Raw genomic sequence first — 144179 nt, forward strand, 5'->3', positions numbered from 1 at the left:
CCACATTAGGCTCACATGGGTTTTAGCTAAAGTTGCGTGAGATGGATTCACAATTTAAAAGGGGCCCGTAGTTGTGCGGCTTCAGTCTGTGGCTGCCTGCAGCACTCTGATGGCTGGGCAGATGGCGCTGGGGACTCTTTTGCCATGTCCATGTGCTGCAGACCACAGGGAGATATGTAAAGATGATATGTAAATTTTCCCATTTGTTTGGTCAACTTAAACAGACACAGGGCTAACTGTCTAAACCTCGAGAGAGATTTGCATAGTAAGACTGTGTCAGTGACATTGTTTTTTTTTGCCCTCCCTCTCTTTCTCTCTCTCTTTTATTCAGCACAAACTTGCACCACGACTATTTCCTCACTAACACTAAAGGGAGGAGAGCAGGTGGGTTGGGAGAGACAAGCCACAATACCAGATTAAAAAAAAAAAAATCCTGCATCAGCGTGTCATGTGACCGTGCATCATCCAATGGGGGCAAGGTTTTTTAGAAAAGGAATAGTTAAATATGCAATTGGGGTTATGAGAAGCTTTCTGTGGGCCACCACACGACCACAAACCAAGGCTATGAGCACTTTTGGCTCTTTGAGTATGGGAAAGGGAACTACCGATGGATAGATAGAAGGAGAGGAGAAAGAAAGAGAGAGACTAAGTGAGAGGAAGGGGGGGGAGCGTGCGTGTCGATTTCAGTGTGAATCACCCGGATTGACGAAACCACAGCGAGTCTTTCAGCTCCAGCTCTCGGCTGCTGTTGCAAGGGTAAGCACCAGTTAGCCACAGCCTTGGTCTGCCCCAGCAGGGGTATCAGCACTGCGTTCTGCTCCTAACTGCCGACACCATGCCCCGAACCCAGGGACGGAGCCGACCTCACAGACGCATGGGACCATCGCCACGCTGTGGGTGCCTACGGTGTTTGTGGTGAAAGTGCTAGAGGTGGAGATGGCAAAGATGGGTGCAGTTCTTACTTAGGGACGGCGGGTCATGTGTGTTCTGTGTACTTTGGGTTCCAGCTTTCGCACGTGTTTCCAGCGTGTTTTGGGTTTAGTTCTCACTTGCGTGTGTGTCCGGTTCGCGTGCAGATCAATTGACTGTGTTTGATGCTTTTTTTTGCAGCGCAAGACAAACTTGAGGAACATCTGGGAGCTGAAGATTGCCATCCTAAGGATAAGGGCTCAATGGCTTCCAACAGTATCTTCGAGCCCTTCTCCACCTACCAGCCATGCTTTGGGAGGGGTGAGTTGTGGAATTGGCTTTCAGGTTTTTTGGGGGGTATATTGTTTGCGACTATTGACAATGGTAACACTGGACAGCCATGGATGAATAAACTGATGAGTAAGATCCTCTGATGTCCACAAACGCGCATATTCACCAAAAACTAAATTCGCAGCCGCTGGTTCCAGTGGCTTCAGGGTTTCGAAATCCTGCGGATGGATCTGTCAGTGTGGATGACCGCAGAATTGTCCCACTACTTGAGTGGCAAACCGCCAGCAGCCGTGGGGAGTTCCACAGCGTATCCCACAGAGAAAGCTCTCTCAGATATGGACTTGTGTGTCACATATGGTGTTTATGAACAGGAAAAACAAACGCGTGCAACGGTCTAGTCAAGGCATCACATTCCATATCTTGGTTCTAGGATTAATTGTCTTTGATAAATTTCTTTCTTTTAAGGAGAAGCTTTATAAAGCACTGCAGTTACTCATACACATTACTGCTGACCCAAGTCTATTTACTAAACTACTGACAGCTGCAGGTAGGAGCTGATGGTTATTGTTGACTGATGGTCATAGATTGCATTTTTGCACTGCTTTTAGACAGGGCATCTCGAACTTGGCCACACATTCTTCTGATCCTTTCTGAGGGGTATAGCTAAGTCTTTTTTTCTTTTTTTGTTTTAGTGGTGGAGGGTTTCAAATCAGAAGTGTATGTTAAACGGACTTTGTAGTGCATGTTCCGCTTCAGACTTCCTGGGCAGGGAATGCAAAACTGAAACCTTTTGCTGCTGTTCCACAGAAGAGTTTCACTCGACTTTCAGTCCCCAGGTGCCGTCTTGTGATATGAAAATACCAACTGTCTCCTAGTGCATTTGACTGAATTTCACGTCTACGGGCTCTAAGCTTGGCTGAACGAAGGGAGTCTGTGCTCCTTCTTGCCGTTTTGCCCCATCTGAAGCAGCACCTCTCTTTTCCACCCCTTAACACGCAGAGCAACACATCGCACACGGGTGTGTTGTGCCGCCGCAGCTGGAAAACCGGCCTCTCTCATTCTATCACACGCAAGGCTCCCGCTCTCACAGAGTGCGACAGACCGATCCTGCCGATTTATAGGAAACAGATAAAGTAAAGTGAAATGTGGAGAGATGAAATGTGTCGCGGAAGCCGTGCGAGCAGGATAACTAGATGTGAAACAGCACATAAACCCAGCTGTGGGTGCGGAGAACAGGAACTGTTGGAGATGGTGGGGCAGATATCACCTAAATGATTCTGTCTCCCTTTGAAGCCGCTTCAGTTCAGTTTTCTCAGTGATGGTTCATCCCACTAGGAGATCAGGGAGGCAGGTTATGGGCACTAGTGGAGCACTAACCGTTAAATTAACTCATACCCCAATTAATCACCCGCTCATGCCAGTGCCTAAATTTGAACTTATTAATTGAAACATTGTATTACATTATAGGCGATGTTTGTGGTCTTTGTATTGAAGAGATACAGAGCATAGTATTTTCTGCAAGTCAGTAGGACTGTTAGCCTTCAGGTTGTATGTAAGACAGCCACCTGCAGCTCTTTCTTGAAGAGTGTTTGCAAATGTCGTGGCTAGCAGAGAAGAAGCCTCTCTGACATGCCTTCTGAGAAGCTGCATAGCCCTAGATCTGCAGCTTCCTGTCGTGTTTGTGACTTTGGCTGCGAGCGTTGACAGTTAACACAGGAAGTTTATCAGCTCCGGCTGACACGCGCGTGTGAGTGTGCATGCGTGCCTGGCTGCCTCACTATGTGTGTGTGCGTTTGTGTGTAGGCTTGAGGACTGCAGTACTGATATGACTTGTATACGCTGCTACACGCTAAAGGTTACACACAATGAGCATTTTTTCTTCGATAAGTCAACAACTATTTCAAGATTTTGTTATTTTTAGGAGTTACTTTTCCTTTCTAAATTTGTTCCTGTGGTACCCCTGCAGATAGGTGTTGCTGCTGTGGTCGTATCCAGTTTACATTCAACCCTGATTTACCCCTTCTCAGAGATATGTTTTGATGTGCAAGAAACCATCATGAGTCTCCGTTCATAATTATTGAGGCCCTCATTGAATTCTGTTGCATTATCACAATTCACACTCCAGCTTCAGGGTATTTTTAAACACACAAATTTCTGCCTAATGTCACTTAAGCTCCTACTGATCTGCTGCTTAAGTAATGATGATGGAAATTTGTATTTCATTTTTTAGAAACCAGGCCAGATATTTCGCAGACATTTTTATCCAAGGCGACATAGACTTGAAAAAGCAGAATCAGATGGTTCCAAACAGGACTGAAGACCTTGCTACTGGGCTCAGTGGTGACTCAGCCAACCATGGCACTTGGACCAATAACCTTCCTTCCAATTATGGGTGCAGCAGCTTAACCTGCTGAGCTACACACTGCCCCCTAGAGGTTGCTGTGTAAGTGATCTGGAGAACCTGGGTCGATGAACCGGCTTTCTGGGGTGAGAGGGAGGGATGCTAAGCTGGGCCAGGTGATGTTTGTGGTACGGGGGTTTGGCATAGAGCTTGCATTCGCCCTTTGTGCTTACTGTGTGAAAATGAGGGCTCTTGGCCGTGAGATGGTGTTTCCCAAATGAGTTTTGGTTTGCACTCCATGTCGCTGCTGAAGTGGTCGAGAAAATTCTGCCCAGACTTGAATCACAGTCTGTCTATCTAGTTAATCTTGAAGAAAGTGCAAAGTTTCACGTCATTTCATGATGCATTGCGTGTAAAGTGCTGTAAGTGTCCAGGGTTCTGCTATGTCATGTGGAACTTTTACAGTCAGTAGTCATTCAGGTAAAAAATTTCCAAAGTGTTTCAGGGCTGAGTTTGACTGCAGTCGTTTTGACCTCATTCAGCTTAAAACCATTTATTGTATGGGCATGATCTGGTTCTTAATGTCCACATGAAAATTTAAAAAGCTGTTGGTAAGATATGACTTGGAAAAAAATGAGCTATGCTTTTTTATGTTAAAACCTGGTTTTTACACAGCCTGAGTGCTTATATATATTTTCAAATAACTTTGGTCACTAACTTTGGCACAGAGTTTTGAGAAGCTACAGGATGCTTACCTCACACATCTCTACAAACAACTAGCTCACATAGTTCCAGTTAAATATAGCTCTGCCCATTGCAGGTGTACTGTGGTTGAGCTTGTATCTGGGGTAAGCTGAACCGGGGTTTCCTCCAGATTCTCCCACCTTCTCTGAGATCCAAGCTTTCATTTCAGAAATTAACCCAACGCCTTCCTCCACGACTTATCCCACGTTCATCTGAAAGGTGGAAGTGACTGGGGATTGTTTTTCTGTTCTGGTGCACCAGATATTTGGAGAGATTTATAGGTAGCTGTTTTGCGTATGCGAGGAGCTCCCTAAAGCAGCCTGCCCAGTCCTCGTGGCCCCTGTTGATTCTGTTTATCAGCGGCTGCAGCACTTTTTGGGAGGAAATCTTTGACTGGATTCAGAGAGAGACTCTTTAGAAAAGTTATGATAAATTTCCATTCGGTAGTGTAAAGGGCTTGTCAATTCTTCTAAATGTGGTAAGTCACAAAGGACCCCCCCCCCCCCGCCCACGCAACACCCCACCTTAGAGGGACTTGCGGAAAGACCTGAGATGGGTCGATGTACTCACAAGTCCTTCTCTGGACAATCTGAATTGCCCCCACACACCATTACAATTGCACCACCTCCCCTTTTCCAACAGACCGAGGCAAAGCAGGCAGTTGACTTGCTCAACTGTCATGTTTCTCACCTCGGGGATGGATGCACAGATGCATGATGGGAAACAGGGGCACCCCATGGCCACTCTCGTATGATAGCTGCCCCGAGAAGCACAATTGTCAACTGGGGTAGATGGTGCGACAGATCTTGCCCTAGTTTTGACATGTGGTCATTTTTGGTTTCTGTACTAGTCTGGCATCAGTTTCTCTGGCCCCGGAGTCTAGCGAGGTCAGGAAGGACTGGCGTCATCGAAGACAGCTTCACTCAAGCTGCACATTGAGGTCAGGGTGTCTCTGAACACGGACACACGCCCTAGCACCTGTTCCCAAAAAGGCCAGGCCTGTTCCTCTTTCACACACTCCGGGGAAAACAACAAAACAACCTGGAGTATGGCCGAAAGTGAAATTACTGTTTTTTTTTTCTTTTAACCCATTTGTAAATATATTCATAATGGAGTCCATATTCCATATTCAGGTATAATTGCTATTTGCTTTGTCAGAGACGACAGCAGAATCTCTCCTGTGTTTATATGAATGCATTCTGTCTGCATTTAGATGATTAAAAATCTGACATCTATTAAGGATGCCGAAGGCTGTGGTGCTGAGTCCCCGACCCCCCCCCCCCCCCCCCCCCCCCGCCCCCGTCCGCATGATTGAAAAGTCGGGGGAGGGGCAAACCTGACCCATGCACTGCCAATTAAACCCCAGCTCCCACAATCCCTCTGACCACTTTACGCTGGAATGAAGATGGGGAGGAGGGTCACTGAATACCTTCACAGAGCAAACAGCTGTCAGGCCTCTAGGGGGCACTAATTTCCGAGCGATATGAGGTCATAGCCGGGGAAAATTGCAATGAGAGCTGCTTCGTTTCTCTTGCCTCCCGATATATATCTGTTTCTGATAATGACCTTCCTCCACGACTTAATGATGAACGCATTATTCAACATAATTATTGAGGGGGCACCGACACAGCAAGCCAATTTCCCTTTGTCTGGGATGGGGGGCACCACATGGGCCTTTATTCATATAGCACTTTTTCGGCCAGAGTGCACAGACTGCTTGGCAAGAAAAACATGCATGCAGAATATAAAATGGTAATAAAGAGAGACATGTTACCCTAACCACCTAAATGTCACCTTGGACCACCTGTCGGGGGTTGAAGGGGCTGCATTAAATGCTGTGCCCCCTGAATGTGCCAGAATATCCACGCCCCTTTCGATATCTCTAATCCCGGGTGTGTCACCCATAACACTCTAAATGATGGCACCGCATGGTCCATTTGCCGTTGCCACGCTGAAGTTTGATCCGTGCGTCGGGCTCGTGGAATCAGCCCTCCTGACGCAGCACGTGTCAGGCATGGGGAAGCGTGATCGCTTCCTGCTGATAAAGAGGCCTGTGTTTTTATAGTTTGTAGTGGAGAAGATGGAAGAACATTGATCGAGAACCGAAAGTGATGTTCTCCTCAGGCATACCCTGAGCAGGGCCTGCCCCGTACGCGATTGCTCCAGGAATTTTATTGCATCCTGCAATTTTTTTTTCTGAATACAGAGCACAGATTCAAACATTTTTGAGGTCTAGCCCACAGAAAACCAGATAACAAAAAGCCAACAACTCCTAACAAAACCTGAGATGGAGATTGCTTATCTTCTGTAGCAGCGTCTGAACATCAGAAAATGTTATTGATAAGCTGCAAGTTTCTTTTTAATATTTTGTTATGATTAATTACCACTTTTTAAAATCTTGTTAAATTGCTGTTAGCTTTTAGAAATTACAAATTAAAAATATAATCACATAAATGACATATTTTTCTTTGGTTTCAGTGTTTAAGAACCTGGCCTCCACTGAGGATTTGTATACGGACACAATGTAAATATGCTTTTGGATGCTTTCTTACACCCTGCAACATCAGTTATGTATTATCTTTTACAAGAGATCAGTTACTTTTATCTGATAATGTTTAGGTTCAGTAATGCTTTCATAACCCTTGTAAATGCTGCAAATATGTTATGGCACAGGTCTCAGAATTTCTGTTCAGGATATCTATCTCTTGAAGACATCCCAACCTGATCTATTAAGGAAAGTCTTTGTGCTGCTGCTGGGTCTGATTTATTGTTTTAATCTGCTCCACGTAACTGGTCACATGATGCCATGTAATCCTTGATGCCACCGGTCATAAGAAATGCATTTAATCTACATCCAGTCCTTTATAAATTTCTCTACATCTTCTGAACCGATGTGGCCGCCTCCCTTTCAGGTTTCCGGTAGCAGTTACCGCCCAGGGAAAAGAAAAAAAGAAATTTCAGCCTCTTGCGGTGAAGTCATGTGATTCGTTTCCTATCTTATGTGGGAATACTATTGTAGCTGCCTGCTTTAGTGAAGCCACAAAACATCTGAGCTCCATAACGAAGATGCTGTTTTAGCTCCAGGACATCCCAGTGACTGGATGCCTGTACACTTATATTTTAGGTATTCTTGCAAAAGAAAAAAAAATCGTTATGCCCCAAGAATATTCTCTAAACCTGAGAAGCCTCCAGAAATCTAGGGAAATTGTATGAATAGGGATGTCCAACTTGTTTTTATTTAGCTGCTTTTATTTCTAAAATGATTTGGATCCTTGCTTACAGTATTTTCTTTCAGTGCCACTTGCACTACAGGTTCTGGGATTGGCTGGTCAGGCAGAATAATCCAAGGGCTTTTCGTGCTGAAGGGCTGAGATCTTTGCAGTTTGAGTCGGAGGGGAGCGTCTGTCAAATAAACAAATGTCAGTATAAGTGCTCCGCTCCAAAATAAAACTGCCGGTTAGCAGAAACCGCTGCCTGTTTGCCAGGGCTGATAAGAGACAGCAGGGCCCAAAACTCTTCCCCTTCCTGTTTCAAACCCCCCCCCAGCTCTGTGACAATGGTCGTGTCCCAACGTTTGCTTCGTGAAAATAACCTTAACAAAAATAACCGGTTACGTTTTCTCTAGGCCTCCCGCTCAGCCTGCACATGGCCCTTCCCCCTTCCTTCCTTTCACGAGGGGGTGTATGAGTCAGATAAATTTATGTGGGGGGGCGATGAGCCCCCACGGCCGATTGGACCTGTGACAGTCTAACTGACATTTGCGGGGGGGGGCTCTCGAAACAGCGTGGCTCATGAGTTTAAACAGAGAAAAGTGCAAACTGATTTTGTGGCTGCTAGAACTGTCACAATGTGAAGTCATTTTGCACAAGTTACCCCAGTACGTTTCAAATCCAACGCGGGCCCTCCCGTGGAAAGCCGTTCCTCACTGACCTCCGGCGTGTGTTCAGTGCATGTTTGCGTGCGTTTTTATTGCGGGTAATGTCAGACTTGGCCGCTCCTACTTTGCATGTGGCTTCGGAATTGTGGGTAGAGGGCGAGCCACAGCCACCGCGGTACTGCACCACAGCCAGCTCAATGCCACAGATACCAGCTCAGCGCCACCACAGCCCTGCCCATCGCCGCGGATGCGTGGTTCTGGTCGCCTCAGCCTTTCCACACTGGTGCCAACGTCTTTATAACACTTCATAGCCGGGTGGGGGGGGTGTTTGTGCAAACAGAACCACGCTGTAGCACGTGGACACGCATTACGAGTGCATGCACCTGTCCACCCACCAACCCCAACCCCCAGCCAACTAGGTTCACATGTCTTTTAGGCCCCCAAGGTTATTTGGAAAATTCCCCCTCCCCCTGACACTTCCTGTCCTCGGTGTACGTGCGAAGGGGGAGCTTCCTTTCAGTAAGTCGTTTTGTTTTTTTTCTTTTCTTTCTTCTGTTTGTTCAGTTATTCGGCGCAGCCGGTTGCTGGGCGAGATGTCACAACTCCTTCGTTTAAATAACGCCGGGCTCGAGGCGGCCGCTTCCTTCCTCTGGCCTGCCAGTGCCGGTGCACATGTCTCACCAGTTCGCATTTCAGTCCGCGGGGCGGGAAAAAAAAAACGGGAACGAAAACCGGGAGTCTGATATGCGGTCATTTTTTAAATGTGGCATCTTTGTTGGATACTGGGACAGTTTTGTCTGGGAAGCACCAATGATATTGCTAATTACAGTGTAGCTGAGTGTAAGGCCCAGTGCCCCCCATCTACACTGGCAATTCCAGTGTTACTGCTAGGTGCATACATGAAAAATTTGATAACACTTTACTTAAAGTAGTCATGTATAATGCATGACAATGCATTCATAAAGTATGATAAACACGGCTATAACTATTTGTAAAAAGACATAATGCATTATACTCATATGTATTATGCATTATGAATGCTCTATGAATGTCTCATCTATAATGCAGTATAGATACCTTCATAATGCAGCAAAAAGTATTCTTAAATCTTATACTGACCATTATAATGAATCATGAAGGTATCTATAGTGTGTTATAGAAGAGAGCTTCATAGAGCATTCATAATGCATTATAAACATGGCTATAATGTGTTATGCCTTTTTATAAATACTTATAGTCAGGTTGATAATGCCTTATGAACGCATAATAATGCATTATGAAGGTATCTACAATGTATTATGATGAATTTTTAATCTTCTTGGTTCACAAACCTGAGGATTAAAACTCACCTACAGAACAAACTCTCCCATTTGCTCTGTCTTAATATTAATACTTAATATTCTTTATATAGGTTGCCGTTGACTTCTGACCTTTGTGTCTTACGAATGATCAACTTTATGACCATTCCGTGACCAAAAATATGTGTGTTGACAGTTTCCGGCCCAACTGCCTGCAGCAATGAACTAAGAAAATGACATCATTTTATTATACAGTATGCTATATATACAGGGGCGGATTAAGGTGTACAGAGGCCCCTAGGCTACAGTAGTCTGTGGGCCCCCCAACCCAGCCCCGCTCCGCACCAATGGGGGCCCCCTTGCAGGCTGGCACACGTGGGGCCCCTAGGCTTAAGCCATATCTAGCCTGTGCGTTAATCCGCCCCTGTATATATATGATAATTTTTGCATTTTAAATGGCCGACTTGTGACAAAATGAACTTACTACTGGTCAGCTGGAACTGATCCCGGTCATAAGTTGATGACGACCTGTATTGTTATTGACCCTTTTCCTCCAATTGTTGCCCTTCACATTTAACTGTGAATATTAAAATGTTAAAAATACAATCAATTAGTTATTAATATTGTAATGACTGGAGGAAATTCCTTCTGATTTATTGTCACGATGTAGCTGTTATAATCCTAATTTTCCGCATTGCATTTGAGCGGCTACACTAACTACCTGGCTGGTCTTCAACAACTTCTAATGATTTATTACTTCTTTTTTGATTATTTAATAATATTGCCATAGACAAGTAATATGCGGTAATATGCCCTGAAATAAAAGAATGAAGTTGTTCCCGATCACACCTTTATTTAGAAAAAAACAGATCAACAGCACATTTTATATAGGCTAAAACTCAGCATTTCCATTTTACATTCAAGAGTTCAATTAATCAAATTCAAACAATTACTGTGCAAAAACTGCAAAATGAAGTGGTACCTTTTTTAGCTACCAAGTTTGTCGATGCCATTACTACATCACTATGACTAGTATGCATATCCGTGAGCAGTATTTTGGGTTCATAAGTGCATTAATTTAGGCACTCAAAATAACAAGTTTAAGTACTGAAGTACGTGATCTGAGACATATGGAGAAAAATTACAGAAAGATTGGGTTAGTAGGGAAGATAGGATAGGGCTTAAATGTGCAATAAATAGAAATAGCAATAAATTCATAGTAATAATGTACTTAATCAATTTATGAATAGTCATTTAAGTGTAAAGTGTAAAAGAAACCATTTGAAAGTTTGTAGTACCTTTACAATCTGACCCCCTGTCATCAACCACCACAATGTCTCACTATAGCCATCTTCATATACCAATTGGGTAGACATTGCCCAGCTCTAGTGCCCATCTGATGCCCAGGGAATCCCCTACCTTGTGCTGCCAGCAAGAGTCTCCAGTGCACTGATGGGTAGGTATATCTAACTCATGGTACATCAGAGTGCTTTTTTTTAGGTAGTCTTGCGCTCCTTTGAGGCATACATAGTTTGAGAGCAAAGCTGGGGCTCGGAGTGCAGGATCAGCCATTTATTTGGTATACTGGGAACATTTTGGGCCGCGCTCAAACCCACTAAACCCACTGAACCACCTCCTGAAGTCATATTACAAAAAAAAAAAAAGTTCAGTTTAGATTCTGGTATCTAAACCAGGCAAAGGAGGTGGTACCTTCATGCTATGACGGCTGGTTAAAATCAGCGCAGGGCTGAGCAAGTCCCTCGTGACTCAGCTGGTGATATGCACAAGCATGCATGAGGTGCCTGAGCGTGAGCGAACGCCAAGCTGCGTGCGGCGGAGGCCTGTCCAAAGGCATGGCGCTGATTTCCATAGCAGCGATAGGTGGCCACATCCTGACAAAGCCGACCGTGTCACGGTCACACTGCCGTCTGTGCTGGCCTCCCTGGAAAGCCCATTTGTCAGGCAAATGAGGTGCGGTACACCAGCAGCTGTGAACACGCACACTTGCATGCATGCACACACACGCACACTGACACACACACACACACACACACATGTAGGGTAAACATATCCTTATGGGGCCCGTTCATTTATTTCAATGGGAAAAATGCTAACGCTAACTATGACAACCTTAACCCCTACCCTGCCCTAACCATAACCATAAGTAACCTAACAAAATACAAGAGTTTTTGCATTTTTAGTTTTTTCATAGCAGTCACCGATTTTAATAAAATAGAGTTTTCCCTTATGGGGACCAGGAAACCGGACTCTCCATTCATTTCTATGGGGAAAACTCTAATCTCAACATGATGACCTTAACCTTAACCATAAGTTACCAGATTAAATACAAGACTTTTGGCATTTTTAGTTTTTTGATTGCATTCACAGATCTTATGGGCACATGGAAAATGGTCCCCTCAAAATCAAAATAACAGGTTTTTATTACACTGTGGGGAACATTTGGTCCTCACAGTGTAATATAAACATAACACACATACACACACACACACACACACACACACACAGTCCTCCCAGAATCCAGTTCTTCCCACGTCCCTATTACTTGGAGATCACTTTGAACACTTGTACCTCCGATTATAATGCTGAGAGTCCTCAGCTTTTTACCGTCCAGTTAGTGTACCTGACATATTCAAATTTATTTATTTTTTTTTGGGGGGGGGGGGGGGGTGTTACATGGCTCAGCAGGTGAGGATGCTGTATCTGTGATAAGGTTGCTAGTTCAAATTCCAGAGTCAACACTCACCTTCGTTTAGCTGTGCACACATTTCCACAATATTCATAATACTACATCACCGGCGAGCAGGAATGCTGGCCAGTGTATGCAATGAAATGCATGCCATCCGGAGCAGATCTGGTTTCCCTGTTTTATACAGTTAACTGCGCTAAGGGTGGGTGGGGGTGGGGGGTTGGGGGTGCCTCACATGTGCGCGTAAGGGACATTACGTGCCGACCGCGTGAAGGGCCGCCTTTTGGCTCCCGTGCTTGTATCGTTACCACCACCTGTTGCAGCCGAGTCTGCCGGGCGCTGGCACGACTGCGCAGCTGATCCTTGTTACACGGCAGGCACCCGGCCCGCCGTCTCTGCACTGCCGGCATGCCACGGAGTCTCACTCATCGCCTTCTCGCTGCTGCTGTCATCCCATGGGTCATAAAGAGAGAGTGCGTGTGTATCAGCAGCCTGAACTGGCCCCCCACCCAGTGAAGCACATCTGAGCACCTTCTTCTCACTGTAAAACCACGACTCACATTCTTGAGTGTTTCCATCACGTCAGACTGCCCTTGCAGGATTTGCCTCTCTGCCATCTTCATAGCAATTTAATCTCACTGTGTAAGGTAATGCAGTTATCCTGATTGGGATGGGGCAGTCCGTGAAGTCGTCAGAAGGGCTCCGGTATCTTCTCTCCCCTCGAACCGTCCCCGGTCTTCCTCCTGATGCCAAAGCATAAAACTCACACACGCGATTCAGACAGAACGTGACACGCACACACGCCCACGCGTACATTCAGTCTGCCTCCAGTCCCTCGTAAATCTCCGTCATCTTCAAGCATGTGCAGCAACTGCGGGTTGGACAGGACAAGAGGCTCCTGATTCCCCTCTCGCCAGAGATAATCGAGGCTTTAGATTCTGGCAGCCCGCCTTTGAGAAGGCGCTGATGCGTGCATGGCCTTTTGTTTTTATCTTGATGATTTCCTTCGCTCTATTTATGGGCATTGACATACTGTAGCTTTCCTGGTTGGCTGTATTTCGAACACAACACTCAAACAGACGAACGCTTGGGTGCGGGGAAGGGAAAGAGGCCGAGGCTTTTGGTCTCGTCGCATCCTGAGCATCGATCTGTTTCCCGTTATCTTAGCTCTGATATCAGCTCTCGTGAGATACGGACGTACCTCGACAGCTGGGACAGTGTGGCCCATTGAGGAAAAACAGGGCAGAATAGATGAGATCTGATGTGACCACGAGTGGTTAAAGGCCGTTAACCACCCGCTTCTTACTACTTATTTAATTATTTCTGTGCTCTGCTGATCACTTTTGATTACCCCAGTTGCTTTATTTGTCCATTGTGGGGGATTGTCTGTTTTTGAGGGGTATGTGGCTTAGTAAATTGGTACCTCATTTGTGCTGTGGTTCCAGGGAGCCAAAGTTGGACAAGGTGAACAGACCTTTTGTTTTAGATCTTAGGGTTACTGTACTGGGCAATCAATAAACAATTAAGTGATGTTTCATGTTTTAGGGGAAAAAAATCACAAAATCCATATCAAAATATCTAAACTGGATAAAATTTGAAGAGGAAGTATGCCTTACTGAAACAATGAGGCAGAAGAATTAAGTCTACAGTCTTAGAACCAAGCTCCTTCAATCTTGTCTCGCATCATAGGCATAAGGACATCTGCTGGGCTGAACAATAACGTTAGTAATGTGAGGTCACTTTTAGTGAGGAGCAAATTGCCAAACATGCTACCATAGATGGAAGCAGTTGTGTTTACGTTGCAACAACATGTTGAGATTCTTTCTACAGCTTTGGTATACAGGCCCAGAAAAGCCTGGGAGTAGAGTGAATCTTGGCTGCACAAGTGTGAAGTGCTTCCTGGCCTGTAGCCGGTCTGTGGCCCCTGGGGGAAACTGTCATGTGGTGCTTTGGCTGCAGATCACAGGGGCAGCTCCTCTGTTTGATCTGTTCCTGATATCCAAGACAGAGGAAAGGGCTCTCTAATAAAGCTCCTTTCATTTCCTTTCTCCCTCCTCCCCTCACTCTGTGAATTTCATTCCTTTCTTTTTCTTTACTGTGTTCCTCCTTCATTCTGGAGCATTTAAATGCAGGACTGACATTTTAATTCCTGGACTGACTCTGCAGTCAAGGAAAAGACACGTTGACACCCTTTAAAATAATAATAATAATAATAAGTATAATAAAAAAACATCAGGAAGAGAAAATTATAATGTAATTGACCCTAAATACTAACTTTCTGTGGGTGTTCTATGAATTTAAGTAATTGTTTTTCAAATCCTTGTCTGGGAGACACTGATGTAAAACGTCAGTGTTGCAAAAGTGATGCAAACGATTTCATTTGAAATGAGTCGGCCGTCTCTGAGTTTGGCTTCTGCTATCAGACCAGCAGATCACAAAATATTTCCGAGTGTAACTCTGCGGGTTGGGGGTCTGTGACTGCATCATTGGTTCGAGTCCCCGGGTAAGCATATCACCATCAGGCTTTGGGCTCCAGCTGATTCTGGCGTGCAACCTAACCCTGTACTCTCAGCCTCTCTGATCACTTAACTGTATGTATGTTAAAAAACCCTGCTATATAAATAAACCTAAATGACATCATCACACTCTGGAGAGATCTCCCTTACCCGACTCCCTTCAAGGTGTCTGAGTATCAGAGATGTAGGTTTCTGTGGGTGATGACAGCTCATTCTGTCAAGCCATGGCCTGTGTGGCAGGCCTCCTCTCCAAACCCCTTATGCAGGGGTGGCCAGTCTTATCCACAAAGGGCCGGTGTGTATGCAGGTTTTTGGGATAATCTTTAGGTCGGCTGTTCAAACCCAGGTGTGTGGACTCTTCAACCAATCAGTCCTCTAGTTAATAATCTAAACCTGCATCCCAACGTCCCTGAATAAGATTGGCCACCCCTGCCCTAATGTGTTGCAGCTTGGCAACAAGTCTGAGCACAATATCTTCTGTCTTATTTTCCCATCTATGGGTGTGAGGGCACACCTCAATCTGGTTTCCGGTGATGTTCTGCTGGCCGCCAATTACCATGCAACAGTAGCTAGCTCCTGGCATTCTCCAACCCTAGAACCCCAAGCATGTTTCATAGTAACCCAACTATCTGCTCCCTTACCACAACTGAGGCCTCTGGGCCAAGTGTGGCTGACTGCTCTTGAACTTTGCTCCTTCTACATCAGTTCTTATGACCACAGCAGCCCTCATTCAGATCAAACATGGCTTCCACTTCAGTTAAGCAGTCAGTCACAGATGTGTCTGGCTCCCATTTTGAAAGACCTCTGTGTTTTTTGAGCTTTGTTCAATCACTTGCCTGTACTGTGTACAGTCTGCATATCATGCCAACATACAGTACCAGTCAAAAATTTGGACACATCTACCTGTAGAAATGTTTATTTTTACTATACTCTACATTTTAGAATAAAGACTTGCACTAACTAAAAAAAGTATTAAAAAAAAAATACTTTGTTTTGGGGGGGGGAGGGGGTGCAGCTCTGTGGGTTGGGACTTGGCTTAGCAGAGTGATCCCACCATTGGGCCCTTGGGGCCCTTAACTACAGTTGCTCCAGAGACTGGTTGCCTTTCTCTTCTGTGCCAGATTCATGAGGTGGCCTCCTGGGACGCTTTTCCAGCTGTACTGAAGGAGGTCCCACATATACTGAGCACTCATTGGCCACTTTTCCTTCAAAGATTAGAAATTGTGAAAGCAACTGAGTTCCGATTTTGAAGAGAAGAGAAAAACCACCCAGAAGTCATGACAGAGTTTTCTGCATTTCCTTACTTTTGATATTTTTCGGTACAGGTGCTCGGTGACGGCAATTGCCATTGACACCCTAGCGGCCTGCGGTTCACTGCTATAGTGCATGGTTCCCATGATGCATGGCGCCACACCCGATACCACTCACAATTTTGAGAAACCGCAACAAGAAACAGTCATATTGCTGTTGACTCGCATGATTTGCCACGGGGTTTGGGAGGTGCTCGTTACCACATCACCTCACTCAGCCACCACCAGCCTCACCCTGGGCCCCAGTAATGGACGGGGCCACCAACCACCCCTGCCTGCTGTGAACTCATCTAAATACAAGCCAGCGTAGTCCCCATTTTGCTTCTTTGTGCGGTTAGCTGACTGAGATGCACAGCGAAACGTCATTTTTATCCCCTAGAGATGCTGGTTACCCTTGCTCCATCTAGATGCTGCTAATTTATTCATTCGTCAACACTCCTCCTGTCACTGTGATGTCCATTGGCAAATCCTCTCCTAACCCCTCCCACATCTATGGAACCTTCTGGCATACTTGCCATCTCTGCACCCCAAAGAAAGTTGGGTTAAGAGAGTTGATGAATGGAAGTAGGGTGGAGTTGAAAAAGAATTGTGGGTGTACATTAGGTGGGGGTGAGGGTTGCTCCTTCAAATGAAGGAAGTCAACAGAGGCTCATTTTTAACCGATATACCCATAAGCCCCCACTGTCAGTCCTAAATTGATTTTGTGGGTAACTAATGACAATTGAGTGGCCTGTCATAGCTGTATCTCCCTGCTAGCAGATGCAATTCACCCCAACGGGATCATGAACACTAACCTGAATGCTCAGCTGGTGACCATAACGTGCCTGTCAACACCCTTAGGAAGTTGCTGGTATCCTTCATATTGAGTTCTATAAGCGTGGTCCATCAAGGTACAGTTATAGCATGATTCATCAAGGACCGGCCATAACACGGTCCATCAAGGCCCAACCATAGCTTGGCTCCTGAAGACCTAGGCACAGCACGGCACGTTATTGCCCAACTAAAGCATCTATCAAGGGCTGCCCATAGCATGGTCCAGGTTCCACTTCTTTTCCACTGCCCATCTACCTTTTTAGATAGATTAGATAGTACTTTATAAATCCCTCGGGAAGGTTCCTCCGGGAAATTTAGTTCCAGCAGCCGTACACCGACACATTACAGTTACAAAAAAAAAAAAATAGAATGAGTACACATATATAATATAAAAGCAGTATATACATATTTGGCATAAAGATTATTGTTCAGAAGATGATAATAAACAACAAATAACAGGGCTAATTGCACAGATCATTATTGCAGTTTGTTTTAATACCGGTCCGGCTTATTCCTCTGTCCTCCTGTTTCCACTCGCCTTCCTACCCAGCGAGGAGTTGCACAGTTTGGTGGCATGTGGGACGAAGGAGTTTTTAAGTCTATTGGTCCTAGACTTTATGTTCAGCCGTACAGTACTGCTGCGATATTAAACGGAAAGCAATGGCAGCACATACTGTAGTTGTCAACCCAACATTGCATCCAAGACCTGACTTGGGGTTAAATATCAGGTGTCACTCACCCAGGCTTTGGGGTTCTAAGCTTCACATCATTCCTCAGAAGGCAGCCCAAACACATTTCTCTTGTTCTCCTGGTGTGAACATCTTGGTCTTTTTTTCTACATACTTTGCCATTTTCTGACCACATCACATTAACACGTTCAGGGCATTTACTAGCCCAAAAGTTCAGGAGGTTTGACATGACATCTTATGATGCCAGAGAATAAGGGGGCTGGTAATCCCCCATTCAGAGGCCCCTGTCAGTTTTGTGACTGATCTAGCATCATATTGCTCAATTAAAGTGCCCTGAACAGTTTCTTTCATCGACTCCTCAGTGTAACGTGTTTTCCTCAACCGAAAGTAAGACTTATAAGGAGTAAATGTGATGAATCACAGCAACCCCTGCGCCTGCCTCTTCTGATTAATTTTTTGCCAACACTATTCATCTCTCCCTTGGAAAGAAGTTCTTGAGTTTTACATGTGTGTTATGTTCATATGACGTCTGGGATGAAGCAACGTCTGGCTGTCTACCGCGTGGATCGGGAATTCTCTCTGATCTCGAGCATCTCAGACTCCCTCAGAGGATGAATGCTCGTGTTTGTGCGTTAGCTTGTTTGTGGACTCGTAACGTCTCATTTTGTGCTGCCTCCTCTTGTGTATTTCAGTCCTATTTCAGTTTATTCTTGGCCTGCGCCTGTGTGCCAGCCTCTCTGTATGGATGTTTCTGCTCTGTCGCCTCAGTTCAGCCATTCAAAGTGCACTAAGCAAAGCCTGCGGGCAAATTTCAGCTGCCCGCCCCACACAACACAAGTGAAACTTTTTTTGTTTCAGTGTTTAGGAAAATGGCGGTTCCTGTGCTTGATTTCTTTTAATATCACACCAAACGCACTGCCATATCATATGACTTGCTGATGCCATTTTGCTAGCTTTTAGCTTATATTTAGAACACAGATGAATGTGACTGACATAGATTTTATGGAAATGCTAAAAAAAGTGGTTAAATTGGGAGTTTCATTAGCTGCTGTCAAAAATGCAGGATTAATTGATTTCTTTTGATTATTGTTCATAGTGACTAGAACGTGCTTCCCTGTGCAGCCCCTCCCCTCCCCTTTGCCCCCCTTTGTTTACTCTCCACTGCCAGCCTTGATGTCTTTACACCTACTGTCAGAAAATCAATCAGGAGTTTCACAAAAAATCATCATAATTCTTCCAGTTGCTTTGTCCCTTGAGAGGCCTCTAAATTATTCACTTGCACTGTCCCCTGGATGGGGTCCAGCCAGGGATATTGTCACAAGCCAGGCAATGTAGCAGGTCTGAATAAACCTGCAATCATTTGATTCATTTATGAGAAATAAAAGACATTACATGTACCGATAAGCAGTCAGTTATGGATATGAGTTAAGAAGATAAAGAGAAAATTACCAGAGCTCAGCTTCTCATTGAATTACGGGGTGGCGTGTGGTTCAGAGGGTTATGCGTCGCTGCCTTTGATGAGAAGGTCGGCAGTTTGAGTCCCATGCTTAAAAGTTCCTTGAGCAAAGTCCACAACTCCAGGGTCTCTGGATGGATGGATGACCCTGTGCTGAGGTGTCAAGCTGCCCTCTCACCTCTATATGTGTGTGTGTCTAAAACTTACAAAAATAGGAGCACAAGCTGGAATGCGTGAAACCTAATACATTCCAATCTACTTGTTCAAATGGCAAATAAAGCTGTTTCATTTTTTTCAGTTGTATTCTGCAGGGCTTTGGCTGGTGCCACACAGATGTCACTCTTTAAATTATAAGTTTTTGGCTGACCGGCCTGGACAGTCATTGCTGAAAAGGACACGGTTAGCTGACGATGGCATGGATCTGGGCCAGGAGCCCCGCAGTAGAGCAGAGAGGGCCTGTCACCAGGTGTCCGGGCTGCGTTTCTCACGCCATCAGACAGCCAATGTGTTAAAGTGTGTGTAGATAAATAGCTCAGCGAAAATGTTAGTGTGGACCCCTATGTTACTGGATCCCCAGAGTCATCCACTGAAAAAAATGTCAATCTGGAAAAACATGGGTGATTGGCCATGGGAAACACTGTGACCTGTTTCAGTAGATTAATAATTAAGACAATCTGGAATTGTGATATATGGAGATAATTTACATAAAAACATCCATGTTGAGTCAATATGCTGCCATACTTATCCTGAGTCACTTCTCAGCTTCTGCTGATTTTGACAGACGTGTTTAATAGAGACATTTCAGAGTCCAGAGTTTACCCCTGCAACTGGGATGCTCACAATGCATATTAGACAACTTGGCCATATCTTTAAACTTATCCTGGTTGTTAAATGATAGATATGGTTTTGATATTCATTCATTTATGTCATGCTGTAAAAGCAGGGGCGTGGCCACAAGGGCAGTGAAACTGAGAGTTGATTGGTCCCCAGAGTGCACCCTCGTCTGTCATTCACCGATTCTAAACATATCATTGGTTGGCCCTTCTTACGCAGGCTGCCTTAAAATATCCTAGAATCTTCCCTGTAAAAAAAGCAAATCTTGTCCTTCCAGGGAGAAGGAAAGTGGCAGGCAGCTGACCAGTCAGGAGCTCTGATGCACAGATTACTATTCCATAATGGCATTATCTGCTTTGAGGCCTGTGCAGCTGTGTCTAAGCTATCATTGGAGCTTATAATCTTCCTTAATGCACGTCACTCAGTACTGTCTGTAAATCCCCCAAACTGCGTGATACCTACACCACCTTACCCTCCACTTAATGCCTTGGCCTGCAGATGCTGAGAATCAGAACTTTAAAGACAAAAGAATCAGAGAGGAGAGTTAATCTCAGGTAGGCGTAAGATGGAATGATCCGGAGCAGCAGTATAGGCTGTGGGCCAGTGATGAAGGATGGCTTTATGTTGTGATCCTCTACTAATTCGTCCTTAACTTTAAGATGTAGATTCCTGGTGATCTTTTATTGTAGCTTGAAGCCTTGTCTAGGAACAGATGATTCATCACGGGTGCCATCGAGCGATGGTGGACATCTTCAGTCGCTGAGTCGGGGCCATCGGGTGGGTTTATGGGGTAGAGGAGGGCAGAATTGGGGTCTGAACGTTCCCTTGGAAAAGTGACCTGGTGGACCTTATTGACGTCAGTGTCTCTCATGCTAGCAGAAATGTCAATACAGCTGCATAAAATGAGCCCCCCCCCCCCCCATCCTCCCGTATAAAGAACAAGCAAGATGACTTCAGACGCAAACTGACGCAATCTCTCATGGATGCATGAAGACTCCCAAGATCCTCTGCTCTATTATGTCTGCTGTCAGACCACCCTGGAGCTTCTGAAGTCAGAAAGCCATAAACGCTGTATATCTGGAGTTGATGTGCGCGTGTGTGCATGTGTGTGTGTGTGTGATTTGAGGGTGTGCATGCGAACACGCGAGAGTGCACGCGTCGCCGTGAAGTGCCTTGCTGTGTCAGATCGCGGAGGCTGCTAACTGATATGTCAGAAAATCAATTAATTACTTTTAAGTAGCAGTTAACGGAATCCACACAATACGGCCTCATGAATTATTGAGGAGGGCTTGAGGTTCAGGTCCTCACTTGCCTCTTTTTAACAAACGGTGCTGAAGTGTGTAAGGAAAATACCTGGAGATTAGCAGGTCAGATGCAGCCAGGAAAAGTAAAAGGTTAATGGAGATATCAGCAACAATGAACTACAGGTCAAAAGAGGAGGACAGACAAATATAAACTAGAAAATATAGACCTGTTACTGCGCAGAATATTAGGTCAATTGCTAATGAGGACAATATCAGTAAATTAAGTGGAGTGTCATAGATGTCCAGTGAGCACTGGACATTGTCCAACTATGCATATGAGTGCATTGTATTAATTCTCTCTCAATCCATTATAATGTCCCTCCCAGCACAGCTGCTGCAAAAGACTTAATAAAGATTTATTATTATAGGCAGGCATAACAGTGCTTATTCAATATTAAAAGTCAATGTGGGGAAAAAAGCCAGAAGACAATGGATGAGAAACTCCTTCGGTGATAAAGAGAGCATGGCAGTCACATGACCAAAGGAGGATCTACTGTGAATGGGACTTGTGATGACTGTGATGCTGCTGGCGTTCTAGCTGAAGGTCTGACATCGCCATGGTAGCGAGACCCTTCTGACTTCACCAAGGAGGTGGATGCTGCGGCTGGCAGTAGCGGTTGTTTCAGAGAGAGGGCTTTGGAAGGCAGCATCCTGAAATGACTGAAATGTGGAAAAGTGATCTCTATGTCCCCAGGTGATATTATTCTCCTGGGCATTATTGATAATCCTGGGTTCTAAACGTCCAAGAAGAGACGAGAATGCCATCGATCCTCAGTGCGAGGGGCCTTACAGGGTGTGGCAGCCCCACGAGGCGCCTTGAAAGTAGAGTAGCCTCAGGCAACGTGGGAGACATCTCCATCCAAGTAACAGAAGTGCTGAGTGATTTAGGAGCAGTTGCAGGTTGTACCTGAGACCCAATTAAGTTAATAAAGTCAGTTTTCTGAAATAAACTTTCTAAAGATGCTTGAGGCTTGCAGTTGTGAGGATTCTTGTTTCTCTGATCTTGGGTACCATTAGAGGCCATTTTTTCCAGCAGTACAGACCATAATCTAACCACCTTTCAGCTTTGAATGTCTGATGCCACTGCTGTTTCCATTACTGCGGCTGTTAGCGTGGCCTCCCAATCAGAAGACATAAACACTGAGCTAGAGAGGCTGGAATCCCACACAGCATCCGCCTTAATTGTTCCCGCTCAGAGGAACATTTTCATTGTATTAGAGAAATACACAAAAAGCCCTTCGTGTGATAGGTTGGCATCCCCATCCAGAGTGGACTCCAGGCTGCCCCAGATAGGTTCCAGTCTCGCTTTGATCCTGACCAGGATAAGAGGTTCGACGATGGATGGAAGGAAGACTTACCTGAAACTTGAGAAAAAAATTAAAATCTCTGTTCCGGTAGTATTTACGATCTCCCCATCCTTCTTAGCCTGTCCTAGGTGGATACCCAGTGGAGTTGACTTGCACTGAGGGACAAAACACTAATGAAGCTTATTTTAAACATCACGATCGGTTCCTCACACTCTTTTATTCGCGCTATCAAGTTCATTTTAGAAGCAGAAGAAAATCATTTGGGCAGCAAGGCTACAGTTAAGTACCGGGTTCAAACTGCCTTGGGCAAACGAATGTCTCCTGTGGCCACAGTTAGTGTGAGGAACATATCAGGCATGAGGGGGCCTTTCGTTTTTTTCAGTTTGTCCCCATTACCTAGTAATGGGAGTTATGGCGGATATAAAAGGAGAGGATGGCTTTGGAGTTCTGTGTCTCCGGGGTGTACCTTTCAGAGGAAGCATAGAAGTGTTCGGTCCCTTGTCCCGGTTCTGAGAGACGCAAGCATGAACACAGGCCACTTTGGGTCCTCCGGGCCCTGGTCCTGGGCCATGTGTCTCATGAGGAACAGCCGCACCAGCTTTGGTAACGTCACACCTCTTCATCCTCGCTTGTCTCTTTCCTTAAAGATCTTCCTCTTCATTGTCATGGATATTTATGTTCTATTCATTTTATTTGATGCAACAGCAGCCTGTAGTTTGGATTTGAATATTTAAAAAAACCTTCATAAATCCATGTATGCCTGAAAAGTCTACTGACAACGTACTAAACACAGCTAGAAAGTCCAGATAATAGGCCTAATATCGCGGCCATTTTAATACATACGTTTACTGTCTGTTTTGAATTTCAGCACAGTATGAATGCTTGATATATGTGTGATATGTGTGAGAGTATATAATTTGTGTAATTCAGCAATTACGTGAGGTCCGAAATTATGCTTGTTTGTGCACAGTGAGGCCGATGCTGTCAGAATTGAAGTTACACCAACAAAAGTATATATACGTGTATTAGTCAATGACCTCGTGGCGTGTGGATCATTCTTCTGAGATACACATTCGTGTTAAAAATGAGTGAAAAAGGTACCGCTACCTTTGCAGACTCCGCAGGTCTTCTGATTCTTTTACTATTTCATGTATTTCCTTGAGGTTGACACTTTCAAAGCGTCGCGAATACCACAAATAACTGGCACAAACTACAAGACACCACATCATTTGTGTTAATTACGGTATTTTTTATTACCAGACTACATTAGAATTTCTCGCTACAATTCGCAGACGCTCATACGTGTCTGCGTTTTAATCTATGGATATGTAAAACTTATCAATTTCCCCCTCAGTTTTCAGCCGTCATTACGATGGGGATGTTATTAATTACCTGTATATAAAAACGCGAATGTATACTCTTGGAATTGGTTTAGCAATATAGTATTACATGTCTATTTCCTTCTGGTTTTACATTGCAGATTCGATTAAAGAAATGTTATTCGATTCTTATAGACATCTTAAGTTTATTCTTGTGTATCATGTATCACATCCACATGTAAAAATATAAGTATCTATCATTCACCTCCCACAAACGGCTATCCGGTACAGGGGCGCCTTATGATGATTTATAATAAAGGTGCTTAATTAATGCAGTTTTTAAACAACTTATAAAGAAAGCGATTGAAACTTTTATCGGTTAACAGACATTTCAAGGCAATCAAATTATGTTAATAATTATTGTTAATGTTGTTGTTCAAATTATATATATATATATATATATATATATATATATATATATAAATTATATATATATATACGAACCATACAAAAAAACTGAGCTTATTGATATATACAGGAATTTGTGTTTCGTATTTCCTCGCCGTTTTTAAATAGGATCTACTCAGTTGCGTCATTTCACTCGCAGGATTTTCCGTTCATGACAGTACCCCTAAATAAAATGACCTTAACAGTAAGAAAGTTAACTATCTTAATTGTTCCTGAGCACTGATGTTTAAAACTGTGCTGTGTGTCCCTCGTGGTAATGATTAATGATTGCGTTGTCATCATGTTTAAACATAATGCATATATAATATTAAGATATCGAGGACCGGGGCATCTTCAGCCTTTCGATCATCAAAACCAGTTTAAAAAGCAAACTCAAGTTTGGGATAATTTCATGGATGTGATCAAACTTTTCACTCCAGTTACAGTGAAATCGGTCCTCTTTATCATCACATTATTCAAACCAGCGCTAGAGTAAAAAAAAAAAAAACATTTAAAACACACGGAGTTGTTTTTAGAATCACTGCACACTTCGGATTTAAAACGGGCCAATTAAGGAGTAAAAATTTCATCACCTCCTCTATGCAACCTACTGCTGCCTCTGGCAATATATAAAAAACGCGATCTTTCTTCTTGCCTCCTTCTAGCCATCCGCAACGTCGCCCCTAGCATGTCCTGTGGTGCCGTCAGAGCACACTGTAAATAATGAAACAAATGCATAACAATTCAGAAATGTTCTAGCTATGGAATGGAGGATGCTGTCAATAACATACAAACAATCGTTGGCGTAAGTGGACTAATTATTTACTGCGCTGAAAACTGGTGTGCTATTACATTACACCAAAATACAGCGTTCAGTGTAGAAAATGTAACTTATTTTACAGCATACGTGAAAGGAGTCGTCACTTCAAATAACCGGGTTTTCAGGCCGCCTGAAAACTGGCTTCATACAGAAGTACGATGTTACATTTTTTATGCTCGGCCCTGTGGCGAAACGCTTCAAAAGAGGGCCGATCCCGTTAAAAAAGGACAAGTGACAGGCTACCTGGGCATAAATGTATGACACGGATGTCAGATTGTCTCTTTTCTTCGGTCAAACTAATTCGACTAAGTAATCTTAATTCAGTCGGGCAGAGAAGGCGAGCCTCGTCGCTCTTAAGTAAACGGACAAGGCGAATGAAACTATACGTCTGTGTAGACTCTCAAATTCGCATCGTCATATATTTCTGTGTCCCTGAGGGAGTCCATGTAAAGTACCATATGGGTTATCAGATGCAATCAAATGCTCATCTAATTACTAACTACAGTGAAAGGTTAGTTATTCATTACTCGCATCTATAGGACTGAATCATTTTGATTTTATGAAATTTCACAGTAAGACAAAGCATGCGTTAAACTATAGACATAATTATAACTTTAGAGTACCATTTTCAGGGGAACGCCATCTGACTAAGGTGTTCTCCAATCATGCCAGAAAGGAAAGCACGTATATCAAGTTCATCCTTTTAAATTATCTTTCAGTTAATAGTATTAAACAAAACATTTCACAGAAATTAAGCCATATAAATTCAGTTCTTATGTAGAATGCCAAAGAACTATTTGTTTGTCCACCCATCCATCCAGGGGCTCTTGGAATCATCCTAACCCCCTGCCCCCCTTATGGTGCCCTTGCATGTACAACTACTAGCAATTTGATAACTCCAATTAATCTATTAACCTCAGCCTTTTTGGACTATGGGGGGAAACCAAAGTACCAGGAAGAAACACCATAGCGACATGGGGAAAACGTGCAAGCTCCACTCACGGAGCCATGGCGAAGCCTCGAACAATGGTCCCAGAGTTTTAACAATCCAAATTATAGACAAAAGGGAAAACACAGCAAGGTCTTTTATGAAGACGTGGATGAAGCGTAAAAAAACGCACATCATCTAGCTACGCAAGTCATTGTCTCAAGTCAGCTAGTCATTTGCTGCCCTCTGTCGATACTTCTTTGCAAAGACAAGCAAGTCAGGACATGAATTGAACTGGGATTTTGTATTAACTAAATTAATCGAATGACGTTAATGTCGTCGTCGTTAGTTTACAATCATATAGGATACGATGACGTAGAAAAGAGCTGTTGTTTTAACTGACAGCGTTTACAAGAGATTAGAGGAAATTACGGAATGTAGCGAGTCATGTTTTGTTGTGTTACAGGGTCCGAGGAGAAAATCCCATTTCTGATGGTAGCCCCCTAAATAATGATGAGTGTAATTAATGTTGAATGTGAAATTTATAAGTACACGGTCACCAGTTGTTGTTGCTATTCTTCTTCTTCTTATTATCTACCGTGTATTCGTACTATGACCCTTCCAGGGGTCACAGACTGCTTAATGGTTATTATTTAAGGGTTATTATTTTATAGGAATTGCAATTGATAGTACAGGCGCGCTTGACGTTTTTTGTTTTTGCAGTGTTTAAGTTAGTTAAGGTAAGAATTATATGAAACACTAACCCCGAGTCATATCATACTATAACGGTATATTTGAACAACTGTCAATACAAAAATTTTTCGTATATGTATATGTTTTTTTAACTGTGTGATACCACATTTATATATACTGCTAGATTTTATCTTTTTTTATATTGCTGAACCAACCATTTGTATAATCCCTCAGCATTTAAACTGTAGGCCCGGAATCTTTGGGATTTAGTTGCCGGAAAGGACTGCCCATTTTGGCTCCTGCGCCTTCCACGCACTCTTCGGATTGGCCAAGCATCGTATGGCCCGGCTATTGGTCCAGACCGCGCTATATGCAAATGAGTCTCACAGCAGCGGCATTCCTGTACTTCCAGTTGGCAGTAAAAAGCCAGGCGGCCGCCGCCGGAAGGTTCATTCATGCGACGCTGGGTGACCAGCTGCGCTCTTTGGGACATACATCCAGGGGTGTGCCCGGATTGCTGTGCAGGACTCTGCTTGCCTGGTACTGAGCAGAATAAATGACACTCGGAAGAACGCCAAAAAATCAAAAGTTACACTCTTTAGCTCTTTCCAGATATGTTACGCTGCGAGCTTTAAACGTCGATCAGCATACATGGGAATCACGCAAAAGATGGGGAACGTATAGCGGATTATAGACGAAACGGATCGTTGCGCAGTCCACTTTTGGATCTTTCGATTAGAGCTTGAGAATCCAGCTCATAGATGTTGAGTTTCGGTAATAATAAAGAAAAAACTAATTAGAAAAAATGGGGAATAAGTCATTTTTATTTGAGCGTAATTTGATGTAACTGTAACATTCGTTAATTTCTAAACGTTATGAACTTCCATAGAGGCCAAACTGTTCCAATTTTGGTCGCGTTCAGTTGTAGATTAGGACGTGTATGAACTTGTTTCGCGGAGATTGTGATACATAACTTTGTTTTTAAAGTGTGATGGTGCTGTTAAAGTGGACTGTCTGAGCGTCTCTGGCCATCTCTCACCTGCTAGCCGCACGCAAGACGCCCCAGGCTGCCCGGTCCAGGAAGTCTGCAATCGCGACAGACAGTGACTCACACAGGGTGTCTGCTGGAGCAATCGAGTTTGCTGTTCGTGTAAGAAAGAACGAAAAAAAAGCAGCTGGCATGCTTGTTTTTTTCGTTCCTTTTCTCTCACTTCACCTTATGGCGAAAAGCAGCACCGACATGCGTGCGGCGCAAGCGGTTCAATTTATATCGGCTTAGTTAGATGATTGTGTTTTGACTTTGACCAGCGACCCCAAGGGCTGTCAAACGCTAGATTTTCATGTTTCCTCATCTAACATCAACGGTTTTGGAAATCTGTCGATGATCAGACTGCGAAGTGGATCCCGAGTCATTAAAAAGTACTAAGTGGACATTACTTCGAGGCACAAATGGTTTTCCTTTGGGACGCCAAATACGGTATGATGTTTTATATTTGATTGCCAAATAATTTTAAAGTTCTAAACAATCCAGACCGATTCCGCGTTTTGTTGTAAAAACAATTTCAACTCTCTAGACTTCCTGCTTCACTTTTTATTGTGCAACCATCGACTGTACGGATGTTTACCTTCGTTCTTCATCGGTGATGACAGAGTGAATGTGCACAATTACTTGTGCCAACTGTTGCTACTTGCTTTTCTTTGTTTACTTTTTTCCTCAAACTATATAGCACTAATAATAATAATAATAATTAATTGGGGTACACTGACAGAGACGCGCACTGAGAGACGGATATGCAGGCGCACTTTAACCCCGTCCACTTTTAGAAATCCCTAAATGCATGCCAGGATGGCGTGTGCGCTTTTAAAAGCTTTCAATGTCGCCTCTGTGCGCACTCCTCTTTGGAGTACACTGGACCTGATGTATACACTTCAAACCACACGTGTGTGCCATCGGTTATGGATGACTAGTTGACAGTGCGCCTGTACGTATGCATGAAAGTTGCCTCTGTTTTGCTGCATGTATAATTGGGGCTATGTTGAGGATTCTGTCTTATGGCCCGGGTAACCAATAGCTGAGTCCGGCATTTAAATTAAAAAATTAATGTTATTAACACATTTTATTTAAATTCAAGCGTTTAGGGAGTAGTATCGATGATCGAGTATGATGATTGTTGGCGTAATGGTGCGGGTTGTCTCTCTCTACCATTGTTATGTATCGCCGTCTGTTTCAGACCCGGCCCCAGGGCGCCGCTTCACCCCCCCATCCACCACCCTGAGCCCGGGAAAGATGACTGAAGGATTGCCTCTGGGGGCTCACGACAGCAGCGGCGCCGCCCTGGTGGGGAAGCTGCGAATAGCGGACAGGAGTATGGTGGAGGTGTTGTCGGACCACCCTGGGGAGCTGGTCCGTACTGACAGCCCCAACTTTCTTTGCTCCGTCCTGCCCACTCACTGGCGCTGCAACAAGACGCTACCCATTGCCTTCAAGGTAATACTGTCACCGATTTTTATTCAAGGTTACAGGGTATATAAACGTTTAGTATTTAAGCTTCTGAAAATATATACAATTTATAAAATAAAAATATTTTGGTCTTTGACTGAAAGCTTTCATAAACAGTTACAGAGCTACAGTTCTTGTTTAAACGGTTTATATTTAATTATCCGTATTCATTTACCCGGAAAAACGGCTTTTAATTAGGATATGATATTGCCATGATTTCGTTATTTCAAGAAACACCACGAGAAGCATATTCCCACAGTTTTATTTATAATATTCTAACCGTTCACCATCAGTGCATAAATCATGGGTGTCGTCGCCATTAAATCTGAGGGGGACGTGTCCCCCTCACATTTCATAATTATTCGTTTGGACCTCCCCACATTTAACATAAAATATTAGTTTTATGCCAGTGTGTCCCCCCACATTCAAAATGCTTCTGACGCCCCTGGCATAAATAATGTACATTATTGCTAATAATTTATTACTGTTTATTACTGTCATTTTGAAAACAATTTACGCATTAGGTATGTAATGCAATACTGAGTGCTATGTGCATAACATAATTATATTAACTTTATACAAATTTCACATCAGCATCTTTCGGCGCCTTACTGATCCATCGCCGTACGGACTTTCGCAGTTTATAGGCGAAGAGTTGCGGCACGCGACTGAAAAATCTGGAATTTTAATTGCTTTTTTCCCTTTAATATTAAATCTACACTTATCCCTGAAGGGCCACATTAAAACGGTTTATGTAATATATAACCAGCGCTCGCATCTAACCGAAAGCATTTTATGCGAAAACGGTCCACCTTTGGCACTTATTTGCCTTGGGTGTGGAGCCGTTTGCTGAGCTCCCGAGTTCCCCCCTGGGCTTATGTCACAAAGAGAGCGGAGTTTAACGTCTTATTACGAAAGAATGCTGCTGATGTGCTGCACTCGTATCACTTCTCGTTTTTAGTAGCAGAATAATAAAAAAGAACAAAAAAATTACACTATTACTTTCAGTTTTTGCTTTTGATTGTTGTATTATGAACTCTAAATATCCGACACTGGGATGCATAATTATTTTTGTGGTAGCGGTTAGTTAAATAGTTTCGCTATGTTCTCATCGATATTTCTTTCTTTCACATAATAACAACTGCCGCATATTTTTTATGGTAACGCTGATTGCTTTGCGTGACAGTTTGGGTAACAGCGCCATCTCAGCAATTCCTTAATTAAATTCATACATTTGTTCCCATTATGTGCCTGTGTGACTCTGTATTTTGGCAATGTTTTGATGCACTGGCTCTTTGTGCAGGAATTAGACCTCATGTCGTGCGGTGTAGCCTTGGAGATCACGCTACCGAACGTTCCTGCGGTGCGCGGAGGGCTCTTATCTGTGCACAGCCTAACCGGCCTGTCTGCCAACAGGTGGTCGCTCTAGGCGACATCCCGGACGGCACGCTGGTGACGGTGATGGCCGGGAACGACGAGAACTACTCTGCGGAGCTGCGGAACGCCACAGCCGCCATCAAAAACCAGACGGCACGCTTCAATGACCTGAGGTTCGTGGGACGCAGCGGCAGAGGTGAGGAAACGGGATGTCTCTCCGCACGCATGCACGCACGCATGCCCACACGCGCCGGCGTAAGCTGACACGGGAGCCGGTGCCGATGCCAGGAGCCGGGGGGCGTGTTTAGTGTGGTTATCGATATCTCCTTGAACATAGTCAAATGGAAATTTACCTCTTCGTAATACGCATGAGCTTATTTATGCTACTGCAGGTCCAGGATTTATTTTTCTCGTTCAAAAAAGCAAACAAGCTTTCAGTTTCCAGTCCTTAACCTTGAAGCGATGGAGCACTGGAGTGTGTTAAGTCTGTAGTGTTCAGTGTCGCCGAGGATTAGGTGACCTGGCCATAACTGAGCGTTGATAGATTGGGTGAACATGGCCGGGGTGACCAATATAAGTCAAGTGGTTTTTATTGTCATAGTATCCAAATACAGGTACATGGTGTGGTGCAACATACAGAGAGCAGGAGACAAGGGGAGGGTCTTACAGGGCAAATCACAAGACAGTGTGAAACAGGGGGGCTGGACACAAGGGTTTATATACTTATATGTAAACAATAAGTAATGCAGCAGCATAAACAGCATAGCTTTGAATAGCAGCATTAGCATGACGCTGCACACCGATCTGTATTACTTCCCTGCCTGTTGGGCTGTGTGACGATACCCCCTGGTCCATCTGCGGGGGCCTTTAAAGCCCCTCAGGGTTGTAAACCCCGCTGACATTCCTCTCCACACGCCCAGGGTGCAGTGGCAGATAATGGAGTCACTTAACAGAGGCCAGATATTTCATTAATTCTTGATGGGTGTGATTCTTATGTAGCTTATCAAAGCTCAGCTTTTTTTATGAATCCTGTTTCAATGGCGGGGGTGTTGAGATGATCCCCTCCCCCCACCATGGCCGTTCCCGCTCCCTGCCGCGTCCATCACCGTATGTATTGCTCTCTTCATCGGTCTTCACCGCTGCTTGTAATTCAACCCGGGGGTGTGTGTGTGTGTGTGTGGGGGGGGGGGGGGGGGCATCACTTTGTTGAGGAAGAGCCCTTGGAGCGGCCATCGCGGAGAGCTGGGGGTGGGGTCCCTATGGGATAAAGAGCCCGTTTGGGCTGGGAGCGTGCGAGGAGATGCTGGGGCAACACGGCCACCCCGGGCGGGCGGCGCAGCACTCAGAGAGCGATGCTAATTAATAGCGGCTGGACTCAGCGCCTGGCTTCGGATGACACATGAAAGCTTTCAAAGGAACCCTGGGTGTGTAGAATGATGCCATTAGGCAATGCTTTTCCAGCAATGATGGGGGGGTGGGGCGCTCCAGGAAACATAATTCACTAGCCTTCTGCCGGCAGCGTAGCAGGATGCTAACAAAGGGGATCAAAGTGAGAGACGCACTGAGCCCGCATCTCGGGATGGAGGGGGTGGGTTGGGGTGGGTCTTCCACGTTCAGGAGACGGCAGCCCCAAACCTGCCGGCTTTGATTTGATTTCGATCTGCCCCTAAATAAGGAAAACAAATCTCGGAAGTATTAACAAAAGTCATGTATCAGCCACTTGAATTTTCTCTGCAAAAAAAATCACCGTAGCTGAAAATTAATCATTTTCTATGTAACAATTACAATATCTATTTAGCAGACATTTTTATCCGTTTTATAAGTGATGTGCAATTGAAAGCGTCAGACAAATACCCTGGAGCAATTGGGGATTAAGGGTCTTACTGAGGTGCCAACAGTGTCATCAGTTTGCCAACCCAGGGATTTGAACCAGTGAGCTTCTGATTACAAGCAAAGCACACAAACTCGATTGGTGTCACTTTCCTGCGGGGACCAGCCTGCCGTGCTGTAGCTTGTCGTTATAGACTAGGTCTTGCTACAAAACTGCCTCACATTCAATCAAACCAGTGACCCGTCATAACAGGAACGGGTGACATGCCCATTGGGCCATAAGATACACAGGGGATCTTCCTGCCAATGGCACCGTGCCATCCGCTGTTGCTATAATAATATAATAATAATTTACATATTGCATGAAATGTAAATATGCAGTATCACATAAAACAATCTACAGTTTTAGGATGTGGATGTAAACTCTCCTCACAGAATTAATTTTGTTTTGCTTAGGTTTTATTCAATTTTTAGAAGTTTAAAGCAATTTTGTAAAAGGAGAGATGTTTATATTTTATTTTGGGGGAACTTTGAGAAGAGCAGGTTTTTTTTTTTTATTCTATTACCCAGTGAGGCTCAAGTCAACAAGTTAAGACTGATGCTTAAATACATCGCTCTTGGTATCTAGATTACAAACAATATAAGCAAATGCTTTCGTATTATCTATTGCAATTGTGTGTAGACTTTTGCATCAAAGGGAATTCGCAGACACTTGTAACCGCATTTTCCGTGCCCTGTGATGGGGATGTCGATAACGCGGGTAGCCGTCCGAGAGACCTGCGGGTTTAGCTCCTGTTTCTGGGAACGGGCGGAAAGATGTGGTCCAGATCAGGAAGGCAGATAGGACGGCAGCGGCTGTAGCCAGGCAGTCGAGCACGCTCCGACCTGTTACGCTAATGGGGAAAAAGAGGAATGAAAGCGGGAGGCGTCTTTTAGCATGCGACCGTGTGTGCGTGCTGTTTACAGTGTGGCGGCGTGTATACGGGACCAGATACCAAGCTGTGAAGTCACAGGCATGATGGCAGCGATTACAGGGCTTTTCTGGAACAGTCCGTAGGCAGAAAAACATTCCAAATGTAACACAAAAGGTGTGCTGAATAAATATCTTCAATAATGGCTTGGGGTTGGATGAGGAGAAGAGGTTTAAGTTATGAATACTTCATCTCTCTCTGTTTTTAGCTTTGTGTGTCTGGGAAGTGATGAGTGTCAGTGTGTTTGCACACCTCAGTCAACACGCTGGCTGTGTACACAACCTTGCCGTGGGGAGAGGGCAGCCCCTCCCCGTCGCCCGCTCAGACACCGTTTCTGGGAGCCGTCCTCCGCATTCAGGGTCACGCCTGAAGTGATCCTTTTCGATGTCCGCGAACGATGCATGCGTGTGCGTCTCGCCGGCTTCCTGTACACGCCGGTGACATCGTCAGTCCGGACAGCAGAAGTGAAATCAGTTCGTGGGGCGTTTCCGCATCCGTATGCCCGCGGCTGTTGGCAGTGACTCACAGCCGAAAATAGCGTACAGGCGGGCGGGTTGGGGCCTGGTGGAGTCGGGTCGGCTGTGAGCTGCGGGGATTTGGGTGGGGTACTGCGGCAGGATTTCGGGGCTGCGGTGCTGGAGCCCTGCTTCGGGTCATTGCCGACCCCCCACTACCTCCCATCCCCTGGGATTCCCAGGCAGTTTTCACCGTCGGCATCAGCTTACGCTACAGCGACTCTCTGCTGGAGCTCTCCCAAATCCACACCGCAGGATGTCCCATCTGAAACCTCAGAACTGGCCTCCTTTAGCCATCTCTCAATCACCCCATCAACCCCCCCCCCCCCATGCTCCCCACCCCCCGGGACGGCAATGACCCTGCTCTGCCGCTGGACAGGCAGTCACATTGCTCCTTATTTTCAACACAGGTGTTGTGGAAAAAAAAAAGTAAATTTTGTGGGGCAGATTTTTACTTTGTCATTGTCATGTCTCATTTATTTTCATGTTACACGTGCTGCATCAAGCCTCTTCGGGGGTGTTTTTGCTGGGGGGGAGGGCAGCTTTTCCCGTCCGTCTCACGGACTTCCTGTCTGTCCGCCTGTCTCTGCCCGCGGTGGATGGGCTCATACCGCCACCGCGCTAAAGCCTCTCGCTCCCGGCATCTTCACACTGTAATATTTATGTCTGAACTGCCCCGAGGGGGGGGGGGGGGGGGGTTAATCCCGGCAGGGTGTATTTTGGGAGACGGGGCACACATGACACCTGGGCAGCGCCAGGAAGCTGGCAGACGGTGCCATGGGCGTAAAGGCGATGAGGGGCCGCCCACCCTGACGGTTTTATATGTCTGCGACCGGGCCGGGGGGTAGGAGGGGGTGGGGGGGCTGTTAGAGGATGACACCGAGGAATATTCTGCCGCCTTCCACCTCAGATGGCCTCACCCACCTCCGGGCCAGGCGATGCGATGGCGTGGCGATGGCGTGGCGATGGCGTGCCGATGGCGTGGCGATGGCGTGGCGAGACAGGGCCGGAGGCAGGCCAGACACGCGGCACTTTGTGGCATGATTAGGTTACCATGGTGAGGGTCGTCACTGCAGTGATGACTTGGCATGGGGGCCCGCCTACCAGCCACCCCCCCAATTTCTCCTCCTCGGCCGTTTTTCCCCTTTTTGGGGGGGAAGGAAAAAAGGCTCGTAAAGTTAAAAAGGCAAAAATCAGATGCAGATCCACATGTGAGAAATGAATTATTTCTTTCATGTTTGAAACAACCGGTTCAGTATTTATGGGAGTATCAAAAGGAACGTTAGGATCCAGTACGTTTTAATTTTCTGGTGAAGGGACCATTGTTATCCTCCTGCCCAGCATGGGCGTGTAATGACCAGGGAATGCTCCAGAAATGTTACATTTGCTGCCGCAAGTCGGTGAGGATCGGAGCGGCTTTCCGAGATGAAACGTGGGTGAGGTCACATCTGTCCCTGGCGACTCCGCGACGTTACTGTCTGTGCAGGGGTGAGGGCGCATCTCTGTGGTGCTTTGTTCTAACCCCTCTGTTCTTCCACCTCAGGGAAGAGCTTCACCCTCACCATCACCGTCTTCACCAATCCACCCCAGGTGGCCACCTACCAGCGTGCCATCAAGATCACGGTGGACGGCCCCCGCGAGCCACGCCGTGAGTGCTCTGGGGGGGGGGGGGGGGTTCAGCATACACATGGTCATAGGATTGTGTCCCAGAAGAACCCGCTGTTTTTAATCTCAGTTGTTCCAGTAAACGATCCAGCTGTAAATAAGAAATGCTGTAATTTACTGTTAAATAAGCAGTATAATAATACAACAAAAGAATAATCACAATAATAAAATCTCTGACACTATGGGTAGCACAAGGTTGTGGGTTTGAATCCTAGCCGCACTGTGTGTGAAGAGACTATTTTCAGTTAGCTGAGGTCCGTTACATTTTAAAATAAATACTTTTTTAAAATACTTTTCACAGAATAATCCAAGACAGCGGGGAGGAAATGAGAGGGAATCGGGTAAATCAGAACCAGGAGAGGAAGTCCGGCTGCAGCCCATCTGGGCCACGCCGGGTCTGTTTTTGTTTGCATGCATGCAGATACCCGCCCTGCCTCATAAGAAGGACCCGTGGTTTGGTACCGGCGAGAACCGGACAGGGCTGGCATGGCTGCTCAGTTTGCAGAGTGCCGTGTGGTTCCCCCGTTATCTAGATTGTTGTGGTTTCCCGGTGACACGAGTAGGTGACACAGTACAATCAGTGTGGTTTCAGAGCCCGTTGACTCGTCACAGCTGCGGCTTTTTTTCCTGTTTTATTGCGGCTTTTATGAGGAAGGCTTGTTTACCGCCACTGCCGCGTCATGCGGCTGCTCATGGCCTCACTTCTCCGCCAGGCCCATAGTTTGGTCGCCATCCAGGGAACCGGCGCCGCTCAGAAATCCTGGGTCTAGTCAGCCAGGGCCTCTTGGCTACGTCTTCAAAAGCTCAGACGGGAGCTCTGATTTCAGCAGGACTTCCTCCCCGTGGGACAGGCCTGTTGGTGCGGGGGGGTGTGATGGTTTCTCACAGCTGAGAGGCCGGGGCGGGGGGGCGGGGTGGGGGGGGGCAACGTGGCGGTCCCCCTCGCAGCCTGCGACCGCTAATCCCTCACCGCTCTCGCGTCTCCGTGTGAGGTCGCCCACCAGTCCCTTTCCTGGGCCCGTCTGCGGCCAAGTGGAACCGGCGCTGCCTGGTTATATCTACGGCTCTTCTCGCCGGCCACGGAAAAACAGAAATGGCTTTAACGAGATGGTTAAACGAAGTGCCTTAATTGGGCCGCTCAGCGTCTGCACGATTATTAAAAAAAGGTGCTGTGTGAGAAATGTCCTGTTAAGCATGTGAATTTGTTATTAGCTTAGTCCAGTTTACTCTAATGTTCTTTTCTGTGTGAGAGCAAGGACATATGCAGGGGCGGGGCCACAGGGGCCCTGGCCCCAGCTGAAAGCTAATTGGCCTGCATTGTTCCCTCTCCCCTGTCACTCACTGATTCCAATCTCACGATTGGCTCATGATAAGGTTGGCCCCTCTGTATGAATTATGGCTTCTCTTATGCCCCCCACCTTACAAAATCCTAGAATTGCTCCTGTGTGAGTAGGGTTTTTGTCCTGCTGATGCCCACCCCCGCCCACCCACACACCTCGCTGACGCCCCCTCTGCCCCACAGGGCACCGGCAGAAGCTGGAGGAATCCATAAAGCCCGCCCCCCTGGCATTCTCAGAGCGACTTAGTGAGCTGGAGCAGCTGCGGCGTAGCGCCATGAGGGGGAGCCCTCACCACCCCCCAACGCCCAACCCCCGGCCTGCCCTCAACAGCGCCACCTTCAGCGGCTCCACGCAGATCCCTGGTGAGCATTGCTTATTATAACCATAGATTTTATTCGCGAAATCATTAGTTTGATATCAGTGGTGGGCAGTAATGAGGGATGCAGGCTCTGGAATGTTCCTTGCATGGCTTGAACTGGCCAATGGGAGCCAACCGTAATCTTACTTTTCTGCAGTAGTGCTAACAGTAGTATGATAGGCATCCAGGTGAGTATTTATGCAGCATTTATGGTAGCATATTCTAAGAGAACTGAGGCTGAAGCATTTAGGCTAAACTGTTCAGTATGAGGTTGGTGGAGATATTTCTGGATAACTGGAGAGATGGGTGTTTGGGAAAGCTGAGAAGACCGAGGATTTCAGCACTGATGGACTGTAGTGTAGGCCAGTGTTTCTCAAGATGGTCCTCGGAGACCCCTAGATGCTGCACGTGTTTGATCTTTCCCAGCTCCTTGACAGACGGTCTAGAGGTCCCTGAGGACCAGATTGAGAAACGCTGGTGTGGGCGACCCAGAGCTGCCGGTGAGAGGCCGTGTCAGGACTCAGGACGTGCAGGGATGGGACCTGAGGTTCTTCTGTCCCCTGGAGTGCTTCAGTGAATTATCCAGCAGAGAAATCATGGAAGCTTTTATTTTTATACAAAAAAAAAAAACGTTTTTGGAGAAGTTTGTCCTACTTCTCCAAATGAGCCTAACCTCCTGTTTCATGTTAATTAAAAAAGGGAAGGAGGTTTTCATGGTGCCTTTCCATATGTACTGTAGGAAAGATGGATGGATACAATGAATATATATATTACTGAAACCAATAAATAAAATACAGAAATTCCTCTACATACAAACCTTCCAGATACGAACGTTCGAAGATGCAAGCGTGCATGCCCACTAAATTTAAAATTGTTTAACTAACTGCAAAATTAAAAATTGTACCAGAATTTCAAATTTCATGGCAGCAAATTTCTCTCTCTAGCACTTGATAGAGTAATGTAGGCTCCCTCACGAGCGGTTAGCAAGTTCAGCTGACGGAAAACAATGGGGAAAAAAAGGCACTCAGTTGTAGGTTGTTAAAATGCACCTGAAATCAATAACAAAAATACAAATATCAACTTTAAAATTCTCTTATGTAAATGTATTCGATAGGAGTTGAGGAGAGAGAGGTAGTCTAGCTGTGCCTATACAGTGTAGGACAGCTTGAAATGGTAAACCGCGAGATCAGCTTATGGAGAACAATGGAAATTCTCAGTTGTTTCTTGTTAAAATACACTACAGATCTATAACAAACAATGTAAGTACTAACTTTTAAAAGCATTAAAAGCTGCACATGTACATGTTTTGGTAGGAGCTGAGGGTTGGGTTTAGGAGCATGATCAGCTGGATGCCTAGGCTAACTTTATTGGACATGCAAACCCGCTCTCGGAGCAGAACTGGTTTGTATCTTGGGGACTTACTGTATATTATTAGAGTTTCCCGTTTTCTCCAGTGGCTTTAGTCTTTATCAAACAATGAGCTGTGAAGGGTTTTTGCGTGTGATTTCATTAACTGAAATGTCGTCAGTTTCTTGCTGGACACACCACCTGTGATAGAGCGGCAGAGCATATAAACAAGACGCGTAGCGATATCCCATAATGATGTTGTCTCCATGGTGATATTTATATGCACCTGAGCCGGCCCCTGCTGAGCACGGCTCTCCAACCTCCACACCGGACTTTTTCGTTTCTGTTTCGGTTAGTGTGCATTACGATATAGATGGCCCCCTCCCATTAACAAAGAAATTCCACACAAATACATTTCCATTGGGTTTTGCTTCCTCTTTGACTTGTGCGTGAGAACGAGGAGGAGAAATACGGGTTCATGCAGAAAGTGTCACTCCCACCCCCACACTGCTTTTGTACTTCGGCAGAAGGGAAGCAGAATGAAGAGAGGAGGAACTGAGAGACAGGAAGTTGCGCTGTGAAAATCCCCTGACTGAGAGCAATAATGACAAAGGTGTGCAAGGCAGCTGCTGCTACTCGCCGCGTGCGTTGGGGACGTAGGGATAGTCAGGATGGATGCGATGGACAGAATTTAAGGTTTGGCCGGGAAATGCAAACGAAAGACACAAAATGTAAGGAGCTGCCGGTAATCCGGGCCCCCCGTGTACCGACGTCCTGCACAGATAGGCGCCGTTGCGGATTGGCAGCCCCGTGTTGCGTCTGCGCGGCACCTGAGGCACCGGTCGTCCTTCCGCTGCAGTTTGCAGAAGTGGCTGTATGGCACTTTGTGGACACACTGGGGGGGGGGGGGGCGCACAAACCACCCTGCCCCCAACCCCCCCCTTTGCCCGCACGCCCGCCCGCCTTGCCTCTGATTGCGCTTCCAGAAATAGCCGCGGGAATCCCGCCAGCGGAAGCTGCTTTTAAGTTGTTCAAGGCCCCCGCCAACGCCCCCCCCCCCCCTTTTCTTTTTATATTGGTCAAAATCAAGAGCAGCTGGTGTCGGGATGTGGGTGCCCCCCCCCCCCCCCCTCCCGCAGACACATGTGTCCTCTTCGCATTGGGCTCCACTCTGTCACTTCACACCTGACGGCTTCACTCACCCCCCTAGTCCGTGCCAGCTGCGCCCCCCCTCAACCGTGCCCCGGATTCTGCCCCCATATCCTCGCAATTGCCCTCCCCCCATTACAGGTAGTTATTTCCCGTGTTAATGGGAATAGCTCCGCTCCCAGTCCCACCACCCCTCACCCCCATTTCCAAATCATAAGGCACTCCTATGGTGTTTCAGCCATTCTCAGCCCACGTCGGGGGTGTGGGGAGGGCACAGTGCCACCCAAGCAAATGTGGGACGTGTCGGATATCACTCTCCTCGTCAGTGGGGCCTTGTGCATGGGGGGGCGGGCAGGCCGCCAGCAAAATGCTTCACGTCGGCATGTCCGTTGGAGCGTATGCCAGTTCTGCTGGGGGGGGGGGGGGGGGGCTGGCGGCTGGAGGCACTTAAAGCCCCCACATAATGCTCTTCCGCTCTGAGCCGAACGTCACGTGGACCTTCTGCTCTCAGACTCCAGGCAGATGCAGACCTCACCTTCCTGGTCCTACGAGCAGTCATATCCATACCTCGGCCAGATCTCCACAGCCTCCGTCCATCCAGCCACGCCCATTTCGCCGGGCAGGGCCAGTGGCATGTCCGCCCTCACGGACTTCTCCAGCCGGCTCTCAGGTGAATGACACGCTCACACAAGCAGGGTTTATTCCGTAGATAAGAAATATGGGATATAATTGGGGTGGCATAGACCTGTGAGTAGAAGGTTGCTGGTTCCAGTTCCAGGGTTGGCAGGATGATCTCACTGTTGGGCCCCTGAATAAGGCCCTTAACCCCCCAAATGCACGAGGGACTATCTGTCCCTGCCTTCTCAGTTCTACATTGCTTTGGATTAAAGAGTCTGCTAAATAAATAAATGTATTTTTTTGTATATTTGGGCTCCCGGCCAGATCCTTAGCCAGACGACCCCCTAACCTCTGACCTCGCTTCTCCTCCCGGCAGGTCCGGACCTCACTGCGTTCAGCGACCCGCGCATGGCAGGATTAGAGCGGCCCTTCTCCTCGTTGCCCTCGCTCCCGGACGGCCGCTTCTCGGACCCGCGCATGCACTATCCGGCCGGAGCCTTCACCTATACAGCCACGCCCGTCACCAGTGCCATCGGCATCGGCATGTCGGCCATGACAGCGCCCTCAGGCCGCTATGCCTACTTGCCCCCACCCTACCCGGGCGGTTCGGCCCAGGGTCAAGGCGGGCCCTTCCAGGCTGGCTCCTCTCCCTACCACCTGTACTACAGCACCTCCACGGGCTCCTACCAGTTCTCCATGATGTCAGGGGGGGAGCGGTCGCCACCCCGCATCCTGCCGCCCTGCACCAACGCCTCCACCGGCTCCGCCCTCCTCAACCCCTCCCTGCCCAATCAGAGTGAAGTGGCGGTGGAGGCTGAGGGCAGCCACAGCAGCTCCCCCACCAACATGGCCACCGGGGGAGGCCGCCTGGAGGAGTCTGTGTGGAGGCCTTACTAAGCAGGGCCAAACGGGTTGGGTGGGTGAGGCGGACACTGAACTCGGCAACGACACCACAGCATGGGCGGAGTCATTGTGATATTGCTCATTTAAAAAAAAAAAAAAAAAACTGCTGACATTTTGTCAGTGTTAATAATTATCGTCAGCGTTGCTATAATTATTGTTTCTATGACGGATAGTTGAAAAAGATGATAAAACGTACGAGGAGTAAGACGACATTAACTGTGAATGAGCTGTGTGTGAGGTTGAGCACGGGTCTTTTCTGTGTGTCACGTCGACAGGCTGCTCTTCTGGGTTTTTCACAAATAGATTTTACTGGAGGAGGAGAAGGCGGAGTTCCCTTTAGTGCCAAGAATGAAAAGCACTGACTGCAGCTACCCCCCACTCCCCAGCCCCACCCCCCGCTGGAACCCATCAAAACAGGCACGGCCTGTTAATTGAGGCACAGACACACAGAGAGGGTGTGGCTAAGCAAGACTTCACAGAACCTTCCCTAGTGGTTCCCTGCTCCAGTGTCCTTCAGGGGCCAGCTTTCGATTCCGGGACATTCCCTGGAGGATTAGACATCGAGCTTTATGCAGATAGGGCAGGGGCCTGGCAGTTACTCACCTGAGTATCGGTGCGGTATAGGCTCCAAGCTCGGTATCCAGTGACCACAGGACAACGTGGAAACCAGAGAGGCATGGCCCGTTCTCAGAGGATCGAGAAGGGAGCAGAGAAAAGGCGACGAGACACTTGAGAGCGTGTGAGAGGCCTTACTGTCACGTAAAAGAGGAGGAAACTACGGACAGCCCGCAGGATGCTCTGATTCTTCCATGTGACTCCTCCCCTGTCATTATGGTTTAATTATTTATCGTTTTATTTATCTTTTTTTAATTTATTTAACCACTGTGCACTCCATGGGACAACTGATGGATTTAAAAGCAGCTGAAGACATTTAACAGTCTCTTCCCTTTTCAGTAGTTTCACCAAACACACCAATCTGGTAGATGTTGGAAATAACGGGTTTCCGGAAACCGAACCGAGCACAGGGAAGCAGCAAAGGATTATGGGATAAACTAAACTCAGCCTATCCTGACAAATAAGCAATGGGTTTATATGCAGCCGAAGCCACAGGGTCTAAAATAATTCACAACGGGAAAAGATGGAGGGACAGGAAGAGACAATCATGTCCCACTTCATCATCTCCACACACCCCAACAGTTGAGGTGCCCGCAGACATTTCCAGGCACGGTGGGATTATCTTCTCCCTGTTCCACCAGACACACCTCCCTTCTTCTGTCCCAGGGGGAGTAGAGGGGTTCTTTCTTATGCAGCCACCCTCCAATGGTGTAAATAGCCTCCACTGTAAATGACTGCTTGTTGATATCAGCCATTCCCTCATCCACACATCAGATTGCATCCTCTGCTTTTGAAATGAGCTAAATGAAAAAAAAAGTTGATAATGATCTTTTTCCAAGTTTTGTTTTATTTTATGAATATAAACTGTCGTGTTGAAGCACCTTTCTTGATCTCTGTGGTTTGTTTCCTCACTTGCACTTCATTTGACATTCAGGAAGAATTGCGTCAAAACAAATGCATTAATGTGGGACATCACGGCATGTTATGCTAATGCTAATTTAACACAGTGGTACACCTAATCCACACGATTAACCCTATATATTCAAAGGGACAGCAGAGAGTGCCAGTTGAAATCGAGCAGTTCATAGTCAACTGCGAATACTGCTTATAAACCCAGAATCCCGCAGAAACATTTCAAGTTTTTCTTTTTCAATTCACTTCCTGGTTTAACATGGCAGACTGACTCTCAGTAATGTCCCCCTGCCCTTGCTGGCGGCACTGGAACATATCGGTTTGGGAGTGTTAGCCTCCACCTGCTATTCCTGACCCATGAGGAATTTACACAGCCTGGCAGACGTGCCCCATCCTGCCACCCCCAAGCCAGCCAGCCAACAGAGACAGAGGCGCATACACACAGGGCCCGCATGTAGATGCGTCTGTGCTGGTACCCAGCACAAAAAAACACATGCAGTTACAGCCAGAAAACACATGGGGAGCTATGCGTCAGGCCACTGTATTACAATAGGAATTACCCATCGCACTGAGGACGCTGCGTTACACCGGCCCTTCCAGGCCACGCAGGGCCTCACCTGTCCCAAAACACTTGGGTTGCCCTGTCACACAGGCCTTGCCTGTCCTGAAACACTTGGCCGCTGCCTTGCACAAGCACCAACCCACACACATCTTGCACCAATAACAACTGCACTCATTAAGAGACTTGCACGTATTAGGAAATCACATAAATCCCTGAATGAATCTGGCAATACTGCAGCCAGACATGAGAACAGGCACAGTCAGGTTAGATCTCTGCATGGCCACCGCAATAGAAGTTCGGCAATGAGAATGCGTGTGTGTGTTGCAGCACCAGCCTACCTGCTCACACACTCCTGCTGTTTACACATGGCTGCCCTGGGCCAGCCGAAGAGCTGGACTCCATTCCACCCGAAAACCGCAAAACACATGGGTACCTCTCCCTCCATTACGCACTACTAGTCCCAGACAAGCGGCCCAGGGAGCAGGGCAGAGATGGAACAAAACCCCGAGAAGGACACAAAGATCTCTGCCAGAATCACAATTTTTAATGACCACATGTCCGAGGCTAGTAGAATTTGCTTTTGGTACAACATCGTAGGTAAGCTCAAATCAAGTGTCCATAACATTGTCCAGAACTGCCCCAGGCGATTCTGACCCATTCTAACTATAAGGCCCACCAGCCTGAAACTTTATACAGACACTAAACATTCGATCGCTCTTTTCAACAGTTCATATTTCATGGATTTTGTTAAGACATGTAACAGGTCTTAATCTTATGCAATGACAGCTGCCCACATAGGTTATATATATAAAAAAAAAGACGCTTAGTTACTTCCCCTTTTAAAATGCCGTTAGGAACAGCTCATGAAAACGATGGCACTAGTGAGGAAATGCCTCCATCTAGTGGCCATTTTAAGAACCGTCAAGAGCAGATTAAATACAGCCTGGTGATGTATGATGTAGTCACAAACCTGCAATATTGTTTAACAGATTAACCACTTTAAAGGTGATCATGTTACTTACGACAAACAGTAGAACCAGAAATGTTGCCCAAAACTCTCACACACCAGTATCCAAGGGCCACAGCAAACCACAAAAAAATAGTTTTCAGGGCTTCCTTTAATAATCCACATAGCATTATGTACAAAGCAAACCAACTAACAGCTTTAAAAAATACTAAAATGACATTTTACAGAATATAAAAAGACAGAGCCAGATGTTTTATTTAGAAGGTCTGGTTCAACAGTAGGATGGAGTACTAACATCATACAGAATTACTAGACTGGACATCACAATGGACACAACGCGTGGTGAACCTTGAATCGAGACCCTTAATCAAATCTGCCTTTTAAACAGAGGTCCAGATAGCAAAACAACCCAGTGTGGAAACCTTACTCTCACACACTCGAAGACCCAAACGGGAACGTTGTGGTTCTGCGCTTGCAGATATCCAGCTGAGCCGAGCGAAAATGCTCACTGGGAACATCCAGGCTGTGAGACAATACCTGTCCACAGAGCAGCCCAAAAGGACTGCCTTCAGTCTCCACAGGCAATCCCCCCCGACACCTGTCGAGATGGTCACCTCATCCCTTTGCCAGCACAAGCTTAGTAATTTTGGTCGAGTGATAGCTACAGCACAACCAGGCCGTAGAAATACAGTAAAGCACATGCCACCTGAGCTATATGCAAGGATGCGTGTTGCACATGTGATTATGCGCGTGCGTGAACAAGCAACAAGGGGGGGGTGGTGATAGTTACGACGGGCAACGTTCCCAAGGCCCATATTTTAACTGAACTTCAGCGCAGAAGCATTTGCAATGATTAGGAAGCAAAAAAATTATGTGTATATATGTGTGTGTGTGTGTGCGCGCGCGCGTGTATATATATATGTATATATATATATACATATATATCCATCCCAAAGTCATCAGGCAACCCTATGCATCCCAGAGGTACGATCCCTGGGGGGACATCGAAGCCCCTCAGGGGGTCTTTAACCGAATTCTGACAGACATTACTTTGTCCAACCAATGAATGAGCATCCAGAGAGGGAAAAATAAAATTAAGCGATGTGTTAATGCATGTAAAGATGCACAAAATACACAAAAAAATAACACACAAATTACACAGAAAAGGTGTCAAAAGCATCAGACCACAAAGAATTTGTCAAAAAAAGTTTCGTATGCAGTTTCAGTATTTTTTTTTTTCTTTTTTTAATAAGTGAAATTGAACTAAGAAGCTGATGACTGGTTCTTAATTACACTCTACAGAAAAGCCCTGATACAGAAAGGTGCTTCAGGGCAATTATCTAGTTAAGCATTATTTGCGTCGATTTCTGGACAAGTGTCAAAACTTCGGAAGCTTTGAAACATTTAAATCTGCCAAAGAAATATTTAATTGGACACTGTCTACTCCTTTATTTATTATTCGTTATATTTCCAAAAACACGTGGAGTCCCAGAAAGGCCTAAGGGTGTACTAATACTGAATTTGCACCAAGACAGTAAGTCATTCAGCTGCCCCGCCAGCAGCCGAAGGGTTTAAAAATGACTTAAAAGCAAAATAAAAGCAGAAATTCAAGTACGGCAAATCACAAGGTATCCTAGTAAATATGCTGACCAATTTGGTATCAATTTGGGCAAACAGTCTGTCCTTAGTCTCCAATTACCCCAGTAAGGTGTTGCGTTTGAGAACGAGGGCGTGCCGTTTTTCCTCTCCTGAACCCAGGTAGGCAGAAGAGAAACCTGGGAACGCACGTTTGTTGGGGGGACTAGTTTCATGAAAGTTGCCGAACCCCTTGTTCACACCTTAGAGCCACAGTCGCTCTCAGCATCTGTCAGGACACCCGACGGAAAAAGGTGCTTCCAACCTGGAAGGTGCAGGGGCAAAGACAGTTGGTGCTCTAACACTTGTACTGCAGTCATCTTGGTTGGTGCAGCCCTCATCTTCTCTGTGCTGCATGGTTTCCCTCCATTGTCCCAGACTCCCTCCCTCCTTGTTCTGATCCAATGACCCTAATGACACCATGACGCAAGGCAAGAAGGCTTCTAAACGCTGCTCCTTGTAAGATGTTGCAGATGCAATCAGGTGCAGACATCACAGAAGGGCGGGGAGAGAGGGGAGCGGGTAGGACTTACTGGAACAAGAAGAATAGTGTTTAGCTGAATGAAAACCAAAGTTCTCAGTTAAAAAAAAAAAAATCATGTAATAATGAACAGAATTAGAATATGAGATTCCAAGGTAACCAAACTACCCTTAACCCATGGACGATTAAAGAGCAGTAAAGTTGCATGCTAAGTTCTGTGAGAAGGGTGGTCTTACATCCTCATCATCAGAAACGTGGGGCTGGGCAATGGCCATTTCCTCCTTGCTCTCTGCAATTTGCTTGCACTTCTGTAAGAGAACACAGACATGGCATTGCAGGTTCCATTACAGTGACACTCTCGTTAACAACTAGCAAAAGTTCTGTTAGGCGAAGGCAAGAAACAGGCCTTGCCATTTCTAAAAACAATACTTGTATAATCCTTCATAAGAGAGCATTAACCTCTGTCAGCTCCTTGATGCTGATGCTGTTAGCTGTCTGGGTCACCTTCCTCTTTGCCTCCTCAATGTTAGCGGTGTTGGGCACGGGCACAGGCGGGGGCTTGTTTGTTATAGTTGGCAGAGCGGGCATGTTTGCCAGGGCGCCCATGTTGGTCAAAGCGGCTGTCATAGTGGCGGCCGTCATGGTGGCCATGGCCGCATTCATGCTGATGTTGGGCATGCCCATAGGCAGACTCATGGGAAGGTTCATAGGCAGAGGCAAGGGCAAATTCAGGGGTGAGGGAGCAGGGGTTGGCAGAGGCAACTGCAGGATAGCCTTGGGTCTCAGGCTCTCTGGGATAGGCATCCCTGCCTTGGCACACATGGCAGCTGCATTTGCCTTGGCAATCTCCAACAACTGGTCCTTGTCTGCAAGAGACAGGGCTGGACATTAATTTTTCATGAGATCAGTTTCACAAAAAATTGTTTTATGATCACAAAAACAAGACTGAATCAACACTTAAACCTCAATATCAAACTCATTAACCACTATTCGGATGAAATTAATATTCAGCTACTGAAAAAAATCTTTATGACCAGCAATGTGGCCTTACCGAGCTCTGTGAGCCGAGGTGGGGTTTTGCTGGAGCTGCGCCGAGAACGGGAGGCGGACCTCTTCTTGCGGAGGATGAGAATGGGGGAGTGACTTGGCTCACGCTTCCAACGGTCCCGTCGATCAAAAGAACGACTGCGGAAACTTCTTCTCCGTCTAGAGTGTGATCGCGACCTCCTCGACCTTGAACGCCGAGTCCTTGTTGCAGAACGGGACCTTGTCCGTCTCTTCCTAGCAGGGGAGCGGGTTTTTGAACGCTTTGATTTTTCTGCAGATTTGGATTTCCTCCGTCGAGTGGCAGATCGAGATTTCGAGTGCTTTGTTTTCCGAGGCGAACGAGACTTTGAACGGTTCTTTCTCACGGGAGATCTAGTTTTTGAACGCCTCCTTTTTGTAGACCGAGACCTTGAACCCTTCGCTCTCACTGTAGATTTCGATCTTGATTTTCTCCTCCTAGTTGATCTGGATCTTGACCGCTGCCTCCTTGTGGGAGATCGAGATTTAGACTTCCTTTTCCTACTGTGGGATGGAGATCTGGATTTCCTCTTCCGCACCGGAGATCTGGATTTTGACTTCTTCCTTCGAGTATTAGAAAGCTTTCTAACAGAAGATGAGCTGGATCTTGAATGCTTTCGACGAGTGGGAGATCGTGACTTTGTTTTCTTTCTTCTCGAGGAAGATCTAGACTTTGAGAGGGTCTTCCTGGAGGGGGATTTCGAGGACCGCAGTTTAGATGGTTTTTCCTTTGGACCTTCAGATGGAGATTTCATTTCAGACTGCCTCTCTTCACTTGCACGTTCAGCTGACTGTGATCTTGAACGATCTAGCTGAATTTTAATTTCTGGTATGCACTCTGTTGGGGTCCCTGGTGCAGAACTTCTATGGTCATTGGAAGCTTCTGTGTCAATTGCAGGTTTCTCAATTTCAGCAGCCAAAGAATCTGGCTCTTCAGCCATAGAGCTGTCTGGTAACTCAGGCAATGGTTCTGATGGATTGTCAGAATGTGGTGAGACAGACCTTGACCTACTGGTAATGAGCTGATTTCCATCCTCAAAAGCACATGGCCTCTCAGAGGTGTGGAAAATATTTTTTTCAGAAGCTGGTGACTCAATTTCAGTGTGCAGAGGCTTAAGATCAGATAAACCCTGCTCATTTGACGAAGTCTCAGGGGATATGCACTTTTCAGTGAGAGCCACTGGTAAACATTCATGTGGTTCAATTTCGATTGCAGTTCTAGCCTCTGAAGATGGGCTGAAAACAGATTCTGTGGAAACAGGTGGTTCCTTGCAGATACTCAAGAAAGGTACCGGCTTCCAGAAGCCCGCAGTCACAACAGTTGCCTCTGTATCAACACTACTCTCCACAGACACACGAGAGGGCTTTTCCTCAGATACAGAAAAGGTTGAGGCAATTTCCTCTTCCACAAACTGTTTCACCGTACTCACAGTTGCAGAACTTATTTCTGTGAAAAGGCTTGGTTCCTCATTGCTGACAGGAACATCATCTTCCACCTGAATTTCCTGTGTTGGGGGATCAACATTTTCTAGGGTTGGGGATGTTGCTTTAGGGCCTTGTGGTTCCTCAGCTGAAGACTGACTGGCTTCAGATGACTGCTGCTCCCTAGAAACAGATCCAGATTTCGATTTGGGTTTATTGGGAGAAGCAGATTTTGAGTGTTTACTTCTCTCAGGTGATTTAGATGGTTTTCGGTCACCTTTGGGAGATTTAGACTTTGACCGATGGCGTCTGCCTGGAGACTTTGACCTGGAACGTCTATTGCGCTGAACTGATCTTGACTTCGACCTATTTCTCCTCAGAGATCGAGATTTTGACCGTCTCTTCCTCGATCGAGACCTAGACCTAGAACGCCTAGATCGTCGTGGTGACCGAGTTTTAGATCGCCGTCTTCTCAGGGATCTTGATCGGTTCCGCCTTAAAGATCTTGACCGTCTGTATCTTCTTAGGAGAGATCTTGATCTTGATCGCCTGAGGATAACAATGGACCTGGAGCGAGTCCTTCTGGCTCGCTTATAGGACCTAGACAGTGACCTTCTGGAACGGGACACAGATCTCCTGTAATGGGACCGAGACCGGGACCTTGAGCGTCTGCCCCTCCTTGCAGAGCGTGACCTTCGACGAGAACGGGACCTCTTAGATCTGGATCGCGACTGTCTGTACTTAAAACGAGATCGCGACCGAGACCTACGCACCCGCACAACCGAACGAGATCGGCTATGTCTGCGACGCGGAGACCTTGACTTTGACCGCCTACGCGTGCGAGAGTTGGATCTTTGAATCCTCTTGGGAGAGTAGGACCTAGATTTGCGCCTTGACCTCTGGATGGATCGTGATCTAGATTTACGTCTCCTTGAATGAGACCTGGAGCGCCTCCGCGGACTGATCCTCCTTCGTGAGGTAGATCTAGTCCTTCTTCTAGATGATGAACGATCTTTTCGGGTACTAGGTTTACCAGAGGCTCGTTTTGGGCTTCGAGACTGGCTAAGACTTTTTTTGGATATGGTTTTTTGTGATGTTTCTTTTTTTGCCTTTGAGGCTGATCTTGACCGCGATCTAGAGCTGCTTCCATGTCTCTTTTCATGCTTGGCGCCTGGTTCCGCTTCTTTGTCCTTTGAGATAGACTCTCCTTTAACAGGCTCTTCGTCTTGTGTACCCTGAAGTTTAGGAATTATATCAGGCAAATCCTGAGCTTTGCAAAAACTTACTTGATCCCCAGTGTTCCCCAAACTGACAACATTCTCTGCAGCCTCCAAGGAAGAATCTTCAATGGGCATTTTATGACTTTCTGCAAAATTAGGTTTTTGGGTCCCCCCCTTGGTTTTAACACTCTCAGCCTCAAAACTAGTGCTTCCATTATCTTCACTAAAAGACAGCTGAGAAGCCCTCTCTTGAGGCTTGTCTGAGCAGGGAATCCCTCTAATATTCCCCCCATCACTGTCCAAGAATTGGGAAGACTCCATCATCCCATGCACTTCCAAGGATTTAGCAGAAAGCATCATGGGTATCTCTTGGACTTCCGAGCCATCCAGGGCTGTCGTGAGTTCATGCTTCTCCTCAGACTTGTCTAAGGCTCTCATTGGAGATGCTCTCCCTTCTGGCTTGTCCAGCATTCTCACTGTAGAGTCCTTCACTTCAGGCTTGCTGACCAAGGTTTTCATGGGAGAATGCTCTTCTGTCTTGCTAAAAGGTTTCATGGCAGACTCAACCTTGCCCAAGTATTTCAAAGGACGGGGATGCTCCTCATGTTCCTTAATGTCCAAGGGTACTGTGGATGGTAATGAAGGCCTGGACTCTAGTTCAGAGTCAGACCCAGAAACAGAAGTGCTCTCTGATCTTGAATGGGAAGGAGACTTTTTCTCTCCTTTTCTCTTCTTCTTCTTCTTCTTCTTAGAATGCTTTTGTTTTTTAGTTTTGCCATCCTCTTTTTCCACATGTAGATCTAATAAGAGCAATTAAATATTTTAAATGGCACAATTTTCAAAATCATTATTTACACTACTATGTAAAAGTTACCTTGCTCACCTCACAGAACCTTGTGAAACACACTGACAGTCCATCTATCAAGACCATAAGTTTAAAACACTGACATATTTCCATATTTGGAAAACTCACTGCATTTGATGCTCACACCCATGTAGCCAGCAATGAACATACCAAATAACAATTGTAATAAAAATTCACTGCTACAATCCTTTGAACAAAATGCTGGTTACCTGTTATCAGTCCTCCAGCTGAATCTTTAACATCATTACGACAAAATCTGCTTCCATCCTCTTCAATAAGAGAATGGTTCTTCAAACTTGTGGAAAAGAAATAGAATAATCTTAATTCATTCAAATAAATTGTCATTATTAGTTTAATCAAAATAATTAATTGTATTCGAGGCAAAAATGGTACTTTTGCAGCTAAAACCTTTTTTGCATTGCAGTTCTTGTACTTGAGAACATAATCCCCTTTTTAACACTTGAATTATTCCACATGTACTCATGTTTTGAATATCGAAATATTTTCATACACTTAAACCGAGAAGTTTAAGGAAACTTACCTCGCTTGATTTTGTGCCTCTCGATCAGAGTCAACCCCTGATTCAGAGCTGCTCTCTTTCCCTTCCTTGCGTTTCTTCTTTTTCTTTTTGTGCCTTTTATGCTTCTTGCTTTTCTTACGGGACGTCTCACTACCCTCCTTGATCGGAATCATTTCCACAGGGTTTGCTGAGCCTCCCTCTTCTAGACAAGACATCACACCATTTGATCTGCCCTTCCCCTCAAGTGGTAGATATTATTCATTGATAGTGCATACATTTAGCAAAGCAGACTATAAGAGATACACAGGCAGGCACAAACACTGAGGCATTCACATTCTAACAGACATAAGAACTTTACAAAAAAAATCTTCCCAATGTTTTGTCAGCTCAAAACATTTCTCCAAGTAGTCAGCAGCAGACTATCAAATATCAACCACCAAATTTTCCCAGCACAGTCGGTTAATTAAATGATAAAATACAATGTATAGCAGAAGCAAAATTTCAGTTTCTACCACAACCAGATCATTATAGAAGGCCACAAACCTGGATATGCTTTTCCAGCAGATTCCATTGTCACAGCAGTGTGGTGGTGCATCGGTGCCTCCCCCTGGCTGTCCATGGTAAGAGCAGCTTCTTTCACGGGGCCTAAGTTTTCCAAAGAGCGAGATACTCCGCCGTTTTGGTGTCTGTCACTCATCACTCTGCAAGAAAGCTAAGCAGTTAACTTACAGACAATTACCATACAGCACCCATAATGCCACATCAAGGCTAAGATCATCAGTGACTGACAGATACATGTGGTACTAGCAAATGGCCACAGCCAATAATGTATACACTACTATACTTGCTAAGAAAACAAGTTTTTAATGAAAATTATTCAAGATATTTTTATTCATGATCTCCTGGGGAAGATCATAACATCAGTTCTTAAGTCCAAAAGCATATAAGGAGGCAGATGAAAATAATGCAAGATGCAGTGTATTCATAACCCTCCCGCCCCCCAGTCACCAGATGTGAAACCCACATACCACATTATCTGATAGGTTAGTTTCTGGCACCAAACAAACCAAAAGAATTCTTTGCAGAACATTGACGCTAAACTTCTATTATCGAGCCTGTACACACCAGCACAAGAGCCCTGTTGGTGTTTACCACTAAAAGACCAATCGTATCTGAGGGCTGTCACAAAATAACCGTATTACACGATCTAATTTACAGCAGTAGCCAGAGCGGGGCTTTAAACGGGGATACGTCCAAAATGAAGAGATTAACTTTTTCCAACCAACACGTGGACACTTTACTGATATGCAGAACATCACATAACGGATATAAAACGCGAGAAATACGTCCATACTGCATTACAATCAAACTACATAAGCCTGCAACATGCTCATGGACAAACACAATCGTTACAAAAACGACCCTAAGCAACATCAACTACCTAAATAAACCCATAACCATTAATAACACCAGTGACGCCGAAACCTTCACCAGTCTGATTTAATCCTTGTAACACCTCCATCGACTGCTAACTTATACCCGTCTATTAAACAACAAGAATAATCAATCACAGATATGGTCAACCCGAGTTCAAGGAATTTAAATGGACCGGATACACAGCTACCGACGGCGGCTTATTCAACACCCCTTACCCCCCACACTGAAGCGGCCGGTCGGCCTCCGCCAGCTACTCAGACGCCATAGTGAGGAAGGATCGGCGTTAAACGATGACACCATTAACCCAGCGCATGTGAAAGCTGATAAAACTCATACAGGCGTAACCTTAACAGTATGGCCCGGAGAAGGACAGAGAAGACACAGGCGCTCGACTTTGACCCCCCATCCCGCCACCCAGCGACCATTTCGGCGAAGCGGGAAAACCCGCCTCCCCCCGCCGTGCGGCTACACTACGGCGGGCCGCACTGCCATCCATTTTACACAGTCAATCGTGCGAATGAGGCCCGAAAACGCCGCGGAGTAAATCAAATGTCGATAAACTCCACTCAAACACAGCAACTCGGGACACTCAATCTGTAACACAGGCCTTAACCGCGCTTAACGAAAATGACGCTTTTAACGGGCACGCGCCGCGTAACCGCGACACCCACGTTAGCGGCCTCGGCTAAACACTCCAGATGGCGGCCGACTGTAAGCGCCGCATGCTACCGACGTGGGCTAAACGAAAGCGGCAGGGACCCTCTCATTCTCACCAGCTAAAAAAATAACCCAGTTATGAGTTAACCATGCGCAATCTGCAAAAGAACTAATGGCCAGCTAGCTAACATTTGCTAAAACTAAGAGCATTTAACCCGGACCCACACAGCCGCGGCAAATGCTGGTTAAAGCGGAAAATTATCAGAACCGGAGTTCCTTACCTAGTTAAAGCTTTTTGGAGCAACTTCGGTGCGAATGCTGATCTATAACTAGCTGCCCCGGTTGACCCGTGTAGCTCACCGAGGCGGGGAAATAACATACAAAGAGGCTGCTAACTGCGACGCGGCGTACAAACACAAAAGGCACGCCGTCCATCCGTCGCGACGGCCCAGGCCCGCGTTTATTGTCCCAGCCGTCACTCGTCGCCCGCGCGGTCCCGCCGCGCACCTTGCAAGAACTACCCCTAACCCATATTTACCCAGTGCGCTGACCTTCGCCTTCGGACTCCTTCGTTGCATTCATCGCGAACTCCCGAATAAGCCGTTCGCTGCCGGTCGCCATGACACTGACTAGCAGCCGGGTCCTCCTCTCCCCCAGCATGCTATGCGCGGCCGTCCGCCCCACCCGCTAGGCCACCATGTGACGCTAGAGGGCACTCGTCTGGAGTCGCCCGACTCTAACGGGATAGCTGTCCAAAATGGCGGCTGACTTTTCTAGCAGCTGTAATAAATGGCTGTATGTTTTACTACATTCTGCATTACTGTGTAGTGGAGGTATTAGTATAGGAACGACGATTGCTCGTTATTTTAGGCTATTTATTTGGGGAAATGAAAATACGTCTAATTCAAAAGCGTTTAGTCGTACGGCTGCTTAACGCCTATACACTGGGCAGCAGGGGACGCCCACTGCCCGTATTAGGGCAAGCCACGGACATAAATTATTGCATCCATCAACGATAACGCTGGCAATATGATTTTTATTATGTCCCGTCCATCGATCTCTAATATCATTTGAAAAGGGGGTAAAACATTATATAATTAATGGGGTGTGTTTTAGTTGGAAAAAAGGTTATTTTCATTTGACTCATATATTTACTGTCGACCCCATTCATTTTGCGCTCTACTTAGACCGAGTATATTAATCCTCCCTTAACATTAATTATTAACGTTTTACACGCACTGTTTGGCTAACATTGGTTAAACTTATTTCTAGCTATGGCAAACTTACTCTTAATGGACAATTAATAACACGAAGCAAGCATAATTAACAGATGCCTGCACTGAGACTATACAAATGTTGGTTCAAGTCATATTACAAAAATTGTGTCTGTTTTGGGTTTGGATTCAGGGAAGTAAAACAAGAATACAATTTGTCTACGTTTTTTCCAGCACTTGTGCAAGAATTAGGCGGGTGCTTTTGATATCCATTACTTTGTGATGTTATGAAAAACACTTAACATAAATGCATTTGTGATCACAGAAGTACTTTAATTGGCATATAACGTGATTTGACGTTTTATGAAGAGACTGCTGAGGGAGAGGCTATCCGTCACTCATGCTGCAGCAGGATAGGAGCAGATGAAGGCTCTTTTGGATCTACAGTTCGCTGTGCTCCACCATCTCTCACCTGTCCAAAAAGAAACTTAAGCTGAACTTCAATGGTACACACAAATATAGCCATACTCACCCCTTCACAGTCACATATTGAAAAATTCTGGGGTATAGCCTCCCGTATGTCCTCCACAACTTTCAGTTTTTCTTCTCAAGGCTAAAATCCTCTACTGTAAATGAGCACACATTTCTGACAGTTTGTGTGGGCAGTGTGTATACTGGGGAATTAGCTTCCCATTGCCAAATAAGAGCAGTGTTTTTCCAGGTTTTCTTATTGGTATGCTGTCCCACTCTCAGAAGCACATAATGTTCCAGCCCTTCAGCAAATCTCCTTCCAGGCCCTTTCAGATGTTGTCACAGGTAGCAATGGAGAAGCTATTTTATATGTGTGTGTGTGTGTTTATGTGCTCTTAGGTCAGCAACCGTTTGATCAAACTGCTTTCATTATCTGATTGCTCTGCTGCTCTTTAAAGCAATTACAAATCTTCAAAGCTGACAAAGCTGAACTCTGGCCGATGATAACCAGCAACTTGACAATGTATTGTACCAAATTATTTATTTTATGGCATTGATTCAACGTCTATATTTTATTTACCACAGCTGTAAAATTCTTGATACAGCTTAACTGTTCAAAGCAGGACGCTTTACTGGGTCACTCAATAGTTATGACATGTTTTATTTATGCAATCTGATATTTCCCCATCAGTACCGAGTGGAAATAAAAATGATAGAAATCTCACCGATTTTGAACATCTCTAGGCACTCTTTCTGGTGCTTCTCTGGTTTGGGCTGACCTGGCATCCAGTCACTGTATGTCCAGGAAGAGCCGTCTGTCCATTGTTGAGAGTCAGCCTGAAGTAAACACATACATACAAACTCTCCATTATGGCAAGTAATGCATCAGTTTCTGGAATTATTTTGTTATTCAGATGATTAATGCCATTATGAAAGAAAGGATTATAGTTTTTAGTATGACTAAAGAATCTATGGATGATGATGATAATCCTAACAGCAAAGTACATATTTCTCAGTCATAAATGCACAAGTAGCCTTAAATGAAAAGCTAGCTATTAAAGAAATAGACAGACGTTCATGTTTAAGTGGTTGTGTGATTTTGTTAACATGTATTATGGCAGTGATAGCAATAATGCAGAAGAGGAGTTTGTTCCTGGGCGGGGGTGTGCACCTGAACAACTCCTCCCAGCCAGGTGAGAGTAGGACCCTTGTTGGCCTCTGTCACCATGAAGGCGAGCTGGGAGTGCAGCTGGGGGCTCGTCACGGAGGCCAGGTGGCCAGTCGGGGATACGGACCGGCATATGGCCTGGGAGTATGAACATTCAGCCATCATAGTCATTATGAACCAGTTTAATTCTTTATTATATTCATATTACCGGGACTCAAGCAGTGGTTACTGTAATTATGGAAACGTAAGCAGTAGAATTGAGTGCTTCTGCTCTGGGCAGGCTGCTTCTGTCACACAATCTCTGACACGCGGTGGAAATGGAAATATGACTTTTTTGGTTTGGTTTGATTTTTCTTCAGCCTGACCACGTGTATGATGGTACATAAACCGCTCTTAGATGTATGTGACCACATGATGCCATGAGACACTATCACCATGGATACGGAGTAATGTTCAGGGCGAATGCTTCACCTCCGCCTCGCTGAATGTCTGGGGACTGGAGAAGAAGAGGTAACACTTGCCGCTGATGACCTCACCATTGCAGGCGGGTTCCAACGCTGCAGCCTGTGGTTGCTGTCTAGACTTGTCTGGTGAATACACAGTCCGTATTGGGGCTCAGATTAAACATGGTTCCATGTATGTATTTCAGTATGTGAGTCATAGACCATGCATGCATGGCTCCCTCTAGTGGCAGATGTGCACACTTGCACATACAGTGCTGTCGTTAGTCTGTCACTTGTGCCTGATCATGCATGTTTACACGTGTTTCTGATTTAAGATCCCTCACCATTTAGCCAGTAGCTTCTCTGCATCTCCCCAGCCACATGTAGTATTTCACCAGTCACTGGGTGCACCAAGATGGCCTGTGAGTTCTGGGTGCCTTGCCTGAACTTGTCCAGCGAGGAAGGGACATACACTGGAAAAGTTAGAGTACCCCCCATTTAATGAGAGCAGCCAGTGAACTTGGAAGGGGATAGTCGGTACTGCAGTGCTGAACGTTGAGAAGAGAAATTGTGTCCGTGATCAGCCATTTAACACCCTACAGCAGTGACTACTAGCCCATTCCTCGGGGGAGCCCCGGACAGTCCACGTTTTTGCTTCCTCTCAGTTACCAGCGCACCTGTACCCAAGAGGGTCTAGCTGCAGACGTCTGTAGAGTGGAACTCCACCCGAAATACGTCACCTCCACAGGAAACACATGATCTTTAAGGACGTAAAGTGGAGCTCCGGTTAGGGTTAGGGTTAAGGTTAAGGTTAGGGTTTATTCGCTGTAACACAGAGTTGAGGTCACGTGTTTCCTGTACCAGGTATTCGGTGTTCCTGATCGGCTGGGACTTGGGAGGGGGGAAAAAGGTGGACTGTCCGGGGTTCCCCGAGGACTGGGTTGGGAAACACTGCCCTACAGAGATAGGAAGTTTTGGGGTGCATGCTTAATTCTGGAAAAATGTTGCAAATTTATTAGTTTCATAACGAAGGTCCATTGCCAAGTAATATTTAACATACCTTTTTTTAGCATAGACATTTTCTTTTTTATCAAGTGTCTTAATTGTTTTGACTGACTCATTCAGGTTCTGATCTTGCCATTTTGCTGTTAATTGCAACTGTTGTCATTGGCTGCCAAAGGGAAACTAAACACAAATATCTGGTGTTTTATGTTATTACAAAGGTGTTACTGATTAAAAAGCCCCCAATGAGACTGCTTGTCAATGAACATTTTAACTCAGAACAGCTCTTTTAGAACTATAATCTGGGTTCCAATTTATTACTACTTGAAATGAATGTTTTACTTAAAACTACTGGTTGTTTCCAATGTAATATATTTTTTGTAAAAAATATGTAATCATTTTTGTTATGAAAACCAGTATATTTGCAAACTTTTTACTGAATTAAGCAAGTGACCCAAGACTTTCTGTGAGCACTGTGACACCAATATATAGATTAATTTATATGAGACTGCCTACAGAATGCATGCCATTCTACACAGCAGCTGCTTGGCTTCTTACCATATGCATACGATCTCTTCATCTCTCCAATGGGATTTATGACTAAGCCTGTATTTAGGTTCACCAGGGTGGCTTGGGAATTCTGGGTGCCTTGTCTGAATTGGTCCGTGGTGGGAGGGACATAGACTGTGGAAAGGGTGACATCATTAACGTAAACAATGAGGAATCATGCCAGTGCACGTTCGCACACAGATGGCTTCTGAGATAGTGTTTGGATATGGAATTGTTGCCCAGGTGTGCACACACATTCCCATGTCTATGCAGATGTATTAGAAACAGGCAGGCATTCAGAGAAATGCAATTCCAGCCTGTGTTTACATACAGTCCCTGATTCTCCTCTGCATCTGGCTGACGTGGTCCTGCACCAGCCCGGTCCGGAGGTCGACCAGGTGACGCCGGGAGGGCTCTGTGCCCTGTCTGCGGTCCTCCACTGGTACAGCTTTCTGAGACTGGACTGGGCTCAGCGGCATGGCGTGGAGGCCTGCACATGTAAGCCAACACGCTTACACATGGGAAAAGACACAGCCATGACAGGCTTACACAAAGGGGAGATCTTATGACAAACTGAACTGCTTACACATAAAATCACTTGCTATATAGACAGTATAAAATACCCTGTACAATATAATACACATATGACCTATAGTTGCCCAATTATCATGGTTAAATATCTCAGTGCCATCAAAAGTGATGGGACTGAAAAATCTTAATTGGAATTTTACTTTAAGCAGTATAATGAATAAGTAATGGAAAAGGGACCCACACTAATATATATGAGATATTAGGATTTTATTTCTAATAAAGTATTCAGCTCTGTCCTGAAAGGCCAATTAAAGTGAGCAAGGGTGGTCTTTAAATGACAATAAGTACTGGGATGATCAGTGTCACAGATGTTCTCTGTCATCAGGAGAAACATTTGCTTTTCTTTTAATATTTTAAAAGTATATTGTATTTACTGTTTAATAAAATCCTGTTTAACAAAGATCTCTCCTTTAAAGAAAGACTGTGAAGCTGTGAAAAAAAAATCAATGAGAAGCATAGATTAAGAAATGAACGATTTGGAGAGTTTTAAAAAAAGAGGAAAGAAGAAGAGGAAACGGCTCGTATACGTAGAAATCATCCCAGAATGAGCCCAGCAAAGGGAAGCATCTAGCAGTGATTACAGCAAAATGATCAGGGCTGTTCGGAATCAGCCTAAAACAATCTCCATGGCTCAGTAGATGGGGTGCCCAAAAATCACAGAAAGCTGGGGTCACAAAATTACACAGCCGGAAAAAACTGGATGACGCTATTACAGATTATAATTTCCTCAGTGGTGGAAAGAGACTATGGGGAACAGAGTTTTATAGTCTGTCTATAAATATATAAGCTGTATATGACACGATAAGGGCCAGGGACAGGAAAGAGACCAGCATCTCTCCTCATCCTGGGAACATGGTGATGGACACCTGAAGTCCTTGGGTGTGGATATGTGTGTGTGTGTGTGTGTGTATTATGTTTATATTACATTGTGGGGACCAAATGTTCCATTTTGACACTGTGAGGACAATTTTACCGGTCCCCACAAAAATCTGTGAATGCAATCAAAAGACTAAAAATGCCAAAAGTCTTGTATCTTGTTTGGTTACTTATGGGTAAGGTTAGGGCTGGGTAGGGGTTAAGGTTGTCAAGTTTAGATTAGAGTTTTCCCCATAGAAATGAATGGAGAGTCCCCACAAAGATATAATTACAAACCTGTGTTTTGTGTGTGTGTGTGTGTATATATATATATATATATATATATATACACACACACACACAGACACACACACGAAAGTGATAATTTCCCAGCAATCACAAACGGCAAATCAATATCAGCCCAGCCTGCTAATTCATGTGCAATTTCACATACTTTCCATTTGTCAGAGGCAGAGCTGATCACAGGGGAACGTTCAGCTGAACTGAAGATAACCGCAGCAATGGATTTACTAAAAAGTTAACTGTCCTGAAAGTACACATCCCAGGAAATGGTGAAGGGTCACAGACTTAGTCCAGCTTTTCTTAACAAGCACTTTATCACCAGCTAATGATCGTCCCAACCTGACATTTAATTTATGCCACCATGTCCCTTTAGTTATGGCTACATATAAAGAGAGTCGGCAAAGGAAATGCCTCATTAATAACATATCTGTGCACAATGACATATCTAAATAAAAGGAACAGTCCTTTTATAAGCTTCATTATACACATCACCTCTGAAAATGCCCCTTACATGGGGATGTAAACTCTTACCAGATATGACCAGAAGCAACACTGCCATCTTCTCCATCTTAAAGGAAAGGATGAGCCTTAATCTCCTAGCTTCTTAATTTGAGGAAGAACTGATTGCTGGCTGGTTCGAAGCGTCTGTCCTAATTCTTTCTCTTGGGTAGAGATATTAGTAGGCTGAACGCACCTGTCTGAGGGTATAGAACTGTTGGTTGTGGTTAGCTTATTAACACAACATACTGAACTGATGTTAACTGATAAACAGGTTTAAAAGTTCTGATTGGTCATTAATGATGGGGGCGGAGCCTCGTGGCATTATCAGATATTCCCTGATGAAACACACCTGTCTGTATCTACACTGCAATTTTGTTATATTCACTGAACAAAGTCTTTGATAAGAGTATCACATTTTCCTTGTACCTCAGACTGACTTTTATGGTCTGTTAGATACATAAATGCATATTTTTTTCACTGATAGCATCAGCACTCTGCCCCTAGAATAATCATTAGCATGAGTTTGAAGTACTTGGCAATAAGTTTTGTGATTAAAATCTCCATGGACCAAGAGTGACCCATTTCTGGTTGGACAGAAGCACAGTGAGTTCAACTGTGTCTGACAGCAGGTACCCAAGGCACAGCAGCCCGCAACAGCAGTAATACAAGCAATTTCAGCCATGGTCGCTCATATTTCTCTGTAGCGGGCAGGTTAGAGTGGTTCATACTGATACTTTATCTCAGTCACATCGATGTCATCGGCAGTGTCACACAGGGGCCTTTTTCAGCCGGCCTCCAAACTCTCCTCATGTGGTTTCTCCCTTTGATCTAAAACGTTTCCACCAGGTTTTAAGTAACCCAACATTTTTTGCAAGTTATAACCCACCCAACCACGTTATTGTTAAAATTAAGTTTGTGAGCATCCACGGTCACAACAAAAGATTACTAAACCCTTATCAAACATCTCAGCTGGGATTTTTGGAATAAAAAAACACCTGCTTGTATGAAAGAACCGATTTGTCAGGCACCCAAAAGGATGCATGTATTAAGACTCTATACCATTTATTTATTAGATAAAATAAATACAAGACATGTACAGTAGCGGAAGTTGTGACACCGATGTATGAAAAGACAAGAAAAGATACAAACGCCCCATCCTTCTCTTGCAGTGGTTAGCCAGGACTGTAAGGTGTTTATAACCTCTGTCTGCAGTGCAGTGATAAACATGGCCTTAACCTTACAGCCTGGCCCACACTGGCTGTATGTCCACGAAGGGCTCCGAGACCCTGAGGCAGAAGCGTATTATCCAGCTTCTAAACATTTTCTACCTTTTTAGCAGGCGTTTTTGTCCAGCGTGACGTACATTTTTTGAGAAAGCAGGGTCATGGTTATAAGGTTAAGGGCCACGCTGAAGAGCCCTGTGGCGACAGGATTGTGTGACATCACTCTGCCAACCCTGGGACCTTCTGACCACAGACACAGTGTCCCACCCCCCTGTACGAGTATATGTCCATTTGCAGGTGCTCAGAAATGCTTCAGAATTACAGTGGGCTATTGTATAAATGTACTAGCTTAAGCTCCTACTCTCTCCTGTCAATCATTAGCCCACGGTCACAGCACGAGGCACTTTGAGCCGTGGTGTTCATGCATATGTGACAACCAGCAAAGCCCTTAATGAACCAGGGGCTAGTGTGGTGTCCAATTAACACGAATACGACCTCAGAAGAAACACCTATAGGACCCCATGGATTATAGAATCTTCTACAACCATTCTGATTCAGAGCTGGAATAACACAGAAAACAGACAGAAAAATCCAGAAAAAAACACTGTTAAGCTTCTCGTTGTATCTATGACTGCCTTTGGTACAGCTCTCAGTTCTCATTGATAAGTTGCCAGGACCTGAAGACACTCTAATTTAAAGCTATTTTATCTTCCTGGCTAACTATTATTTATAGTTTTATGAATATTTATTTACTTAGCTGATATTGTCATCCAAAGCAGTATGCATCTTCTTTTTTTTTTGAAAAACAGGATCAGACAGTCCCTGCAGTAAAAATGACCCATTGCTCCAATCTGGTTTGAACCAGCAGCCTTCTGATATCTGGAATAGCATCCTAACCAAAAAGGATAAGGAGATGACCCAGATGGGACTGGACCTCACAATCCCTAGCTCCGGAAGCTGCTGTGTTATCCATTAGGCCACTGAATCTTACATGTGGTTAGATCACATTTATGTTTATAAGTGATCTAATTTACCTAGTTGTGGGTTCCGTAATTGAAAAGTAAGTGCATATTCATTATTAAAATGTATACAGCCTTGATAATGCAAGAATTATCTAGAGTTAGACTTCCCACCTATCAGCCCTGCAACAGGCTGCTGAGCAGGATCAATACCCCACTATATACTGTTTCCAATCAGGCTTTTTTAATGAAACTTTAATTGAGTCATCAGTTTGCTACTGATTTATCATGAAGTCACACACAAACAGCACTGGTTAGGACCATGTTAAAGTAATGACTAAATAAACAGCCATTCCCACTGCCCCAAAACGCACCAGGCAAAGAATCACCCTACAAACCGTCACATAATTTTTTTTGCGGGTATTAAAAATACCCGCAAAAAAAAACAAAACAAACAATTTCATTGTAAAAATTTTTACAGGAAAAACACGTCTACTGCAAAGGAAGATGTTTTACCACTATAATTTAGGAAGCAGATCCCAGAGTTAGGTTGCATGTGGACAGAAGCCGATTGTGTAAAAAAAGGAAAAGAAATTGTTATTACAAAAAAGCTGATTGCTGCTGTTTCTGTCCAAAATACCAATTTCGAGTGCTTTATTACAATATCAGTCTTTTATGCCATTTATTTATTCTCTACACATGTATCGCTTTTAACAGGTACACAAAGATGCTTTTTCATACAAAAATAAGTAGAGTAAAAGGAATAGAAAAATATGTTTTGAATGAATCTTGCGTAAAGCAATGACGTGACAATATATTGTTCTGTAACGGCTTGTTTTTAAAAAAATAATGTTTAGTTTGCTAAAACATTGATACAAATGCTCTCAGACAACTGGAAGGATGCTGGAATTTATCTGTGAACAGTCCGTCTGAGTGCAACAGATGCAGGTTTAATAGGGACTCAATACAGTACCACCAACAACATGTACTGTACAACAAGCCATGTAAAACAAAGATAAACACTTCATGCGCAGGATGTACACTTTACGATGTTACTTACACACACAAAAGCTGCTTACTTTGCAATGCACATTGTTAATTGTATTGCACATTGTTAAAGGAAAGTGATTAGTTATCATTGTTGACACACCGTAGCACACCGTGCACGACAACTAAATGTGTCCTCTGCATTTCACCCATGTGTGGCATTGTGACATAGCAGACGGCAGCTAACTCAGCACCCAGGAAGCAGTGCTTGGGGGCGATACCTTGGTCAGGGTACCTCAGTGGTACTTTGCTGGTCAGGAATTTGACTATCAATCTTTTGATTTGAGTATTTGTCCTTAACCATCACATTCTGCACCCTATCTATATTTGTTTGACTATACTGTGGTCTCCTTATCCCCATTCCAAATATTTATTACCTATTCATTGTTTATTCATTCTGAACTTGCACTGTACTGCCCTGTCTTGACTGTCTTGCAATGCTGTTTGTCCTGCACTGTCTTGTCTGGTATGACACTACAGTTTATCCCGCATGGTCTTGTTTTGAATGTTTTGCACTACTGTTTTGTCTTGTATTGCACTGTATTGTCATTTATTGCACTACTGTTTGTCCTGCACATCTCATCTTGAATTGCACTACAGTTCATCTTGCACTATAATACTACTGCTTATACTACTACTGTTTTGTCTTAACTGTCTTGTTCTTTATTGCAATGCTGTTTGTCCTACTGTCGCCCAATGCATCGTCCCTCTGCTCTGCAACTATGGCATGAGAATTTCATAAGAAACACTCTGAAGACATGTGACAATAAAACTTGAAACTATTGTCTATACTGTTTACAAACCTGAATGTTGCTCTAATGCTCTGCAGGTTAAATACCTGGCTCTGGGGCATTATAATCAGGCTTCCTGGGGCTTATAGTGGATTATAAGTACCAATCCTCAACCAGCATGCTACCAATATGAGGATACTAAAGTATGTTAAAGTGTAGTAAAATTGCAACTTTCTGTTTATTTAAAAAAAGGTTTTGGCTCTAAAGTGCTGTGATGTGAATCCTAAGTAGGACACAAATTACATATTTTTGAGGGAGGTTATCTAATTTTAATAAGTACCAATTCCCTGTAGAAAAAGGTGAAAATCATGTCAGACTGCTCGAGATATGAACCTGTAGTATGAGTTACTGTCACTAGCTATAAAAGGTGCTGTAATGTTACATATAAATTTACAAATTTTCAAAGTTCCTATGATCTGTTGCAGTGATTAATTGCTTGGCTTTAGGCCCAGTTTTTGAAAGCAGCACTGATCAATGAGAACAAAGCTCTCTGTTTTTCTTCAAAAAGGAAAGGATAAGCATTTTAAGGCCTACAGCTGCACGGTGTCCAGCAGAGCCTGGCTCAGTCAGTGCATGATATTCTCTTAATGCACACTTTGATGTCCTGTCAGTGTTGCACATCCTTGCCCTGTCCGTAAGTTGCAGGAATAGCAATTCCCAAAACGTTTGTGATACAGGATATTCTTGGTTGAGAGCACCTGCTGGAGAAACGTACATGTTGATGAGAGTCCTGTCTTGGCCCCTGTGCTTCCCTGTCTGTTGCAGGCTATCTCCTATAGAGGGTAGCCTTGGCCTGCAAATGCCTTGGTCTATGTTACCGGCATTATGGCAGCCATTATGAAATGGTAGCTATTTGACCTTTGACCTCTCAGACAGCGATTGCTGTAGTGTCTCCCTTTGGTGGAAAAAAGGAAGATATCCAATTCTGACTCTCCCTTTCTACAGGGTGCATGGTCACCAATCAGCATTTACATTTTTTTGTAATTACAATGCCTAATTAGATTAATGTTATGTCTAATGACAGGAAAGCTGAGCTCTCTCATCTTGTGAAGTCTCAGTGTGATGTGCCCACGCAGATCCTAACTAGAGTTAAGCCTCAACCTACTGGGTATAGAGCCATATTGATTTTCCCATAGTCTCTTTGCACCGTAGGAATCTGCATTGGCTGGCCTGAAGCTCACATTGTTTTTATCAGTGTCTGACAGCAAATGACTGAATGAACAAATAAAGTAATGCAGTAGGAGTTAGTGGGTTTAAAATGCTTTTAATGATTTGACCATTAGATTTGGTTTGCAAACCATATTATGACCATATTGCATTATTTACTTTACTTTCTACTGGCTACCAGGTCATGCGGGGCATTAATATACTTTTAATAATCAATGTCCATTTGACTAAGTGGGTCAGTTAGGGGCACAAAGAGCCCTGATGTAAATGTCCAGTCTTCCTCCATCTGTTTGTGTAGACAGAGTAACTGCGATGAAGGTATTGACCAAAACGGGATATTCACAAGGTGCAAACAAGCCGTGTGGTAACCAGTGGATTGCAATCAGATGCATAGCAACTGGATAATCAGCGTTGGGAAGCAGGCATGGTGTGCCCCCTCTGTGGAAGAATTGTGTTTCACGTGCTTGAAATACACTTGTGATAAATGAGAGTCTAGCTGAAAATATAAATGTCTACTGCTGGAGGGGTTGTTCTTTGGCAGAGGGATGTGATGTGTTTTTAATGCACAGCGTTTAGGACGTGTAATGTGTTTTTAAAGCGAGCTTAGAGGCAGGACGTGCGGAGATAAATCAGGGCTGGGGAAAATGTGCCGGTCACTCAGGCTTCCAAAAAGCTCCTCGAAGCTCCAGAGGCACTGCAACTGAAGGGTGGCCTGGTGGCAGGGAAAACGATTTCGGAGCTCGGGACATGGAGCAGACGCCCACTTGGCGGTCAGGAAGTCCAGGCTGTCCTTCAGCCAGTGAGTCCCACATAACCAAAGTTTCTGCTGATATTTCTTACAAATACGAGGCCAGGTAGCTCCGAAATACAGGGTTAAATGTGATATTTTGAGGTCTGTTGATTTGCTACCTGCTTTTAAAAGCAGCACCATGTTGCGTTGATACCCTGAAAAAACTATAATATCCATTAATTCAATTCATAATTTGTTCCCTAATAAATCCTATATAATATTTTTTTAATGACCAGAAAAATAAAGGAACCGTTAATTGATGCACGACTGAATGACTGATGAAGGGAATTATTTGACTATAATTGAAAGGAACAATTCATTACCAAGTCAGAATTTCTTGTGTAAAACGTGAGCCGTTCCTTCATTTGTATGTGCACAAGCATGCTTTGGAACTCGTCAGGAATATTGCGATGCGTCAAATCACATTTATGGCTCAATTGACAGCTGGCTCAAGCCCTATTAATTTGGAGTATAGGGTAAAAACCAGTGTACCCAGCGGATCTTCGAAACCACACATGGAATCTGCTGCTGAATAATAATGACGGTGCCTCAAACTCTGTCTCTCGTGAGGGACGTGAGAATAAGCAGAGATTTTTACGGTTAGCTATGAGCACGGTCGCGTTACAGTTAGCAGACAATACAGGGGCTCTGTGGCCACACTGTTGTTAGAGGTGATTCGTTTTTATTTGAAATTTTATTTTATTTGAGAATAATCACAGGTTTAATTCAGGTCTTTTTTTTTGGGCTGACATAAGAAACAACTTACAGCAACTTTTTAGTTTTTAAAGACAAAGAGAATTCCATCCATCCATCCATCCATAAGTTTTCTGTACCTGCTTATGCTATGTCGGGTCGCAGGGGTATGTAACCTATCCTGGAACACAGGATGAGGTGCCAACTGTTCACAGACAAAGAGATTTTTTTTTTCCTTTTAGCATATAAAAGGAAGTACAAATCACCTTAACTACAGTGTGTGCATTTCAGCGTGTGACTGCAGGCACTTGCCCCAAGCACATGCCTGGACCAGTTCCTGGGCAGGGGAAATTCAATGGTTAGATGGCAGAAATGGGCCCCCATCCTCAAAACATGGAAATGTAGGGGACAGACTGTGAATAGGGACATGCTGTGTGCTGGCAGGGAGACTGATGAGGTTACCGGTGACATGCCGAATAACAGACCGTGTCTCCATGTCACCAGGTCCAGGACACAGCATCCCATGGAAAAGACCCCAATTACCAGACCAGTGTGGAGAGAGGGGGTGGCTTGCCGTGCCAGGAAATGGTTCTGTGAACATCACATATAGAGTGATGGTGGGATACAAGGCACATGCTGGCTTTGAGGCAACAGGCCTGTCCTGTGTAAATCAGACCTTAGAATGATAAGAAAAGAATAATAGTAATAAAAATCAGGCAGGTGAATCAGCCGCCCTGACTGAGGACCCAGAGGGACAGAGTAGGCTCATGGCACTGATCGTAACATTAAGCCATGGTCCTTTATCAAGCTAACTAAAAACTAAATGAAATAAAAGCAAAACGTTTCTATGGGAAACTGCAATAAATAACATCCGAAAAAGAGGAGCGCACAGGCACGGTCCGGCCCTCATTTACGTGACCTATTCTCACCCCCCTACCCAGGATTTTAAAAGCAAATAAAAGCCACAGAAGCACATTAGGCAGAGCTGGAGGCGAAGCTGATAAAAATGATAATTAAGCAATCAGCGGAGGGTTATTTAGAGCAGATTAATTTGCCGCCAGGCTTTTCATCATCTGGAAGCTCCGCGGGTCGCTAACGAGCCGCTGGAACAAAGCGGCGACACGGAGCCGCTGTCACAGAGCCGGGAGCCTCGATGGGTCCTGCTAAGGGGCCGCCAGGGAGACAGCTGGCCCAGTTTTGCCCGCGCGGAAGAGATCGTGGATTTGAGGTGACTGGCTCACTCCTGTCGCTCTCTCAGGTAGGTAGGAGCAGGTGGTGAGAGAAACAGAGCCCACCGCTGAAATGGATGTCATGGGAACAGTTCATCTACTTCTTTTATTACTATTGTTGTTGTTGTTGTTGTCAGTGACAACAATCACAATCACAGGTACTGGCCGTGCTCTTTAAGAGATCATTATCTCTTATCTTGCGAGATGATTAACCAAATTGCTTAGGATACATTGCAGACATCTCATAGATAGTGTTAATTTATGATGATGGTAATGATGATGATTGTTATTAACAACAGTACAGCTACAGCAACAACAATAATGATGACAACAATAATAATACTAACATTTCTGGGGACGAGTAGGGCTAGATACAACTACTTACTTATCCTTTGAGTCTTAAAGGGCCAGACACCCATTTTAATGTTCTGTTAGTCTAGTAAAATCATCAGTGCTAAAGAATCCTCGCTGCTATGAAAAGGTAACGAGATTGTCTAAACAGAGGTGATATTCTCATACGGAGCTGCATGGAATAGAAAATCACTGCCTTAGATACACATGCCAGGAAGGGGAATATGAAAGTGCCCATTATATTAGAAATTTGAAGTCCTACTTGGAGTGGGTTTGTGTCTTTGTATACATGAAAAACAGCATAAAAAGTCTCAAGTGTCAGTGGAATTCTCCTGTTTTATGAACCGCTGCCCTCCTTAAGCACCTGACCTATAATTCTGCATGTTTGTTTGGCTGTTGTTTATTTTGGGTGAAACCCAGCCATCAGTCAGTATGTTTACATGCACAGTTGAGCTACGGTTATAGCTGGGTGGGATTCTCCTTTAAGGATGTTTTATGAATGGCTGCCCTCCTCCCACTTTGGCACCTAGCCTGTAATTCCGCATGATTGTTTGGTTGTCGTTTGTTTTGGGAGCGTCCCAGCTATCAGTGGGATTCTCCTTTAAGGATGTTTTATGAATGGCTGGCCTCTTATAACTTCAGCACCTGGCCTGTAATTCTGCATGTTTGTTTGGTTGTCGTTTGTTTTGGGTGAGTCTCGGCCATCAGTGGGATTCTCCTTTAAGGACGTTGTATGAACGGCTGGAGTCCTTCTGCTTCAGCAACAAGTCTGTGATTCTCCATGTTTGTTTGGTTGTTAGTTTGTTTTGGGTGAGCTCTGTAATATCACCTTGGCACAAGCCCGGTTCTGCTGCTGCGCTGACAGTGTTGGCCCTCCACTCACGTCGCCGCATGCTGAGCTTCGCATTTCACGTTTCTTGTCAGTGAACTAGAGCGGCACCGGCAGCTGTCATGTGACGCAGTCGTTGCTGCTTTCACACTGAGCCCAGTTTTCACAGAAATGCACGTTATTAAACATGCCTCTTAAACTGGATTCCTTCTGAAGCGACCTTTGTTTATTTGGATTGCCGTCAATACACACATACTTTCCATCGGTCCATTAATTCACCTCTCAGTCGTTTATCCAGTACAGGGGTGTGGGGGGGCTGCAGCCTGTCCCTAAGCTAAGGACTCAAGGCTTTGGTACATCTTGGGGGGATGCCAGTCCATTGCAGGGCACAAACTCACACACACACAATCACACACTATGGGCAATTTATGGATGCTAGGTGATGTAATTGCACGTCTTTGGACTGCAGGAGGAAACCGATAGGACATGGCGTAGAACATGCAAACACCACACACAGTGCAGCTGTTGGGCCTGCAAAATATGTTAACCCTTAAAACCCAACAAATGCAAAGTTAGTTGATTTTCGCACCCATTCATCTCAGGCTCATAACTTTGGATAGGTACAATGCCAGAAAAGAATTGCATATCTTTGGAATCGAGAGAACTTCCCTGATCCAAGTTGCTACATTGTGTGCTAAAGTATTCTAGAGTAATCCTCTGCGCAATGAGGCATATACATATTTTAAACATTTTCCACTGAAACGCACCCGGGAAAACAAAGCGCAATGATCCATGCACTACCAACTATTGTCAGAGCAGAAAATATAAACAAAAGGAATGTATGTTACTCCTGATAGTATTTGTTTTGACCTTATATTAGGATTTTGTCTGCATTGTTGTTTGTCTTTGTGTGTTCGTTTCAATATTTCTTCACTTCAGTGGATCATAAGCTAAACAATGGTTTTATATTTCAATTTCTTTATCGCTATAAAGTAATAAATAAAAAAGTTATATAAAAGCATGCATTGCTGTCTATCAGATAACTTCAACAAGTTACCAAATGGATGCAAAATTAAAGATATTCATATAGTGTATTCAAGGATACACTAACCATTCCTTCACAATACTAAACCATAGAAAGGTCCCCAATGAAAACCCTGCATTCCCACATCATAGAGATTCTAATATCAACATTTATAAGATTATATTTGTAGTGGCTGCAAAAATTTAATATTAGATGAGATGAAGAAATTTCAATAGGCAAAAGTAGTTTTTCCTCATAAAAATGATGATATAAAGACTGTTCAAGTAATCAAGCATTTACATGTCAAATTATGACATATTTGAGTAGGCCAGACTGTGCTGAAAACAAAAACATCTCATGTACGTACAATGTAATAAGGATAGGGTTCAAAGGGTTAAAATAGCCACTGCATAACATACAGACAGCAAGAGACAGTGGGAGGGTTTTTGTAGGACTTAAAATGCAAAACACTGGACAATTTAGCAATAAGAATGATGAGAAAGGACTGCTTAGGGCTGAAAAACAGGAGCTATCAGTGATGTGTAGACATGGTTATAAACTTTGATTAGTGGTGGGCCATATAAAATAGGATGTGGCAGTTTAACAGTAATAGGGGATTACATCACTAGAGCATGACCGCAAGTTAAAGAAAATGTGGGTTTTGTAAGTCAGAAGAAATGGAATAAAGGGAAAGTCATTGTCAACATGAGCTGATGGAGTATAGATGACAATATCACTCTGAGGTGTGATTGTGGATGAAAAACTCTCTTCTGTTTTCCCGAGACTAGGCAAGCACTTGGATTAAAACACAACTTTGATTACCAGACTAGATGTACAATCTATAATCAGCAATTAAGAAACCATGTCAGACGTACATATTTACTGCAGCAAACAAGTGAAATATTTTAATATTTACCTGGCTAATATGCTGCTGCTCCCGGCGCACCACCAAAAAAACCCACCAAGGTTTTGTTTCCACAAGACCTTTGAAGGTGTCCTGTGCTTAGCAGCAGATCCTATCTCCTGTAAGTGACATGGTGGAACCGCCATGAATGGCACTTTATGTACTAATACATCTCACAGATGTTCGATTGGATTGAGATTTGGGGAATTTGGAGTCAACACCTTGAACTTCATCATGTTCCTCAAACCATTCCCGAACCATTTTTGCAGTGCAGCAGGATGCATTATCCTGTGGAAAGAGAACACTTCCATCGGGGAATACTGTTGCCATAACGGTGTGTACCTAGTTTGAAACAATGTTTAGGTAAATTATATGTTTCAATCTAACGTCCACAGAAAAGCCACTGCATTGGCTTGCGGTTCTTCTCTCCTCGGATCACTGACCATGTGCAACCCGCAAGCCTCGCTATTTTGGAGATGCTCTGACCCAGTCATCTGGCCATGATGATTTGACCCTCATTAATAAAGTCACTTAGACTCCTGCCCATTTCAGCACATCAATTACTCTAGGTCATGCTCTAGGCTTGTTGCCTGATATATATCCCAGATCATAACATGTGCCATTATTACAAGATAGTCAACAGTATTCACTTCACATAGTAGTCATATGTATATAGGTGGTCATGTGTATATAGCCTATATATGTACATTTGATGATGTACATTGTATATATATACACACCGATCAGCCATAACATTAAAACCACTAACTGATGAAGTGAATGACATTGATTATCTCATTATAATAGCATCTGGCAAGGGTACCATTATACATTAGTATATGTACTGTCAAGCAAGTGAACAGTCAGTCCTGGAAGCTGATGTGTTGGAAGAAGGAAAAATGGGCAAGAATAAGGATTTGAGTGACTTTGACACAGGCAAAATTGTTATGGCTAGATGACTTAGTCAGAACATCTCCGAAGTGGCAGGTCTTGTGGGGTGTTCCTGGTATGCAGTGGTCAGTATCTACCAAACCAGGTCCATGGAAAGCCAACTGGTGAACCATCAACAGGATCATGGGTGCCCAAGGGTCATTGATGCATGTGGGGAGCGAAGGCTAGCCCATCTGGTCTGATCCCACAGGAGAGCTACTGTAGCTCTAGTTACTGAAAATGTTAATGCAGGCTAGATAGAATGGTGTCAGAACACACAATGCATTACAGCTTGCTGTGTAGCCCCAGACTAGTCAGTCTGCCCAGGTGACCCCGGTCCATGGCCAATAGCGCCTACATGGACCCATGAGTGTCAGAACTGGACCATGGAACAATGGAAGCAGGTGGACTGGTTTCATGAGTCACATTTTCTGTTACATCATGTGGGCGGCTGGGTGTGACATCTTTTAGCAGGGTAATGCACCCTGCCACACTGCACAAATTGTTCTGGAATGGTTTGACGAACATGAAAAAAGAGTTCTAGGTGTTAACTTGGCCTGTGTTTAACTATGTGTTAGACAAACAAGTCCAATCCATGGAGGCTTCACCTCACAACTTATGGGACTCAAAGGATCTGCTGTTAATGTCTTGGCGCCAGAATCCACAGGACACCTTCAAAGGTCTTGGGAGTCCATGCATCGACAGGTCTGTTTTGGCGGCACAAGTGGGATTTACACAGTATTAGGCAGGTGGTTTTAATGTTGTGGCTGATCAGTGTATATATGCAGTATTGCTACAGTTACAGCTTGTTACAGTTAGCTTTGTAGAAGAGATGGTAGTAACTGGATATGCTTCATTGCTTGTTTAGAGCGAGTAAATTCACTTTATTTCAATTTATGACATGGACATGGTCTAAAATTGAATTTTGTCAAAAGATAAAGAAGGACAGTGGAGTCCATGAAGCCCTCAGTGTTAAATTGGTCTCCTTTGGACTGAGGAGCTGCGAGGAAACCAAACAATACTGAAGAATTATGAAACAGATAAAGGACAGACGCATCAGCAAAAGTCTCACAGGTGCTGCAAAAACAATTGCTTAGAACAAACATGAGAATCTGCCCCACTATCAAACACACATTCGTACGTATGTACTCACACAAACACACAAGAAACAGAGAAAAAGGCCAATATTGACAAAAGATCAAAACGTAATCTCTTAGCTCACTGGAATGGTCACTTAGTGATAACCCAAATGCAATACTTTCCCCCTAAACAATCAACTTGTGGAGAATCCAATAGCCAATGATGGCCACTTCAGCAACCAATTGACATAGGGAAGGGTGGTGTTGCTGAAATTAATGAGCCTATCAGAGTGAGACTGATTGCTCCCTAGCAACAGTGAAGTATTAGTCCTTGACACAAATGGGAATTTAATAAACAGATTATAAAATGATTATATAAAACAAAGAAATGCTTATTACATATTTATTCAGGAGAGGAAGCAAATTCAATTCTAATTACCATTAAGGCATCAGCGTGAGCAGTAATCTGTGGAAAGTATTTTGCTGCACTCCAAACACCAGAGTAATAACCTTTAGAAATTGCAAAAACATGAAGAAAGAGTCAGTTTTGCCGTTTACCAGTCATGTTTGCATCCTACAGTAGGCGAACAAGTCACCTAGTCGGAGTGACAGGCCTGTGTTCTTGGTGAAAAGAACTCACCCCCAAATCAGTGCTGCCTAATAATGATAATAATAATAATAATAATAATAATAATAATAATAATAATAATAATAATAAAACAGTGTCAAAAGTGTGAAACCTTGTGACTGTATCTGGTTTCTAGGATTGACACAGTATTAAGATAATGTGGAAAATTAGTTTATTAAAAATGAGTGGCCAGTATTGGGTCTTGTTTTGTAGCCCAGCAAAGAAGTATACAATGTTCTTTGATTATCTCATTCTGCCATTATCCTTCCCCAAAGCTATTTATTTGAATTTCCATCAGTTTACACACATCAGTGATTAAATAAACAGATTAAATAAACAATTTTCTTTCCAATTTCTACTGATGCATTTTTTCTGTTGTTTTTATTAGTTGTATATGCTGTGATGCTTTTTTTTTCTTTTGCTTCTCTGTCAAAATAGACTGCCTGGCTCTAAAAGTTGGGCTGCCAGTGACTTCCCATGATGCATCACTCTGCATGATACCCTTATCTGGCTCAAGCGTGATTACTTCTATCTGTGACTTCAGAGGCACTTACAGAGGACTTAGGGGGGACAGCCAGGAGTCTAGGAGACTCCAAAGGTGCATTTTTCAAAGAGGAAAAATGAGGATGTATAGAGGGAGCAAACAAGCCCAGTTTAACAACGTCACATCGGAGTTATACCTGTAATCTGAAAGGAAAGTGTGCTTGGATGAACAGATGGATGAAGGCAGGGGGTAATCAATCAGATACTGGAACTTACAATAACCTCCCTACGTTCCTAGCACACGTAGGTTATTACTAACCCCGTTAAAGGTGCTTAGAGAAGCCAAATGGAAGCCATTTCAGTCCCACCTTTCAGAATTCATCTAAGCCGCTGTATTTTATATTCATAAACAGGTGACACACCAGAGCTGATACACTGCATCCAATTTTAAACTGAAAACATCCATTCCTGTCTCCCCAGTGCCAGTGGTGATAATTTCAGTCCAGTAAAACTCATGCGGTATTCAGGCTGAAGTTGGTTTATGTAGAAGCCAGAACTGATATCCAGTTCCACACCGATGGAATAAAAGCACTGAGGTACAATTTTATTTTATTAACAACCTGACACCATTTTCAGTCATTAAAACCGTCCTTTCCTTGCTAAACAAAGGTTTTCTTTTATTTCCATTATGCTCCCATTACTACCAGCTGATTTAAGTATTTTTGAATTTATGTGACTATATTAATTAAAGTATACATTTTCTCGCTGATATGTAATTTGCTGGTGGAATTTGAAACAGGTAAAGGTTCTAATACAGCACAGGGAAGCCAGCTGCATTATGGGCATAGAGATTGATTTGCACTATATCTTGAACCGGGGTTGGGACCATTCCAGAATGCATCATCAATTCCAGTCCAAATCAGGAAATAGAACTGGAGTTGGGATTTAAATCTCCCTGAAATTCAAATTCATTTCCAATTCTGTTCTTCGTAATTTTTTTCTCGATCCCAACTCCAGTTCCATTTTCTGATTTGGACTGGAATTGATGAATGCATTCCAGAATAGCCCCAACCATGTCTTGAACTCTTTATTTTCCTTTTTTACTCCCAAAAATAACAATGAAAATTATATTTCCAACATCCGTGTTGACAGCTGACACTGCACGGGTGGCTTTGATGCTATACTAAAATTGTGAGTTGATATATAACTTACGGCACATAACAGCAAATGCCTTCCATTATGTATCTGATTCTTAAATGTTATCAGTTTTTGCAGATTTCTTCTCATTTTCAGTAGATTGTTGCAAGTGTTTGGGAGGAGCCGTGGCTTTCGAGAGACTGCAGATGCTATATGTGGAGTAGATTCTTTTATAATGTGCCTTACACATTTTCCAGATGAGTGTCATCGAGGTCTCGTCAAGTGTTGTTAGGGATTTAATGGGCATGTGTTTGTGTATAAGTGGGTAAATAGATGACAAAATGGTTGTGCGAGAGGCTGAGTGCGTGGGTGTTTGTACATTTGTGTAAAGAAAACAAAAAAAAAAAATTGTAAAGACTGTACCATTTGCACATTTGTGTGGGGAGGCAACATTTCTATTAGTTTCTCCCTATCTAACTGAGTTTGACCTCAGGCACCCTGGGTAATTTTTCCAGCTGATTCCGGAACACATTTACTGCTCTGTGCTAGACCTCACTTAGCAGGACTCTTAAGGCCTAATAAGTGTGATGGTTCCTACAATCCAGTGTTAAGTGAGGGGCGGAGTCAAACATCACCTTATGACACAGAAAACAAAGCCAGTGCATTGGAACTTAACAAGTACCGTTGGTCTGACAGCTGCCACCCGTAATCTCTTCTGACATTCAAGGCGAGAAATCACATCAGACTTGGAGTAAAAATAATTAATTCTAAGGTTACAATTTTTTCATAAATATAAATTTTTATTGAAAGGGAGACTGGAAGGTTCTGCTACACCTAATAAAAACAAAGTCCTGCGCCAGTGATTCTTATAAAAATGTCTAGATTAAATGATTTACTTATGGCAAGACCACGCAAAATTAAAATACCAGGGAATTCAAATGATAACACTTAGACTGACAATCAAAACAATTATATATAACAAGATAACACAGTGGGACCATAATTGGCAATTAGTGTGATTATCTGAGACAATGACTGGGTTGCAGTTATCTAACATCTTCTGATTATTAAGAAAATACCTAAATTGTGAATAATCAAATCTTCAGAAACTGAGGTAATTAATTAAATTGATGTTTCCTGAGCAAAATCTGTTGCCTGAATCTAATTTTAATAATTATTGACCTCTGGTTGTCAGCAGCAGTTAGAAAGAATTTGAGAAAATCTTACTAATTATATTACAGTGCCTGAGCTGAAATGATATGTTTAATTGATCCTGTTTAACATTTTTAATGTGTTTCACACGTATCAGCGGCTGAGTGGCTTCAGTGTATGTACAGATACCTCTCCTCATTTTAATGGCATGCAGTATTTCTGGAACAGTCCATGAAGATTAGCTGAATACAAATTATATCCAATTTTACCTGAAGTAACTGCAGTCCTCTATCCATAATACAGTCCATCCCAAACAGATGGTTAATGCCCGGGAATCTTTTTTACAGCAGTCATTAATACAAAGGTAATATATCCATCCATCCATCCATCCATCATACATATTGGTAATAGATGTGAGGGTATGTTGGAGCCTGTCCCAGGCAGCCAGTCTATTGCAGGACACGCACTCACACAAGCAGTCAAACACCACTGAGATGCCAGTTAGCCTAATTTAATGTCTTTGGACTGTAGGAGGAAACCAGCGGACCTGAAAGAGACCCATGACACACAGAGAACTTATTAGTAGACTGCAGAGCATGCAGAAAGGTTCATTGACACAGTGCATGTAAACTCTAGCAGCAATAGTTTGAAAAACATGGCCATTACATGACTGATAGGGGGCTGCCAAGATGTATATTAAGAGAAATGTGTGTTGCAAATACAATAAAACTGCATGTCTTGACTGACCATGACCCTTATTGGTAAAAGTAGACTGAAGATGGATGATGGATGGACGGATAGATGAATGGATGTCTTCACTGACATGTGTTAAACAGATATGTCATTTTCACTTTGCAAATATTTCTGCATGCACCACGTTTTCCTTTAAATGATAACTTGCTTGCTTATGCTTCCAGCATTTTCTGTATGAAATGGTTTTGCCTGTGGTGCTGATGCGTACATTATTAAAAGCATCCCTGAAAATGGTGACTCGGTATGATAAAAGTAATCTCTATGTATTTGTTGCTCTTTCACTCTCAGTATTTTCTTCTTGTTACAATGCCTTTCTTTGGGAAGATCGGGGTCTGCTAAAACCCTCTAACACAACCGAACTCTCAAGGGCCGAACACACCACCTCCTGCAAGGGAGAAACCAAAAAATGAATTCAGATCTGGCTTTTAAAATTTTTCGTGATTTACTAGTAAATTATTTTTCTGAAGCACAATTGTTGCATAATGCAGGATATTGAAATTAATCTCTAAACAAAAACACAGAATAAGGATCAATTAATTTTTGTGTCCATATAAGATTCCACTGCAGTGGTGGCAGTAAAGATTGCCGACGAGGATGTGAGGGTTACAGAATTTCAGGTTATGTCATTTACTTGCCATGATGGGGTCACCATGGAAACAGAGTTCCTTTGTTTTATTGTTCTACAGCAGTGGGGGGGGGGGGGTGACTCTCTTTTTCTCATTAATTGTTTCTTTTTCTCTTGCAGAGAAAGGAGTCTTGTAGGCTGTAATGACACGTCCGGTTGCCCTGATCTGAGAATTTGTTAGTGCTTCGCTCTCTCCCATTCGATCGACAGCTTCCCGTCAGTGTTGAGGAGGCATTAAAACATGTTGCAAGTCGGTACGAAAGTCTCCCTCTGAGCCTCTACTGGCTTCCTGAATTCGGCTCTCATTTGACGCCATCTTCAATTCATCTGTTGACTGGAGGAGTTTTTTTTTCTCCCCATATCTTCTCCGTCGTAATATTACTGTTCCTCTCCGCACTCGTTCTGCAGCTCAATCTTTCCTGACTGTTATCTCCCAGACTCCATAAAAAAGGCACCATTTGCTCCAAAGTAGCACCCTGCAGCAGCACTGTGCAGTACGAACCTCACAGAATCGTAACAGATTTTCACGATGCTCCAGTAGTGCACAAAACCCTGTTGTCAGATCATCGCTCCAGTTGTTGACAAGACATTTTTGGTGGCTAGAGATTCTCCCAGTTCCCCTGCCTGACACCCAGGGGTCACCACTGGGGATAATTAAGAGATGGTTTATGCATCAGGGCTGGTCTAGTGGCCTCACATTCATTCCCATTCCTGCCTTGTCATGTTGGGGTGAAAACACACATTTAGGTGAATGTGTTTCTGGAAATTGCCCATAATGTGTGTGATTGTATATGTCCTGTGATGGCTGATATCCCATGGGCAGGGTCTCCTGTCTCCTGGACATCCTACAGGCTTACGGTCACCCTATACAGTGCTCAATAAATGATCCATTCATTCGTCTTTCTCAAGAGACTTTCCCATACAGAGCTCACAGAAAGTCTTGGGATAATTCTATAATAATGTTGTAAAGTTATTGGTTTCATAACAAATGTCCATCGATGAGCAAAGTTCAACATATCTGTACATATCCTGCACACAAACATTTTCTTTTTATTAATTTAATATTTTTTTGACTGACTCATTCAGTTATATTCTTATCATTTCGCTATTAATTGCAACTGTTGTCATTGGCTGCCAAAGGGATACTAAACACAAATATCTGGTGTTTTATGTTATTACAAAGGCGTTACTAATTAAAAAGCCCCCAATGAGACTGCTTGTCAATGAACATTTTAACTCAGAACAGCTCTTTTAGAACTATAATCTGGGTTCCAATTTATTACTACTTAAAACTACTGGTTGTTTCTAACGTGATGTATGTTGTAATTAAATGAATAAAGTAATGATGATTTGTTATGAAATCAATCAATTTGCAACATTTTTACAGAATTAAGCAAGCGTCCCAAGACTTTCTGTGAGCCTTGTATAGGAAAGTCTGTTAAGAAAGATGAATGGATGTATTATTTTTTACTGTCCCTACAGTAATAATGACAGCCTATGAACCCCAAACCCTGCATTATGCTTTTTTTTTATATTTGTGAAACTGAGCCGACAATATAATCTGAGTAAAAATCTTGTGTTTGGGGTCATAACTGAAGACCATAATGGACGTACTGCTGGCCTAAGGTTACCGTGGAAACGTGTGTGCCGCTGGGCACTTTTCAAGCGCTGTGAGTTTGCCAGCTCTATCTGTCACTGGGCATGTTAATGAAACGGAACGTTCCGGGTGGCTCGCGGGGGTCCGAGCAGCCTGGGAAAATAACGCTGACCGCTTCACGTCCTGATGGCAAAACTGCAACGTTAATCCGAAGCAACTTAAAATTTTATCGCTCTTTTATGCATGCGGATGGTTTAAGGGAAGAGATTTAGGCCAAGTTCAGCACAAGGGTACTATGGAGTGGGGGTGGGATGGGGGGTGGTTCTTTAGGAGACTGTGTGCTCAGCTGTACTGCAGCAGAGATGCTGGAGCTGTGACTGTTCTGCTGTCTGAGGACAAGGGCGTATAACCTGAAACTCCCAAGAGACACCATGTTATATCACAATTCGAAAGAGGTATTTAACCCGAATTATTCAGTTTGAGCAGGGAAAAAAACAGTAGTGATAGTCAAGGTCAGATTGAGATAGAGAGAGAGAGAGAGGGAGAAGAAGGATGAGTGGAGAGATGTGTTGAAAGGTATGGGAAGTTATAACGGAAGAATAATTTTTGGGAAAATAAGCATGCACCTGCGTGCGTGGTCTGTGACACATTGCAGCACTAACAAATTCATCTGCGTGCTTTTCACCGTCTGCTCCGATTCAGGTCACTAGGAGTCAATGCTGGATCCCTCTTAAAAGTGCTAAAAACGAGCTCCTTTTAAAATACCACAGTGTCACTGGGCTGTAATAACATCCACACGAGACACATGCCCTGTAACATGTGACATGTGTTGTCCTCGTGTGAGGGGACGGCCAAAGTCCGTCTGACCTTCTGAGTACGTATCTCTCGTTTCAGCCGAAGCTATGCTATTAATCTTTAGGCTCCACGCTCAGTGCCGGCTTAAGTACATGTGAAATTGCATTTCTTTCTTGTCAGGCACTGTCTCCAGTTAACCCTCCCCCAGAATGCACTGCAGGAATCCCATCAACCCCCTGGGTGTGCAGCATGGTGCCACGTTACTGTTTACACAAGTGCACCATGGGAACTTGGATGTGCTCCTATAGTGCATCTGACCTTTCCACCATCACTCCACTGGGAAAAGCCTTTGGTGTTGGGCGCTGTCAGAAACCCAATTACATTTGGTGGAACCAAACAGAGGCATTCAGGGTGACTTTCAATGACCGGCTGCAGGGTCATTTTCATACCTCACCTTTGCTTGACCTTTCAAACAGATTGTGCATGCTCCAGGACACATGGGTATAATTGCAAACAAAACACGCTATTAAGTAAGAACTAGCTATGCTAATTAAGATCTGAGCACAGTATATCCCTTTCAAAATATTGAAAATTAATGATATGATTTATGGAGTTAATCTAATTAAAAGTTTATTTGCAAATGAAAATTCCCAGGTTGTTAGTGTGGTAGCATAAACTCTGGACCCTAATTTTATGATGTTATTCATAAATAAAAGTGTTATTTATTTGTGTGCACATTCACATAAATATGCTGAATTCAGTGTCATTCAGGGTTCGCTAAAATCTGTGTCTATGGTGAATCACTTTCTCCGAGATAGCAACGGGCATAGAACCAGCAAAGTTACGGAGGGTCTGACATTTTCGTAATAGAAAGATTAGCATTAGCAGGATAATTAGCCCTCTGAAGTCCTTTAGAGGGATGGAGATTACAGAATATATTAGCTGCACAAGGTCTGGCATGGCCAGTAAGGATCTCAAAGAATATAGACGTGGCATGAAAGAGAGCAGATAGGGATGGAAAAGTTGTGTGTCACTGTGTTTCACTCTAGGAAATAAAATCAAAACTTTAGCTATTTCCCTGAAGGGGGCGGATGCCCAGTCTAGAATCCCAATAAAGCCATTCTGTGAACCAATACAAGATATCTCTACTACCCTACACTATTCCATGTTCCTGGAATTCTTTTAGCATTGCGCTTTCTGCTGAATAGCTGTCCTATTAGGCTCTTGCTTTGTTTGGAAGATGTTGTGTAGCTCTTGCTCCCATACTGCTTACACTTGTACTTGGGTGTTCATTGGAATTTCAGCCTAGCTACACATATGCCTAGGTGACTCATAAACAGGAACTGTTAGGTCCACACATATTTGGACACTGACACAAATTTTTACTATTTTACCTGTTTACTGAAATATATTCTAATTGAAGTTATACAATGGCCATGGACATAAAGTGCAGACTCTCAGAGTTCATTTCAGGGTTTCCACATTCAAACTGGATGAAGAGTTTAGGAGTTTCAGCTGGTTAACATGTGACACCCTCTTTTTAAAGGGGCCAAAAGTAATTGGACAATTCACTTAAAAGCTATTTCATGGACAGGTGTGGGCAACTCCTTCGTTCTTTCATTATCAATTAGGCAGATAAAAGGCCTGGAGTTGATTTGAGGTGTCTTGTTTGCATTTGGAAGATTGAGGTGTGAACATACAACATGCAGTCAAAGGAAGTATGCAGGTGAAACAGGCCATCCTTAGGCTGCGAAAAAACAGAAAAAAACTATTCAAGAAATTGGCACAACATTAGGAGTGGCAAAATCCACAGTTTGGTACATCCTGAGAAAGAAAGCATTGGTGAACTCAGCAACGCAAAAAGGCCTGGACGTCCACGGACGACAACAGTGGTGGATGATCGCAGAATCATTTCCATGGTGAAGAAAAACCCCTTCGTAACAGCCAACCAAGGGAATAACACTCTCCAGGAGGCAGGCGTATCAATATCCAAGTCTACCATGAAGAGAAGACTGCATGAAAGCAAATACAGAGGGTTCACTGCAAGATGCAAGCCACTCATAAGCCTTAAGAATAGAAAGGTTAGATTGGACTTTGCAAAAAAAACATCTAAATGTTCTGGAACAGCATTCTTTGGACAGATGAAACCAAGATCAACCTGTATCAGAATGATGGAAAGAAAAAAGTATGGAGAAGGGCTGGAACAGCTTATGATCCAAAGAACACTGCATCATCTGTAAACATGGTGGAGGCAGTGTGACGGCTTGGGTGTGCATGGCTGCCAGTGGCACTGGGTCTTTAGTGTTTCTTGATGATGTGACACAGGATGGAAGCAGCCGAATGAATGCTGAGGTGTTCAGAGACATCATGTCTGCTCAAATGCAGCCAAATGCAGTCAAATTGATTGGGTGGAGTTTCATAATACAGATGGACAATGACCCAAAACACACAGCAAAAGCAACCCAGGACTTCATTAAAGCAAAGAAGTGGAATATTCTCAAATGGCTAAGTCAGTCACCTGATCTCAACCCCATTGAGCATGCATTTCACTTGCTAAAGACTAAACTACAGACAGAAAGACCCTCAAACAAACAGCAGCTGAAAGCTGCTGCAGTAAAGGCCTGGCAGAGCATTAAAAAGGAGGAAACCCAGCGTCTGGTCATGTCCATGAGCTCAAGACTTCAGGCAGTCATTGCCTGAAAAGGGTTTGCAACTAAGTATTAGAATTGAACATTTTATTTTCAGTTATATTTATTTGTCCAATTACTTATGAGCCCTTGAAAGGAGGGGATTGTGTAGAAAAATTACTTTAGTTCCCCGCATTTTTATACAATGTTTTTGTTCTACCCACTGAATTAAAGCTGAAAGTCTGCACTTCAACTGCATCTGACTTGTTTCTTTTAAAATGTGTTGTGGTAATGTACAGAACTTAAAAACTGAAAAACTTTGTCTCTGTCCAAATATTTATGGCCCTGACTGTATGTTTGTAACATGTTATTTGCCTCATATGAATGTCACTTGGGGAAAAAATGTCTGCTAAATACAATGTAAAAAGTAAATGTACTCTCTAGTTGTCATATGGGGTGATGGTATTTGGAAAAGAGGGTTTATTATAAATAAAAATCATTTTTGCACATATCTGTTGCTTAATGCCAGTGACCAGTATCTAAACTGATTCTGCTTATCTGGTTCTTGAGGAAATTTTTAGGTTTTTTGTGCTACAAAGTAACTTTTTCAGAGCAGGGATTATTATCTCTGGCATTTTTTGGGATTTACTTACTGGCTATTGCTGTCACTGAGGCATAGTGTAGAAATAGTGATTAGAGTGACTGAGTGATTCGTAATAAAGTCATTGAGTGACTTAATGAGGGTGGTAATTGGCTTCTGCATTTGAGCATCAAATTAACAGTGGTGTTGAGGATAAATGATTATTAACAGAGCTAAGGAGCATTGTCCGTGGTTTTTATAATAGTGGGGTTTTTGGCCTTAAAAATGTATTGATTTTTAAATGGTTCTTGAGAAGCCAATACAGGGTTTGGCTGAAAATATAAAATGACTTTCAGACCAATGGATTTTATGTTATTTATTGATGTTTTTCTCTTTTATTGGTTTTTATGAAGTCCATATTCGAATGGTTTTGTGTGTAAAGCATATCCTGATCATTATTCAGTATGATTTTCTATTTAAGCTGCATTTTCCTAATTGCTGTTTTTAAAATTGCTGGTGAAGCTGGACACCACTGAGGAAGTGAACATCCAGGACACAAGAAGAATGACATTTACAACACAGAAAAATGATAAGGAGGAATAAAAACAGATAAAACAGATATCAGCGATACTGCCCCGGTCTGGAGGTTTGGTTACAGCAAACCAGGTTTCTGGGCAAACGGGAAACACATGCTTGGATTTGAGGGATCAGGGATGGAGGATTTCTGGGGCCAGAAAGGGATTAGGACTAGATCTGTCTGCCTTGCATCACTTTCTCGGGCCAGACGAGCTTCGTATGATCCCCATGTAGCTGGAAATAGCAGCATGCGGACAGCCAAAAAGATAGGAAGAGTGCTTATAGGAGGAGAGAATGCGGTGGCGACCATCCCGCTGGACACGTCTGGTGAAATAATCATTGAGATTTCCCTTAACTTGTAGACGATGCTCTCTGAGTGGAGATCCCACACCTAGATACTGGTCTTGCCCATCTTAAGGCAGGATATTCCCCCTGAATGGGATTTAACTAACCTGACATTCATACGGATCACAGTCTTACTGCACTCTGTCTTTTATAATTGCCTTCCTCTCCCCCACTTTCTCTGTGTCGTTCCTGCTTTGTAGAGTACAGGAGGACATCTGACATTCCTGATGGGATACTGTATCTGTCAAAATAAGTTCAGACCTTGCGCTGTGGTGGACAGACTTGGGGTTAGTTTCAGAAAACCTATAAAATAATATCTAAGAGAAGTTCTGACTGTGGCTTCACCACTTAGAAAGAATATATTAGGCTAATTATGGTTTATCGTTCATTTGTGTTACACATTTGGTTGTAATGGTCTCTATATAGATATCACTGAACTTCATTATTTCAATTTTATTATTATTATGCCTGGAGATCTGGTCTTCTCATTAAAAAGAGTGACAAAGCATTCATTTATCCACCAAACGCAAATAACAGACACAATAACCTACTGGGTGTTGAAACTGAATGAGCCACCTGACACCCCTGCCTGGCATTATATCATCTCTGAATAATCTTATTTATCTTATTATGAGGGGTAGCTCAATTAACTGGGCCCCTGCTCCTGGGATCAGAAGGTTGTTGGTTCGAATCTCGTGCTTGGTATAGTAGCCACATCTCCTCACCCCTGCAAAAAATGCTCCAGGGGGACTGAATGGATGGCTCACCCTGCACTCAGACCCCAATCCTTGCTGTCACCTCTAAGTGAGCAAGAGAGCAAGATGGGATATGTGGGGGAAACACATTCCAGTGTCCCAGCGCAAATGGCAAATAAAAAGTTTCATTTCATTACGAGGCCTTTATCTGGCTCCTCCCCTCAGTGCGATACACCCTATGGAGAGATTTGAAAAGGTCCAGGAGGCAAAGAATATGGTGAGGTTTTCAGGTGCAAATAAACACGTGTGAGCTGTTTCCGCTGAGTGTGGAAGTTTTGGTCGGGTGGGAGAGCCTGACATTCCAAATTATGTGTGGCTCAGAAAGATGCCTGCGTGAGTTTCAGACTTAATGTCTTTGTTAAGCACAGTTTTGAGTAGGAAATTAAATAGGACGTTAAATGCAAACAGAGATAACACCAACCCGAAGCTTGATATAAGCAAATATTACTTACGCAGCTCGGAAGATGAGTTTTTTTCTTCCCTTTGAAAGCGGTGAATATGCTGTCATCAGACCGGTTCAGACCAGTGTGGCCAATCAGTGTGTAATAATAAAAGAGCCAATAGTGAGATGAAATGAGCACTAATCCCTGCTGGAGGGCAGAGCACACAAAGGTGGTGTTTGGCTTGTGGTGAGCAGCTCTGTGTGGGACTATTAGTGTAAATGCTTTTATTGTTGCATTTTATACCTGAATAAGTACAGATACTCAGACGCTATCCATTAATAGGCCACATTAGAAGCGTGTGTGTATTTTATAATAAATTCTAGGGCCTTTCAGTCTCTTGTTGACCGAAGGGCTCGTCTGACTGACTGCACCATAACAAGTCCCACGGCAATATTGTATGTTTTTTAATTATTTCAGAAGCGAAGACCTGTGGATTCTAGACTGTGTTTTATTTTTTCTTGACAGCTTCTTCTTGACATTCCGTTAAGTACCAAAACCTGACCAAGCGATGGAGGCGCTGGAGATCTTGCTAGGATTAAACGGGAATGACTCTGAGTTTCCCATCAGCAGGAGGAACACATAAAAAGAAATGGGATCTGTGAAGCTCACTTGGGCTGAACTGAGATCTCCAAAAAGTGCAAGGTGACAGGCGTGGCCGCCAGCCGAGCACGCTTCGCTAGTTAGGAGGGAGATGCATATCTGGCCCCCGCCAATTCACTTCCTATCTTGTAGTAGGCTGCCGTGTGCTGCTTGGCAGGAGATCAGAGCCTGGAATAATGTATATGACATTAAGTTCATTACACCCATTAGGGGGCCCCCTCGAGCCCACTCTGAGTGCTGCATTGTAGGCTACTTACCTCACCAGTTAAGGCCCCCCTTCTCCCAGCCTTGTCCCTCAGACATCTAAAAGAGTTCTTACTGAGTGACCAGCGTTGGATCAGGCTCGCGTTTCCGTGTCGACACCCTCCAACATGGATGTGCTAACCAAATTCCCTTCCCCTGATTCACAGGTGTCAAAGTGTCACGTTTTATCTATGAAACTCAAGGTTTTTTTTTAGCCCATGTTACTATCCCACATGCCCAAAAGATGGGATGTGAGAGAAGAATTAGTCTACAGATTTTCCAGCTAAAATTTCACAAATTTCACATTGGTGCCCCACTGTGAATAAGGGGAACCTATGCTTTTATTTTGATGGCTCAATGATTTCACCAAATTTTGCAGGTTTTTCATGACCCATCTCACTGTTTACATTGCAGCTAACTTAATGTGTATGTTGCTATGTTCTGGACTTGAATACATTTTGGATTGTTGTGCTCATTAATACCCAGAGAGTTCTTCTCGTGATGGTCTCCACATCTTAGTCTCTTCCTTTAAAGGTCCTGAAGCTCATTAGTGGCACAAAACTGATTAGCATTAATGAATTTGAGGCATCGTGACTTGTCCTTAAATTTTTAAAATTCTGTTTATTAGCATTAGCTCATTTTTGAGAGAACAGGAATGAACAGCAATAGGAGGCAAAAAAATGGCATAAAAGGGGAGTGAAAAGATGGTTGTCTGCGTACGTGTTTGGCGAGGAAGGTTTGTGTGTTGAATGCGACTGTTTCCCATGCAGTCTTCATCGGGTTACCCCCGCATATGACGTGCAGTACTGCACATTGCATGCGTTTCCTGCACAATGTGATTCATTTCATCTCTGTCAAATGTCTTGGCTAGAACAGCATCCCATCTAGGACTCTAGTGCAGTTAGAAACAGGGCAAATAACAAGGAACATGACATGGTCACATTCTGAGCTTTATTGTTGTTTTATTTGCTGTTTAAAAGTGGATGTACAGCTATGTAATCCATACAGGTGGAGCCAGTTATATTTGCTATGGCCACAATTTTCAAGGTCACTCTTCTGTAGTCAGCCTTTTCCCAGACACACTCACAGCGCGAAACTCAATCCATGGAAACCATGTCCAAGTTGGATCTGTGAACGAATATCTGCATTATTGAGCAACACCTTGGGAAATGATGATTCACCCTGGGAAAGATGAGTCATGCTGCAACCACGGTTGTGTGAAAGGGCAACGTGACATCATCAGTTTGGGGGTGGGTCTTTCAGGAGGCGCTAATGTGACTTGGGGGGAAGGATGTGACATGGAGGGTATGGGGGCATGTTATTCATGGGGGAATTAACGTGTCTTGGGGAGAATGTGACATCATTAGTTTGGGGGTGTGTCTTTCAGCAGGTGGAAACATGACTTGGGGAGGGGTTGTGTAAACAGAAGCAGCTGCTTCTCATACCTTGAAGTGAATGGATCATCAAAAGTTTTCTTACCATATTATTCCCAGTGATTCCAGACCCCCAGGGTTACTCCTCTCCATTGGGCCAGCTTCTCTTATTCCCACTCCTGCAAAGGCCTCCCTTCCCACATAAACAACAGCATTAATCTCCAGCCCAGCCAAACCAAGCCGCTCCATTTAATCTCGCCTCCCCACTCTGCCTTCCCACTCTGCCTCCCCCAGGCTGTGGGCCCCAGAAACCCAACCGGGGCCACTGGCCCCCCGCGGCCGAAGCTCCATGTTCATGGGGGTAGGGTTACTCACATCACACAGTAAGCGGGAGCTCGGCAGAGAGAAGTGGGCCATCTTCTTTGCATTTTAGATGTTTTTCTCTTTTCCTTGATAGTTCCAGCACTGTGGCAGGCTGTAATTTGTGGAGCACCAGCCAGGAGTAATAAATCATGGCATCTGTTGATGACAGTTCTAAATGAGCATTCTCATTGGGCCAGACAAGTACATCACTTTGTGTGTTATTTACTCGGGGCTCCGCCGTGCCATCTGTAGACATGAAGCTGGATGATTGCGTCTCCCGACATCAATAGCATTTTAAAGAGAGGCCTGTCTCCGCTGCCGTCTCTCTCCCTCCTTCGACTTTACTGTCACTTAAAGGAGGCCGTCAATCCCACCGTTTGAAACCACTGCTGCAGAATAACCCTGCATTTCATGTGATTCTACACCTGCCTGTTTCCATCTCCGGCATGATCTGTGATTTGGAAAATGGTCCCGCAAACAGGGTCTTTATAAGGTGACGTTAAAATATTTAAAAATATGTTGACTGGGAAATTATAACTGTTTAACATGTGGAATATTTTGTGCAGGTTATATCTACAATCCAGCAACCCACATAAGCTGGTGAGTATTTCTATAGTCTAATGTAATCTATAGACTAAGATTACAGCTAAAAAAATTGGGTGATTTAAAACGATGTAGAATTTTGAATTTGGAGGCAATATATGGTATGAATTATTGTTAAGCTGGGGCCTACACCTCATTTCATTAAAGAAATAAATCTTGAGAATATTACAAAATTTTCTTTCCCTGGGAGAATTGTTCCCTAGTCTTTCTGAAATCCATCTTAATTTTGCCACAGCACTGAGTATACAGATCGATGCTCAGAGAACATTAAATGGTTAAATAAATGGTGGGCAGCTTCAGGAGACCAGGAGTGGTGATGGAACCTGTATTTTTGTGTTTTTTCTTTCTTGTAGTGGGCACCTGCATGCATAACTGCAGCAGCAGTGTTTACCAGCACTCAAACCCACATAGGGGCCCCGAGGATTGGAGTCCCCCTTCTGGCCACAAACAGTCACTACACCCCGGTGCCCCAAAGTGATTTTTTAAATAGGGTCCCAAAACAATAAACCTGTCCTTGCATACATGTGGGAATGCGTGTGAAGATCTTGTGGATGGAGGAGGACACATCCAGAATCGAGTCGAAGAGTGAAAAATTAATTCACTCAATCGCTAAAGACCCTGTGGCTTAGTCAAGGCAGACTGGCACAAGCTCATTGGTCTTTCCTCTCTTGTTTTGGATGATGTCATTGGCAGGCTTCTTGCTGGTGCAGGGGTTGGGTGAGGGTTGAGTGATGGGGTCAGAAGCACCCCCCCCCCCCCAACCATGACTCAAAGTCCTCATTTAACACATTCAACTTGCAAAGGAAACTCAGTAGGTATAGAATAAATTCAGAAGAAACTGTGCAGGGAATGAATTGTCTCGGTCCAGCGCTGACTTTGGGTGACCGGCGTGCCCCCACCACACGGCACAGCGTATGCAGGCAGGCTCAAGGGCACTGCAGCCTACGCCAGGGAATCAGCTCACGGGCATTGTGAGGGCAAATGAGAACTCTGTGCTGCAGTACTGGAGGCTTAACAGCAGGGGGCAGTGCTGACATGCCAGTCTGAGAAGCAGGAAAGGATACAAACCAGCTGCACAAAAATAAAGACAGACTTACTAACCTGCCGGCCCCACTATACTCTCAAGCTTCCAAAACTATTTAAACTGCTCACCTAGAAAAATGCCTCATAAACTACTCAGCACCACAACAAAGTGGGAAAAAAAAACCCTGTGTAAACTCTTTAAACCCACCAACAAACGTAACCCACAATTTCGTTGCTATAAAAAAACTCACCTTGAGATATGGACATGATTTAAAGCAATGTAAGATCTTTTAAAAATCGTGGCAAAGTACGCTGGGGTCAGGAACGCGTTGGGAGCCTGGCTTTGATGCACTGGAGGAGGTACGTGGCTCACAGACTCCACAGGAGCCGCTTCCATCGCTGTGGCGAGGCTCACATTCAGCCGTCATGGGGACGGTAATCAGCGCTGGGGAGGCAAGAGCTCACCCTCCCTTTCACAGGGATCCTGTTCAAGGAGACGGACGTTGTCGCCAGCTAACAGCCTCTATATCTTCCTTTTTATGTACTCCATTTTTAAATCAGCCTGAATGAAAGCAATAGAAATTGTACCACAGAATCGCTTTGGCGAGGTCAAGGCACCAGCAGATTTAGAAGCATGAACACACAGGGGCACCAGCCCCAGCTGGAAGCTGATTGGCTCCTGGGTTGCCCCCTCTTCAGTCACTCACCAAGTGAAAACCCTCTGTATGAATTATGGCCCCTTTTATGCCCCCCACCTTTAAAATTCCTAGAATCACCCATGAGTCGATTCCTAGATTAAACACGCTTGGTTGTTTAATGGTGTATTGCCCAATGTGGGTGGCCCCCCCAGGCCTGTTGTTTAATCCACAGTCCCTAACCTTCCCCCTGACCCTCTGTAGCCGGTCTTTCCAGAATAAAATAACCTCAATTGGGTAGTGAATACCTTGATAATGTACTAGCAGTATAACAGCGAGCTCTGGCTGTGCGTGGAATCATTAATGGTGTGTGGCAGGGCATTGAATAGCCCGTGATACAATAGCTCAGAAGCAGGCTTTACACACGGACTTGGCGCTCCAAGATGTGACTGAAAACACAATACCGCCACAAAGACTCATATCTGCCTCTGAATTTCATTACGAACTTTTAGCGCTGCGTGTTCCTCTCCTGCTCCCTTCTTCTTGGCGGGGATGGCGATCCTGGGCTCCGGTGTGGGATTGGAAAATTAATTATGCGGGCTGTCCGGATGACAATGGGCAGCTGCTGATGTCTGCCTTGCCCCAGACCGTAAGTCTTCTGACAGGACGTCACGGTGCATTGTGGAAGAACAAAGGCGCTCTGTCTCTACTCCCGAGGTTCCATGCCTAACCCTCGACGGCCTACCGCGCTGGAGCGTGTGCCGTTTGCGGAGGGAGCTCACGCGATGCTGGTGTCTTGTGACGGCGGAAGTTTCCAGATGATACCCTCTTCTGCTTGCAGAAGCACATGTGTCGTCGGCTTGTTTGGAACGGCTTGTGCGCAGATTAGAAAGTGTTCGAATTACAATGCCATGCATTTTCCCTATCTGCGGGTGAGGGCAGCTTCTTTCATCTGATCTGTGACAAGAAGGTCACTTCAAAAAGGGAAAATCAATGTTTCCTGTATCAGTCGGCCGATGACTGGGAAAGAAACAATGATAAGCAATGGTATTATTTTTGAAAACGCCATTCTCAACTTGGGTGAGCTCTGCTCTGGCAGTCTTGTTGTTTTGACTGTGATCTGATGAAGGGCTGAGGTCTTGCAGGATGGAGAAAATCATGAATGCTTCTGTCTGTCATGAAGTTTGCAAACCTCCATTCTGGCCCCTTTTCTGCTTGTCTGATCAAACGCAGGCTGATCGAAGACCCAGCTGCTCGTCTGGTCTCGGTCTTCCCTAGATGCTCACGCATCTCCACCCTTCATCTTGCACCAGGTCACAGCCAGAGGTCATTTAAAGACTGTGGCCCTGGTTTAGCCAGCAAACAAAGGCTTGGAAATTACTCCTGTGCTGCACAGCATCAGCCCTACGCCCCTGCCAGACAGTTAAGATCTGTATTGGCCGGATGTCTAATACTCCTAGCGTGCAAAAATCACTCATGCAGAGCTCATTCCCTGACCGGTACCCCCAGCTCCCAGCATCTGTCAGTGCCACCTTTCTCTCTCCCCCATTTTCAGCAGAAAATTAAAGACCTCTCATTCCAGGCGAAATTAAAATGGAGTACTTCAGCGTTTTAGCACCTGAACACGCGTGCTAGCTGTCTGCTAGCAAAGCGTGACGCTTCAGTTGTCTGCACGCCGCATGTGCTACGTATGTGCTTCAGTGGACAGACGTGTTGCTCTGTATTAATCTGACTGCTACAGGGGAAGGACATGGCATGAATGTGAAAGACGATTCCTACAGGAACACTTTGGCCACACAGTGTAATAAAAAAAGAAAAACAGAAGACAGAGATATGAAAGAAAGCATGTAGGAGGATATTAACAGACCACGTAGTGGATCATGCACACGGGGGACCGATGGCCAACAACTAAAAGTGCCCTCCTGAATGACATGGCCTCATATGAGGGAAGACCTGAGCAGGCATCTTTCCAAGCAGCCTCTCTCACTCCTGACTCAATCCAACAAGACACCAGCTGTGTAAGGACAGTCTTTCAAAACAGTAGACCAGAGACACTCTTGCTAAGTAAGCCCAGGGGTCCAGCACAGCCTGTGTAACAAATAGAAAAGTACACACTCTGACGCATCCTTGGGCACCAACATCACTGTAAAACATATGGTGTGGTATCCTGCGGGTGTTTGGGGGCCGTGTGTATTATGCTGCCTAATAGACGCGTAAGAGATGAGATCCAAGATTCGGGATTCTTTATTTACCTATATCAGTACTTTGAAATTCTTACTCATGCCATCCATTCAGTAACATATAATTTGTAACAGAATTAAACAGCACAAAATGAGACAAAGACACTCGCAAGCCATCAATGTGGAAATATAACAAGGAGCTTCAGATGCACATATTTATGGAATAATTACCAAATAAGTAGAAGAAATGGCGAAAAAAGAAAATGGCTATATAAAGTATAAATATGTAAAATAAATTCAAAGGAAATGACTGAAATAGGAAATATTGCAGTATATTGGCTGCTGTAGATGACAGGGTCAGAAAGACCCTAGAGTGTTTGTGGCCACTGCGTGTGTTGACTGTAGCACCAGTGTCTGTCTGTACCAATGGTATCACAGTTACACTCCCTAGAGATGTCTTACCTGCTTCCTGGTGTAATTACACAACATCTGTTATGCGAGGCCATCACTGCTGGAGACTGTCCGGTCACGGTCCATTGGACTCAAAACTGGTCCCACAGCAGGGCCAACGCAGGAGTAAAATCTTAAGGGCTGGTGGGGGGGCCGAATACCGCGGGGAATTTCCCATAATTCTCCAATGTACTTCAACATTGGTTAACGCTAATTGCGCATAATATGGTTGGGCGACGTGAGATACTGGTTTCATTAAAGCTAGTATAGCGAAAAGCAGCAGCACGGACGGTAGGCTCATATCTCGCCCCGCGAGGCCCGCAGAGACGACAGCTGAGACGGATGAGCTGAGCTCCAGGCCGAATGGACGAGTGTAAACACAGGCGGATCGCAGACTAGCCGTTATGCTAACACTCCTCCTGTTAGCTAAAGACAACAGCACTGAAACAACAGTACTACTGCTATTAAATGAATAGTTAGCGCAATAAATTACAACTGGGCTGCACGACCTATACCAGCTAAATCATTTCCCGCCTCTGTCACTCACCATTTTTGTCCAATGGACTTAAGATATTTTTGGAAATCCACCTGAAAGTAAAAGCCAGCTAATCTGCCCCCAGCCTACTTCCCTGACCAGCAAGATTTTGGACAAAATGGGTGTCGAAAGCCATAAAATGCTTCCAAGCAACTGGTAGACTGTAATACATCCTTAATATAAAATTGCGGGTTGTAGAATAATTTAAATAGCTTCAAGTTTCAGAGAAAACAATGAAATCCTAAACATATTGTTGGCTGGTGTAACAAAAGACAGTGCTGTTGCTCAGCAAGACAATAGTACATCTTAAAGACAATACAGTGTCATGGACATGAAATACAATAAGTACTAAACAATGAAATGTAACTAACAGTACAACAATGATGGAAGAGAATTGTGGAAAAAAAATGTAACTGAAAATTTATAATAAATTACAATACATACAGACAGTTTTACAGGGTTATAGGATGTTTGCAGTCCCGAGAGCCCCTGGAAAGAATCTGTCTGTGAAACGTGTGGCGCTGGTGGACGTGATGTCGTAACGTTTGCCACAGGATAGCAGTTTGTGGGGGATGTGAGCAGGGTGGCTGGTGGCCATGATGATGGTGTCAGACCTCTTCTGACAGCGGGTGGTGTAAATGCTCCATGCCAGAGACTCTGGCAGCTGTCCTCACTGTTCCTTGGAGCAGTTGGAGATCCTGGGCTGTCAGGTTCATGCATCAGTAAAGCAGCCACTCAGAACGCTCTCCACGGTGAGGCGGTGGAAGTTTGTTAGGATCTTAGCTCCTACTCTAAGCTCTTTAGTCTGCTTGAGAAGAACAGCCTCCCTTGTGTCTCCTCTTCTTGAGGAGGCAGCTGGTGTTGAGATACCATGAGAAGCAGTCTGGATGTCCAGGAATCTGACGCTAGTGACAATTTTCACAGGAGTACCGTTCATTTTGAACAGGATGTGACTTCCTCTGTTTATCTTGAAGCTCACGATGATCTCCTTCGTTTCGTCGACGCTCAGAGTGAGGTTGTTCTCCTGTCACCGTACAGCCGGGTCGTTTACCTTCCTCCTGTAGGCGTCTTCATCATCACTGCTGATGAGGCCGATCACATTGGTGTCCTCCACAAGCTCAGTGATGCTGTTGGCTGTGTGCACTGCTGCACTGGTGTAGGTGAGCAGACTGTCTGACAGAGGGATGAACTGGTGTAGCAGATCCAGAACTGGTAGGTGGAACTCAGCAGGTGATGTCAACCCACAATACGGAGTTTGTGAAACTCAAAACACACTAAAGCCACAGTACACTGTGGACGTACGTGTGACACCTGCTAATCAGTGTCTGATTATATTTAATATTTTTGGGTACAAATAGCATGTAAGATTTGTTTCCTCATCTACAGGTGCCCAAATAATTAAAAAAATCCTGTCATCATCGAAAAGACAGCATCAGCTTGATCTCCTTCCTACCCATGTCACACACTGTACAGTCTGTCGCTGCTTCAGGGTTATGTAGAGGATCTTCCGGAGGGTCTTTATTTGCGTAATTTCCCCCCCACATTCCCAGGCATTCGACGTTTATCAGCAGACCTGGCATGGACAGTAATGATCCTGTCACCGTTGCAGGGCCCTGCGGAGGATATGGATTTGAAGAGAACATGGACGAGGAGAGGAAAAGAGTGAAGGTTTTCAATTATGAACGTGGAGAGGGATAGGATGACATTTCTTTCCCCTGGCTCCCTCATCATTGGCTGAAATGATGGGAAATAACAGATACTGTTCTCTTGACCTCATTAACAACACCAGGATGGGGGGGAGGGGGGGGGTGGAACCTAGTTCACCCCAGACTGATCCATCTGCAATGACACTCCAGCTATCAACAAGGCAATCGCTGGCTACCCATGGGGGGGGGGTGGGGGGTCATTTGCTGCGGTGTTCATTCACCTCAATCATCGTCTTTCACTTTCGTGCCACAAGATTTTTTTTTGTTTTGTTTTTGTTGCCATCTTTAGCTGTGCACCTCATTGGACATCCTGATCTCTTTCTCCACGTCGTCTCCACCAATTGTTTTCCACATAGCGGTGTTGTTGTTTGTTTTTTTTTTTGGTGGTCAAGTGCAGATTGTGGAAAACACTCAGTTATCTCCTGAGCTGGCCCCCTTCTCCCAAGTCGGGCTGGATATTGGCTATGCTTCATGGTGGCCCGACTGGGGCAGGGGGTAATCCCTCCAACCACTTTTCTTCAGAAAGCCGCCGTGGTTTTTGTTTATACTCTCATGGCCGTTTTATACTATGAAGAAAATCGAAGAAACCACAGGAGGCCGTGGCACCAGGAGCACTGACAACACAAACAAAGTGGGAGGACACAGTCCTGCTTAAAAGTACAGTTTCATTTATTCTTTTCTCCAAAAATCTGAAACTCAGAGAATGATTCAGAGAATGTAGGGGAATTTTTAGTTTATTGTTCCAAATTTTGTCTCAGATGTTTATCAAGAGAATTAGGTACTTGCTTTTTTCTGTATCTTCTGTTCTTGAATCCCTTTCATCCCACCTAGTAAATAGTCTTAATGCATCAGTAACATCCCACGGCAGATGCATTAACCGCGATAATGTACTTTTAACTTTGGGTAGTGATTTGTTGAATCTGTTGACTTCCATGTTTGCCTCATATATAATTCATCGCGGAATATATAAAACTCTCACCGAGTGGCATAAATTAGGGTGCAGCGGAGATCCTGAGTATTTGCAGACGATTAGGCGGCATGACAATGTCGAAGCGCTCCGTTATATAATTTTTATTTTTTTCTAGCCTAAAAATTCCTTCTGCGAGGTAGACCTGGGTATTGTGCCAGAGCATTTCAAGCTATAAAAATCAAAAAGTCATGTCAGAAGAGGCTGTGCCAGTGGGCACATGCATAAACATAGTGTAATAATGCCACCTGGCTCACTGCCCTGCATAAGGAACTGGGGGGCAGAGGAAGGAGACGTGATACTGTATTAACACACACACACACACACACACACACTAATCTTTCTAGATGTGTCCATGTGGCATTTGTATTCATCCACAACCCAAACCCCAGCTCCAACCCCTTGCTGGTCCCAGACTTTGCCTACAGCTTCAGCCAACTCTCTGCTTCGGTGTAGTGAGCCAATGCGTTCCGGAGCCCTCAGGTTCTCCCGAGCCGTGGGATGCGGCCCCATCCATGTGCTGCCACGGCCGCCTGCCGCTACAGCCTTGAAGATGCTCCCAGATACAGGCTCCTCGAGGCCATGCAGCCTAAGCCCAGTGCCATCAGGAGTGCTAACGGCAGTGGTTAGCATTACGGCTCTGGGCTGCACAGAAATGAAGGAACATACCATCCATCCATCCATCCATCCCCATTTGTGATATGCAGAAGTCTGGAATCTATCCTGGAAGCTAAAGGCACATGGCAGGGAATGACCCAGGAAGGGCGCCAACCCATTTCATGGCAAACACACAAATTTTGGAAATCTCAGTTAGGAGGTTTTTGGACTGTGGGGGGGGGGGGGGAGTGGAGAACTCAGAAGAAATTCCATAACAACATAGGGAGAACATGCAAACTCCACACACGTAGGGCTGAGCCAGAAACTCAAACCCCAGTCCTAGAGGTGTGAGAAGATTGTGCCACTCACTGCACCACCGTGCCACCCCAAAATCAAAGTACCTTTGGAAATCAACATACGACGAGCATGAATTAATAAAATGGCGGCTCTGTATGTGATTCTTAGGCCCCCACGAGCCAGTCGGGATCACAGCTGCGAGTGATGGATCGCTGGTCTATCGCTATTGTGACTGCTGTCACTCACGGCCATGATTTGTTTGTCACATCATATGTAGCCATTTCCTGGAACTCATCTGCAGCCTCAGGACAGGATGGAGGAGAATATTCTGGAATTAGAATGTCCTGAGTACCCCCCCCCACACACACACACAAACACTCCTACACCAGCTAATAACCTCTATGATATTACTGTGTCTGTGGTTACTTAAAATATCCCCCCGGCATAAATAAGGGATGCATTGCCGCTTCTCTTTCATAAAAAATGCGCTTTCTGGAGTCTCTGCATTTCGCAGGTAAACAGTTTATCGATGAGCACTTTCAAGTTTCGGCTTCTCCCTAATACCCTGACCTCATTCATATGTAAACTACTCAAAGCAACATGGGGACTTTAAAAAAACATGCATCATTTACAGTTCCGCAGCTTTTAGGAGAAGCTTGAATTTATATTCGCTGGGATTTATAATGGATTGTCACTTATAACAGCCGAATCTGCAACGCTGGACAAACCTCTTATGTTGAATGTGAGTTGGGCCATTAGAGTCCGAACCTGTGCGAATGAGGGACAGGTGAGCTAAAAACAAGCAGCCTATGCTCCATGCTGAGAGTCCCCTCCCCCATTTATAGCTTTGTCATGTGATCAGTCATGTGATCAAACTGTGTCATTTTCCAACCCAAACACCTCCAGATTCAAAACCACATCTTCCATAGTTTCTGTTAATTAATCTGCAAAATAACACCTGCAAACTACTTCTTATATTATAAATAACATTTATTTTCAATGTACTGTTGCCAGGTTTTGTGAGTTTTGCCTTCTTCCAAATATCTAATTCAGACACTTTTTGTATACTCTGTACCGAAATCTTCTTCCTTTTTCCCGACTTTGTCTTCTAGCTTGGATTCGATTCTGTTCCCATTACGACATGAACCCTGCCTGTCATGACTATTTTTTTTTGGATTTCGCATCATGTGTTTGGCTTTGTTAAAATGAACCTCGACCCAGTTCCTTACAGGCTGACCAGTACTCCGACCCTCCGAGCTCCTTTACACCCCAAACCTTCCTGGATGCAGCACTGCTCAGTACACAAAGCGAACGCATCATTTTTTGTGTCTCTTCCAGAACATCTGCTGCTGCCGCTCAAGCTGTTCCTCCCACTTGGAGGGCAGGAAGAAATGCGATGAGCTTTTGACAGGGACGTGCATTGTTGCTCACACACTCCATCGCATGCCTTGGCGTGCATCACACGTTCGCCATCCAGGCAGGTGTTTGTGCACGTGTGCAGGACGGAAACTGGCGATGCCTCCCTATTGATCCGCACGGAGGCCCTCCCCTTCCCTCCAGTTTTGGTCCTTTGCCATAAAAATTAAGTTGTCTCTCTGTTGTAGCCCGGTGCCATGCCGCTGTCTTCCATTCATACCCGTGTCACATTTTTAGCCGTAATAATATTCCGGCTCATTTGCAGCCTGTAGCCTTAGTGAGGCGGCCTGACGGATATTTAATATAAATTAGATGTGTTGTAATGCTCGACGTGCTGGCCAGTTACTCTGCTCTCTCCCACAAGACGTGTGATTAGGAGGCATAACGGGGGCAGAGAGGGGGGGTGAGACATGATAATGCAGTTAGTGTGTGTGTGTGTGTGTGTGTGGGGGGGGGGGGGGGTCAGAGGCTGAGCCATGTAACATTACTAATCTCCCGGGTGTTGAAACCTGGCTCAAACGAACAGAAACCCAATTATGAGAGACACTCTTTTCGTGTTATAGAATATTAGATCCCATTAGCTGACTGGTGCATAAAAAGAGTAAGAGAGTCTGGGTTCAAGACCCAGGGCCTCGAGTGAGACTCAACCACAGACTGATGACCTTGGGCGACTGTCAACAGGCATGTGGATTAAACACATATGTTATGTATGTCACTGCACGCCTAGCTAAATGGAAAATAGACTTCTGCACATTCAGGCTGTTCAAGATTCAGTACAACAGACACATAAAACTGGGTTTATTTAAAAAAAACTGTCCGATATACATAGAGCTTACAGAAGCACTAACAGAAAAAGTCAATAAATAAGTACATTTAAATGTAATCTTTTCTTTTATCTCATATGTGTTCTTTAGTGCATGTTACTAGCTTGTTTTGGCTTTTCTGTGTATCTAACCGTAATGCATTGCGTCAGGATCAGAATGCGTTGCTTTAAGCCAGCACTGTAAGCAAGTCGCACTCACCCAATGACCGGACTGGGGAAACAATCTGAAACGCGGACTTAAAACAGAGGACTAATGACAACAACCAGAAACAGCTGATCACATGGTTAACGAGCGGGCGTGGCACACAGAAGGAGCGGACGATCGGGGCAGGACAGGGGTAATGTTGGGATAAGATCTTTATCGTTTTGGAAGCCATTAAGAAAAAAATGCTCTTCTTGTTTTATCCTGTTCATTTTGTGTTTAAATGCTAAAAAAAAAAAAATTAAGACACTGGTCGGCACCGACCCGTCTAACATAAGAGATAGGAACAGAAAGCTAAAACAGAATGAAGGTTAATATCGCATCGCGTACTGAGCACTGAGCGACCCAGCACTCCCTTGCAAGTGTGATGGAGACTCCGCCCACAAGATCAGCTGACAGCCTTTGAGAGCATATCAAGCAAACATCACATAGCACTCATGTCATAGAGTTTCTTCTTGGAAGTGGCCATGCTATCAGAAGTGTGATGGGTCCAAAGCGTGTCCTGTGTATGGCGGCTCATTGATCACCACAGGATGCTGCCACAGGGTGCCTTTCGGCTGATAAAATCACTCAGAAATGTGATCACTTCAATTTTTTTGGGGGGGGGGAAAACTTAAAATGCAAATTTGTTTAGTTGCAATGTACCTTTGAAAACCAATCATCTCAAGAATGATGCTTTCTAGATATTAACCTGAAATATAATATATAGTGAACCAGTCCATATTCACAGGGATGCACATAACTGGGTCGGAAGTACACATTCACCTTTAAAAGCGATTCATGAGGCAATTGATTGTTGGAACAGCTCAAATGCATACTTATTTTATGTGAATTTGTACTGATATGACAAGAAATGATTGTGTACTTGAATCTTTATATGCTAATTCATACTTCATTTGCGGCATACAAAGGACTCGAAGGCAGGCATTTGGTAAACAAAGAGGGTTTTACTGGTGTTGAAACAGGGACATGGAAATAAGCAGGACCGTGAGGAAGATGAGTATCGTGAAATACACAAGTAACAGGGGGACTGACTTCAATGACCGGACTGGGGCTGATGAGACAAACAGGTAATTAAATATACAGACTAACAAGGGGTAACAATGAACAGGTGTGTCTCATCAGAGCCACGTTAGGAAAGAGGTCAGGTGGACAGGCAGGATGCTACAGTACGTAAGACTTGGCAACCTGTAGATGTGACAAAGCCGGCTGTCACAGGTCTTGTGTGACATTTTTTAATTCAGATGTTTTCAATGCAAACTGTTATATGTGTCGGTGAAGATTTGCATCAATGCTGTGTCTTCGGAGGCTTAGCTCGCTAACAAGGACAGCCATGATGGCCAGGTTCATCTGCAGTTCACATGATTATTCCATCTCTGATGCATGTACGTGGCATAACCCCTGACACTTACGGCTGCTTGTACGCTCCACGAGCATCATGGGAATGCTCTGGAACATCTACCGGTGGGAACCTTCCAGCTGACATTATCGGAAGAGACAAGAGACGACAGAACGACCACAAAATCAACCCTCAACATTGCTATAATGTCGCTTGAGTAATATCACATTGCCACAAATATTACTGTTAACTCTGATTTTACCCGTAATGACAGGAACACCTGCAGGGGGGTGAGGGGGTGCGGAGGAGGGGTGTTTAACCTTCGGATGGTGCCTGATGTCAGGCCTCTTTCTGCAGAATCATGGGCTGCAATGAGGCAGGCAGAGGAACAGGAACACCTACCAACCTGGACTACTGTGGAAAGAACAACAAAAAATAAATAAATAAAACAATGGGACTCAGAGGATTAATGTATACTGATGAAAGCATATGAACCTCAGCACACAGTGGACCCAGAGTAGGAACATCTTAGATAGAGGGAGCTTCTTTGACACATAATCAGTAAGTGGAATCTTTGGAAACTTTCATGGCTTCTCAAAGTCCATAACCCCATGACCACCTCTGTGGACATTTATTTACCATCGGTTTGTATTACACGGGTAGTGGGACCCCGTAGATAAACTCATGGGAGTTTGATATTGATGTTTGATATTGTTTTGGGGCACGAACAGAGACGTTCATAGGTAACAGAGGTGTTATGGGTGAGCACCGCCTTCAGGGCATGTGTATAAGAAACCGGACTCACAATACATGAAAAAGTGGGCGGTGCTTGATCGTGGGTCCACAGCATGACCACTATTCAACAGGTTCGGTCAGCTGTCAATCATGCGGGGCAGCAGTGTATTGTGGGCCCAGAGGCACTGTTATGGCAATATAGGTAAAAGGCAAATACGTGTAGATTTCCTTATAAGGACAAATGTATATTACAAATCTAAACAATGGAAGAACGGTGGTATTTTTGAGTACAGAAAACCAATCCTGGACATCTTTAGCAGGTAGAAAGACTTATTGTTCTTCCTGATGAGCTTTACTGCAGAAAGAGGAACATAGTATCAGAAAAAGTGGTGAGTAGAAGAAGGAGCTTTTTGTGATTGATTTCCTGGGGATTCCATGTTCCTGCTGTTTGTTGTTGCTGTGCAGCCTATATCCTCCCAATAAACAAGGTCGATAACCCTTAATTCCTTTCGATCGAGGATATACATGTTGTTTTATAGTAAGAGAGGAATTGTTGTATAGCCGGTAAGAGGGGAGTCGCGTGTGTGTGTGTGTGTGTGTGTGTGGGGGGGGGGGGGGGGGGGGGGGACTGTGGTTTTTCTGCCACTTGTTCTGTCTTCCTTGAGGCATGGGGAGGCCGAGCAGAGTGATGGTGGGGGTCACCTGGCTCGGCAGTGTCCTTGTAGGTCCTTGAAGGTATTATACCCAATGAAAGGTGTCTAATCCTCCCTGAGAAACAATGCGGTTCAGGGTTCAGGGTGCGCAGCAGTCCGTTATCAGCATTTCGCTTGTAAAGGGGAGAATGTTACATAATCCCTATGACAGCTGGGCCACCTGCGGGCCGATTCCGCGGCCGACCCCTCCCCCCACCTCACCTCAGTCAGATCAAAGGCTGCCTCATCCTGGCCGCTGGGCCAATAAAGGACCTTGTGAAGGTCTAGTCATATGGGGGTGGGGGCGATTATCACCCAGCACTGACCCAGCACTCTTTATTCATTGGCTGGAATGGTCAGGAGTACTGTTTGGTGTGTAACCACAACGGGTTGCAGCCTTTTCATCAATCAGCAGGAGCTCCTCTCTTTCCCTGATGTCTCCGTTTCCTGTCTTTCTTATTTGTTATCCATCACATATTATGATGTATGTGTTTGCATTAACTCTGCCACTCCTTACATCAGCTTCAATTTAAGTATTTCACGTTTGTGGTATGCCTCCCCCAGTGGCATTGTTTACCACCACATAAACAACACATTTACATGGGGCCCCTGGAGTTTGAGAGCCCCCCGTTGGCCGCAGACAGTCACTACACTAAATATTCCTTTTTTAGGAGATGCTGAAGCAGTATGCTTTGCTAACTAGCTAGCTTAGATCTAATCACTAGCTATTTTTATTTAGCAACCATGCCTTCGTGTTTTGACCCTTTCATCCTCACATTCATTGGGTATTGGTGCTTTTAAAAGATACGTCAGACTAGCCTCCATTAGACAGATAGATGGTGATCCAGCAGATCACAGGTTCTAAAAAAGCACCACATTGAATCTAATGATGTGTTAAAAGAATGTTGTACTTCTAAATCTGATTTCTATAAATTGGCTCAATTTGCTGTGGCCCATGCCTTGTGCCCTTTGCTGCATGGATAGTCTCCAGCCCACTGTTCAGTAATATTATTCAGTGCAGATGCTGGACCATCTCCTGAGCCTTTGGAGGGCTTCCCACCATTGTTTATAAAACACTGCATTATGAGGCCTCTCATATCTTCTCCTGCACCTACTGTTAATGCTGTCTAGCAGAGCTATAGTGCAGCAGGATATTTTTAGCCCATAACAATGAAAACTCTCATAGAAATAGTGACAGATCGTCCTCTCTTCTTATCGATGTTCTCCCTTGACTTCTGAAGGAGCTTCTGGCAGCTATGTGTTCAGACTATCAACAGTTCCCTGGCTTATATTGTACCAGAGATTGGACGAAGCTCTTATGATATTAGCACAAGACAGACACCCCCCCCCCAGGTTCATATGGCTTTCGCCAATTATTGTTATTCTAAGAAATGATCCAAGGACCAAAGCATAAACAATGCCGATAGATGTAAACAGCGATGATGGATGCAGGGCTTTTTGCTTAATATAAACCAAAGCTCGAAAATGAAGCAGAACGGCGGTGAGAGATGTAGGGGTGGCTTTTCCAGCCTTCCAGCCATCGCAGACAAGAGCCTGCTGACGTCAGTCCATTAGTTAATGAGAGCTTCTCTGTCTAATTGGAATAAAATGACACATAAAAGACATTTATGGATGGCAAAACAATAAAAACCCATAATTATGACTAATGAGGTTAATTTACAGCAAAAGTTGGCTTTTTTTATGTCAGAGAAAGCTTGCTTAGAGAGCTAATCTTTTTCTGCCGCATGAAATACTTATGAAATAATTAAAAACGATTGAAGTGGATATTATTCCTTGGACATTGCCTGTCAGCTTCACCTGGGTAAGTTATACAGGAAAAAAGTGGATGGATGGGTTTCTGAAATACGCTGCCAAAACTTCAGTTAACCAGCTTGATTATTTACCACTAATTCTGACACTGATGGCGATACATCTCCATGATCCACATCTCACTACAGGGCTTTGGGTGTCATGAACAATACAGAGCAGTAGCCATTAAGAGCCACAAGGACGATGAGCCATCCTGAGAACATTGTGAAGCATCCATCATAATGCCTGTGCCTCAATCTTACCTGAGATTTTGTAGGAACGGTTCCAAAGAAGCTATCAATTTTGATAAGAGTGGAACACAAACAATTTTTTTATCTACCATAGATCGCAAATGTCATAAGCATGGATGGAGAGAGTTTTGGGTCTTGGCTGGGTAGGGGGGAAAGGTTAAATTCAGGACATCTTGCCCATGCTTTTCTTCCAGATGTATCTTGGTTGCTTCTTGTGTCCTTTCTGTGATTCCGTAGTCAGGCTGGAAGCTGATGATTGCATTAGATGATTGCACACTTGGAGATCCTACTTACTAGCATATGGGTACCATTACACTGTAATAGGAGTGCATTTAGTCCTATTCCAGGTGACTGAGCACTGTATTTAGAAGGGAAAATACAGCTGAACCTATGCAGGTACTTAAAAAGTTCAACAGTCAATCATTTAAGTGGATTGAAAACTTAGTCCTTCTCTGTGTTGTAATTCTGAGCCAGTATAAAATATCAAGACCATTTTAAGTGGGTGATATTGTAAATTTCCTTGTGTTAAACTCAAATTTAAAATATAATGAAATATGAAATTTTTATATTTATTTCCCTACAATTGACACTGACCCTACACACAATCTTAGTCATTTATTGTTTAATAAGCTTGAATTTATGTAATTTATGAGTTTACCTGAAAGTTGATTGTTTGTATGGTAAAAAAGGTACAGTTGAATGAGGACTCCTGGGAGAGTTTTAGATGCAAATCCTATAAAAGGTTTGAATCGGGATAAAATGCTAGACAGAAAAGTGAATGATGATTGGGCATTGATTACATCTTTGCATCTGATCCCAGGTCTGTTAGGATACAGTACAATAGGCCCACATCAATGTAATTAGACAGTGATTCCCACCCTGCATTTTGGTCATTGATTAAACTCATCCCAGTGTCTAATGGCTCCAGCACTGAGGCACATCACACATAAATACGCCAAGGGTATGAAAGATTAGCCGTTAAAGGTCGTTTGGGCATATCTGTAATGTCATGGCAACGCCCCGGGAGGCCCCCTCGCCTGCCGCTCCGGCCGGCTGACAGGTGGCACCGTATGAGTTTCAGCACCAGGGACAGTGACCACCTGTCAGGGTTCAGCACTGTGGCGGTGACCAGCCGGACCCGGGGCTGGCCGCAGTCGACCGTGGCTGGAAACCATGGGAAGAAGAACCAGACAAAACAAAAGCGCTGATTCCGGATCTCGTTACCTCTTCTAAATGCTCATCCCCACCACAGACGAGGATTAGAGGACCTTGGACCAGCCTCCATAGAACTGCCTCACAGACACCTGCAGATTTACAGAGATAGTGATTTCATTTAAATGGTTTTCATATTTTATACATTTCAGAGATGGTATGTTTTTATAATACATTGTCAATGTTTATCAGAAGATTTTATCCAAAGAAGATTTGGGGCTTAAGGGTCTTGCTGAGGGACCCAAAGGTGACATCACCCTGTCAATACCAGGATTCGAACCAGTGACCTACTGATCATAGGCACTGATCAGTGGCCAAACCCACCCCCTGATAAAGAGGCCATCTGTGTATAAACTGAATAATACTGCAGAAACTGTTTTCATCTCCTTCCCAAGGTGTACAACTAAGTTAATCTATTTAATCTCACTTTCCATTTAACAGATGTTAAAATGGTAATAACAGATTCACCCACGTTTCTGGCACTTTGGTTTTGGGATTTTTGCGGTGGTATGTCACAGTGCTGAGGCTGCATAACGCTGTGGAAATGCGCTACCTGCTACTCCGGCCTCATTTTGCGTTTGATCTGCTATCCTACACTCTCCCACCCTCTTTCTCACCCTGTCTTCTCACATTCCTCCTTTTTATTCATTTTTGGCTCACTCTTTAACTCCACCGCCTGCTAAGAAAACATCTTCTGAACTTCTGAGAAAAAAATCCTCCTGAAACTGACTGTAATTCATTCTGGAATTACAGTGAGGTGTTCTTTTATACCTTTCTTTCCGCAAAGCATTAAACCAGTCTGCTGTCAGTCTTTTCAGCCAGAAAGGTTTTAGCGTTTTTCTGAGAACATTTTTTTGATGTTATCACAAAGGTAGTAGCTCCCAAAAAACAAATGTTGAGATGATCCCAGAAAAAAAAACTAAACCTATTATTTTTAATGAATATTCAGCATGATATTCGGATGTTATGAAGTGGATTAGAAATCATTAATTAACTTTAAATAATTTATTGTGGGTCAGAGTCGGCAGGAGGTCCAGAGCAAGATAAAAAGAGCGTGTATTCATGTGGGCTCATTTCAGACAGTCACGGGACTTAATTTCCCGCTCACAGAAGGGTTTATTGTGGTCTGTTAGTTTCAGTAAAGTTCTCTTAATATGAAACTTTTCCCACTGAGTGCTTATGGGGTCATAACCCCTTTGGTGTGTCCCTGACTGAACGTCTTTCAAGACAGAGAGCTGTATGGGGGCCTCTGGATCAGCAGAGAAACAAAAGCTCTCTCAGCATCCACATAGATCTCCCCCCACGCCCCAGCACGCGTGACACACGTGTGACACCGCGAAGCCGAAAAGCTGCTCCGGGTCGCCAGAACTTTCCATCTGATCTTTCTTTTTCTTGCTGCAGCATCTAAGAACGTATCTGGCAACCACCTCAAACATTTTGAGGAGCTGGATGTATGAAACCCGCAAAGTACACACATTGGTAAATGCCGTGGAAATGGTTGCCATGGCTACATGATGCTTTAGCTCTGAAATACAGCATCTGTGTATTGCGGGGATGCTGACCAGTATGGCACAGTTCGAGTCCCAGATTGCTGTCCTGGGATTCTACTTTGTTAACCCAGGAGCAGGTTTAAGAACAGAAAAAAAAGCTCTGTGTTAAGTTTAGGCTGCAGAAGATGTCTTTCTCGAATAGTGTTCAGCAGTCCATTCTAGCGGAAGGAAAAAGAGCCCAAACACCACTTCTCAGCTTTTTGATCGGAGGGTCTTTTTCAGAATCCTCGAAGAAGGAAAGTCTGACACTCCACTGGGAGCCAGGGCTGGTGTGGAAACTCCTGATAAGGGAAACCTGCCTTGCTTTAGTCGCTGGATCCTGACTGGCGGAAGGCTCTGGAACAAACCCGACACCCTGGATGGGTATTATACCCAGGCGGTTTCGGAAGTGGCCCGAGCATTCGCGGAAAAGGGGCTACTCACTCTGCTTTTGTTCCCCCAGGTCATCTGCTAAGATGGATTACACCATTTTTACGAGAAATTAAAAGCGCACCATTGTTTCACCTCACAGAATGTCAGCTGCAAACACTGAAAATTACATTCAGCGGAATCATCACTGGTACCCGTTTAAAACTCGAGTCAAATGCTTTTTTTTTCAGCAATGACATCAATGCTTTCCTCAACTTACCTTTTCTTCAGATGAAGGACTAATTTTACCTCCACTATATTACCCCCCCCCCCCCACCCCCAGACCTGTTACTCTCCAGGTCGGCACTCTGTTCCAGTTCAGGATAAAGCAGCAAGAATCACCCTTTTGGTCAGCTGGATAAAAAGCCTTGCTCACATACACAAACACACACACCACATCAGTGCAGAAAATAAAACCCTGGAAGATCACACCTCCAGTATGCAGACAGGCTTGGAGGAGAGGCCAGTCACTGGTTTTTTTTTTTTTTTGAGGTTGAGGAGGCTGTAGGTTGAATTCACAAGTTTGTCGAAACTTGGAATGAGGAATGGAGTAGTAGGATAATGTAGAGCAAAGTAACACCATACACAGCGTTGGCATTATTAGCTTCTGTGGGAAGGTGCGTGCATATCCTCTCAGATCAGATGGTAACATAATGCTTACAAAGTATAACTATGAAGTTTTAATACATATTTGTTGGCAGAATAGCTTTTCTATACTTGATTCATAAAGCATGTTTCATAATATTACCACGAGAGTGAAGTTAAGTCAACAAACTACCTTCAGAAAACAAATAAATCACAAATGAACACATCCCTTCAGAGAAATATAGAAGTTTCTGGGTTGTCTTAGCTGAGCAGTCAGCTTGCAGTGGCTGCAAATTGCTTGAATCTGTTAGGGGAATTCACACATTTTCTGGTACAAGGAAACAGCCTTTTTTAAAAGAGGGTTTTATAGTGTCTCTGAAACGTTAAAAAAAAACAAAAAAACATTTCCGTTCATGGCTCAGATTGCATGCAGTTTAAACTGCAATGATTTGCTAATTGCTAGAATTCTACTATGGATGAACAGTGGAATTTTCAATGTATAGAACAGCAAACAAATGCAGTTATTCCATTCATAATTTAAATATGGTTGTGCTGCTTCACACCTCCCGGCCCGGAGCCCACCCCAGGGCAAAAGGGTGAGGTACACTCTGCATGGACGGCCAGTCCATTGACAGGTACATGTACTCATACATATAATCTATTTTATTTTGCACTATATTGTAATAAATTATGAAATGTGGAATTTTTAGATGCCGTGTGACCCTGCCCTGGATAAGTGATCAGAAGATGGATGATTGAGGCAGGGAGGAATTCCCCGTTGACATATTTGCAGATAATTCTTATACATGTGCTAAAAGCAAAACATTTTAATGGGCATATTTAACCAAGGTTGTGGTGAGCAGAATCTTATCTGAGGAACCCAGGTTACCAGGGTTACACCTTGTAGGGAATATGAGTCCATGTTGGGGCATTCACACACATACACACACACACACGCACACGCACGCACACACACACACACATGATTGTATTCATATTTTTGTTGGAGCGTCCATCAATTTCTGAGGAAAGACCCCTAACCCCAACTATAACAACCTTAACACCAACTCAGCCCTAACATAAACCTTTAGTAACCAAAAAAATAAAAGATTCTTGGGAGTTTTATTCTTTTGATTGTGGTCACAGATTTATATAATATTGAGTTTACCCTTGTTGGGACTAAAAAAATGATGCACATACACACACATGCATACAAACACACATTTGAAAGAACGCACACACACACATGAATGAATGTATGCACACACACACTTGCACAATTTAGAACCCATGTATAACTGTGTAACACTAATCTATATCAAACTTGTCCTACTATTCTGATTCACTTATTATTATTAAATACTGGGAAGTCTATGTCGTCCTGGAAACCATGTAAGATGGCATTCTTCCCGAATATTCTGTCTTATGCCCTGGTCTTCAGGCTCCCAGTCCATTTTGATGCAGTAAATGAGCTTTAAATTCCTGGAACCAAAACGGTAGGTACTGTACTGTTTATTCACTGGCTTATATGTGGTGGTGTTTCTCAGGCGGTGAATGATGCGAAGAGGAAACATGAAAAAGTCATTATGCCCCAGTTAGTGTTTCCCCTGTTGCCACAGTTGCCCCTTAGCAGTCACCTGCCCCCAGGGGAAATTTGCTCCAACTTTGAACTGCTCACCTTGTACCCCCATGATGGACACAATGACAAATTTTGTTGGATATCTCAGGCGTGCCATTACAGCAAGGTTCTCTTACTTCGGGGAGCAGTAGCCAACACAGTGGGTTTTGCCTGCTGAGCGAGTTACCCTCGCGATCTGGGAGTAAACTGGCACCCGTGGCCGTGCAGTGTCTGCCTCTGTGGCCCCGGGAGTCTGTACCATCCGCATTGTTCCCCGCAAAACAATGCTGGGTGTCTGGACAAGCTAATAGTCTGCATTAGCATAGCATTAGCATAGCATTAACGGCAATTAGCATCTGAATTTTTACCAAGTCTTTCCAGGCCCAAAATCGCATGCAATTACTTTTCTTATATCCTCTTAGGCTGTGGCACAAAATGGCAAGAAACAGAACCAGGAAACATGATAGCTTGAATTGCAGAACAATGCAGAGGGACTTTTAGCAGGAAGCAACACGGACCTGTACTTCCCTCGTGTTTTTTTCCAGATAACTTGATTAAGAATTAATAGGCCCTGCTCAGATTTAGCAGCATGGCAGATCGTAGGAGGGCTACTCACTCCGGTCTCGGGGATTTAGATAAAATCAGCCAATAGGGTGGGAGCTGAGGGGGGTTACCCATGAAAATGGTTAGACTAAGAAAAAAGGCAATATGACAAGCAGACCTTTCTCACCTCGAGTGGGTTTAGCTAGCGCCCGTCCAGACCTTGACACCCATGACAGCGCATGCTCGTCCGCTGCTGTCCCCAATGACGTGACAGCGGAGAGGCACTCAGACAGAGCTCGCAACCTGCTAAAAGCACTTTTTATCGATAGTGCTGAGAAACCCCATTCTCATGGTAATGTGCTAATCCATTTGGAGCATTTTAAACACCTCGGACAGCACTCTAGGAGAGCGCTATCCAGTTATAGTGTGATAGGGGAAGTGGAAACCTTCCAGCAGCTGTCAGCCTGCCGTAATTAGAAAATGACCCCAAGATTGTGGGATGGGATTCCACACAGACAGCTGTCGCTGAACCTAAGGTCATTTTATGGCTTTCATTTTTTTTTTTTTTACTTTTGGCACCAGGGTAAGCAAATGTTTCCACAGAGCTGACTGATGTGTGAATTTTGGGGGCACTTGTACTTTCAAGGGTCCATTTGACCCGCCCCCCCCCCCGACTGCAGAAATACAACAAAACAAGAACATGCCACATTATCAGCAACTCATTTTGTAAGGGAGTCGTCAGGATTTTCAGTCGCCTTTCCAGAATTCCGAGACCGACATGTAGCGAGACTCACCCTCAACCAAATATTCTATAAACCTAACAAAGCTCAGCCATGCTACGCAAGATTGGTGTTGTTAAGCATTTGCTTCACAAGAACACCAAAATTAGTTACTGAAGAATAACTACTTTATTGGCAATTTACACAATTATGTAGCAGTATTCACAACTTGCTCTCCTTTGAAAGGTATCCATAAACAGATACAGGTGAGAGTGAAGCTTGGGGTCTGAGCCAAGGGTCAACCATTTTTCCGGTGCCACTGGAACATTTTTTGGAGGTGGGGTAAAGAGTCTTGCTCAAGAGCACATTTCTTCCACCAACCACAGGATGTGTACCGACAATCTTCCAATCATGGGCACAGAGTGACAAACCACCCACCCTACTGCCACCACATTTGCTTTTATCAAAAACGACTGATTGTACATGTTCCCACCGCTTTGTATTAGCTGAATCACAGGTTTAGGAACGCAGTTTCAGGATCACAGACTCAGGACCACCGGCTCAGGAATGCAGGTTCAGGATCGCAGGTTCAGGACCACAGGCTCAGGATTACAGGTTCAAGAAAGCAGGTTCAGCATCGCAGGTTCAGGAAAGCAAGGTACCCCTTCGGCACAGTCCAGCTTTGCTGTTCCAGGATGTAAATGTCTCATTCACTTAACTTTTCTGTTAATGGCTATGTCCTGATGCACTGCAAACAGGCATCCAGGTGGAATTTACAGTGAAATCAATGTGAAGCTCAGGGGAGGTTGTAACCTGCCAGAGTGTGACCAACTCCGAGGATTAGACTGGGAAGTCACTTCCTGAGTCCACAGCCCATTTTATTTACCATAAACAAACAAAATAATCTTTATCCGCAGGGTCTCCATTTAGCATCAGCTTGTAATTGGTCACATCTGAGCTAATGGACTAACAGGACTGAGATATCAGGTTTGGAGACACGGACGGATAATGGGTGGGGTGGGGAGGGATGGGGCTTGTAAGCTTCCCGAAATGCAATGTGGCATGTTTTTTTTCAGGCTTGGCTGGACCATAACATACAGCTAGAGATGTGATGGTCAGAGGCCCCTGGGCTATTTGAGTTGTCTGGGGGGCCCCTACTATTTTCTATGATGATATGGTTGTCAACCTGGTTTAGGGGGTGTCAATGGTAAATGCTGACAAATGGAGTGAGAGGGGAGTCCCCCGATGATATGATTTAAAAATTTATTCATCGATACAGGATAATCCCATGAAATAGGGGGCGGGTGGCTGATTAACTCAACCTGAGTCAGTCACATGGTGTCTGCTGGTTGCCATGGAGAATATCAGTTATCGGGTGGCATCTCTGTCTCTGTTTTAAGGGTGGAGGGAGGAAATCAAGCAGAAATAATGCATTTATTAACCAAATATGAAAATATTCCCCTTGGTCAATGTGGAATTCTTGTGAATGCAGATGCATGGATTTGGATGAGCAGGACCAAGGATTCTCATTTAGGGCTTGTATTTGGGCCTTTCTGGAAAGGCCAGAAATTCTTTAAAAAACATTTTTGTGCTTTTGGTTCCTCAAAAAAGAAAAAGAAAACACTGAGTAGATGAGGCCGTAAAGATAAAGTGTTGTTTGTGAGGACACCCCAGGACCATCTGTTTTTCTTGAGTTACTATCACCATGAGAACATTTTTCAAAAGCTGAACAAGCACACGCATATGCCCCCTTTGTTCAAACTCCCCCCCCCCCCCCCCACATACACACACACAGATACACACCGGTTTGTAATCATATATTTGTGGGGACTCTCCATTCATTTATAAGGAGAAAACTCTAATCACAACATGACAACCTTAACCCCTACCCAGCCGTAACCTTACCCATAACCAACCAAACAAAATATTGGTCTTTCGGCATGTTTGCTTTATTAATTGCATTAACAGATCTTTGTGGGGACCTGAAAAATGGTCCCCACAATGTGAACAAGGTTTTATCACATCGTGGAGGACATTTGGTTCCCACAATGTAATATAAACATAATCCACACACACACACACACACACACACACACCTCTTCCGGTCGAGGTACATGCTTCAGTGGACACACTGGGGCTCCCTCACTACCTTCCCATGCTTTTAAAGATACCCTCAGTGTAACCACAAGAAAACTTTTTATATTTCAGATGCATTGGAAAGTTTTCCCTGACGCCGAGGTGAGGCGATGCCAAGCTGCTCCAGTACCAAGCTGTTTGAAGAAGTACCCAGGTAGTTAAGGATTTAAAAAAAAAATTAAAACAGCTTAATTTTACTGTGTTTAGGGTTATAAATGATTGCTGGCTACAGACTGAAGGATATTTTAAACTAAAATATGCATCTGTCTCAGGTCTCTTAAAAATGCAGAACGGAAGCTGAACAACTCCAGTGTGACTCAAATCTGCTACAAACATGCCTTCAAAATCACTAAAACGCCTGTTTAATTAATCAGCTGTGTCAGATTTCTTGGTGCCAAAATATATTGGTTGCAATATTTTTCCCAGGATTCTAAATTATGTCTGTTTTTACTTTTTGTGCTCAAAGCCTCCCACAGATACTTCTGATTGTATTATGCATTGTCGCATGTGCACTGTTTGTTTTTTAACTGAATGCTCTAGCTACTAATTTGGTGACACATCCATGGAGGTGTGTCGTATGTCACCTTGCAGGGGACACGCACATGCGTCACTGCTTGTCAGAGTGTCGTCTGTTAAGGTTAATGAATATTCACGTTTGTGAGATTAATGACTTCCAAGGTCAGGGACCAATGGCAGTAAAAAAAATCGTGACTACAGGTTCGCCGGTTTAACACAGTAAGGCAGCTGATTTCTCAGAGTGGAGGGAGCTGGCACACGGCATCTGTGCCCCGTGTTCCTGGACAATTGCCCAGGGTGTGCCACCAACAAAAAAAAAGGTGGCCAAATCTGCATTGGCACACAATGGAGTCTCTGGCTTTACTTCCAGAATTGTGACCTTGATGCTACTGTCCTCTGCTTCCAAACAATAAACAATATGCAGTCCAAGAAAACATCTCCACACTAGCCATTAGATTAACCGTTTCCAGAATTTGATGCACGCTGACCAGGAAATGTATGTATGTTCAAGATTCAAGAATGGTTTTTGCCTTTGGTGCATCAGAACACAGAAAAATTCTTATTCCCACTATCCAATAAGTAACATATAACATTTAACAGAATTAGAGAGCATGAAACAAGACAAAAGCTCTCACAAAACTGCAAAGTAGACATATGACTGTAGGGGTACAAATTTATGGAATAAATATAAAATAAACAGAAGAAATGGCAGAAGCAGAAGATATGGCTAAATAAATTAGAAACATATTAAATAAATATAAGGTAAATAAAAGAAATGGCAGAAATATGAAATATGGCAGAGTAAAGTGCAATGTGCAAAGTGTCGCTCTGTTGAGTAAAGTGTGCTATGCATTTATGAGGCTGTCAGATGTTGTCAAAGTAATAATAATACAGGCAAAGGGAAGGGCTTTACTCAAAGGCACAGAGAAGGGCTTTATTCAAAGGCACAGAGAAGGGCTTTACCCAAAGGCACAGAGAAAGACTTTACTCAAAGGCACAGAAAAGAGCTTCACTCAATGGCACAGAGAAGGGCTTTACCCAAAGACAGAGACAGGCTTTACTCAAAGGCACAGAGAAAGGCTGTACTCAAAGGCACAGAGAAAGGCTTTACTCAAAGACTCAGAGAAGAGCTTTAACCAAAGACACAGAGACAGGCTTTACCTAAAAGTCTAAATAATAATAATAATAATGCCTTTATATAGCACCTTTTATACATCTGAATGCAGCTCAAAGTGCTTCACACAGAGTGCAAATGACAAATGATAAAAACAAGAAGAATAAAAACAAAATAAAAACAAATTCCAGTCAAGATAATAACACAAGAACACAATCAAACATTAAGAAATCATATAAGATAAGATAAAAATATAAATAGAAATAAAAGCAAAAATAAACATACATGACTATAACGCAGTGAAAGTTATGCAAAGCTAGGGTAAAAAAAAAAAGTATGTTTTCAGCTGCTTTCTAAAAATACCAAGAGAAGTGGCCTGGGGGATATTCCACGAAGCAGGCTTAAGGGAAAGTCTGACTTATTTCAACAAGTCAGTCTTACTTAAGTGAGAGTTCCGTTCCATCAGCTTGTCTTAAATGAATCCCCGCTGAATTACCATGAACAGAGAACAGAGCTGAGATTGCTACATAATCAATATAATAAAGCCTATAAAATCACGTCTTAGCATTCCAATTAATTCCAAAATAATTACAGTAAAATCCTGTTATAGTGGACTCGCTTATAACGGAATATCGTCTATGACGGACGAGGTCCGCTGGTCATCGGATAAAGCGGACTCGCATATAACGGAATTTCGCTTATAATGGACAAACAATTTGGCCCCCAGGGCCGCTTTTAGCTGTACTTTTGTTCGGCTATAAGATACATGCAGGCTCCGCCTACAAGGCGTGTGGCGTGCCGGTGATGTCCAGCGCAGATACGTAGGCTACATAGTCGGGATTATATAGTCACGCATCTGGTCAGGTAAAGTTGGATTACGACATGTACCATACAATAATCTATACCACAAGTGTGTCTGCTGAGGTGTGGCATGAGTAAATGGTGTCCTGTGCGAAGTTGTGTTCTGGGCATACAGCAACTCTGGATATAACGGACTGTTTTGCCAGGTCCCTTTTAAGTCCGTTATAACGGTATTTTACTGTAAAATAAAAGCGTACGCATATTACAAAGGTGAAACATGAAATGCAATGACAGTAATTGGAAAAAAAAAATCCATTAAAATAATATGAACAGGAAGATACTGTATTTTTATATTTTGTTTAGTCACTGTCTACTTGAAAGTAATTACTAAAATAGTAAAGACAAGATACGGTTATTTGTGCAGAACATTTCACACGGATGTGATATTTAAAGTATTTTACGGAGATCAAATAATATTATACAGTAATAATGACAGGTGAAATCAACCCAGAAGGTTCCGCGTTGGCTATGGGGATCGAACCAACAATAAGGTGACAATATAAACCACTGTATCACCATGCCACTGTACTAAGCACTTATAACATTTACGTAACTTATGCATTTAGTCTGCAAATCATTGCCAGCCAATTCCCTGGCTGTGTTATTGAGACTTTTGTATTTTTCATACAGCTCCATCAGCAGCGTTTGTTCTGCGGCGGAAAGAAAAAACGCTCTCGTTTTACAGGCTTTCCGACTCATTTGGTCGATCTATCGTTCATCCATTCATTTGGGCTTCTTAAGTATCGCGGGTGTGCGCACTAAGTGAGACTATGCAAGTCTGTCTTGAATGAGCCTTGATTGGTTAAAGCTGAACTGCGTTCATGGAAGGACATGAGGCTAAGTTTAGAGATTGAGCGAGGTTGAGTCTGACTTTTTCGGGAAAGTCTGCCTTTCTTTAGCTACTTTCATGGAATACCCCCCGATGAATATCTAAGGGCAGGTTGTTCCAGATCTTTGGTGCATAAAAACAGAATGAGGCTTCTCCATATTTCTATTAGGCCTATTTCACTTATTTCACAATATTTAGCAAGCAGGCACTTGATGATCTTAAGGACCTATTTGGAACATATTCAGTCAGACACTGAAATATATGAAGGTGCTTGTCTATTTAAAGCTTTAAATAGTAATAAAAGTATTTAATAATAATCAATATGTTATTGATCCCTGTGGGGAAATTGTCTTTATGCCTCCCTTGACTTGCTCTTTGTAGAGTAAGCTGTCTGTGAAGGGCAGCCACCCATAGTGGTGCCCAGGGAGCTGGGGGTTAAGGGCCTTGCTCAAGGACCTGCAGATGTGCTGAGGTGGGGTTTGAACTGGTGACCCCCCACCCCTACAACTGATGGAGTTTTGCTAAAATATGGGTAATTTGCTCAGATCTTTAAAAAGACCAGGTGAGTTTCAGGCACAGAAGATGTCACCTTTCGGAGTCGGTATTGATCCCGGTTTTTCTTCTCCTTCCCCGAGTCCAGGTGAGGCTCGGACAAGGTGACCTGTTTCAAAGTAGCTGTGGGTCTGTTCCTGTCCTTCATCCCAAGGGGAGCACCGGAGCAGTGACCTGGTTCTTGTGAGGCACACGACAGAGATAGAGAGAAGGGAAGAGCACAGCTTTTCGGTGATTGCGTGAGACTCGACTTGAAAGACCTCAAAATCACAGAGCGGGACGGCCGTGGTCCGCGGATTCGTGATGGAGAGACTGCGTTGTGCAGATAGCCGAGGCTGGAAGAGGAGAGCAGAGAGGCCATTTAAGCCCTGATGTCAATTATCTGATTGAAGTCCACCTGGGAGGCACGGCCAGACAGGCAGTGCGCCACTCTAGGTCTGTACGAGCCTCTCTCACGCCAGTGAGAACCAAAAAAATAAGATACTTGAAATATTTCATTTAAAACAAAGTAGCTGGCAACAGCTGTCTCTGTCAGTTGAAGCTCGAGCCAGATAAACTGCTGAGTAATCCCAGGGTGAATTAGCACCAGAATCCAGCTTCTGAGCCTTACATCATTATTATGAGATATTTTCATTTTGGCCTGTCACTCTTTCACATCTCCCTCCCCCCCCTCGGCGTAGCACTAGGGACTGTGCTGCTGTTGCCGAGATGAGCCTGAGTCGATGGGACAACAATTGGCCACATCTAGGAAACCAGCAACGTCCAGAAATTGCTAGTTATCCCTTTTATTAACAAACCATCAGCTGAAAAGATATTCATTCAGTCAGCATTTTTTATCAATCCAAGAAATTGTATGAATGTATCGCAATGTAAGTAAATAGTAGCTGTAAATGTGAATGTAGCATTAGCAGTAGGTGTAAGATAAAGGAAATAAAGTAATAATTTAGAGTTTACTCCTAAGCTAAGGGCCTCTTAGCCCCCTTGTCTGAAGTAGAGATATCCATGGCTTGACGAAGCCTTTTCCGCGACACAGATATGAGGCCTGGGATTTATTTCATTGCCAATTTTCGCGGACAAAATGTCAGTTTCGGCAGGAGAACATTTAACTGCCCACATGAGAGGAATTTTAATTTTAATGACGAGCAATAATTTTATTTGCCTGTGGGCAAACTATATCACATTAATGAGAATAGATCCACTGTAGATATTTTAGAGCAAAAAAAAGAAGAAAAAAAATCTCAGCATCAAAACATGGAACAATACTCCGCCTTTGTCTGACCCAAATTTAATATTGGCAGTACAAAGGTACTGACTTCTCAAACAAAAATGAACTCTAACACACTCTAACATAATAATAATAATAATAATAATAATAATAATAATATGTGCTCTGCTCTCCCCAAGTCATGTGGGATTCCTCCCGCAGGTGGGTCACCTGGCATCTCTAAATTACCCCTAGTGTGTGATTGTGTGTGAGGGTTTGTGCGCTGTGGTGAACTGGCACCCTGTGCAGAGTCTGCTGCAGGTTTGCCCTATGCTGTCTTCAGTGTGCTTCAGAATCCCCCGTGACCTTGGCCAGGACAAGACGATAGATTATTATTATTACAACTGTTAGAAAAGGAATCTTGCAAAATGATCAGTAATGACATAAATGCCTTGGGAAAGAGCAAAGGCTTTTGAATGATCCCTGTTTCATCGAGAGGCATTTGAGTTTGTTGCCAGAGGTGATGTCTGCAGTACTCGAGCGATATCGACACCCCCTTTTTTCATACTCGGCTGGAGACCTGCCAGTTTACACACAGGTGTCGAGGAGTCAACGCACCATAAAACCGTGTTGACAGAGGGTGTCAGACTATGTCGTCGCCTCTCTGAATGACATACGCGTTTCCGGGGCGCTAAACACGTACTCACAAGAATCGCTGTCACAGGGAGGCTTTTCCTCTGTCAGACACATGAGATTTAGGAAGTTTTTGGGGGCCATTGAGGAAGAAATATGTACTTAATGGATCTCAGTGGCAGTGGGAGTCTCAAAAGGGAGGAACAAAGTGGAGAATCTCTGCCCATTTCTCATTTTTAATATAGCCATCAAAGGCATTTTGTCCTACAGGCAGGACATGTCTTTGGAAGGCAGTGTTTGTGCATAATTGTTGTATTGCACAAATCTGACATTATCATTAGTCAGAAATGCTGACGCCTTTGAAAACATTGTGAAGAGATTCCGGTGTGTGGCACGTAGATATTGTCTGTTTTATAGACCTTCGTGGGAGTAGAACAAAAAAATAACACAGAGCATAATGGAGATAAAAATCATGATGGGGTTCCGCTATTTCTGAGTAATTAGGCGATTGCCTATTTTGTAATGGCGTGTTCATGATTTTCTGTATGTTTGCCCGGGTAGAAGGAGATGCAGTTGGTATTCACTGTACCACCTGTCAAACCATTCATTTGCCTGGGCCCCCCAAGTTTTGGGGGCCCCCTGATTGCCACAACCTGTCCCTACACTAGGCTAATGGTGCGTGTGTGTGTGTGTGTGTATTTCGGGGGAAGGCAAACAGCAAATCCACCCTTATTAAAAACAACAAATCCACCCCTGTAGAGATGGGGGAGGGGAGTTACTTTGGGGTGTGGAAGAGTGAAGAAAGGGATCACAGAAGTCACTTTATTCAGCAAATATTTTCTTGTTTTATTTGGAAGGTGGGTTTTTATAGCTTGCTCTGCAGTGAGTGGACCAGTCTGTCTGGGTCTGTGCTCCCCATTACGGCTGAGACCCGGTGCTCTTTCGGTCATGCTGCGGTATGCAGGGTCAGGATAAGGTCGTTACGGAGTGCAGCCGGGAGAGTCCAGGTTGTTATCTCTAACTACTGCCCTGATAGAAGCCAGCCATCCCTTAATGGTGCCCTAAGAGGGACTTCACTTAGAGTGCCAGCTCTAACAGACCCGCCGCACTGTAACATCCGTCTCCTGCCCTGTTATTGGCCGTCAGAGCCTAACGCCATCCCGCACGCTTCACTCTATCTCCCTCGTTTTGTCTCTGTCCCTCTATCTCCCCGAGTGCCTTAAAAGAACAGATTAGGAGCAGAGACTAGAATAAAGCATTTTTTTTTTCTTCTCCTTCAAAGGGCCCCTGAAATTGATCATAATGTATCAAGCGGTTGCCAGGAAGCAGAAATAAACTGGTTTCCACGTAATTGAGTTTCTAAATTCGCCCGTCGCTCGTGGAGACGAGTCGACAGAATCCCGACGGCACGGCCGCTGATAACTTGAGCGCGGTTAAACTTTTGTGCAGTGCTGAACACTATCTCAAATTGTGTTTCATTATAAAGTAACACGATCAATATTGACTGTTAGTTACCCTCAATTTACCCTCTACATTAGCATCTGTTCAGTCCGGCAAGTTCCGTGGCCTCGATTGCAGGTAGAGCTCATGCTAGTGAAGAACAACCCACCAGCACCACTAGACATTACGGAAGTAATGAGTTTTCCTGTGAGAATCCTCAACCCAAAAGCCAAAAAGCCAATGTGTTGATGGGTTGGGCGTCGCCGAACCATCACATCATTATCTATTCAGTTAGCAAGGCTAATTATTCATGATTAATTGTTAATCTCATTTTTGAAATTGACAGTCTATTCTTGGTGTTGGGGAATCTGTAGCTGGACATAATGGGAGAGTTTCACAGGCTGTGGGGGTGGGGGCTGTGGTCCAACACAAGGCCATAGCTACGGTTTGCAAAATAGTGAGGTCAGAGACCCGGGGGTGGGGGGTGGGTCTCTTCAATCACATTATTGATAGCATCGCCTTCATAAGCTGTTTATTTTTTTTTTTTTAATGAATTAGTTATTTGAAATGTTAATTAGCCTAATGTTTTATTCAGGTGAATATTTAGCTTCAAATCTTATTTTTAGCTCTTAAAAATTACCAAGGACTGGACCTCGATGACCTCATAGCTGGCTGCAGCCCAGGTCCTACCCCTGTACCAGGATTACATGAGTTTTGTCTGTCACTCCATCACGTCGCTGTTTGCCTTTCTTTCCCTCTCTTTTTGGTGTTTGTTGTGCTCTGTCAGCCTCCCTCCCATCTTGCTACCCATGGAAACGATTCAGAGTTCCCCCAAATAAAGATCCCAACTATGTCTTGTATGGTTTTGCTCTCCGCCCTGAATGGAGTCTCGCATCTATCTCTCAGCAGAGAGAGTGGTCATGATCCCAGAGAGGCAGTGTGCTCATCTTTTACCGGTCAAGCACTCCCTCTAAGTAATCCTTTCCTGTGATGATTCATCTGACTGGCAGTGCTTTGGCTGTTGATGCCGGTGCTGTTAGTGCTGGTTCTGTCAGTGCTGGGTCTGTTGGTGCTGGGTCTCTCACTGCTGGGTCTGTCGGTGCTGGTGCTGTCTGTGCTAGTTCTGTCTGTGCTGGTTCTGTCAGTGCTGGTGCTGTCTGTGCTAGTTCTGTCTGTGCTGGTTCTGTCAGTGCTGGTTCTGTCAGTGCTGGGTTTTTCTGTGCTGGGGCTATCAGTGCTGGTGCTGTCAGTGCTGGTTCTGTCAGTGCTGGGTTTTTCTGTGCTGGGGCTATCAGTGGTTTGCAGGGAACTGCGTATGCAAATCAGGGAAGAAACTGAGATGCAGGTTAATGTCTGGTGAGTTCTGAACAGAGCAAAAAACAGGCAAATTCCTGGCAGCTTCCCGGTGATGCAGGTCCACACCAAGACAGGCTACACGATATTATTAGTTCGGAAATCTCTATGGATAGCTGCTTCCTAGCAACTAATAATACTGGAACGGCGGCGGTGTCAACTGGGCTGGTTGTGCGGTTTCCATCAACCGCACAGGGAAGGAAGCATCTGCAGGTTCCCCTGTCGCTGCGACAGTTTCTGCTCAAGGCGAGACGATATTGAACAGAATCGGCAAGCAGGCTTAATTGTGTGTGTGGTTTTCACATCTTTTATCAATGGGATTAGCGGCAGATAGAGATGGTCTTAGCCTGCATCCTCTGACTGTCTGTCAAAGCAAACCAGAAGAATTAACAAGACTGGCGTGTACACCACAGGGAGATCCCAGCGCATATTGATAAATGCAGCATGTAATTTGTTTCACAATCATGCAGAGATTTAAACGTCAGGAATGACATTGAAAAGTTCTCTAGCTGTCATTTTCTAATTACAAATTACAAGTTTTCATCCTACATATTCCAAAATTAGCATGAAAATATTTTATTACTCTTCCTATAGCTACTACTACTCATACTCATACTACTACTACTAGTAATAATAGTAATAATAATACCATCCATCCATCCATTTTCTGAAACCGCTTATCCTGTTCATGGTCGCAGGGGGTCCAGCACCATCCCATCGCAAGGCACACTCACACACCATTGACTCACAGACACACACACATGCAATAATAATAATAATACTTTCAGGTAATTTCAAAGTGTACAGTTGCTGATTATTGTACTTTTTATTTGAATGTTTTATTACATACTAGATAAAAATCCATCCATCCATTTTTCTTCCAACTGCTTATCCTGGTCAGGGAAGATAAAAATGACAAACTAATTTAAATCAACACCAATTATCGAAAGTCCCGTATTCTGGAGTTACCAACACCGGTCTTTTTATCTAGTGTCAGCGAAATGAATCAAAAAGCAAAATGCACACGGATATAATTGACATGGGTTAGTAGCAGTGGCCTAGAATCGGCCCCATTCAAATCTATAAGAAACGAAAGCTGTATATGCCCTACCTAATGGGTGCCAGCCATTGCAAATACTTCCCATGTAATACAATTTAATTAAGCTAATGTTTCTTTGGCTGCTCAAGACAAAGTGTTTTTTCAGGTCGTATAATCCAGTAATACAAGGCCATGACCACATTGGTGCCCTGAGCTCATAGCCTCTTGGTTAGGCTCTGGACCCCGATTACCTTGAATAGGACAAGCAGGTACAGAGAATCAATGGACCACATCTGAAACTGACTTTTTTGGTGACGACTGTAGCCTGTCTTGCTCTGCCCTAATTGTCAGAGCCCTGTAACAAACCCACATGTTTACCATACGTGCCCCAAACATTCTCTGCCCACACCTACCTGTGCTCCGCCCACCCAAATCAAGCCCCACCCCTTTCCACACCCATGCTCCACCCATGTCATACCAACCTCCCATCATGCCTCACCAGCACCAAACCAGCACTTCCTTGCTCTTTCCCGGTGATAAGATGACTGTTTGTTTTATTTGACTGATTGTGCTGTTGTTTCATTAGCTCCCTGATTTATAACGCAGTGCCCTGAATGCATTAATTCTGAAGCTTATTCTCCTTTTATTTAGCCTTCTCAAAGCAACATTGTTCATTTAGCATTTCCCTAAAACACACCAATTTATTATCCAGTCTTTAACACCCCCCCCCCTGCTCACTGCCAAGTCTTTCTACCCATCTCCTGATTATTTACCTCCCTCCATAAATTTTCTAATTTACGGCAGTTAATAAATTACATTTAATGTATCAGTTAAAAAAGCATTTAAACTGTATAATTTAATTTACAACTTGATTGCATGAAGATTCTAATGGCTACCCCCATCTCAGAAACAAGGAAATCTCTTTCCCTCAGTTGTTTTATTAATAATTGTTGTCTTTGGAGATTAATGTTCAATGATATTCTAAAGATAACATTAAAGATTCGCATGAGAAGTAATGCTGCAATGGGATGGCGCCCCGTCCTTGGTTATTCCCTGCCTTGCACTCGTAGCTTCTGGAATAGACTTCAGACCCCTGCGACCCCACATGGGACAAGTGAGTACAGAATATAGATGAATGGATGGACAGAGGGATGAGAAGTAATACATGGACCACTGCTGATATCCCAGGATGCACTCAAGGTATCAGTGACACTGTAATGGATTCTGATCACAGGCTCCAGTCTGTAATGACCCTCTCTGCAAGGAGCACTCAGGCCCACAAAGAGAAGGGCATTAGAGGGGTCATAATTCATACAGAGGGGCCAACCTTATTATTAGCCAATGATATGCTTTCAATTGATGAGCAACTTGGAGGCCACTCTGGGGGCCAATCAGCTTTCAGCTGGGGCCAGTGTCCCTTTGGCTCCACCCCTGTTTACGCCCCAGTTTGCATGAAATGTACCACTGTGCGTTTGATGCATGTTGCTCAGTGTCCTGCCCCGTTCCTATATACACCGACAGGATAGAGATGAGGGAGGAAGATTAAATCTCCTGTGTAGTCATGCGGGACATACCTCCACTTAAGACCAAAGAGAAACGGCTGGGGGAACATGATGAGTAAGTTAATGCAGTTTTCTGCATGATATAAACAGTGCATTTTATTAAAAGCTTAACAGTCATTACCACTGATCAATAGCAGCACTGTGCTCCACCTTAAAAGATCTAGTGCCACAATGGACCGGAAAAGAGGTCTTCATCACTGAGAAGAGGAAGAGGAAGAATTCTCTCTTCTAACCATCCCAGCAGGTCTGAGCTGTTAATAAATCCATGCAGATAATCCCAGTGTGGAAGTGAGCTTCTCCCCACAGATTTTGGGGTTATGTGAAAATAAATTAAAACTCTGGAATAAACTGCTATAAATTTACATATCTCTTAACCCAAACTTCCTTTCAGCAACTGGACCCTGGAGGTCTTCTAGGTTACGTATCATGTAGCCTGCACTGGACTGAAGCATATTTTAACCATATCAATATTCAAGTTTTATTTGTCACGTGCACATACATAAGGTGGAACTTTTTCTGGAACTAGAATCTTTTGCTGGAACAAGAAACTTTGGTCATGATCACACAGCAGACTCAATTGTAATTTCTCAGAGGCAGTTCCAGAACCCTTTTTTGGTACCTACTCCAGACTAGATACTTTTCGTTCGAACAAGAACTACTGGAGAGGCGCTTACAGTGATAAACTTGCTGATTGGTTGACCACAAGCACCAACACTTACTTGGAAGTTAAGCGGAAGTGCAGAAAAAGATATTTAGCTGAGTGAAAATTGAGCAGATAGAGGTATTTTGTACCCCAGTTACATTTAATGCATCAAATTATGCATTTTTTGCTTTTGTCTCCATATTTCTGCATCGGAAAATTTGATTGCTAAACAATATACTTTTGTCTGATATCGCTGGTGCTGGCAGTGAAACTTGCCAGCGCTTATTAGAGAGAAACCGTTTTTATTCTGTGAAAAACTGAAAGATCAATGAATTATAAACATGCTGCGGGTCATATGAGAAAAAAAATATAAATAAAAGGCTGTGTCCCATTTTGATCATGATTGACCCCCAATAACTAACAAATAACTAACAAAAAGATTTGTTTATCCTCCATTGTTTTGGCCTGTTGGTGTAGTTTCAAATGAAACTATGTGTGAAGTTTAATGTGCAAACTTTTTACGTCTTTTTTAGTGCTTATTTTACAAAAAAGGTCCCAGTTCCTGTTGTGTGGTTTGAAAGGGACACATGAAGTTACAAAAGTTCCAGGTCATGACAGCCCAGGGGCTTGTACACTGGGACCAGGTTCATCAGCGTGTAAATACCTATATAATGTACATCTGTGTAGTGAAATGCTTTTCCACCTGCTTCCTGTATTGTGCTTGAAAGGAAATGCACAATACAAAGAAAAAATACTTTAATAAGTGTAAAATAATAAAAATAGTGAGCAAGGAGTCAGTAGTTGTAAAATGAAGATCTATAAGGAAGGTGTGGTATGGTATAAAGTATGCTGAGTAAAGTGCCGTGTTAGCTATAGGAGTCCCAGTTCAGTAAGCGTGTGTCAGCTATAGGAGTCCCCATTCAGTAAGTGTGTGTCAGCTATAGGAGTCCCCATTCAGTAAGTGTGTGTCAGCTATAGGAGTCCCCATTCAGTAAGTGTGTGTCAGCTATAGGAGTCCCCATTCAGTAAGTGTGTGTCAGCTATAGGAGTCCCCATTCAGTAAGTGTGTGTCAGCTATAGGAGTCCCCATTCAGTAAGTGTGTGTCAGCTATAGGAGTCCCCATTCAGTAAGTGTGTGTCAGCTATAGGAGTCCCAGTTCAGTAAGTGTGTGTCAGCTATAGGAGTCCCCATTCAGTAAGTGTGTGTCAGCTATAGGAGTCCCCATTCAGTAAGTGTGTGTCAGCTATAGGAGTCCCCATTCAGTAAGTGTGTGTCAGCTATAGGAGTCCCCGTTCAGTAAGTGTGTGTCAGCTATAGGAGTCCCCGTTCAGTAAGTGTGTGTCAGCTATAGGAGTCCCCATTCAGTAAGTGTGTGTCAGCTATAGGAGTCCCCATTCAGTAAGTGTGTGTCAGCTATAGGAGTCCCCGTTCAGTAAGTGTGTGTTAGCTATAGGAGTCCCTGTTTAGCAAATGGACAGCCTGACAATAAATGCTTTTTCTCAAATTTTGTATATTGGGGATACACACCAATTTAATCTGAAGCTGAAAAATCATAAATGTAGGTTTAGGAAGCTTCTGGTCTTGAGCTTTAGAGAAAGCCCACTGTTACTGACACACCACCGGAAGTTAACAGATGGCAGGGCCACAAGAACAAATATAGCAGACTGTGACGCACTATTGGTGTGCTACCAGAGCTCTGCCTTCAGGTCACACAGAGGATCTGGGGTTACAGCAGTCATCCATCATGCCGACATGCACAACAGCTCGGATTTCTTACTTACAGATGGAGGGGGGTGGTGGGCATCTCTGGGGGGAGGGGAAGGGGCCTATTCCCATAACCGCAGGTTAGGTATCGATGGCAGGTGTTAATGGGGGATAATGGCAAGAGAAGGTCGGTACGGAAGTGCGCTTTATAAGCTGCTAAAGTGCCCTTTTCCCTCATAACACCCAGCAATTTAAGTCCGAGCCGTCGGCATGGCCGTGAAGCGAACGGCCCCAGAGCACCAGACACTCTACGTTTGTGCAAAGGGAAACTACCAGCTGCAAACAGTTCACCAGGGCTTAACTAAAATGTTAGTTAAAACAGGTGCTGATGGGGAGCTTTGCGAAAAGAATTAGCCCTTGAAAAATTTGTTCTCAGGAAAGCAAATCTAGATTAGATTAAATTAGATTAAGCTTGATCGCCATGGTACACAGCACAAGTACTCAGAGAATGAAATGCAGTTTGGCATCTAATCCGAAAGTGCAAAAAAGTGTTAGAAATAGCTGTGTAACATATTTAAACATGTGTGATAAATAAACATAAAGCTATATGATGTAGGCTGTAATAGGATGTCTTTCTGCTGTGCTCTGATGGCTGAAGGATGTGTCCCATTAGAGAAGTTTCGTATCTAATGTCATTTAAAATGATAAAAGAAGCTATTTGTTTACTGGAAACCGTGAAGCCATTAGAATGGTTTTGAGAATCTGAGGTATCAACCAACACGCTCCAAAGTGATCATTTCAGTGGGTTTGTCTTGATGTGAAGCCCAGCCATCGTACATTGAGACGTGACATTAAAGATAGTGAAGAAGTATGTTTAGAGGTCCACAATCAGAAGAGACACTGGCCGTGTGTCTGCTGACTTATCTCAGCCTGGCTGTATTCTGTCTCACAGCTATCTGTACCAATGGCCCACCGCCCATTCCCAGCATGTTTGGTGTATTTACCAGGCCCCCCCAGACCGTGGCCATGGTGGGTGGGCAGTATCACAAAATGTCGAAAACCAACAGTTTTAACCCACATCCAACTGGTTACATTATTGATCCACAATGAGGGGCCGATTAACCCATGATCGGTAAACCCAACTACTGTGAGTTTTAAAGTCTCACCCACCCCCAGTACAATACAGTACTACTTTACAGACACTTTAAAGTACAACATTTGGGGAAAACATTACTGAAGACCTACAAATTACTTCTTATTAATCTGACACCACATTACAATACACTGTGCTCACAGAAAGTGTTTGAAAATATTGCTATTTTACTGGTTCTATAACAAAAATAATTGGCCCTTTGGGAGCCAATGACTACAATTACAATTAATAGCAAAATGGAAAGAACAGAACTGAGTCAGTCAAAAAACTGTCGCTTGAAAAGAAAATTTCTATGCGGAAGATATGCGCAGATATGTTAATTATTGCTTGTCAATGAACTTTTGTTATGAATGTGTCTTAAGCATAAACCGAATAGTATCAAACCTGAATCCGATTGGGAACTTGTGAATCTTAAATCAAATCGAATTGTGAGGTCAGGGCCAATTCCGTGCCCTAAACAATACCCGTATTTCCCTTAAAAAAAGATTTCAATTTTTATTTTGCCACATATCTTTAAGTTGAAATCTTTCTGAGACATGGTATGTGAGTTTTAGACTTTCCCGATTTTATTTTCAGCTACTCTTTTTGGTCAGAATGAATTTTTTGTGCTTTGAAAGAGACAGGTTGGTGTTATTTTTAAGGAACTATATCCATATGTTCCTTAAAAAAAAAATTTGGTATACAAGTATTTGGCCTTTCTGGTTTTCCAGTGACTCTACATCTGTAAATTTGCATTCCATTTAGAGCTTTTCAAACATTTCCTCAAATATCGAAAGTTGCCATATAGTACTTCTTATCTCATTCTATCGGACTCAAACCAGAATCAAATCGGATTTAATTATTAACTTGTGAATCAGAATCTAATCAAATCAGAGCAAGATGCAACCCTAACTACTACTATTTCTACTACCACTGCTGCTACTACAAGTACTACTAGGGTCAGTGGAAGGGCATGGATACAGATTCAGGGGACTCAACACTTGACAAGGGCCCTTGAGTATGTAAAATTAGGCAGGGGGTCCAAGGCGACATTTTGTCAGGGGGCCCTGAATTTCTAGGAACACCCCTCACTACTACTACTACTACTACTACTACTACTACAACTACTATTATTATTATTATCATTATTATTATTATTATTATTAACAACAACAAAACAATAATAATAATAATAATACAGGTTCTTCTGAATTATTATCACTATGGTACAAGTAACTGAGTGCTGTGTTGTCACGGAAGATGCCAGGTGTTTGACTTGTGTTCTGTCATGCAAGCTGACCTCTCTAAATCACCGTTAGAGTAATAACACCCTCCTGCAGGAATGCCTTTTCAGTCCTTAAAACAGCTTAGCCGGGCTGACAATCTGACTTCACTTACTCAGACAGCTCGATGTTTTATGAGAGGGATTCAGGTTAAGTCCCTTTATCAAGGTCACTGCAGCCATAGGTTGGTTTGTTGTTTCTGGGGCCCCACTCAAAATGTTTCAAAAACTAAATAAATACCTAACTGAGTCAGAAGATTGTAACTAACTAGCTGGATAGCAGAACATGCTGCTTCAGCATCTCCCAAACTGTTTGTGTCCAACAGAGGACTTCAAGGGCCCCATGCAAATGAATGGTTGTAAACACCGTCACTGACTGGCAGCAGGGCATCACTTGTGATTTTATCCAGTTCCCCTCAAAGCTTTAACTACTACACCACTTGCTGTATCCTGTGGCCACCTGCTAAACTGCTAGTTTAGTTTCGTGTAGACATGCTGAAGACTTCACTACCCTCCACAAATGACGTGAAGCGATTGTGGTATTATTGCTCATACTCAAAATCGATGATCTGCCCTGAAAATGCAATCGCCATGAGCTTGACAAGGGTCAGCAAAAAACCCTCACTGGTACACATAGTGCACAGCGGGAGCTACAGGATCCAGCAGAGTATCACATTTGCATGGTATTCTGTCAGTTATTCTAACATTTATATCAAGTTCCTGTCCACCATGTGATACATTGCTTTCCCAAATTCAGCCGAAGCACTCAAAGTCTTTCATTGTTACAGCACTGATCTCACTTACAACATGGATGTGCTGCCTCTGTGGTGTGCAATGGTGTATCTTGAGTATTTTGGATGAACGCCGGTGTTTGATTTTAGGGAGCCAGTGATGGTAAAAACTGTCACTTGTGTTTGGGGGGGTGGGGGCTAGTGGTAACAGGAATTTAACGATTCTGTCAAATCAATGATGATATGATGATTGATCAAATTTGTTCTGTCACTTTTGGGTGGGCAGATGATCTGTTCGGGTTGGCTAGCCAGCCTATGGTGGTGTGTGTCTGTAATTTCATCATGTAAAACATTTTGGCAATGACAAGATTTGGGTGGATACTCAGGCAGGAAGTCACATGACAAGCACACTTGTTAAGTTCACTGGATATTCCAGTTACAGTATGGCTTCTGTTTCCTCTCACACCAGTAAAGACTCCTAGACTCCTATGTCTGACCCCACAACTGAGCCGCATCCTTGCAACTAGACTCCTGCATTGTTTTCTTGTTTGGCCAGGCTGATGCTGAAAAAGTCTGCTACTCCTCCCCCTCCTCCTTTGCTGAGTTCCAGATCCCCATTACAAAATCCGGTCCCAAATGCACTGCCTTTTCCTTCCTAACAGGCCCCACGCTCCATCCCACATTCAGCGATTCTTACAGCAACCTACAGTAAATAACATATTACAGTATACATATTTCTAGGCAGTAACTAGACACACACACACACACAAAACACGATACTACAAAACTACTCAGCAGTACATAACCGCTGTCCATGACCTTATTTAACTTAGGTTTCTCTTTTTGCTTTTGAAAAAAAAACCCATTTGAAGAGACGCTGAAGGGATCATCACTGACCTTTCCATGACACCAGAAACTAACAATTTTAAAAGTTATTTGACAAGCCAGCAGTGGAGAGATTAATTTTGGAGAACAAACATTAAGCATAAAAGAAAATGTGTGACGTAGACACCAATCAAGCATTCGCTCTTGGAAAATTGTATAATTTCCGTTTGACTGAAAGTTATTTAAATTGAATGACACCAGCGAGCAGTTTCCGCGCGACCTCCCTCGGAGGGCGTTCCGCGCACTAGTTACTCCTCAGCCGCTCCTTTCTGTGACTTGTCAGGTCATTAATATTTCAATTTCAGTTGCCAAGTCTCGATACCCTCCATAATTCACACATGATGCTCTGCTGGTGTGATTCTTACATCATATCCTGCCTACTTCAATCTGGCACATATATGTATCAGGGTAATGCTCACTAAAAAGCACACTAATTAGGCCGTGTATCTAGTATTATTTTAGCATGAAAAAATAATATCTACTTACATTATTTATTTCAGTATTTCACCGGATATTTCATTTTAATTACATTGTATTGAGCACCATTACTATTTTTCTCAATTTTTTAGGAATCTCCTGACATTTGTCAACTGTTATCGGGCTTCCCTGGCAAGCAGGATTATCCCAATGTGTGAGAAACCTCTCAGGATTTGTATTGACTCAAAGATTCAAACAGTTCTCATCAAGGGAGGAGCATGATAATATCCAAAACAGAAGCGCTGATGTCCAACAGAATCCATTCAGATAGAGTGAAAATGCCTTGATATCAATCAAACATGCGATGGTAATCTGTGTAATGGGAAAGCGTTTATCAAACAGAGTGATATTCATATCAGATGGAATGAAAGTAAGATCAGAACCAGCCTTTGGAAACGTTGAATGCTTCAATGCAGCTCTCAGTCATTGTTTCTATCATTACATTTTGTGGTTTGCATGCTCATTACAGTTAGATTCTGTATTATGTAGGCTCCTTATCTTCTTGTGCTACACAGCCTTTAAATACTGCTGTCTTGACTAGGTTTGTTCACTGAAATGGTGTGTATTATCTTTCTAGTCATTTAAGCTCTCATGCATTTCATTTTGCATGCACCTTTTGAAAGCATAATGTGGTATGGAAGCTGGGAGTAAGCAAAGTGAAGTCTGGTTCGGTTGCCATGGTTTTAACGTTACCTTCTTAACTTAAACCAAGTGGATACAGAGATAAATAATGCATACACTAGAGAAACCATAACTTTCCCTGACTGTTTGGTTCAGTATCATATATGCACTAATATGAGTTTGCAAAAAAAGTCCTTTTTTCTTCATAGATATGCAAATATGTTTACAGTTGATATATTAGCCTTTTCATATTCCAGGAGCTACAGCACCACGAGTATCTGGCAATCCGGAGAGCCTGGACCTCTGCTGACTGGGGAGACAATGAAAAAGCCGAGTAAAATTTTTATGACAGTTTCATTTGATCGCATTTCAAATCTGCCAGCAGTGATCCGTCACCGTGCGGCGGTCACCGCGAAACCGCTGCGCCCAGGTGCTGGGAAAGGCTCGCCGAAGCCGGCGTCTCTGCTCTGCGCATGTGCAGAATTTTTCACTCATGCAACATTAATTACATTTCAAATTTACCATCTGCCTTTGGTTTTTTTTTTTAGTTATTTTAAATAAATTTTTCCGTGCAAGACAACTCGCAAGAAATGCATTATATTACTCAATCATTTATTTGAGTTCCCTCTTCATCAACTAAGTACAAGAAGAACTTTGTCTGAACGCAATATAGTGTTATCAACAGAGGTCTTTGAAAGTAGAATTAAAACAACAAATTAAAAAAATCAACATTAATTAATTTACATGTTCTCATATACTTTGGATGACGTCTGAATCTCTGTATGAAACCGCCGTGTCCGCTGGGGACAAATCGCTGTAATAAATTCTAACTATACACGTACATAGCCTAATAAGATTTTCTGTTCCATTGTTTGCGTTGCATGTATTTTAACACCCTTCATAGAAAGTGTTAGCTAATTAATACATTAATGTCCTTGATTTCGTAAAAACCTCACCTAACATAAATGTCTATAATTGAAGGATACATAACCAAAAACATTAAATGTAGGCTAAATGAATCATAATAAAATAATTGGCAGTAAATATTGGCAGTATTTAAATACGACGGTTTATTTCAGGGGAAGTGATGGATGTCAGCAGTTTTTTCACTCGGAGAATATTACGACGATCGATTAATTATTTATGGTACGGTAAATAATATTTATGAGTGTAAATTCAGGAAACGTGCTGTCGTGGAGTGAATGACCAGCACCTTGCTTCCCCGCCTACTGTAAAGGGATGCGGTGCGACAGTTTGTGTGGGCAGGAGATGACTGACGCTCACATGCGCCCGCTTGATTTCATCTGTCACGGAGCTGTCCATGCGTGCGCCTGCAAACGCTGTAATAACTCCATCTAGACACGGCGCCTGATGACACCCCTCCACTTTTCCGATGATTAAGGTGCGTTTTTCCACTTCCTAGATGACAGACAGCAGGTCTCGGAATACACTCCAAAATTTTTCAAATTATCAGAGGTTTTTATTCGCAACAAATGCATATTATTTATAATTTACACTATAACGTTGGATAAAGTATGAATTGTTCATTTTTAATGTGTTTTTCCAGATGCCTCAGACAATACATCACGAAGAGTCAGTATATAAAATGAATGTCATATATAATTATCAATCCATTGTTGTTGTGCCTGGCTATTTATACTTTTCAGAAGATCGAAGATGTCTATCTTTATCCATTTATTATTAGTAAGTGCTCATCCAAATCACAGTGTCCATCTGAGCAATCCCTGTCTGTACAGTGTTGGACACACAGGATAGGTCATCAGCCAGTCCAATATCATAACAGATTTGAGTCCTCATTTCATTTGACCTTTATGCCCCTTCTTCCAGCCAGCTGACCTTGCGATAAGTGCAAACTTGTTGAGTCACTGTGTTGCTCCCTTATTTAAAATAAGCTATACTGTTGAAAGCTGCATTAGTTGTAATCTCATATAAGTAGACTTGTCCTCTGGACTAGCAGCGATGTCAGTGATGTCTAAATTTAACTAATATACTTGCACGCGGGGGTTGAGGAACAGGTGGGATGAATTAACTTGAACAATGACTGTCACCTGATTCACCCTCCTGAGACAGACGGCCAGCCCGTCCCTCTCTGTATCCCACCGAACGAAAGCATTTTCATTCCCGGCAGCTCTATCAATCACTGCCACGAACTAGAACAAAATGTCTGTATGGATCTCTCTTTAGCGTAAACATGGTGTAGAGATTATGTAACTGATGACATCAGCCATGGGCTCCATTTCCTCCTCAGAATTCCCAGCAGGCTGTGCAGCCTCCTTGGCACTGAAGGAACATCTCCGTGTGCTCTTGGAAGGCTCACTGCTGAAACATGACACCCTTCCACTATGAAGAAGAAAGCCATCTTTATAAGATCATTCAGCTCATGGATGGGCACCAATGAAGTCAAGCCAAAACAATGAGCATCAAACAGATTAAGTGAGTAACCAGGAAAGAAATGCATTCAATCTCTGCTCTTGTAAAGCTTTATCTCCATATTTAAATGAAAAGACTTTTGGAAATGTGTAGGTTTTACAAAAACAATGATGCTAAAAAAAGAGTTTACGGGAAGATTAGCCGAATGTCACAAATCAGAGCCGGTTACAATTTTTATCCGCTTTTATTAGGATTGTAGTATCTGATTGTCTAAAATCTGGTAAAGAGGATTTCAATCCATATCTGACTTGCAGCAGGAGGCTCTTTTCATTTTTATATATATATATAAACACACACACAGGAGTATTTTGGAGCCTAGTTGGGTTTATTTTCTGAGCTTTTAGCATGGCTGTGTGAGGGTCACTCTTCGAAGCAGGCCAGTAATTCTCTCCAGCTGCACAGACACACACATACCTACACCAATGACCAAGAAGTCACCATCAGTCACTCTGATTGGTCATTGGACCTTGCAGCATTATCTTTTAAAGCTGGAGCCAGCACGAGCTTGGAGATGTACCTTCCAAGCTGAAGGCTGAAAACATAATTCATCGCTGGCTGTTGCCTGTCTTGAGCCCTTATGCACAATGGTTTACGATATTATTATTATTATTGATAGGGAAATAAACAAAAACCACCATGACAACATGTAAATCAAGGAAGAACAACCACTAGGTCAACCATAGAGCATGTGAAAAGTAAAATATGACATGTAGAATGCGTGTCATGTGCTTTAGTAGCACTACTGCCCCCTACAGGTAAGTGGGACTCCATACACTTTCATAGTCACCTTGCATGGATATCTGCAGAAGGTCAGAAATTGGAAGAAAAACAAAACAAAACAAAAAAACCGTTGAGGGCGATTTGGTTTGTAATGTGTTCTAAGATGGTTTCATCAATAAAAAGTAAAGCCTAAAAGTATTTCTTAATCCTCAAAATGTAATACGCAGCGGCCTTTTGGTAAACGAGAGATGATGTCATACTTTCACCGGATGGTGTTAAGCCATATTTAAGCCCTCATCGCTTTGAGGCAGTTATTTGCACGCTCACGAGAGGAACTAATGGATTTAATGCATCTCAGTGTTTTCCTGTCAAAAGTTCCATCAGGTTCTTCACATGTGAAGCGGCTCGCAGTGGCTCCAGCCTCTGGCTGAGGTTTCAGACTCTTCAAGCATTTATAGTGGAAGGAGGGCAGCCCCAGGCACGCCGCCGCACATAGCGGGGAAATGGGCCAGTGTTTCCTGTTTGACAGCATGTCCCAGGGGGAGCCAGGGGCACCGGTTTGGTTAAAAGTGCAGCCCCAGCGATGGGATCGACGCCGCCGCTTTAAATGGCATGGGGCTCAGCCTGGCGTGAGGCGGCTCTGTTGTTAACATTTACCCGTGGATATTTCTCAGCACTATCCTGATTATGTACTTTATATAATCAGATATATACCAATGGGGTACCAGTCCGTCTCCTGTAGCCCCGGCTTAACCCGGAGCATGGAAATCACACCGGGAAACTTTAACTTTAAGTTAACTTGCGGTTAGATTCAACTTCATTGTTGTTGCACAATAAGTAATGAGAGGCATCTAATCTAAAAAGTGCAAAACAGTGCAAAAGTGTTCAAACCAGCTATACGACAGGCATGTGCGGTCGGGACTCCTGTTACCAGCGATCACGTTCAAGCAACTGCCCCTTGAAATGTCTGCACACCGCACTGCTGTATGATATATACACAGTGCAATAAACTTATCGAATGTACTTGATGAACTTATTGAATCTACACAAAGGTATAAATAATATGTATTATGCTTATGATGCCTGATTTGTTTTATAGGTACAGTTGTACCTTGGAACACAAACTTAATTCGTTCCAGAAGGCTGGTCGAGATGCGATTTGGTCGAGGTCCATGTTGAACTTGCACATAAGAAATAATGTAAATTAATGTAATCCGTTCCAGACCTCCAAATGTTTGCCTATTTAAACTTATCTACCTACCTACCTAATGATAAAAAGCATTAACAATCAATATATCAATATAAAACTAACACACACATGAAAAAGCACACATGCTTAAGCAATAAACATAAAATAAATGACAATCCCATGCTCCATGTGATAGCAGACACACGTGCACCACCTTCAAGTCTCACTATAATTTCCTTTTTAAGTGCTACAGTTACCTATGAGAGAAAGTGCTGATAACTATGAATAAAAAGCCATTCATGGGCATCAGCATTGCAGTGGGTCCGTTTGCTTCTGTGTCAGCCCTTCAGAGATGCCTTTCGATCTGTACAAGTTTTAGCAGGTCTGTTTTGTTTCGTTGAGTTTTCGGCCGAGTTGCGGTTAGATCTTTCATGACGACCTGTTTGAGGTCCGAATTGGTAGAGTTGAACTCGTCTCGTCCCATACAAGTTTTAGCAGGAATGGTCGAGTTCCAAGATTTCAGTCGAGGTACAAGTAAAAAAAAAATTCAACAGACCTGTTCGATGTCCGAGTTGGTCGAGTTAAGAGGTGTTTGAGTTCCAAGGTTCTGCTGTAACACTAAAAGGCCAGAAACAAAACCATTAAATCTTTTGTATAGTTATACGTGCATAGATCTGGTCCCACTTTAAGCCTCATGTGGACAGAAAGAGAAAAGATGTAGAAACAGGTCTGCGACTCGACTGGATCACAGTCACAATCAGACACATTTCCACACTTAACGGAGATTTGCATCGGGGCCTAAATTCAGTCATCCCACAGCTGCCAGCTGCTCGCTCTTCTAACAGGGAGACCGTTTGTTTTGGGCAGACACATTAGAGGTGTTTACTAGCAGGACCTGAAGAATCATCCCCCCCAACGGAACGTAAGGGACTGAGACAGATAGAAGGCTGCCTTCATTCTGAATGAGTGTCCATGACAATGCGTTTCTTGGACTACAGGGGGGTGAAGTTTACAGGAGTAATTCTGCAAGTATTCGATGACATTGATCCAACTGTGAATGCATGAGGATAAAACAAGCAGTCCTACCCCCTGATATGGAAATATGGGAGGGCCTGGAGCCAAACCCAGGCGACATAGGGCACATGGCTGGGTACACCCTGGGTGGGATCCCAGTTCATCACAAGGCATATACACTCATACACAGTGCCTATCAGCCTAATTGCACATCTTTGGGGTATGGGGGGAAATCAGAGTTCCTGGAGGTGGACCATGCAACACGGGGGGAACATGCAGAAACAGGGGAGAATTTCAACCAGCACCACTGGAGACGTGTGGTAGCAATGCCACTCATGAGCCACCATGCCCCCCTGCCCCCATTTACATATAAACATGAGGGAAAATAACCAGCTCACCTTTCACTGCCACATAATAATTAAACTAGTACTGATGTCTGATAATTACATGTTCTGTTTGTAACCTGTAAATAAGCAGCAAAGGAGGCCTGGTATTTAAAACAAGGTACCACTGATCATGTTGGATAGATAGATAGATTGATAGATAGATAGATAGATAGATAGATAGATAGATAGATAGATAGATAGTGAATTATAAACAATAACAGTATTTACACAGTGTAATAGTGCAAAGAATGTCAGGCAAAGTATTGCACAGAATCCTGCAGTAATGGCTAAGAGATCAATACTACTGCGCAGTGGGTACCAGCGAACAAATGAATGTTCTATGGATGTAACTGGAGGCCAGTCATCAAGGACGGAGGGGCCCACATCGCCTCCCGTTCATAAAACTTGTTTTCAGACACGTGCTGGACAGGATCCGCCTCCAGACAGGAAAGTCGTCTCTGAAGGGGTTGCACGCGATCTGGACGTGAGCCCGCTGGCTCCTCTAACCGGGCTGGTGCCGGGCTGGTGCCGGGCAGAGCCGCGGCGATGCCGTTTGTGCGCGGGCTGGCCGGGCTCCCCTGCCGCATCGAGCGCTACATTATTGATCAGCAGAGATGGGGAGCGCGTGTGCTGTTTCCGAGGAGCAGCGAGAGGGGATGAATGCTTAATGAACCGCAGGGAAAGGGCCGGACTCCTGTTTTAGCTGCGCGATGACGAGTCTGCAAACACGCTGGAAGCCTGGATGTCTTAATGAGATTTCATGTCATGCTGCGGCTGCAATCCGCATTTCTTATGCAATCAGCCTCTATTATGCATCAAATAATATGGAGCACAGGAAAGAAATACAACTGAAGATTATATCTCAAAAAAAAATTCCTAAAGACAGCTTGTTGTAAGGAATTCCTCCGGTAACTAAAAATACTATGTATTGTGTATATCTATATACCTTGAACTCTGACAATCGGTGCATGTTTAAATTTAAATAAGGGTATGAGAACAAAAACATTGGAATGTTCTAGTAAACTCTGCATAGAAGGTCAATATCTGTATCCCCAGCTGAAATTTCGATACAGGCCATTGAATGTTCAGCCAGTTACTACGTCATGCTGCTCACTTCTGTACACAAATGCCTTTCCATGCATTGTCTGCTGTAAATATTAATATTTACATCAGTTTTGTTTACAGATGCAGATAACAGACACAACCTTGCCTTTTCCAGAAATACGAAGCTGCTCAAAACTCAAAACCTTGAAGAAGGTTTAAACCTTTAAGTACATTTCATTTTTTGATAGACAAAGGCAAATTGCATACAACATAAAACAATATAGTTGCTGTCCTGCAATTTCACATCAAAACTTACGATGCTTTGGCCGGCTTGTAATAAAGCATACAAGTGATGTTATGGAAGGTGACAGAAACAGAAGAAGAGGGGAAATGTTAAAGACACAAAACGAAATGCATTCTACGCTGCAGTGAAGAGGAGGCGATTATTTGTTTCATTTTTAATGAGAGATGAGTGTGAGATCTTTCTTCATTTGAGCACTGGGATAAAATCAACCATGCTTAGAAACTACAATCAGCTAGAGGGGACTACCAATCACTGGTATCGGCCCCACGATCAGGTCCAGTCAGACGTGTTTAACACAGATTCTTTGCCAGTACAAGTTTCTTTATGCACTTTTTTAATTAGAACCAGATAAATTTGTGGTCGAGGTGCCGTGATGGACTCATATGTGCTAAAATGTATAATAACGCAGTTCCCAGCAAGTGTATGCAAAAGCACACAATCAGAGGGCTAGAATCTAGACAAAGTCCTTCAGTTACAGACTCAGGTCAGCTTGAAATCAGTTAGAGGTCAGTCTGAGGTCAGCTAGAGGTCAGCCTCATGGTTTCAGCCAACGCCCCCCTCCCCGACCCAGTACCGAAAGTATCCTGCCCCAGGGAAGATTTACAGCCTTTTTCCCTTTATTCCACTCCCCGCAGATCATGGTATGCTGACATAGCTGGTCGTATCAGGGAAAAGTCGACGAGATTTCACACGATTTTATGGGGCGGGGGTGTCCTGGTTTTTTGAGGTTGCCTGTCACGGATGAGCAGCGTTTGCTATTGGGAGCAATGGGAGGCATAGTGAGTCAGGGCAACATTTGCTGGGAATATCTCAGTGTGACAGGTTGGAACAAACTACCCCCAGCCTGGGTGTCTGGGTTAATTTCTTTTGTTTGTCTTAGATTAATTCACACATGAAGGTAGAGTCAGGCATGGAGTTTTGGTCACAAGTCCTGGCAGGGATGTAGAGCCATAATCATCTTAACCTTTACTAGCATGTACCTCTTTCTGCAAGGACGTCGACACTTTTAAACTGTTATTACACTCAAAACCATAAATTGTTCATTTATTCACTTAAAGAAAAATCTTTTTTCATTTTAAATACATTTCCTCCTGGAGAAAACAGTCCATAGAAAAGGAAAATGGTTGTCAAATATAAAGAAAATTCATTACAATTCTTTAATCGTGTTATTTTAATTAAGTCTCTACATGAATAATGAGAAACATTTTATGTTCCTGCCTCTCTTAAGACCTTAATTTCCTTTTTTTCAGCTTCACAGCTGCTTCCATCCAATCTTAAAGCTTTTCTCAGGAGGCAGAAGTTTACACACGTCATGTGGCGTGACACCACCATACTGTACCTGAGTCAGATACGAGCATGGACACCCACAGTCTCTCTTCTTAACTTCGGAGAGCGATATGTTGTTGGGGAATCGCATTTCAAAGGTAGTAGTACGGGAAACTCGGGATAGACCCCACTTCCGCGATAGTTTTTGACTTAAAGGGAGGTTTTCAAGCAGCAGCAGAAGCTTTGAAACAGGTCCAGGTGTGATGGGGTGTGGAGTGACTCGTTCCAGTTAAACCAGCAGGCTCACTGAACACACACACACACACACACACACACACACACACGCACATGTAGGGTAAACATATCCTTATGGGGACCGCTCATTCATTTCAATGGGAAAAATGCTAACGCTAACTATGACAACCTTAACCCCTACCCTACCCTGCCCTAACCATAACCATAAGTAACCAAACAAAATACAAGAGTTTTTGCATTTTTAGTTTTTTCATAGCAGTCACCGTTTTTTATAAAATAGAGTTTTCCCTTATGGGGACCAGGAAACCGAGTATTTATCACGTTATGGGGACATTATGTCCCCATAAGGATAGGTAAACCCGCTCGCACACACACACACACACACACACACACACACACACACATATCCTGAGTCAGGTGATAGTACATAAATTAATGTCCAGGCTCACTGCCTTTGGAGTATTATCACGAGTATCTATTTGTCTGAGGAGGCTCGTAGGAGTTGCCCCAGAACTGCCTAACTCCGCTTTGGATAAAAGCACCTGCTAAATAAATCTTTCTTTCTTTCTTTCTTTCTTTCTTTTTCTTTCTTTTTCTTTCTTTCTTTCTTTCTTTGCCTCCATCCACCCATAGCTTCTTGGAATGGCTAACAATTTAAGATGTTCATCCAATGCCCAAAGAAATTTCATCACATGTTGAATCAGATGTGTTTGTTGTGCACATGCCTCATGCCTCACTTTAAATCACATCTGCAGCAAAATAATAGCAAAAAAATAGCCTGACAAAGGGCTTGTAATGAGCTACAAATACCTCCTAATCATGTGAAATGCACTGTGATGAATTTGAAGAAAGATGATGCAAACCTATTGGAAACAGTCATTGATTTTGCTTTTTAAAAGACCTCTAATCTAAATTGCTTGCGATGATTAGAATCAACGAAAGAGGGAAAGGAATTGTCTCTCAGATTCAACAAATGAGGTTTCCGTCAATAATTAACAACTGGGAGCAGCCAAATCTTCCAGCTATGCTCCTTTTCTGTTAAGCAAATCACTCTCCCAGAAATAATATTTTCAGATTTCAGTTTAAACAGCTCACTGCAGAGAAACCTAACAGACTGTGTTGTTCAATACTTGATTTTATTAATTAATTTCTTTTGACTAAAATTTGCAGAAAATTTCACAATAAATTCAAGGAACCACACAAGTAAGTAAATATAAATATAAATTCTTATAAAAATGTTTTTTTTTCCCAGTTAATAACCATTTGATTTACTGATTAGGAATCGAATGAGACAAATTTTGTGTTAGCCTCTGGCAGTGAATTGCCTTACAGATGAGGCATTAAATGGGAGAGTTTATGCTTTTCAGAATAAACTTTCATACGGCCCCTTTTATCCAATAATATGAGCATGTTGCTCTAGCACTGGGCGACATGCATCAAACACGCAGCGCGCGCATCTCATGCACACAGGGGCATATACAGGTGCGGGCCCCAGCTGAAAGCTGATTGGCCCCCAGAGAGCCCCTCGCCTGTCATTTACCAATTCAAAGCATATCCTTGGTTGTCCCCATTTATTCCCCTCATCTTAAAAAATCTGCTGCAAAGTCGCTGCATGTATGCACATCACTTGCTGTTTAATAACAGTCAAACACTGCAAATGGATGCCCATGAATTTCTTCACACCAGATCTTCATTAATGGGCTGCACTTTGATGACTCAGGCTGCCCAATTGGCCTCTATTTACACATCTCTGTCATGCCCAGGGTGTTTATTTCTGAAGGGCAGATCGTGGGCACATGATGTGAATAACAATGGGCAGAAGGGAGCGGTTTCACGACAAATCGCAGAAAAATGCTGTCGGGAGATATGAAGGAACCAGGCTGACGAAACATGCGATGATGGTTCTTCGCAAATACAGTTTGTCTTGTACTGATAATTGGTACATGACAGCACAAATCACTTCAGTTTGAGCTGGAGCATGAGACTTCACAGCCAACCGGTTGCTTATTCATTAATCTACTCAGCAGACCTGTCCTTCTTTGTTAAAATTCCCAGCACTATTGCACCCAGGATACAGATCTTTAACTAGAGCCGGTCAAAGCCCATGTGGTGTGCCAGGCAAGCTTTATCGCTGGTGCCCCCTGTCTGAGACAAAGTGAAACTGACTTGGTAAGTCAGCACCCCCACAGAAAATGGTACACTGTGTCATATAATGGGTTGACTGGCATTGCCACTACCCTCTGGTCAGTCATTATGGGCCAAAACTGCTACCCATCATGTGCCTTGGTTCCATGTGACTCAATGAATGGGCCTCCCATATCCTTCTCTACCCCACGTCGCCCCCTCTAACAGCGCTGTTCTGTCATTTCTCCACAGAACATAAATTTCACTCATGCTGTTTCTGAACAGACGGTAATCAACTGCAGATTCACAATGACATGGATTCTGTGGGCTGGGGCACATCATCGGGATGGCACAGAGCTTTCTGGAAGCATGTCGAGTCGGAGGAGCCCGTGAGATTCTGACACCTGCTGCCTTACAGGCAGTTAGGCCGAGTCAGGTAGCGAATGACAGACAGTCAGTGGATTTGTTAGTGGAGCTTTCAGCCCATACAAAATATCCCTATAAAACTAAAAAAAACAAACCTGTGACAGGTCATTGTGGATGTCTGACACAAGGGTAAAACAGACAGCTTTTCAAAAAAACAAAGCTTTATCAAAATTAGAAGATCATTAAAAAAAAAATTAGCCCAAAAATCATAAATTCCTACTACCCACCAGTATGTCAAAATAAACTTTGTCTCCTCTTATCAAATCTACCCAGCTGGCCCCATCTATCTCTAAGAAAGTACTCAGTCCAATCACGATCAGCTGGGCTTCATTAACTAAGACTTGCTGGCAAGGAACCATTGATCAATAGCTGTTTTGCACGAAAATGTAGTTTTTAAATGGATTCTATTTATTTTATCTTACTTAAGTTGTACTCTTTAGGCAGAGAACGTACAGAACATTGAAAACAGAAAGCAGACCAATGAAAATGTGTAACTAAATAACATATCGTTTAGAAGTAACAGCCACACAAAGACGTGAAACCACAAATCGTGACAGCATCTTGTAAATGTGGTTCTCGCGTCCGTCCATTGCTTGCAGAAAAGTGACAAGAACAAACTAATAATCTTACTTCCTGTCTCATTCTTTTGTCAACCTATCTTATACAAG

The 144179-nt window shown here is 43.8% G+C and overlaps 3 protein-coding genes across 11 annotated transcripts; 1 reads left to right on the forward strand and 2 right to left on the reverse strand.

Annotated features, from left to right (window-relative positions):
- Positions 1–524: 524 nt before the first annotated feature.
- Positions 525–42673, forward strand: runx1 (RUNX family transcription factor 1). 4 transcript variants are annotated; one of them, XM_023835717.2, is made up of 8 exons: positions 525–893; positions 1111–1230; positions 28835–29091; positions 30520–30676; positions 35340–35444; positions 36984–37163; positions 40167–40325; positions 40650–42673. In XM_023835717.2, the coding sequence occupies exons 1-8, from the start codon at positions 836–838 to the stop codon at positions 41168–41170; spliced, it is 1557 nt and encodes a 518-aa protein (XP_023691485.1). In that variant the 5' UTR covers positions 525–835; the 3' UTR covers positions 41171–42673. The 4 variants fall into 4 exon arrangements, with proteins under 4 accessions (XP_023691485.1, XP_023691494.1, XP_023691506.1 ...); XM_023835726.2 differs by having other exon boundaries at positions 526–756; XM_023835738.2 differs by lacking the exons at positions 525–893; positions 1111–1230 and adding an exon at positions 27014–28080.
- A 1692-nt stretch (positions 42674–44365) lies between these two features.
- Positions 44366–54628, reverse strand: sona (SON DNA and RNA binding protein a). 5 transcript variants are annotated; one of them, XM_023835669.2, is made up of 8 exons: positions 54073–54628; positions 51984–52141; positions 51462–51639; positions 51130–51215; positions 47400–50855; positions 46808–47214; positions 46585–46656; positions 44366–46399 (listed from the first exon to the last, which is right to left on the reverse strand). In XM_023835669.2, exons 1-8 carry the CDS (start codon positions 54192–54194, stop codon positions 46397–46399), a joined length of 4482 nt encoding a protein of 1493 aa, XP_023691437.1. In that variant the 5' UTR covers positions 54195–54628; the 3' UTR covers positions 44366–46396. The 5 variants fall into 5 exon arrangements, with proteins under 5 accessions (XP_023691437.1, XP_023691432.1, XP_023691455.1 ...); XM_023835664.2 differs by having other exon boundaries at positions 51462–51642; positions 54073–54627; XM_023835687.2 differs by having other exon boundaries at positions 51462–51642; positions 54086–54202.
- A 430-nt stretch (positions 54629–55058) lies between these two features.
- LOC111856087 (uncharacterized) lies at positions 55059–60881 on the reverse strand. 2 transcript variants are annotated; one of them, XM_023835762.2, is made up of 8 exons: positions 60662–60881; positions 58713–58871; positions 58391–58516; positions 57175–57303; positions 56859–56974; positions 56391–56525; positions 55945–56056; positions 55059–55220 (listed from the first exon to the last, which is right to left on the reverse strand). In XM_023835762.2, the coding sequence occupies exons 1-8, from the start codon at positions 60696–60698 to the stop codon at positions 55147–55149; spliced, it is 888 nt and encodes a 295-aa protein (XP_023691530.1). In that variant the 5' UTR covers positions 60699–60881; the 3' UTR covers positions 55059–55146. The 2 variants fall into 2 exon arrangements, with proteins under 2 accessions (XP_023691530.1, XP_023691522.1); XM_023835754.2 differs by having other exon boundaries at positions 58713–58892.
- Between the last annotated feature and the right edge of the window lie 83298 nt (positions 60882–144179).

This window comes from Paramormyrops kingsleyae, chromosome 1 (genome assembly GCF_048594095.1).
Source record: "Paramormyrops kingsleyae isolate MSU_618 chromosome 1, PKINGS_0.4, whole genome shotgun sequence".
Lineage (NCBI taxonomy): Eukaryota > Metazoa > Chordata > Actinopteri > Osteoglossiformes > Mormyridae > Paramormyrops > Paramormyrops kingsleyae.

Excerpts from the sequence above, each read along its gene's own strand:
- runx1 (XM_023835717.2), top strand. The coding sequence starts at position 836 with ATGCCCCGAACCCAGGGACGGAGCCGACCTCACAGACGCATGGGACCA. Across the intron at positions 894-1,110 it reads CATGGGACCATCGCCACGCT|CGCAAGACAAACTTGAGGAA; the intron begins GTGGGTGCCTAC and ends TTTTTTTTGCAG. Across the intron at positions 30,677-35,339 it reads CGTGGGACGCAGCGGCAGAG|GGAAGAGCTTCACCCTCACC; the intron begins GTGAGGAAACGG and ends CTTCCACCTCAG.
- sona (XM_023835664.2), bottom strand. The coding sequence starts at position 54,194 with ATGCTGGGGGAGAGGAGGACCCGGCTGCTAGTCAGTGTCATGGCGACC. Across the intron at positions 52,142-54,072 it reads GGCGAAGGTCAGCGCACTGG|AGTGATGAGTGACAGACACC; the intron begins GTAAATATGGGT and ends GCTTTCTTGCAG. Across the intron at positions 46,657-46,807 it reads GCATCAAGGAGCTGACAGAG|AAGTGCAAGCAAATTGCAGA; the intron begins GTTAATGCTCTC and ends GTTCTCTTACAG.
- LOC111856087 (XM_023835754.2), bottom strand. The coding sequence starts at position 60,698 with ATGGAGAAGATGGCAGTGTTGCTTCTGGTCATATCTG. Across the intron at positions 57,304-58,390 it reads GAAGAGATCGTATGCATATG|TGTATGTCCCTTCCTCGCTG; the intron begins GTAAGAAGCCAA and ends TAACTTTTCCAG. Across the intron at positions 56,526-56,858 it reads AGACATTCAGCGAGGCGGAG|GCCATATGCCGGTCCGTATC; the intron begins GTGAAGCATTCG and ends TCATACTCCCAG.